The sequence below is a fragment of the Lygodium microphyllum genome, chromosome 12 (assembly GCF_053477565.2).
Source record: "Lygodium microphyllum isolate KBCC chromosome 12, Lygodium_microphyllum_v1.1.10, whole genome shotgun sequence".
Taxonomy (NCBI): Eukaryota; Viridiplantae; Streptophyta; class Polypodiopsida; order Schizaeales; family Lygodiaceae; genus Lygodium; species Lygodium microphyllum.
Genome location: NC_141146.1, coordinates 20,112,248 through 20,256,426, shown reverse-complemented (window position 1 = coordinate 20,256,426; position 144,179 = coordinate 20,112,248). Strand labels below are relative to the sequence as shown.

Below are 144,179 nucleotides of genomic sequence, written 5' to 3'. Positions count from 1 at the left end.
TTCTTACGCAATGTATCCCTTGAAGACTCGGGACCTTGAACTAGGTCAGTCTCATCGATGTGCTTGGCTGGCCTCAGCATTCTCTTTCTCTACTATTTAACTCCTCCAGCCTAGGCTTTAGGAACTTTGGAAGTGCTGGAGTTGTCAAGGAAGTTGGTTGCAATATCAAGTCCCTTGGACGATCAAAAGTGGTCGTGTCTTTTGTTGCCCTTTGAGCATTCACTTGTGTAGATCGAGCATGAGTTGATCTAGGCACATTAGGTTGCATAGGCATATCCTTGGGCCGAGAGCTACGGATGGTAGCATGTCCCACCTCTTGGACATTTGGAAGCTTAGATGGAGATAGAGATTGGGATTGAGCAGCTACACTTGATGACTGCTGTTGTGCTTTATGTGACCGTTTAGGGAAAGAGGATGTAGGAGACTTGGGACTCCTAAGTGGCTCCAACACTGGCTGGGAGATTTGCTTGTGGCTGTTAAATGATTTCACCATTTGCTTTGTTGAGCATTTAACCTTGCCATGAGCAATGTTGTGCCTATGATGCCTATTATCCTCTTGGGAAATCAAAGGCTCCTTGGGCACTAGTGGCTTTTGCATATCCTCAATGATTACATCTGATATCTACTTGTCAAGCATGCTAGGCTGAGGATCTACCCTCCAATTAGTCCTGTTTGGTTTCTTGATTTCGACCGTGAGGGGCTCGATCACTCCAATGTTTTTGACTTGAGACTTGGTTTTTCGTTTAGATCTCCTCCTACGCTTCTTCGCTCTTGATACGATTTGGCCTTCAGTCGACAAAGGAGGTTTAGCAGGGGGTTTTGGCACCCAAATCCATCGGTTACTTGTGTAATACCCTTGAGCACGTAGCAACGCTTTGGATATCCATCACGGCGTTGTATTGACCATCCATCAATGCCTTCGTCTATAAGGCTTGGACTTCTTTTGGGGTTTTCTACGATATTTGTAAGTCCAAAGCCTGTCCTTGGTATTGTCTCTTGACCTTCTTGTTTCAGGCATGGCCTCATTCACTAGTTCTTGTTGTTCGACCTATGCTTGTATCAACTCTTCCAACAAGTCCTTGCTCTCATTAGTAGGCTTGACTGTTATGTCAGCACCTTCCTTGTCTTTTCCTCGAGGTTCGATGAGGTCATCCTTGCTAAAGGTTGTGGCTATCCTCACACCCGATAGTGTCAGGTGTATCCTTTGTGCTACATAGTCAGCCTCACACTTGGTCGCTCTTTTGAAGGGTCTTCCTAGGAGGGTTTCCTTCTTGCAATTAGCACTATTTGGAGGAACATGAAATAGGATAGGCAAGCTTTCAATTTCAATTGTCGCGAGGATTTTGCACTTCCCTATAAGTGCTTGTAGGTGTCCCCCGTAAGGACTAAGAGTTGCATTAGTCGGTGTGAGCTCTAGTTGGCCTAGTAGGGTCCATGCTTCATAGGTCAAGATATTAAAATCTGCTCCTTCATCAATCAGAGCATCGATAATGTGCTCTCTTTTCGCGGTGAGTGTGACCCTAAGATAAGCAGGCGGTACTATGTCTTCATCTTTCAGGTCTTGGCTCATAAACTTAAGCCTTCTGACAAATGCCCTTGGGTCCCCAACTGCACGACCAGATGTGGATTCTCCACTGATCTCTTGGATTGCCTGTGCAGTGCTATTCAAGGTGCATCTATCGTTAGGACTGTCATATCTAGTCATCCTCGCTGTTGTAGCTTGATGTTGTTGCTTTTCGCTTTGACTAGACGCAGTCCAAATGTAACATGTACGCGTTTTTGCAGTGTGGCCTTTTTGCCCTTGTTGGCTAGATTGGCCCATTGAGGTTCTAGGGTCTCTGTTTGTCTCTATTTGGGTATGGGCTTTTGGTTGCTCTTTTGCAAGTGAGAATCCATACTCGTGTAGAGCCATTACTACACTGGGGACTAATTTGGAGAACCTATCACCGTGTGCGTTTTCTCTCCAACCTACTCGGGGGAGGTGCAGAGGGGGGCAGAGCCCCCTTTGTGAAGATCCACGGGGGGGCGGATTCCCCCCCCCCCCCGGGCCCATAGGGCCGTTACGGTAAAGGCCATGTATGATTTGAAGGACCGTTCGTAGCCAAATTTTGAACTACTTGCTCTAGATTTCACCCGAGTGATCAATCTATGATATGGTCTCAGCTCTATATGGTCTCTCGATCAGTTTCAGGGTCTACATGTTAAAATTTGAAAAAATCCAAATTCGGCCCAACAGGTCCGAATTGCAGGGGCCGAATGCCTGATTCGGCCCATCCAAGGGCCGTGGGCCGAATGAGAAAGGGCCGAATGTAACTGGTCCGAATGCCAAATTCGATCAGCCTAAGTGTGCTTGTCCAAGGGCCGAGTGGTGAATTCGGTCGGGCTGAATGTCAACTTGTCCGAGTGGGGTTGGGCTGAGTCGACAAGGCCGAGGGCCGAATTTCAAAGTTGGTCCGAATGCTTCACACTCGGACGGGCCGAGTGAAAGGCCTCGGAGTGTAGTGGACTGAATGACCTAGCGGTCCGAGGGTCGAATGGCCGAGTGGTCCGAGGGTCGAATGGTCGAGCGGTCCGAGGGCCAATTCTGGGACTCGGCCTAGAATCACCGTCGGGCCGAGCACGACATGATTTTTTCCGATCTTCAAAGAATTCATCGCACCGAGTGATCGAGGGCTTCCTACCTACTGAGCACCTCCAGATCCAACCTACTCAGGTAGGGAAAGGTGTGGAATTACCTGGGCTAGGCAAATAACTCCTGGATGGCCAGATCGAAGCGGATCCACGTGAGGATGTTTTCTCCCTCTCTCCTGCTCTCCTGAAACCCTACAATGCACAATGTGGCCTTTCTTGCCACTCCTGGCCCCTTATCACCCTGCCCAAGCATGTACTCACCTTAGTCTTACTTCCCTTACCAACATTTCACCCAAATTTTCATTTTTTTCCCTTCTTATCCCTATTTCAACCTGTTATACAGCAACAAAAAACCCTACTATTTGCTCCAATGTTTTGCTCCTATCCTTTCTAAATGCAAGAAAAAATCATAAGGAAAATACCTACACTACTCCATCATACTTCCCCAAGTCCAAAACAATAAAAACCTACTTGCTAAGGAGATCGAATACCTCTTCAAACTCCATTGCTTCCTACCTATCTACCTCAAGCACCGGTTCGAGGAAAACCCTTGCTTTGATGTTGCTCGATTCGAAGCGCGTAAGCGGTCAAGGCTTGAATCCATTGGTCCTAGAAATGAAACCAAAATGTGGGAGCTTTCGCTCAACCGCCAAGACCCACGGACCGCTTATTGTTTCAAGAGTTCCAAGCTGAGCACTAATGGCTACCTCTCACATAGCCGACGCGCTACCTATCCATGAGTGTAGTGAGCTTACCTCCATATCAATTGAGTTACCTCCTCACTTGCACACTCCTGCAGCTAAACAATCCAAGTGCAAGCTTCAAGCAAGCTCCATCCTCAAGCTCCACGCTCCAAGCTCCATTGCCGCGAGCAAGACAAGAGAAGAGAAGAGAAGAGAAGAAGAGAGGAGAAAATGGAGAGCTTCTCCTCCCCAGTCCCTCACCCTCACACACTCATTCCCTCACACTCTTACACTCCCTCTCTCAAGCATAAGCTCAAGAAAGCAAGAACAAGAAGAAGAAGAAGAAGAAGAGGAGCAGAGCCACTTTTGGCTACACACAAGAATGAGCTTCTCATTCACTTTTCAACTTTATATACAAAACCCTAAATCTCTTTTGGGCGGTCATCCCCTTATCCCCTTTTTTACATGGCCGGCCATGTAGCCCCTTTTTTCCATTGTCCTTCTATCTTCCTAGCTTCCTTTCCACTGCCTGTCTATATTTACAAATTGCATGGGTGAGAGCCCAGCACTCCTTAAATTAAATCATGATGCGCTTGCACTCTTTTACAAAAGTATTGACTTGTGCTTTTCCTTGTGTACCTTTTTCCCTTATTTAGGACTTTTCTATGCTTCTTGTGTTTCCAGATTTTTCTTGGTGCGCCTTCATCTTCCGTTTCACTTTGCCTTGGCCTTTGTCTTCTGCTTTAGCTTTTGCATATTTTCCACCTTGTTCGTCTCCATGCAACACATTGGTATACTCACATTCGATTATCTCAGCTCTCACCTCTATCCTTGCTTATCCCTGTCTCGCACTTCATAGCACTCACACTCAACAATCACCATATTGAAATATTGTCTTGACATCCAATTGTACAAGGACCATGTCATCCTTAGCCACTGAGGCAAGCACAATGCAAATAAAGGGTAGTCAATTTCACCATAGGTGAAAAGATATCATCAAAATCCATGCCTTTTTCTTTCTTAAAACCTTTCGCCAACTACTAACCTTGCCTTGCACTTTGGTTTAACATCAACTATAATCTTTGACTTATAGATCCACTTGGATGGCAAAGCATTTTTTCCTTAACAAAGGAGCTCCCAAGTCTAATTTCTCACAGTGAAATCCATTTCAAACTACATAGTTAGCTCCCACTTAAGCTTATCATTATGAATCATGGACTCCTTATAACAAGATGACTCCCCACAATCCCTCAATACCACATAGTTTCCCAAGCTGAAATCTCTCAAGGAACAAGAGATATGACTAGATCTGCATAGCATAATGAGCAAACTTGGAGTGGGAATTTCAACCTCCAATCATTCTTCCTAAGGCATCATGGGCTCTCAACCTGCTACTCAATAAATTTGTGTTTCGTGCTCACTAGCAAAAGCATCCCTTATATTCTGACATGCTCAATTGAGAAGCCTTTAATGACACAAGTTTTGGTGTTCCATCAAGGGGTACCTTTAACAATGTCATTCAAGACTCCTTAGAGTACCATGGATTTTGTCGCCTAGACTCACTCAAATCCCCGCCTCACTAGGGAAGGTTTTAGTTATTTCCACAAGCATCAACATAAATCAAGTTCCTAAAAGAATTAAGGTCACCTAACAGTTTTCAGCATTGGTCTTTGAGCATCATGCTTTACACAAAACACTCGAACTAAAGCAAACCCCTGTCTCACATGGTTTAAGGAGACTGAGGAATAAGAGAGATTGTAGCACATCAACCCCTCTATCCATAAGGCATAGTTTTACTCCAATCCCCTAAAATGGCATGAAGTCGGGATTCTACTTGATTTCCTAATTGAGTCAACATGTGATTTCCTAAAGTAATGCAACTTTGAAGAAAGATCTTGACTAAGTGAGATCAGTGAGCCTTAGAGCAAAATTGTCAAGAGTTTAGCCCTTCCACTTTCCTTTTAATATAGGCATTCTTTAGTTTTCTAATTACCTAGCATATTTATGTTAAAAAATAAAAAACAGCTTCCTTGATTAACCTTTAGATATTGGATCCTTTCACATAAATTAGTTCACAAGACTCAAACAATATAAAACAATCCTTGCCAAATAGTCTTGTATTCATCCTAAAGGTTTATTATATTATAATATCTTTTTCCACAAGGATGAATCCAAAGATACAATCTACCAAGTTTCTACCCCTAACTAGTAAAAGGACCTTCCAGAAAGACCATCATGGTCTCATAAGGGTTAGTTAGATCCTAGGCGTGTAAGGGGTAGATAGGTCTTGGGCTCATAGGGTTTAGGTAAATTGACCTATGAGGAATTTATAACTAGAGCCCCCTTTGCATCCTTACCACCTCTTGACCTAACATCCTCTCTACGAAGAGACCTCTCACAAATGGAAAAGGCCTCTTCAAGTTTGTTTTAAGTAAAGAAAATGAGCCAATGTTGAGTGACCCTATGATTACATATGAACTAAAGGCAAAAAAAGAATGGGATACAAAAGACAAAAAGGTGATATATTGACTATCTATAATCATTGATAGCATTATGTTGGGGCATAATAGAAATGTAAAAAGTTCACATGCAGCATAAACCACATTTGAAAATATGTTTTATGTGAATACAAAGGCACAGAAGATTTAGCTTAAGCAAGAGTTGAATACTCTAAAGAAATGGAAAATGAGTATCATGTTTGGTTACATCCTAGCTCATTCAGGTTTAAAGAGTATCCTCTATTCTTGATTCCACAAAAGATAGGGAATCCTCTAATTCTTTCCAAATAAAGATAATTAAAGATCTTTCTTGAAAGCGAAAGGGTTGTAGATGACTTTGCTTTCGATTTTTGTTACATTTAGAGTAGGTTAAGGTTAAGATATCAATTAGAAAAGCGTAGGGTTTCCTGTTGTAAAACAAGCCAAATAGGGCACAAATCAGGGAAAAATGGGCAGAAGGATTGCTTAAGGGGGTTGAGGTCGACAAAAGTGAGGGGGTGGGAGTTGCAAAAACCTTGGAGGGAAGGGGTCTTATAGCCAAGAGGCCAAGGGAGAGCTCATTTGAAACCCTCATTGAAAGAGAGAGAGAGAGAGAGAGAGAGAGAGAGAGAGAGAGAGAGAGAGAGCTCCATTGCATGGATCCACTTCAATCGTGCCATCGACAAGTTTGTTGCCCACTACAGGTATATCCACACGTTCTCATTCATGCATAGGTAGGATCTGGAAGTGCTTAGCAAGTGTGAAGCCCATAATCACTCAACCCGATGAATTTTTCATCGTTGCGAAAAAAATGCTCTGCGCTCAGCCCATCTAAGTGACGGCGATTCTAGATTGAGTCCTAGAATCAGCCCTCGGTCCTCGTGTTCGGCCACTCGGCCCATCTTACTCGGATAAGTGAAAATTTGGCCCTCGGCCCGCAACTCGGCCCAACCCCACTTAGGCGAGTTGACATTCAGCCCACCGAATTCACCATTCGGACCACGGCCCAGCCCAGGCACATTCGGCCAATTAGCACTTGGCCATCCAAACTCAGTCCCGTCTGAGCCATCCACTCAACCGCTAGACTAGGTACTTGACCTTCAATCACTCGACCCATCCGAATTCCATATTCGCCCTTGGCCGACTCGGCCCACTCAAGCCTCATGCTATTCGCCCCGGTCCCATTCGGCCTAGTTTCACTCGGCCGCTAGCTCGTCCGAGTCAATCACTTGGCCCCTACAATTTAGACCTGTTGGACCGAGTCTGATTTTTTTCAAAATTTTTAAATTTTGGACTACACCCACCTAGACACTAGTCATACGAACACCCAAGACCATACAAACACTTGGGACGCCTTTCTTGCACAAGGAACAAAGGAATTAGTGGGATACAGACGTAGAGACAACATTAGTCAGCCATCTAGCGACCCAGTCCTTTAGCAACATCAAGTGGAGTCGTAGAACCCAAACGAATCTTAATTGAGCAGAGGGCATAGCGGAGAACCCTATGAACCAGTGAGGACGGCCAAAAACCAACAAAACCAAGCATACAAGGCTATCAGACTAAACCCATGACAAGAGTGCTAGAGTTACTACTACTGTAGAATAGTTAAAGTCTAAGAAAGATTGAGAGCAGACACATAGTAAAGTCATGTATTGGTTGTCTGTCAAAGTGTCATAGATAGCATGATGGGCTATTTGCACGAATTTGAAACCCCACTATTGCATGGAAGAATTTGGCAAGGCTATTCAAAGTAAATACAAAGCTGTAGCTCAAGTCAAATATGAACCAAGTGAAAAGAGAGAACCTATCTATTAATAATTATGCCTTGAAGATCAAGAGTATTATGAAAGCTCTTGGATCTATCAATGTGGTAGTTGATGGCAATGATATTGTGTGTGCATGATTAGATGGATTTGGAGATGAATATAAGAGCTTTAGGTCATTTACGAATGCGAGAGATGATATCCGTGATTTTGCATACTTGATTTATATACTATATACTTGAGGAGAAGAACATTGGCTTGGATTCCTCTTATTCTCAAAGCAAAAACAAGTCAAACAAGTGTTTCACTCTACTAGCAGAGGTAGAGGTTGTGGGAGAGGCCAAGGTGGTGGTCGTGGTCAAGGTTATAATGCACAGCAAAATAGAGTAAGACACTCCAAGGAAGGGGGAGCCAAAGAGGACAAGTTGCAGATAGGTAACAGAATTCTAATGATAACAGAGAGTACTAGCATTGTGGTTAAAAAGGTCACATTTCTAAAAGTTACTTCAAAAAGAAGGCCAAATTAAAAATGGGAAAAAGTAGCAAGCTAACTATGAATTTAGTAGTAGAAACAATGATGAAAAGATTGAACAGTTATTTGTTATACAACACTTTATGAATACTGTGACTACTAATGGTTCATTAAATAATGGTGTATGGTATGTAGATTCAGGTGCATCTAACCACGTGACTTCTCATGAAGGGTATTTTAGAGAGATGTGTAGTCGAGAGACTCCAGGCTATGTAGAGACAAGGGATGATACAGCTCACCCCATTACTTGGGTTGAAAAGGTTCCTTTGAGTATGCAGAATGCAAAACTAAGTACTTGGCTAATGTATTGCATGTAGCAAATATTACAAAAACCTAGCAGGGTTGGAAGTCAACCAAGGCTTTAAGAGCCAATCAAAAATCCACGTGGTATCAAAGCAGCTAGACAAATACCAAGCAACAGATGACCGATACAACTTTGTGGAGAAATTTAAGCAGGTTTGCAAGGCCAACTGCCTCACTGATCCTACTCAACGCTCCCAAGCTTTCGAACTATGTTTAGGCGACAAGGGCCGCAGACCTAATACACAAGTCTAGATGCTGCGGAGCAACCCAATTTCAATGGCCTGAAAAATCGCTTGATTAAGAGATTTTCCGAACCTAGGTACTCCGTCGATAACCTGGTAGTATGACTCATGAACATCAAGCAGAGAGAGAAAGAGGACATTCGAGATTACATGACCCATGTAAGAAGCCTCTTCAAGAGAATCCCTATGGGTGAGAGACCAGCCGAAAGAGCAGTGTCCACGATATTTATTAACAAAATACGAAGTGAAGAGCTCTACAAAGCCTTGGCCGGTAACTCGAGCTTACAGCGAGATGGGTTGGCAAGGGTTTTTGAAGAAGCTATTAGAGTGGATGACCAGCTCAAAGAGAGAAGCTTCAAGAGCTTGAGTCGAGAAGAGTCCAACGCCAGGGATTCCGAGAGGGCTTCAACGCCGAGTGAAAGATCAGGCCCAAGTGCTCAAGATAAAGGGAAGGGCAGTGAGGATCTAGCATAGATGAAGATGCAAATAACTAAACTACAAGAGATGATGAGATGACCAACTTGCCCACACATCCAATGCGTGCATTGCAGCGGGAACCACCTACCAACAAAGTGTCAGGACCCTAGGTCACGACCTTGCGCTAATTGTGGTAGGTTCAGCCATGATGCCATGTATTGTCAACTACCTTAGAGACTCCCATACCCACAGCCCTATGGTCAATCCTACCTTGCAAACAGGCCACCAAACTTCTTGGGAAGGGGAGCCCCATTGGCCCTCCTAGCACCTAATGATGATAAGCCGACCATCCCTAGGATGGAGATAAACCCTACAAGTATCCCTAGACCATCGAGACCCTACATAACCCATCCACTAAGCGATACTCCAATCCACTACGTGGAGGAGCCGAACGGGGATGAGCCTTATGTAAACCCTTATGTATCATACGATAAAGAAGGCAATGCAGTCCATATGGGCTACCGACCAGTACTGATGATGGCATTAGGTAGAGGGAGAGGCAGAGGCCTAGGAGGGCAGACCCAAGAGCCAATTGTGTGTTAGACTTGCAGTCACCCAGGACACATTTCTTCGTGCTGCCCCGAGAGGGAGCAAGCAAATAGAGATAAGGCTGACCTAAGATGCACTGAGTGTGGGATCACTCATCTCTTTATCGATTGCCCTAGATGGAAGCCATCCTCTAGTTTGGCAAATGAGCCATCAGTTCCATTGGGGTTGTTTGATGTTGAGACACTCGATGGGGAGGCCATGTCTATCCCATTGCACGTCATGACCCAGACGCAAACAAAGCACGCCGGCATATCATTGCCAGGGCCTAGCAACCTGGACTCAACCTTAGTTGGAAAGAAGCATCAAAGAAAGAGGAGGAAAAGGTCATACTCTACGATCACTCTCAAAACCAAAAGTGCTACAACACTGCCTATTGGAAAGAAGGTCATTGACACAGAGGCAGAAATGTCGGCTCCATGGAAGACTGAGAAGGGGAGTGCTAAGATCGGTAAGTACCCCAACCCTAAGCACTAACTCGAAGCCATTGATAAAGTGAAGGAATGGGTAAAGGAGTCCCAAGAGTACCTAAAGTATGTTGAGCCCATACTAGAAGACGAGATCGATGATCTCTCAAGCATAAGCATGCCAGTCTCTCCCCCACGACCAAGATCAAGGGATGCGCTGGCACCACAAGCAGTGTTGCCTAAACAAAGTCTAAGTGCTACGGGCTAGCAAACCAATCAAGGCCATTGGCCAAGAACCACAGAGTTAAGAGAGAGGCAAGCGGCTAGCAACCTCCTTAATACATTGGTAACCACCCTTGTGACTCTAAGCTTAGGCAGCATCTAATGATATGGCAAGAGCTGAAATAGTCAGTCTAAGAATCAAATGAGCCGGTTGACACAGACCTGCCTGAGCATGATGCAAAAATGCAAATACTGAGTCTAACGCTGCACTCCATGCCTAAATCCTTGCACGCCAATGCCTTTTGGGAAGGCACAAAAATGCATGCAGTCCTCCTAGTCTTAGCTCTAGGGGATGTCACAAGAAAGGGGATCATAGACACAGGGGCAAGAGTGAGTGTGCTAAGCCATGTGATACTCCAAACTTGGGGTAACCCACTGGATGAAACTGCTAGGTTCAACGCCACACTGGCTAACGGAATAAAGATGAAACCATTCAGAGCGTTGAAAAATTAGCCAGTGAAGATCGCAAGAATTCAATTCTCTATTGACTTTATAGTCATGAAGGGAGTGGACTACAACATCCTGTTAGGCCGACCCTAGATGTGCAATGCGAGAGCATAGAATACTAGGGCAACGGTTTTATCTTCTTAGGCAATCGAATGGAGGTTATAAGAGTAGAGATGGACACTTGGACGACTACACTAGTTGACCTAGATGCCATCTCCACCATGCTGAAGGGTGATGGACAAATTAGGAGATCCTATGGGGCCTTAACCAAGTATATCACATGCCCTAAGGACAAATAAGACTGGATGCATGTTCTTACTACCATCGACCTACTGTTCTCGGACACTAAGGAATACGAACAAGCCATCAAGGCAACTGGCAAGCCCAAGGACACACCCTCGGCACTAGTCTATATGATAGCTGGAAGCTTACGCGAAAAGCCCAACCCTGTCACATTTCAAGTCCTGAACAATAAACGAGAGCTCCTAGAGATCTTAGGATATCTGATCGATAAGTTGGTTGGCAATCCAGCAACAAATTTCAAACCACTCCAAGATCTCTTGGACAAGCCTGAATGATGATGGTCCAAGATGCACGAGTTAAACTTGAGGTACAATTGGGCTTTAATCCCCAACCAACCAGAAGAGATGTATCAAGACTTGGAAAATGGGGAGCAGTCAGACAAAGACAGCTATGACAACAAATATGAAGACTGCTACTCCTTCAGTGATGAGAGAGAAAGGGAAATAGATACTATAGAATACGACACTAGGAGACATATAATCGAACAAATATGAGTTAACTCTAGACTACGCAAGCAGAATCCCTTTAAGATGGAGAAAGGAGTCATGCACAGGGACTGCAATCAAACCTGGTTGGAGCACATAGACACAATTGACTATGAGCAGGCATGTCTAACACAACCAAGTGATGCACCACTACTAAGGACCAACTCACCTTCTGAGCTGTGACAACCACGAGAGACTCCCTCTTCTAGCAAAGACAAAGAGTTCGATTCTGAGTTGGAAGTCAGCTCTGATAGTGATCCTGAGATACCTCAATCTTCCAATACTAGATGAGCCATGGGAGACCTACATGTCCACCTAAGACGCCGATGGTTAAGGGAGGAATGATGGAAGCTACCTAAGGAAACACAAACAGAAGAGCAGCAGAAACCACAAGACCTACCAAAGCGATTCAAAAAATTCAAAAAAGGAGATAGGGTAGTGATCTTGCTAGGAGCCAAACAACAGGGCCAAGCAAGTGAACCAATCGAAGGACCCGCCAAGGTCAAGGAGGTCAATTTAGCCAGAGAAGGGGAGACACCCTAACCTATCTTTATAGACAATGACTTGACTAAGAAAGAGGAAGCAGGTCTCATTTCTCTCTTACAAGAGTATATATGACGTCTTTGCTTGGTCCCTAGAAGAGCTAAAAGGGTAGACCTGAGTGTAGTGACTCACAACATACCCATGACACCTGACGCAATGCCTATCAAGCAGTGACCATATCCCATGAATCCAAAGTATGCCCACGTCATCAAGGAAGAAATTGACAAGCTAATGAGAGCACGATTCATCTACGAAATTGAACACACAGATTGGGTTCCCCCACAGTCATCATATTAAAGAAAAATGAAAAGATTAGAGTGTGTGTCAATTATAAGAAGGGAAACGCAGCTACGAAGAGAGATACTTACGCTCTGGCATACACCGAGCACATGAGCATTCTCTCAATACTATGTGTGCACTCAAGGATGATAAATTGACTGCAACTTTAATTGTTCGATGAACCTTGAAAGGACCTAACCCCTGAAACTTCATTTTCTACTTATGTCCTTTGACTTAGTACAACAGTAGTAAGTTGCCTTGTTCAGAGTTGCACTGCTTGACATGCTTGTCAAACTAGCGTTCACGTCTTGCCTTCTCGCATATTAGTGCATGGGTGGCTAGAAGCCCGAGTTTTCGATAAGTGTTCGAGCTCAATTAGGCGTTCCATCCATGCCTCCTTCCCATCCCATCTCTCTTGAAGGGCTATCCTGAGGCTAGGCATGAAGAACTCTAAGGGTAGAATCGCCTTCGTACCATAGGTCAACCTAAAGGGGGTTTGCCCTACAGTCGTCTTGTAAGCCGTGAGGTAGAGACCCACAAGGCCACCATCAACTTGCTATCCCAATCAGTGCACGAGGTAGAGATGACCTTGATCAGGACGTTTACCAAGATTTTATTTGTGGATTCAACTTGGCAGTTTTCTGAGGGTAATACGGCGAAGATTTCCGATGGATGATTAGGAAGAAGGATAGGAGGTGAGCTATCACTTTGTTGATGAATTGTGTGCCTTGGTCGCTAACTAGTCAATGGGGCAACCAAATCGTGAGATCACTTGCTCCCATAGGAACTTGGCAGTGGTCCTAGCATCATTTTTTCTTGTAGCTTGTGCTTTTGCCCATTTCGTTAGATAGTTGGTGGCAACAATGATGTATTTGGCTTGTGAATACTATGTAGTGGGACTAATGGGTCCAATGAAGTCAATCCCCCAGTTCTCAAAGGGTTGTCGTGCGATAATTGGGGTTAGCTCCATGTGATTCTTACGAATAATGACCATAGTCCGTTGGTACTCATCACAATGCTTCACAAATTGTGCCGCATCTCACAACAAAGTAGGCCACCACAGCAGGGACTGCAACACCTTGCGGGATGTTACATCTCCGCTGAAATGTCCTCCTGCAATTCTATTGTGTGCCTCAGTGAGTACGTCATGCATCTCATGCTCACACACGCATTTGTGCAGTAACCCATCTTGTCTCAACATGTAGAGTTGGCCTACTATCAACTGATAGGGTTGGATCTTCAAGGCGAGTTGCCTAAGTCAGCCTTTTCTATTTGCCCAATACGGTGTCATGTCGGCTCTAAACAAATCCCTTTCACTAGACAAGCTGAATAGATGTGCGTCTAGCAGTTCGTCTACAATGCATTGCCCAACGAATTCTCCTGTGGGGATGCGAGACATATGGTTAGCCATATAATGCTGCTTTTCCTTATGCATCACCACAGAGAAATCAAACTCTAAAAGTAGAAGTAGCCATCTAGTGATGCGTCCTGTAGCGCAAGGTTTGTTAACAATATACAACAAGGCTTGATCGTCAACAAAGAAGCTAAAAGGCATAGCCAAAAGATAATGCGAAATTTTATTTATAGCAAACACCATGGCCAAGCCCTCTCTCTTCGTTGTTGAGTAATTTATTTCGGTCTCAGTGAGTTGTCTGCTAGCAAAGCTCACTGGGTAATCCAGGTTGTGTTCACTAGGTTGGCACAACACAGCTCTTATGGCAAATTTCGAAGCGTCAATGTGCACATGGAACGTGAGTGTCCAATCTGGGGCTCGTAGAATTGGTGATGTGGTCAGAGCCTTTTTTAGTTTCTCATACGTGCATTGGCATTCCTCGGTCCATTCGAATATGATCAACGACTTGTATGTAGATCTAGTAATCAATGCATAGTTCAAAACGAACCGTCGATAATACCCTGTATGGCCTAAGAAGCACTAAAGCCCTTGTAATTAGTTGGGGTGGAAGGTCAACAATGACCCTGATCTTCGAGAAATCTGTGGCAATGTTATTCTTTGACACCATGTGTCCTAGGATGCATCCATGCTTCACCCAAAATTGGCACTTCAAGGGGTTCAATGAGAGACGATATAGTTGACACCATTCAAAGACCACCCGAAGTCTATCTAAGTGTTCCCTCCAAGTAGAGTGAACACATAAGTCATCCACAAAGACCTCTAACTCCTTCCTAAGCATGTCTTTGAATATTGTGCACATCAGTCGTTGAAAGGTGGTCGGCACATTAGTCAACCCCGAAAGGCATGACTATGTAGGCAAAGACGTCCCATTCAATGGCCAATGCAATTTTATGCCTATCGTTAGGATGCACTTGCACCTGATTGTATTTGGAGAAGCCATCCAAAAAATTATAGGCCTCTTTGCCAGCCACTCTCTCAAGTATTCTTCCTAATTACATAAACCTATCTATTCTAATTGCATAAAACTATTGCGCGCACGAAATGCTAGGCCACTTTGAGGCAACTTCGTCGTCGTGAAGTTGTTCTCCTCTTTTCCCTTTCTATGTCTAATTTTTTTCTCCCCTCTCTCTCTCTCATGCTCCCAATTCCATGTCTAACTTTCTCTCTTTGTCTTTCTCCCCGCTTTTCTCCTCTCTCTCTCTCTCTCTCTCTCTCTCTCTCTCTCTCTCTCCTTTTCTTCACCCCCTCTCTCCTCTTTTTTTTCATTTTCTTCTTCTTCGTCTTCATATATATATATATATATATATATATATATATATATATATATATATATATATATATATATATATATATATCTCTCTCTCTCTTTCTCTCTCCCCCTTTTTCTTCTCTCTCCCTCTCAAAGTGTGGAAAAACTATGTTAAAAAAACTTTAAATTTAAAAAAAACTTTTAAAATATTTAGTAAAAAGTTTAATTTAATTGAGAGAGAGAGAGAGAAAAATTGATTTGATTAAAAAAGGGAGAGGAAAGAGAGAGTGTATGTGAGTGAGTGAGTGAGTGAGAGAAAGCCTAGGCGCTACATGTGAGAGAGAAATGTGAAAAATATATATAAAAAACTTTAAATTAAAAAATCTTTAAAATATTTAATTAAAATTTTTAATCTAACTGAGAGAGAGAGAGAGAGAGAGAAACTTTTGATTTAATTAAAAAAAGGAAGAGGAAAAAGAGGGTGAGAGAGAAAGCCTAGGCCATACGCATGAGAGAGAGGGGGAGGGGGCGGGGGGGATACATGGATGTGAATAGGAAGAATCATATGATGTTATTAAAAATGGAGGCAATATAGATGAAACATCCTAACAATTACCAATAAAGATAGTATCAATATGTAGCTCTTAGTTGCTTTATGGTTAAAGTTTTAACATTTTAGAATCAACTTCTCCAAATGTCTATCTCATCTTAACATACAATATATCCTCAATTTAATACATCTAACCCAAAAAAACCTTTTATGTACACTACCTTTTATTAATCATGGTAAAAGCTAGAACCAACGCTATGCTCACCTCTCTCTCTCCATTTTCTCTTCTTTGCTCTTTTCATCTTCCTCCTCCTCTCTCTCTCTACCTCCCTCTCCTTCCATATTTGCTTTTCTTTTCTTTTTTCTCTTCACTTTCCCCCCCTCTCTCTCTCTCTCTCTCTCTCTCTTCATTTTTGATTCTTTGCTCTCCCCCCTCTCTCTCTCTACCCCGCTCCCTCACTTTTTTTTTCTTTTTTCTCTTCACCCTTCCTCTCTCTCTCTCTCTCTCTCTCTCTCTCCATTTTCTCTTCTTTGCTCTCTCTCTCTCCACCCCCCTCTCCCTCCCTATTTTCTATTCTATTCTTTTTTCTCTTCACCTTCTCTCTTTCTCTTCCCCTCCATTTTCTTTTATTTTCTCTTTTACATTCTCTCTCTATCTCTCTCTCTCCACCTATGTTTTCTCTCTATCCTCATCTCCCTCCCTATTTTCTTCTTTTCTTTTTTCTCTTTACCTTCTCTCTCTCTCTCTCTCTCTCTCTCTCTCTCTCTCTCTCTCTCTCTCTCTCTCTCTCTCTCTCTCTCTCTCTCTCTTTACCAATGACAATTGCCTTGTACTGTTGGTGTCTCCATCCTCGGCTGATGCTAGTGTCCATTTGTGGTGCACAAATCGGATGCTGTATGCTCGCGTAGTGAATGCCGGAAGGTCCCCAAGAACAAAAGAACTCTACTTTTTGCACAAAACTCAAGGTAGAAAGCATACACGACATAAACAAAAGACCAATTGGGTGCAATCTCCCCCCATGCCTTGTGTGAGTGCTCCACAAAGCATGTATTTTATGTATTAATCATCTTCAAGCTCAAATAATAGCCCAAATTACAAAATAGCACGCTTTTGGCTTTTGAGTTTGCTTTAGCACAAAATAGAAATAAAGCTAATGGGCACCTCAAGCATGAGAGAATATATATAGCCGTTGTTGATTGCCACACTATATATATCCTCTCATGCTTGAGACATGCACCCCACTGAGAGTGTGCCACCAAGGTGCCCACTATATATATATATATTCTCTCATGCTTGAGGCGTGCATCCCAGTGAGAGGGTGCCACCAAGGCGCCCACCTCGCCGTATATATTCTCTCATGCTTGAGGCGTGCACCCCACTAAGAGTGTGCCACCAAGGCACCCACCTCGCCGTGTATATTCTCTCATGCTTGAGGCATGCACCCCACTGAGAGTGTGCCACCAAGGCACCCACCTCGCTGCTGTTGATCGCCTCCATCTGCGTCACCACCACCGCTGCTATTTGTTGCCCCCCCATTGAGCCCCCCATCCCCAATTGGCTCCTACCCCACCCCCTAAACTAGCTCTAGCCATGGTCTCTCTCTGCAACACAGAGACAAATAGAGACTCTCTCTCTCTCTCTCTCTCTCTCTCTCTCTCTCTCTCTCTCTCTCTCTCTCTTTTTGGTACGTTCTCCTCCCCCCTATCCCCACTTGGCTCTTGCCCCCTGGTCTTGGAGAGAGAGAGAGAGAGTGTGTGTGTGTGTATGTGTGTGTGTATGTGTGTGTGTCTCACTAAATTGATTGCTTATTACGCATTCTCTATTTAATAAATTCATGTCAATAAATTAGTGACACTTTTCTTTAAAGTGTTGATGATGATCTAGCATGGCCATCAGACCATTTAGAGACCAATATTCCTAGTGCATCACTTAATGGGGTGATTAGAGCACTGTGACGGGGATATTTGGTACAGGTAGTACAAGTTATGAAGGGGGAAAGAAGTGTCTGCCAAGTGTAAGAGTGTACACATGAACCAAGGAGTTACACATAAATGAGGATGGATTAAGTTCTAAGAAGAGGAAGTGCATTAGCATTGTGTATATGGATTAAGTTCTAAGAAGAGGAAGTGCATTAGCATTGTGCATCCAGGGACGCCTAGGAATGTTTACTTGTGTGTAATGAGCATTGCATTCATTTGGGGTCATCCTCTCCCTTACAAGTCAAGGTTTAAGGTCTTTTATTTCATTAAGAAAGACAAGAGAGGTAATTCTCTCACTAAGAAAGACAAGAGACGTGATCCTCTAGAAGTGAGAAGAGAAGTTATTTTCTTTTTCTAAGGTCTAAAAAGACACAAGCTTTTGTGTGGAAGTCAATCTTAAGGTTGAGGCCCAAGGCAATTTAATGAACCCTCCTTAAGGTGCTTGCATGGACCACAAGTTAAGAATACAATTTGAGAAGCTGTTCTTTTTAAAAAAGACACGGTGAATCCATTTTTAAAATATCTCGCGATAGAAAGACAATCTCTTAAAACGGGCGGCGAGAGTTATTGAAAACAACAAGATCTACAACTTTTGTGTCTGACGTTTTTTCATCCAAACAACGCACAGAGAGATATCTTGAAATTAGTGCTCCAGAGTAGATCCTGGCACAACCACATCTTGCATGAAGATCAACTCAGGTCTCTCTCCAAGAAGAAAAGCTCTTGAAAGCCTATAAGAGAGGAGGCTCTCCTTTGGTGTGAGAGAGGTAAAGGAAGAATCACTTTGCATGCATCCAAGAGGAGAAGAGAAGGTGCAAGTGCTGCGGAAGCTTTGCTGAAATCAAGTGCCAAGAGGAGAGCCCTACACATATTGTGTAGGAGAGAAGGAGACTCAAGAAGGATCAAAAGGTGCCAACTTCCAAGTTGTGCAAGTGTTAGCCGGCGGTTGTATACCGCACAAGGAACCGTGATCTTGTTTTCAAGATCTACAAGTAAGAGCTAGCTTATGTGTAACGGAGGAGCTTGCTCCTTGTCAATAATATAACTCCACAAGGGGGGAGGGGGGAATGGCCTAGCTTCCAGTCCCTAGTGTGTTGCCAATTTCTCTACCTCTCTCTCTCTCTTAACATCTTTCTTTTCTCTCATCTATTCTTCCTTTGTGTCAGCATAATATTCGCCATATATATTTTAAGTATATAAGAAAGTTGAGTGTGTATCTTGGATCTTATAACAAAGAGAGAGTCTCTCATGCCTGGCCCGTTCTCCTCCCCCCCATCCCCACTTAGCTCCTGCCCCATGGTCTTGAACTAGCAGAGAGAGAGAGAGAGCCGGCATAGTAGAGAAACGGGAGAGACAGAGAGGGAGAGGGCAAAAAAGAGGAGAGAGAGGGAGAATGATGACTTAACGAAGCACTTAAGATATTGAAGGTAGGGAAAATTTGAAATAGCCTTGGAACTTGTTGGTTACATTTGGAGTGAGGTTTGGAGTGATTTTGGTGCTTCGGGTATCACCAACCAATAGCAAAAATAATATAGTAGTATAGACTAGCATTCCACGAAGCAATGGTGCGAGAGAAGCAAAGTTGCATTATTTGATGGCTATGCAAATTGTTGCCTCTTTCGCCTATGCTCTCTCTCTCTCTCTCTCTCTCTCTCTCTCTCTTTACAATTTCAAAGCGCTAGGCCATGTTTCCTCAACTTCTTTCTTTTATATTTCATTACTTCTCTCTCTCTCTCTCTCTCGTCTATATCTCTCATTCTCTCTCACTATATTTCTGCCAATATCATTCACTCTGTCTCCCCACCCTTTTTCACCCCTCTCCTCTTTTTGTGACTTTTTCTCTCTCTTAGTATACATCAAATACTAGGTTGCTTCACAGCTACCATGAAGTAGCTTTGTAATGAGAAAAGCAAAGTTCACTTTTGTCACTTCTTTCCCCCACATTTTATTTCACTTTCCTCATTTTATTCTTGTATTTCTCTCAATTTTATTCTCTCTTTCTCTCTCTCCAAAAGTTTTTTCCCTCTTTACTCTCCTAAAACTTTTACATTCTCTCTCTATCACTCCCCAAATTTTCTTCTTCTTCTTCTCTATTCCCCTCTCTCCCTCCTCCCTCTCCTTTTTTTTCTAAAGCTCTCTCTCTCTCTCTCCTCTTTGAATTATTTTATTCTCTCTCTAAAAAATTCCTCTCTCTCTCTCTCCCCAAAAAATTCCCCCTTCTCTCTTCAATTTTTTTCCTTGCTCTATCTCTCTTTACGCTCTATTTCTAAAAATTTATCCTCTCTCTCTCTCTCTCTCTCTCTCTCTCTCTCTCTCTCTTAACTTTCTTCATCTCTTCCTAAATTCGTTTCTTCTCTCTCTCTCTCTCTATGTTTTCTTTCTCTATCTTATTCTTTTTGTCCCCCTCTCTCTATATATAAATTATTTCCCTCTCTATTTTTTCTCAAAAAATTCTTTCTTCACACACACACACACACACACACACACACACACACACACACATTTTTGGTTTATTTTGTTCTCTTTTTGTCTCAATAATTTTTCTCTCTCCATTCTCTTTCTCTAGTTGTCTCTCTGCATGTGTATTTGTCTCTTGGGAAAAACCCTAAACTCTCTTTCTTGTTTTATATTTATTTAAAAAACCCCTAAACCTCGCAAAAAAATTGGTCCCTCTCCCTCACTTTCAATTTTTCTTTCTTTTTGAATTGCATTTATTAAAAAACCTTAAACCTACCAAAAATAAATTGGTGTCAACTCTCTCTCTCTCTCTCTCTCTCTCTCTCTCTCTCTCTCTCTCATATCTTACTACTATATTATTTTCGCTATAGGTTCGAAAAGCCCCGAATCTTCAAAGGGCTTCCCGAACGTATCCCCTTTTCCAAACCTCCCTTTTTCAATCAAAACCCCCTCCCCTCCCCTCTTTTTCACTTGTAATCTCTCATTTTCTCCTCCCTCTCCCTTTTCTCATTAAAGCCCTCATCCATCCCCCCTTCCAATTTTTAAAATTAAAACCCCCTCCTCTCTCTCTCACTTATAATCTCTCTCTTTCTTTTCTCCCTCCCCCTCTCTCTCTCTCATGTGTAGGGCCTAGGTTCACACACGCAAAGTTAGATTAAAAATTTTAATTTAAACTTTTTATTTTAATTAAATAATTTTATTTTTTTAATTTAAAAATTTTTTAACATAAATTTTCACACACTTTGAGAGAGAGAGAGAGAGAGAGAGAGAGAGAAGAAGAAGATGAAGATGATGATGATGATGAAGGATAAAAAGAAGAAGATAGAGAGAGGATGGGGAAAGAGAAAAGAGAATAGTCTTTTTTTAATTAAACATTTTTCTTCTCCCCTCCCCCCTCTCTCTCATGTGTAGGGCCTAGGTTCTCTCTCTCTCTCTCATAGTTAAATTAAACTTTTTAATTAAAATAAGGAGAGAGAGAGAGAGAGAGAGAGCAAAAAAGAAAGAAGAGAGAGAGGGAGGGAGAGGGGAAACAGATAAAAAAAATTATAGAGAGGAAATATAAAATTTAAAAGAGAGAGATAGGAAAAGAAAAAAGGAAAAGAGAGGAGAGAGGGGGAGAGAGACAGAGAGAAGAAAAGGAGAGAGAGAAAATAAGAAGAAGAGAGATAATTTGAACACAGAGAGAGAATTATAGAGGAAATAAAAAAATTAAAAGAAAGAGAAAAGAAAAAAAAATAAAGAGAGAAGAAAAAAGAAAAAAAGAGGAGAGAGAAAAAACGAAAGAAAGAGAAGAAGAAAGAGGAAGAGAGATGGAAAAAAAGTAAAAAAAGAGAAAAGTCTTTTTTTTAATTAAATATTTTTAGAGAGAGAGAGAGAATATAAAATTTAAGAGAGAGAGAGAGAGAGAAGAAAAAAAGAAAATTAGGAGAAAGGGGAGGAGAAAAAAAATGGGCGGAGAGAGAGAAAGAGAGGAGAAGAGAAGAGAGAGAATATAAACATAAATAGATAATTATATATAGAAAAAAGATAGAATTTAAAAAGAGAGAATAAAAAATAGAGGAGAAAGAGAGAAGGAAAAGAGAGGAGAGAGAAAGATGAGAAATGGATTGTTAAGTGAAGTTGTTATGTAATATCACAACTTTGCTCGCCGCTTCGACGCTCTTGCTCCCCCTTCCCCTTTGCCTATTGCCACCCCTAGAGGTGCCACTATCCGCCTGCTACCCGCTCCCCATCTGCCTATTAGAGCAAGGTCTCTCTCTCTCTCTCTCTCTCTCTCTCTCTCTCTCTCTCCATGTAATGTGCCCTATCCAAGCACGTTTTAGCGGTCCATCGAGAAATGAATCTAAGCATCGTCGCCCGGCACTCCCAGGGAATGTTCCAAGGTTTGTCACCTAGGGTTTCCCGAGTCTGCCTTGCAATAGAACGTTCACGGCCAAACCCACTAGGATTGACTTGAAATCTGGGTTCCTAGGGCCAAGGCCTCCTAATAGCATTTACTTTACGCAGAGATACCTAATCCAAAGCAGATCCATGCCACACTTGGTTCAAAGAGAATGGGAAACGAGAGGGATGCGCGCTCAACCTCTCTGCCCGTAGAGCATAGTCCTATTTCGATCCCCTAAAACAACATGAATCGGGTTCTAACTTAACAATACCTAAAGTCTAACGGTGATAAATCCTTGTGAGAAGCCTCCCAGTTCTCTGGGATCACCCTGCCGTAAGACAGACCCGTTGAGGATTCCGTCCACCTGCTTCCCTTGATAGCTTTAGTTTTCTAATTAGGTCTTACCACATTTATGTGCGACATTTAAAACTAGCTTCATTAATTAAGGCTTTTAGGGCACAAGGTTTGTTTGCGTAATTTAAACCTCAGACACAAAAACAAAACAAGCAGTCCTTTTGACAAACGAGTTCCTTTTCAAGTTAATATTTGTTTCCTACCCATACATGAGAATTATGTATCCCCTCTGTCCAACAGAAGTACCCGGTTTTAATCACATGGCAACAAAATTTCCATCCTTTATCTAGAATAGGATATTCCAACGCCTCCAGATGTTGGGCTCACGACAGTCTATAATTCCATTCCGGTCTAGAAAAGGGGTGTCTAGAGCTCCACTGACCCCAAGTGACCTAGGAGTGAGACACAACTTCCGTGGTTGGCATTTTCACCACTAGACCTTCGGCCCGTGAATCAGGCAGTGTCATCTTGGGATAATGCGTGGTGTGATGTTGGAGATGATCCAGTTGTGCCAAATATCCTTACTTAATTAATCCAATTAAGAATCAAGCATAATTAAGGCAATCGGTCCTAATATTATCTTCTAGAAAAATATTCATTTATTTCCATGGCAACTTATCATTAGAGGCCCCTTCTATACTTTTGCAATCAACACAAGCCTTGGAATATTTATCCAAATTACAATGCAACAATTAGTTGATTGAAAGAAAAACATTCAGGGTGTTGTTCAATCAACCAACAAAACTAATTGTATTTTTCCCAAACAATACATGAATAGACGCGATAATAATTCCATTGCATATTCACTCTCCCCCTTGGGATCAAAGAGCGATTCTATGCAAAATTTACTTAATACTTGTATGCACAATTCCTAATGTTATTCTTTTTATGATTATACTATTCATGACCCCTGACCAATTGCTCTATCAACGAATAAACCATACACAACTAAGTGCAAATTAACTTCCCTTGATACATGCACTTTGCAAACTCCATCTTTCAAATATGTGAGAAGAGGCCTATCCCTTCCCATGATCTATTCTCGTCCATCATAGTATGGAGCCTAATGTATCTCATGTGAGAATCAAAACAAGCATCTATCAATTTGAAAATACATTACTTACGATCGGTACCACAATTGGATTGACAGTGATACCTTTGCCCAAAGCTTCGTTGTTGGTTGTAGGATTGCCATCCTCACACGACATTCTTTGCTTGGAGGCCATCGTCCGCAAGTAGACTTAAGAGATTAAGAAGGCGGAATAGATTCGAGATGGGAGAGTGTAGGAGAAGATGGCTAAGTCGAGGATCAAGATAGAGGGAATTGAGCTAATTCTCTCCCTTGTGGCCTCTTGGGGTAGCTATTCTTTCTCTCTCTTTTTCTCTCACACAATCTCTTGGAGGGGTATCATTCTCTCTATCTCTTTCTTGCAGCCTTTGGGAGTCTCCTTATGCTCCCTCGTGCCTCCCCATGCCTCATATTTATAATGAATTAGAGAGGAGGAGATGAGGCTAAGAACAAGAGCTCTTGGTGGAGAGACTTTGGAAAACTCAGTGATCTAATGCCTAACTTATAAATCTGATGGTTCCATTGGGTCCAAAAGGGAGTAAAAGGCCAAGACACTTGGTTGGGAAGCTTTCAAATCACTCCTTCTTTCTCTCCCTGTTCGAAGTGCTATTTACTACCTGTAGATTGCGATCGTGGCTCCTGTGATTTCGCCAATCTCTCTCTTTATCTTTTTTCCTTTTATAAAATCTCCAAAACTAACTAAAACATCACTTGTCTTTTTTTTTAATGACATCTAGTTCTATCTTTTAGGATAATATCTAAAATATACTAGTTTTTTTGTCCAAAAATCTAATATTTTTGGACCATCCAAACTATACACATTAATATTAGTGATTAATATACCTCATAAGTCTCGTTCATGTTGTAACTTCCGTGAATGGTAGCTATGGTCCTTCTCAATTCAAGAAAATATCAGATTTGCGATTTTTGATTTTTAAAATATATTTTTAATTAAATAAAAATTATTAGCTATTAACGTTAGTTAGTTTTTACCTTAGTTAGTCTTTAGTTAGTAATCTTACTAACTTATTAATTGACTAATTAACTTTCGAACTAAACAACTAACTTTTATTGCGTGAAAATATTACACTCCACCTGCTATCTCCGCCACCTGCTGCCCGCTCCTCCTCCCCCTCCACCTATTGCTACCCCTAGAGGTGCCACTGTCCACTTACTACTCGCTCCCCATCTACCTATTGGAGCACGGTCTCTCTCTCAGCCTACTATAGATGTCATAGCATGCCTAGCCTCACCTTTGCAGCCTCCCTTGGTGGTGCTTGCCCTGCAAAGCAAACTCGCCACTGCACCCTCGGCCGATGGCTTGCCACTCAGTCTCACCAATGAGACCTCACTTGCTTGCAACACTGTCCACTATCTTTGTATATGAGAGAGAGAGAGAGAGAGAGAGAGAGAGAGAGAGAGAGATTTTCCAATACCCATGTGAGCCTGAAACTTACAAACAAAAAGAGAGAGAGATGCCACTACTATCATTGCTGCCGCTTACTAGCATGTGTGCTACATAGCATGAATATATAGAGAGAGCATGAGAGAGATAGACGGGGAAGGAAAGTTCTATTTTAACTTTATTTTGAATTTCTAATTTGGCTTAGTTTGAAAAATTAATATCATGACCATAGCTTTAAGCGACTCAAATGGATGCATTTTTTAGCTTTGGAGGGTGTCACTTTATTGCCCCTTGACCTTAGTCTCTCTCTCTCTCTCTCTCTCTCTCTCTCTACCCACTCCACAGAAAAGTGTTCCTCAAACTCCACACTCTAAAGAAGCGCGTCTCCCAAACTCATTATTAATATAGTACTAGGCGCTCCGCGCTTAAACTCGCCCCGACGGGTGCTATTTTTGCGGGAGGGTGGGTACTGGACGCATGGCACCTGCCCCCGGATTCTCTTTCTTTTTTGTGGGGGAGATGGGGGCTGCCACGTGGCACCCGCAACCCACTCCTTAACTAATAGTATAGAAGTATAGATGCTGCAGCCAGTTTACGAAATTGTTCGTTTTGCTGGCCCTCTTGCAGTTTGCATTCATGGAGGCCCCTCTCTTCTCGATCGGAGGCTTGTTTGGCCAAGATGAAGAGCACGGTATCTCTCTCTCTCTCCCTGCGCGCGCGCGGGGCTAGGTCCCTTTGGATTGGGTGCCCAGTACATTTGCGTAACAGTCTATAGAAATTTGCCGTGCGCTTTGCAGGGTCATAATGCTCAGGATGATAACTAGAAGAAGTCACAGAAGTCTCTTGGCTCTAAGTAAATCCAAACTACATGACCTAAGGCGATGTTAAAACCACAGGGAATATAAGACGGCTGCTTTATTTAGCTACAATTCCTTAATGACGTTGTTTGAAACAAAGGCGCTTCTGCAGTCTCTATGGTTGCTTTAGTAGTTGAAACTATTGGTTGAAAATTGCTCATAATCCAGAGGTTACGGGCTCAAGTCTTCTTGAGTGCGGGTCATCCAAGAGGAGGGTTCCAGAGTGATTAATAAGGAGGGTTCCAGTGCGCTTAAGCTCCTTCGTAGGGTGAGTGTGCTTAAGCTCCTCGGTAGGCTCATTGGGTCTTGGTAGGGTGAGTATGCTTAAGCTCCTTGGCAGGCTCATTGGATGGAGATCCTGGTGCAATCAAGCTCCATTGTTCATTCGGGTCATTGAAGAGGAGGTCCCCATTCAGCTTGCAAGCTATCCTATCTATGCTAGGCCAATGCCTATTCACTCTTTGACTAATATTTGGAAGCGTTGTGGACATTTGGGTATGCGTGTCTTATCCCGTAGAAAAATAAAGCCTCGACTGTTCTATTTTGCCACATACTTGCCACATAGTATTGCATGGTGTTTTGGGTGTGGATCATCATATATAAACAAAATGATGAAGATGGAAAGTTGTGAAGTAATAGAATTTAGAGTGGGTTTAAGTCAATGAGATGGCTATATATCTAGAGAAGTAGTAGATTTGGCTAATGCATGCATTTCTCTCTACATATATTCATATGTGTGTGTGTGCATAGATGTATGTTTAGAGGTGTGTAGAATGCCCTAGTTGCTCTAAAGACTTATCAAAGAACCATCCACCTCAATCTCATGAAGTTCACATGATTCCTGAAGGGCATATTAGCAAACATGTTTTTGATTCTCTTCTTTTGTGTACTTCCCTTCCTTTTCAGGTGCATTAGGCAGAGATTAGGGTTTCTTTACCATTTCATCCACCAATTCATTTAGCCTATTCAAAGGTACAAAATAGGGTAAATATGAGAAGAATGAAAATTTCTTTAATTCTAAACAAACTAATACAGGGATGGCTTTGTCCACCCATGCGCTTCCATTGTGAAGCTTAGATGGCAATCTAGATAGATGATAGGTGAAGAGCTTAAGGCTAGCTGGAAGAAATGTGACTAGGTAAAAGATTAATGATGGCTTGGGAGGGTTTTTCTTATATAGCTTGGGAAGAAAGTCCAGTTGGCGGGTCCGACTATATTATGGACATTTTCTAGTTGGCTAGAGAGTATTCCATGAGTATTTCCTTTATCTTCAAGCCGAGGATGTTGCTCTCCTTAGACCCCCATGAGAGGGACTGCTAGCACTCCAAGACCCCCAAGCCAGGGATTGCTTCTACCTCAGACCCCAAAATAGGGGTTCTTGATAACTCTTGTATCCCACAACTCAATACATTGTGTCTTGAGTTGCTACTAGCATCTGTCTAACCCAAATATTAGATTCACTAATGTCATATTTTTGCCATTTGGTCATAAGAGACCTCCTTTAACATACAAGTGAGGAAGCAACTAATATGATTGGCAAAATTGGATAGAGAGGGGCTCCATTAAAGATTGTGAAGATTGCTAAGATGATCATCAAAATTGGATAGACTAGCATTTTACTCATCTTGACCATGAGTATATTTATGAAGATTGTCTAGATTGGGAGGATCGACATGAATACATTCACGATTGAGTAGGTTATGAGAATTAATTGGGAGACCCTAGAAAGTGTGATGCGGCCTTTTTACGATCCAACATCCCTTCATCTTTCCTATCTTTCTTCATGGTTTGCGTTCCCTATTCAGTGGATAGCCATTATGGCACACCACGTTTTTAGGTGCCTATCCTTTCCAAACTCTTAGAGAAAGACAAGCTTGATGACTCATTGGATCATGTAGTCTTTCAAGATTAAGTGTATTCTAGACACCTTTGATCTTTGGGATTTTGTCACCCTCCCCATTCGTTCTCTCTTAGTGGATTTGCAAATTGGGTCTACAATGGATTTGACAGCCTTATGGAACCGGTCCAATTCTCCATAGCATACATATCAACCGAAATAAGTATAGTAGGAGGTGTGATGAAAATATGACTTGTTTACCTTTTATCGACTTTGATGGATATGGAGGAATTGAATATGGTATGTATCCCATGTTGGTGTGTTTTTCTTGGGCTTGGAGTTTTGTATTTTCGTCTACATCCTACTGGGGTTGCTATGAACCTTCCCTTGGTTTGTAAATGGGATCATCTGGAATGATGTTGGGAGGATTTTGCGTTTCAGAAGTGTGATGCTAGTCTCTCAAAGCCTCCATGGGGAGTTGGTATTAGCGCCAAAGAAGTAAAATCTTGAGGAGACTACTTTGGTGAGGATGGCTAGACATTGTTCTCTTTTGTGTTCTTGCTTCTCTTCAATGACAAGCTTTCAAATCAATGCTGAGGTATCTCTGAGTTGTGTATCTAGTGTTGATACCATTGAAAGAAATGCTTGAATAGAGGTAGAGAACTCAGAGTGTACGACAAACACAATGAATAGTAGAACTCAAGATGAAGATTAAGTTTTAACTCAAAGTGGCGAATGAATGAGTGTATGAATCAATTTGTATGTTGGGTATGAAACAATGGATTATGGGCCTCAAACCTTTGTGTTTTTGGGAACTAGGGATGAGGTCAGCTGGAAGAGGAGTCGGAGACACCAATGATAGCTTTGAGAGCATACCACACTTTGAATGGATCCTGAAACAGAGCAATGGCAGTTTGAATCTGTCTAGAGACTCTAAGTGAAGTTGAGAGCAATGTAGGGAGCCCAGACTGCTGAACTTGCAAGACTGGCTAAGAGAAAGATCACATCAGTTGACTAATACTGTAGACGATGATTGGGTGGCAGTAGAGCAGCTTGTTGGCAGCATGTTACAATATAGGCATGGGAATTCACCTTAAGCAAGGGTATATGAGGGCTGATGGATGTAAATGGCCTTAAGGGGCAGGGAAAACCCTAACCTTAGCTAGGCAGAGGCTATATAAACAGCCTATGGGTCACTATCAAGTGTGAGATAGAGTGTACCCAAGTTGTACCTTGAGTAACTTAGTAAACAAGATTTTATTCTTGTACTTTGAGCTCCTATCTCCCTCTTGTGCACACTTACTTGCTGCAACTTTGGTTTTTCACATGGTATCAAAGCCTCCTCTGATCCTTTCAGCTTCCTCAAACCTCAGCCTCATTAAGTGCACAAAAAAAATCTTTATTTCTCTCATCTTGGACCTTCAAACTCCATAGCCAGCTTGACTCCCTGACCTTGGAGGACTTGGGGAAGCCAAAGGAGAGCATTTTAGCTCCTGGCTTCAACTGAGAACTTCTTCCTTGACACAAGGCGACTAGTCCTAGCACATCAAAGGGCAACATTGGGCAGTGTGGAAGGTGGCATTGAGCAAATTGTCAAATTGGCGTAGATCTGCAGACGTCGACTTCCAGAGATCAGCGCGGTCTGTAGACGTAACAATCCCTCCAACAACCATAGGGCTTACAAAGCCCCCACAGTGAGCTATCTTCCTCTAAGAGGGTTTGCTGAAATTCTTCCTGTATTGGCTGAAATCAACCAAACCCTAACTGTCAGTTTCCTGGCAGCCATAGCTAGGAAGCTTCAAGTTTTTTCATCCTTCAAAAATTTCAATGTTTGAGCACTAACAGTGATTCTAATCACTGATTAATCCTATCCAAAGTTAGTTGAAGGACTGAAAGCTCCATTTCAATGCTCTTACACTCAGTGGATCCCTTTAATTCAGCAAACACTTCACATCTTACATCTCAAGTGGCATAAAACTTGAGATGAGTGCTTGTAAGCACTAATGGTGCATTGTACAATCACGTTTCTTGCTGGATGTTGACTTAATCTGGTTTTTATCAGAAAGTTAAATCTATCAAAGTGCTCTATAACATTTATCCCTTTCTGCTTGGTTGTAAGGCTATGTATACAACTATAAACACATAGACCATATCCCAACATTAGTTTGCTGGTACATCAGAGATATGAGTGTTATTATACTCTTCTTTGATTCATCCAAGAGCATAGAATTAATCGATATGCCGTGCTTCACCAAAAACTCCCCTAATAGGCCACATTATCAGGAAGAGCTTGAAGTCCAGTCAAAGCTCACCTTGTTGAAACCTAAAAAATAATAAAGCCTAAATCCAGGATTATTTGAAGAACAGGACCTCCTAAATCCTATCTTGAGATATTGCATGTGTATGATTTCCAACCGTTCTCAACTCCAAAATTTTAAAACTTGGCTATTAGTTCTATTATTCGGTTGTACTTGGTCACCTGTAAAGGATTAGACATTGCCATTGCTTAAGGCAATTGGTAAGACCTTCCTATAATAGCCATGGCCTATGCAGATGTAAGGCCTCAAATTCACAAATTTAATGGAAAAGATTTCCATCCTTGGCAAGTCTTGGTAAAATACAAAATGGTGGAAAGAGGCTACTAGCCCTTCATAAAAGGGACCAAAGTAATTGACCCATCCAATCTCCTTGATGTAGAAGATGATGAATGGGTTCAGGCCATTATCATGCTTCATTTAGATGAATCTTTAATTCATCACATTGACCAACTCTCAACTGCCAAAGAAAAGTGGGATAAGCTTGAAAGGCTCTACGGTGCTATAGGGAAGAACTCCAAGATATTTCTCAAGATTGAGTTCTTCAGCTTGGAATACAAACAGGGAGAAAATCTAAGCAAGTTTATTTTACATATGAAGGGGCTTATGGCATAGCTTGCCTCCGTTCAAGCACCCATCCATAATGAAGATGCCATTGCCATACTGCTAAAGTCTGTGAAGAAGGTTTTCCCAACCCTTGTGACTACCCTAACTAATATCCCGAACCCGACTTTGGCAAGTACCATCCAGTCTTGCTTGGACGAAGAGAAAATTGAAGGAATGTCAGTAGTCACTTTCTGTGAGCAAGTATTAGTCCATACTGCTTCTACTAAGTGCTCCTTTTGTCACAAATGGAAGAAATATCCTGACAAAATGAAGTGCAACAAATGCAAAAAGACAGGGCATATCACCAGAAGTGTTCCAATGTTCCACCAATATCTAAGGAATTGGAGGCCAACTTTGCCTCCCAATCCATAGATGATCAACTTTTTTGAGTCTTGTAATATCCTCTACCTATGAATATCCTTGTAGCTTGATTTATAAAGGCATCCCTGTTGATTGAGGGGGGGAACTTTAACATGTCTTGTGATGTAATGTCACCCTGGTATTGAGGGGGGGTGTTACAATATAGGCATGGGAATTCACCTTAAGCAAGGGTATATGAGGGCTGATGGATGTAAATGGCCTTAAGGGGCAGGGGAAACCCTAACCCTAGCTAGGTAGAGGCTATATAAACAGCCTACGGGTCACTATCAAGTGTGAGATAGAGTGTACCCAAGTTGTACCTTGAGCAACTTAGTAAACAAGATTTTGTTCTTGTACTTTGAGCTCCTATCTCCCTCTTGTGCACACTTTTCTTGCTGCAACTTTGGTTACAATATAGGCATGGGAATTCACCTTAAGCAAGGGTATATGAGGGCTGATGGATGTAAATGGCCTTAAGGGACAGGGGAAACCCTAACCCTAGCTAGGCAAAGGCTATATAAACAATCTATGGGTCACTATCAAGTGTGAGATAGAGTGTACCCAAGTTGTACCTTCAGCAACTTAGTAAATAGATTTTGTTCTTGTACTTTGAGCTCCTATCTCCCTCTTGTGCACACTTTTCTTGCTGCAACTCTGGTTTTTCACATAGCAAAGGATAGGGACAGAAGGTATGAAACTGACCTTTGGAATTAAAATGCAAGGCTGGAACTGTAGGTGACTGGAGTAGGAATTTTGACAGATGTTTGGGTGGCATGGAGCAACAGCAAACACAGAGGTCTCTGATGTGGACAGACTGCTGAATTATCCAACACAGCTGGCAACAACTCTGATGATGAAAACACACTAGTAGGTGATCAAAAACAGGTTGCTGGCTAAAGAAGCAGCAAACATAGCTGGGGTGAGGGGATAAGGATGATGTCAATTCAGAGGAAACTGCCCAAGTCATGTTGTTTAGTTGGTAGATTGTGTGGAGATCTAAGGCAGCACTCCAGGAAGCACCACGAATCGGGATATCCTCTGGAAAGGGGTGTAAAGAGTAGTAGGCATGGAGAGGGATGATAATAGCTGGCTGGTAATAAATGGAATGAGATGGGATTGTCAGAGATCATAGCCTGTTTTCAGGCAGGCAGCAGCAGGCAGCAGCTGCACAGTCCAGCTGCACAGTCGGACTGTGCAGTCGGACTGCCACGTGGCAGTCCGACTGCCTGCAGCTGATTATTATCAGGCTGCGCCTTATTTTGGCGCCCCATCCTAGGCAGATTTTCGCCTATTTATTGCTGACGTTTTCAGCAGTCTGGCATTCATTCTCTGTCGCAGATTACAGACCGGTGCCGTGCAGATCTCTGTCTCTGTCCGCAGATTTCTGACAGCAGACAGTGCAGACTGCAGCAGACTTCGAGGTGGACAGCAGGTCGCATCGTCGAGGTGGAGACACGCAGTCCAGCGCACTGCGCCCGTGTATATCTTTGTATTCAGCATTCTTTATACAGCAGATCTTCAGTGTACACTGTCTCTTTCTCTCCCTTCTCTCTCTGCGTTCTCTCACTCTCAGTCCTACGCTTCCGCACCGTTGCACTCTGACATGGTATCAGAGCAGTGTTTGAGGGCTGACTGAGCGCAGAATCAACCTGAAGAGGAGTTTCCATCGCGACACAAATTTGCGTTTTTTGCGTTTAAGGGCAGACAGGAGGGCTGCGCCTTGGAACAAGGCTGAAACGAGTGTGGGCGCACAGGAAAGGAGTACAGGTGGTGGATTTGCTGCTGTTTACTGCTGTTTGTCGCGGAGAAAGTTTGAGTTTTCAACCTAAAAGTGCAGGTTTTGCTTTTTCATCGCCTCCGGCGGGTGAAGGAGCTTCGGGACGCTGAAGAGCCTTAGTAGGCTGAGTCTACTCAGTCAGAGGGGGCTGCTTTTGCGTTTGAGAAGGCATTGCAGGTGAAGATGTCTACAGAGATGGACTTGGAGTTCCAGGCGATTATGGACCGGAAGGTGCCTGTCCTACCGGCTCTTCCTACAGATCAGAAGCTCGACGGCGACAACTACCGCATTTGGCGCGTTATGATGTTGGCCATTCTGGAGTCCTATGATTTGGCGGAGTTGATACAGGAAGATATTGACCGGCCCTCGGTAAGAGATGAGTCCAAACTCTCTTTCGATGCTCGTGCGGAGTTGGCCAGGGCCCAGTCTCATTGGGACAAACTGAATGCCAGGATTCGATCCTTTCTCTTTCTATCATGCACTACAGCCGTGATCGCTCACATCGAGCACTTGACGGTGGCTCGTGAGATATGGCTGGAGCTTGATCAAATGTACAATCGGATGACCCTGATGAAGAGGGTTTCTTTGGAGGTACAGATGCGGACTTTGTCCGTCAATAAGTCTTCTTCGCTAAGGGAACACATTAACAAGCTAAGGCAGCTACAGATGCAGGTTCAGAATGCGGGGAAGCCGATCTTCTCCGAAGACATGGCGATTACACTCTTGTCCCAGTTGCCGCCACGATTCGGTACATTCTACTCTGCCCTTATTGCTTCGGGGCGAGAGTCTACTCTTCGGTGGGAGGAGTTGGTTCCTATGGTCTTGGACCAAGAGGAATAGTTAAAGGGACAGAATGCTTCCAAGACGGAGGCGTTGATAGGTCAAGCCTCTCAGAAGAAGGGGAAGGACCAAAAGAAGAAGAAGGGGGATAACAAGTCCAAGAAGGACAAGGAGAAGGACAAGGACAAAGACTCCACATGCCATATTTGTGGAAAGACTGGCCATTGGAAGAAGGATTGCCCTGACAAAGACTCGAAGGACACCAAGAAGAAGGAAACCAAGGATTCTGGAGCGGTGGCTGCACCCTCATCAGCTGCATTTCTACATTTAGTTGTCATTGAGGACGCTTCACCGAATGCTTCTGATGCTGCGATGGCAGCTTCCCAATCTCGAGAGTGGATTATTGATAGTGGTGCCTCACGGCACATGACTCCTTCATCAGATGGTGTTGCCCAGCTGCGACCTTCACATGGGCAGGTTCTCATTGGAGACAGCTCTTCAGTTTCTATTGCAGGTCGGGGTAAGATGCAGCTTATTCCGGATGGACGAGGTGGCACCCATACTTCAGAGGTTTTGCATGTACCAGGATTGGGGTACCATCTCCTTTCAGTCCATAAAATTTGCTCCCTTGGTCTTCTGGTGGAGTTTGACAGTTCTACAGTGCGAGTCCTTGATCATGAATCGAGGAAGGTTCTATCATGTGGATATGAGGAGAACGGCATTTACAAACTGAAGTCTTCCACTGCCCTCTCTACTCTTCTTCTTACCTCACAGTCACAGTCTGAATTATGGCATGCTAGGTTTGGTCACCTAAACTATGACTATCTTCGGAAGGCGTCACGGGGACAGCTTGTTCGAGGGTTGCCGGATATAGTGGTGAGCCAGCAGCCGTGTGTCTCCTGCATACGGGGGAAGCAGCATAGAGATGCCATTCCCCATACCGCTTCACGGCGGTCTACTTCACCGATGGAGTTAGTATCTACGGATCTATGTGGCCCTATGAGGAATGAGTCCCTGCGTGGGAGCTCGTACTTCATGCTGATCGTGGATGACTATAGCAGGATGACATGGGCCTATTTTTTTGGCACTAAAATCAGAAGCTTTCTCGCACTTCAAGGATTGGCTTCTCTTTGAGGAGAACCGATCAGGCCGGAAGTTGAAGACCTTGCGATCCGACAAGGGAGGTGAATTTGTCTCTCATGAATTTGCTCGGTTTTGTGCAGATAGAGGAATTCACCAGGAGTTTGCCAATACGAATACTCCACAAGAAAATGGTATTCTCGAACGGAAGAACCGTAGTGTGATCGAGATGGCGCGCACCATGATGGAGCACCGACAGACCCCTCAGGTTCTGTGGGCCGAGGCTGTGGCTACTGCAGTCCACATTCTTAACCGATCTCCTACTTCGGCCGTGGAAGGGATGACTCCATTTGAGGCGTATTTTGGATCGAAGTCAGATGTTTCTTACTTTCGGGTCTTTGGGTGTGATGCCTATGTTCACATTCCCAAAGCTCACCGTGACAAATTCGAAGCGGCTTCCCGCAAACAGGTATTTGTTGGCTACAGCTCCCAGTCCCAAGGCTACCGACTCTATGATCCCGTAAAGCGGGATGTATATACTAGCCGTGATGTGCGGTTTGTGGAGGTTCCGGCTTCTTCAACGGGTGAGGAGCATCCCGTTCTTGGAGATCCAGGGGAGAGCTTGGCTCCTTCTACAGTTCCACTGGAGCTTGTGCCGTTTGATTATGATTCTGTTTCTGACACAGAGTCTACTGTTCCACCGGATCCTTCTGAGGAGTTACCACTGGTGGACATTACAGAGTCTTCTACTGATGGAGAACGACGAGGGGAGGTTCGGCCTCCTCCTCGCTGGGCCCGTGACACACTCCGTGATTCAGGGATCGAGGGGGTTCCTGAGGAGTGGGGATCGCAGGATGGTCCGCGGCGGTCACGGAGGCACCAGGCGCATTCTTCGGAGCTTGTGTGCTCCAATTATTGTTTGATGTCCCGAGTTATGCAGGATCGAGAGCCCACCTCCGTGAAGGAGGCTTTACAGTCCGCCCCATGGAAGAAAGCTATGGAAGCTGAGTTGGAGGCTATTGAGAGGAATGGCACTTGGTCACTTGTGCCACGCCCCCCGAAGAAGAAGGTGATTGGAGTCAAGTGGGTCTTCACGACCAAATATCTCAGTGATGGTACTTTGGATAAGCACAAGGCTCGCCTTGTTACTAAGGGTTTTGCCCAGCGCCCAGGGATTGACTGTCATGACACCTTTGCCCCTACAGCTCGTATGGCAACCATTAGAGCTGTTCTTGCTTTGGCTGGCCATAGGAGATGGCCTGTTTATCAGCTGGATGTGAAGTCGGCCTTCCTGAATGGTGATTTGAAGGAGGAGATCTACGTTGAGCAGCCTCCTGGCTTTGGTTCTTCAGATGGGAAAGTCTACAGGCTGAAGAAGGCCCTGTATGGTCTCAAGCAGGCCCCGCGAGCTTGGAACGAGAAGATTGATTCGTTCCTTCAGACTCAGTTGGGATATCGGCGGTCCAAGGCCGATCCGCAGCTGTATGTTCACACTTCCGAGGATGGTTGTGTGCTGTTTGTATTATATGTTGATGATTTGATTGTCACAGGTGATGATGCACAGCAGGTCTAGGAGACAAAGTCAGCTTTACATCGGACGTTCGAGATGACGGATTTGGGGCTACTCCATTTCTTTTTAGGACACGAGATTTTTCAGTCTCAGAGGGGGATCTTTCTCTCCCAACAGAGATATGTTCAGGAGCTCTTGGTGTCTTTTGAGATGGAAGATTGTCGGGCCCTCTCTACTCCTATGGATCCGAACTGGAAGGCCACTTCCCACTCAGCTTCTCCTTTGGCGGATGCTTCCCGCTATCGACAGTTGATAGGGTCTTTGATTTGGCTTCTCAACACCAGGGTTGATCTCTGTTTTGCTGTTGGGCTCTTGGCAGGGTTCATGAGTGAACCTAAGACGGTGCATTGGCAGGCTGCTCAGAGGATACTTCGGTATCTGAGGGGGACGTCTGATTTGGGGATTCATTACCCCGCAGGGACAGATGGGTCAGATCTTGTACTTGCAGGTTGGAGCGACTCGGATTGGGCCGGTGACGTGGACCACATGCGGTCTACAACAGGTTACTGCTTTACTTTGGGTGCAGGTGTTATTTCTTGGAGTAGCAAGAAGCAGCCCACGGTAGCCCTTTCGTCTACTGAGGCGGAGTATCGGGCCGCGTCTTCCACCACATGCGAGGTTGTGTGGCTTCGGAGACTGTTGGAGGAGCTTGGGTGCCCCCAGACTCGTCCTACATTGCTGCGATGTGACAATGAGAGTTGCATTGCCTTGGCGAGGAATCCTGTTTTTCATGCCCGGACGAAGCACATTGAGATCCAGTACCACTTCATCCGAGAAAAGCTTTTGGATGAGACCATCACTGTGGAGTATTGCAAGACGGAGGATAATCTTGCGGATTTGTTTACGAAGGCGCTTCCACAGGCTCTACTTCGGCAACATTCCAGATCCCTCAGGCTTCTGCCCTGTCCAGGCTCTGAGAGGGGGTGTCAGAGATCATAGCCTGTTTTCAGGCAGGCAGCAGCAGGCAGCAGCTGCACAGTCGGACTGTGCAGTCGGACTGCCACGTGGCAGTCCGACTGCCTGCAGCTGATTATTATCAGGCTGCGCCTTATTTTGGCGCCCCATCCTAGGCAGATTTTCGCCTATTTATTGCTGACGTTTTCAGCAGTTTGGCATTCATTCTCTGTCGCAGATTACAGACCGGTGCCGTGCAGATCTCTGTCTCTGTCCGCAGATTTCTGACAGTAGACAGTGCAGACTGCAGCAGACTTCGAGGTGGACAGCAGGTCGCATCGTCGAGGTGGAGACACGCAGTCCAGCGCACTGCGCCCGTGTATATCTTTGTATTCAGCATTCTTTATACAGCAGATCTTCAGTGTACACTGTCTCTTTCTCTCCCTTCTCTCTCTGCGTTCTCTCACTCTCAGTCCTACGCTTCCGCACCGCTGCACTCTGACAGGGATGCACTCACATATGCTCCTATTTATAAGGGATTTCAGGTGCATAGACCTGCTACCAAAATAAGGCATTTAATAATAATAAAATAGCATTAATGTGCTTTGGGACTGGTTTAAGGAGACTTAGTGATGGTTTAATGAAAATCCTAAATTTAGTGGCTCAAGAGCTGTTAGCATTGCCTTCTCCATAAAGGGGTTTGGTCCCCTTTGTCGGATCATGGCCTTCCTTGACCAGAGATGCTTGGGACTTTACCTTCGGAAGCTCCTTAGATACTAAGATTCATTGACTCGCCCTTGGGCAGTAACCGTGAGTACCCATTGCAATAGCGATAGCGCACATGCAGATTTCTTCTCTAAGATCCCACCACAACCAACTCTAGAGGCTTCACCACCAATCCTGCTAAGTAGAGGACCATTCAGGGTGACCCTTCACCAAACCACAAAGTTTTGTGGAGCCAAGAGGCCATGCCTCCTTGGTGCTAGACATTGCACATGAGATTATTTGAGAATATGGGCCATCATTTCCCACCATTATCAAACATTCACGGAGAGCCTCACCTCACGAGATGCCATCGTGGATATATTGAGATCCCTCCATAGTATCCCTATGTTGGTTATATTAGATATTAGGAGAGCTAGGAGTGCTTGTACACATATACGAGTTTACCTTCTTGTTTATTTGATCCATAATGAGATTTATCATGGATTCATTGTAATCACCATTTTGGTTTCATAGGTCATTCTAGCCTTTAGTAAACTTTAATACCCTTTTTTTTTCAGTGAGGAAGCTTAAATTCAATAAGTAAACATATTACATTAGGCCTTCTAGCCACCTATAAAAATCCTAACAATTTAGAAGTCATCCAAAGGGCTATCAAAACCTAGCATACAAACATCATGCCGAGGCATATTAGGAGTGGAGTGAACAATATCCAGCCAAGGAGTAGCCACACGAGGGAGGATCAGGTCTGCTAAAACCATGGAAGAGATTTGCAATAACAATAATCCTTGAACATGGGCCCTCCCTCCCTCCGTCCCTCTCTCCCTCTATCCGTCCGTCCCTTCCACTCTCTCTCTCTTGTTGACATACAATAGATATTGTGATATATGACTTGAGGATCCACGGAGCCTATGGGCGAGAGGTAGAGGATGCAACCACAAATAAGATTCTAGTAGACATGGGAGGAGCTAGCATACATTATGGCCAATACTTGTTAGAGTTGGAGTCATGACATTACCTCATTATGCACAAGGGGATAAAGAAGTGGCCAAGATTTGGAGCATTGACTTGTTTCCAGCCCAACAGCTCCAATACAGTGGATTATGTCTTGGTTTCCATCTTGACAATGGAGCTAATTAGATCCTTTACTTTCTCTCCTTGTCCAATTGATGTAGATCATACCTACTTATCCCTTATCATAGCCACTTGCACCATACTTATAGGCACCAATCATAATAGATACCTAGCACACCTTTTACTTCACAAACAAGCTAGCTGATGTACACAATCACCATGTTTACAATTGTCTCACCCTTGCATATAACTCCCTAGGTGACAAGCTTTATCTTGAGTCATTTCAGTTGGAACCAACTTTGGTTGTAGCTCCATCAGGCTCAACAGAGCGTAGATCTGGAGCATTGTGCTTAATGCTCAAGAAGGAGGTAGCACTTTCACTTCTTTTGGTGAGATACACATAGATATCTAGTGGTCACTTGGTGTACTTTACGTTCATATGAGGTACTATATGTTGATGGTTTATTTGCTTTGGGATGCTTTGAGACCTACTATGATCAATGTTCTAAACACTATGTATATAATTATGTAGTTGTGTATGGATGCTTAGCATGGCATTGAATATCATACTTTTTGGGCAATTGTGATTTTGATTACACTTGTGAACATCTACATGGTAGTAGCAATGCACATGTTACTTTAGGTAATTTTTTGCTACATCTTAGTGTACTTTGATTGGTATGTAGAGTGCATGTTAGCAGATTAGTGAGCTCAGGGTGAGTTTGTGCTGTAGAGGCTGTGGCCTTTTTTATAGTATTTTTTTTGGCATTTTCTGGTGCCCTTTTTAGGGCTAGGGAGCATTTGTGGATTCTTTTGAGGAGAGAGGAGCCGGGGCTAGGGTGCCCACACAGCCAGTGACTCACTATTGTATGCTGCTATCTCGTGTTCGATATGGATTCCGTTTCCCGAGCATACATCTAAGTTCTCATCTGTATTTGTGTTGATTTTTTCTTGTCTTGTGTTTCAGCAGTTTATTTCAGCATGCTGTTTATGCTTCCATTGCTGCACCACTTCTGACATGGTATCAGTTTTCAGGTTTTGTGTTTTTGCTGTGTTTTATTGCTGATTTCATGATTGGGTTACCCCTCTGCTTCCCTGGCGACTGCTGTCAACCTGATTGCGACCAGATTTTGGCTTCCATACTCTGCGTTTTGATCAGCATATGCATTGCCTGCCTGTCAAACACCTTTTGCTGCCTGTGTTTTCCTCATCAGGCTGCTGGTGATAGTTCCCTACACCTGTTTAGGCAGTGTGCAGCCTGAGTTTTGCTGTTTCCAGCACTATTTTGGGCTGGGCGATTGGCAGAACAGGCCGTTTTTGCTGTTTCTAGCAGATTTCAACTGATTTTTTGACTTTGTGCAGCAGATTTTGGCTTCTTTTGATCAGTTTTTGGGTTATCCTGCATGTGAACTCTTGTTTTTTTGCAGTTTGTGCTCGTGGTTTAGCTGTGTTCCCTCTCCCAATCCCTTCTTTTCTCTACTTCTTTTCTAAATCCTCTCCAGATGGCTCCTCCATGCACATCCATTGATGACAAGCTCCATGGACCTGATTATTACACGTGGAGTGTAGTGATGAAGGCTTGGTCTATCCAGAAGCGGTTATGGTACGTGGTTAACCGAGCTGTGGCACGCCCTCGACAACCTTCTCCAGTTCCATCTGATTTTGATGAAGACAACCATGAGGAGGCAGTGCTTACATGGGATTCGGATAATGCCCGTGCTTATTCAGCCTTACTTCGATGTATTTTCAAAGAAGTCCTACCAGCAGTCACCTCTTGTACGACGGCTTCAGATGTATGGTCAAAGTTACAGTTGATGTACGAGGCTCCTTCTACCATGCGGGCCGTTATTCTCTATGGCCAGCTTCAACAACTGAAGTTTGAATCCAAAGATACGATTCAATCCTTCCTACTTCATGTTACCTAAATCCAGGACCAGCTTCGCACCATGCAGTTTGCCCTATCAGAGGCACATCTTGTTGGTACGGTACTCTACAAGCTTCCTTGGGAATTTGATGGAGTAGCGAATGCTTTACGGGCGCAGACATCTATGACTCCTGTCAATTTTCTTCACATGTCCTTCATGCTACTTGAGCATGATGCTACTTTACGACTACAGGGGAGGCTTTCGTCACATTATGGAGGTTCAGGTGAGGCTCTTGCAGCTTCAGAGAGGGGTTCGAAGATGAAGAAGTCGAAAGCCCTGTGTTATCACTGTGGCAAGAAAGGTCATTTAAGGAAGGACTACAAAGAGCAAGGAGCAGAAGACGAAGTGGGATGCAGACTCCTCCAACGATTCATCTGCCTCAGATTCTGATCCCGATCCTCCAGCCAAGGCGAAGTCGAAGGTGCGGAAGGGATCTTTTTCTTCGGATTGTGGGAAGGGCTTAGTGGCCCCTTCCTCAGTTGCTTTCTAGTGGTGGTGATGTGGTCATCCCTCATGACTCTCCAGTGCCAGAGAGGAAGTGTGAGAGGGTGGTGAGATGGGGCAGCCGTGCCTCATCTATATGTCTATACAGATGCACAGGATCCAAAGAGGGACTTCCTTGAAGCATCGACTGAAGTTTGGTAGGTACAAATCCTGGAGCTAGGATTGACATCGAGCTTCATGATGGGTTGGTTACTTGACAGAGAGCGGGAGGCTTTTGTTTGGAGCTTATATGAGGGGACACTTTGGCGGTTCTAGCCGAAGGCGGGGATTCCATGGTCACATGTTCAGAGACATGTTTGGCAGATTGGTCTTGTATGTTCTGAGTGACATAGGTGACATAACACAGAGAGCTGCTCTGATTCTTCTCTATTTTCAGGTGGTGCTGTTATGATCGATATCGACGTCAGATACTCTCCGAGGCATCTTGGTGGTGGACTGGCCACTCACTGCTTGGATATCCATGGTTCTTCTGGTGGTTCTATATTGTATAGTTTATGATTCCCCATCATTGTACTATTGTATTGTATTGAGTGTACAGTCTGCTCAAGGGCAGAGCAATGTCGGAGTGTGACGTCCACCGAAGATGGATCCCAAGTCTGTGACCACCAGTCGGAGTGTAGGAGTGTTGAATAGTGAATGGCGGCAGGCTGGTCACCAAAATGCAGCAGTTTGGATGCTGGAAAACGGTAAATGCAGCAGTGTACAACCGATCGGGGGCTGGAAATTGTACATAGTCTGCTGGCTGAAACAGTGTCCGAGAGTGTCAGGGCCTGCAATGCTGAAAACGCAGGCTGGTTGACCTTGGAGATTGGTGCGCAGATCGGACGCAGATAGCTCACGTGGTGAATCCCGGAAGGTCCCCAAGAACAAAGTACTTTACTTTTTAGCACAAAAACCAATGTAAAAGCAAGCACGACATGAGACAAGAGACAAATTGGGTTCAATCTCCCCCATGCCTTGTGTGAGCGCTTCACAAAGCATGTATTTAATGTATATTTCCAATCTTTATGCTAAAAAATAGCCCAATTACAAAAATATGACAAGCTTTTAGCTTTTGAGTTTGCTTTCTACAAAAATACTAAAATAAAGCTAATGGACGGTGCCCATAGAGTCTGGCACGCCCAATCTCAATGTCCAAATAGAAATAACATATCCAGGCGCATAAGCGCATACAAAATAATAATAAATAATCAATGTCTCTATAGACATAACAAAATATAGGCGTGGCGCCTATCAAAATCTAATCCAAGAGTCGAAAACCCGCTAGACTCCAATGCTTTCCTCCGCACTGCTGCTATCTCTACACATCAACTGAAGCATTCACAATCGTTAGTAAAATAACACAATTAAACCGACAAAAGTGAATACCTAGCAGTCTTCAGCTACATAAATAAATCAACTGGTTAGAAATAAATCCTAACCTTAATTTATTACGAGTGCGCACTCTAAACTCATAAACGTTTATTAATTTAATATGCATTTTGTGGAATCACCCGCTATGGAATCACCCATGTATACACTAAATTAATGAAACGCCCGAAAAGAACGAGCGTCCCCATCAACTTCTCGCACAAAGAATCCTCTTTGCGTATGAGCCCCGGTCATCTAAGTTTACGGAATCCACCGTAAAACCTCACGGAATCCACCGTGGAATATGCCTCCTGGTATCATACCCCCGGGGTGGGATAGCAATTGACCTCAATTGCTATTAGCTCAATGTGGAGCTAACAGAGTGGGGAAAGCATTTAGGTCTCTAGCGTGCATCCATTGTGCTTCCTCTACAGGATGGTTCTTAAATTTCACTAGATATCTAGAATACCTTCGGCCAGTTCTAGTGGTCATGTAGTCAGTGTCTATAATGGCTTCTGGTTCAAGTATTTCAGTCTCTTCTTCTAGTAAAGGTGGGTTTTCATAGACAGGGTGGATAGGTAGTTGTCCTCTAAATGGTCTCAATAAACTAATATGAAATGTATTATGAATTTTCCAATGGGATGGCAGTTCTAACTTGAATGCATTGTCATTAATCTTATGAATGATTCTAAATGGTCCGTAGAATCTAGGGGCTAATTTGACAACTGGATGTCTATCTACACTTTGCAGTCTACGCTTTTCTATTCTAAGCCAAACATAATCATCAACTTTGAAATTCATGGCTTGTCTTTTCTTGTTGGCTTGTTTGGTATATGATTGTTGGGCTTTAGCAATCATATCCTTTATTTCATCAAAAATAGTGTTATGCATAACAGCAATATCATCGGCACTTTGTATTCTATTAGACAAAGAGGCAACAGGTGTAGATAATCTATATCCATAAATAACTTCAAAAGGTGCTTTCTTTATAGATGTGTGCGGTGTATTATTGTAAGCAAACTGTAATAAATGCAAATGAGTATCCCATGTCTGAGGTTTAGAGATAGTGTATGCACGTAAAAGATCTAAAATGGTGCTATTTGTGGCTTCTGTTTGTCCATTTGTTTCTGGATGAAATGCAGATGAGAAATCAATCTTTGTGCCTAGATTTGCAAACAGTGTAATCCAAAAATTATTACAAAATCTAGAATCTCTATCTGAAATAATCACTTTCGGCAATCCATGGTTAGTAAAAACAGTTTTCAAAAATAACTGTGCTGCTTGTGATGCTGTTAAAGTTTTCTTACATGCAATGAAATATGCTTGCTTACTAAATCTATCTACAATTGTCCAAATCATGTCATGGTTAGATTTAGTATTTGGTAAGCCAGTAATGAAATCCATAGATATATGTTCCCAAGGTTTAGATGGAATAGATAAAGGCATTAATAACCCATACTGTTTACCATGATGTCTTTTTATTCTTTGACAAATCAAACATTCAGAAACAAAATTAGACACATCTGCATCCATATGCGGCCAATAAAAATCTTCAGTTAACATGCGTAATGTAGAAATGATACCTCTATGACCTTGATATGGGGGACAATGAATTTCATTCAAAACAAAAGATCGGAATGGAATAGTAACACAGAGTCTCTTTTCAAAGAACATGAATCCATCATTATATGACAATGAATCAACAGGAATGAAATTATTTTGAACTAATTTTTGCCAATCAGAATGAAAAGTAATATCCTGGTGATATGTGTCTTTCATAGCAATCAAAGAATCAAAAGATATGATAGAAATGTTATGAATTGCAGGTCTTCTACTTAATGCATCAGCAACTACATTTTCTTTTCCAGGTTGGTATTGAATGATAGGATGGAAACTTTGAATGAATGAAGCCCATTTGATATGACGGTCAGAAATTTGAGGTTGGCTAAGTAGATGTCTAATGCTTTGCTGGTCGGTCTTAATCATGAATTCTGAACCCATTAAATAATGCTTCCATTGTTTTAATGCTTGTACAATTGCTAAGAGTTCCTTGTCATAAGTGGAATATTTAAGCTCAGAGGGTTTCAGCTTAGAACTAGAATATGCTATTGGATGGTTGTCTTGCATTAGCACGGCTCCTATTCCTGATCCGCTAGCATCAGTCACAACTAGAAAGAATGGTCTGTTAAAGTCAGGCAATTGTAGAACAGGGGCATTGGTCAATGCACGTTTAAGTAAATCAAAGGATTTCTGCTGGTTTTCAGTCCATTGGTAAACAATGCCTTTCTTAAGAAGTTTGGTCAGTGGTAAAGCAAGTAATGAGAAATTACGTACAAACTTCCTATAGAAACTAGCAAGACCAAGGAATGAGCGTAATTCATGTACATTTTTAGGAACAGGCCAATGCAATATTGCATCAATTTTCTTAGGATCAACTTTAATTCCTTCTTTTGATACAATATGACCTAGATATTCTATTTCTGTCTTAAAGAATTCACTCTTGTCAGGATTTGCAAACAATTGATTTTCTTTCAGTAATTGAAAAACTAATGATAAATGCTCATAATGCTCTTTTTCACTTTGACTGAACACTAAAATATCATCAAAGAAAACAATCACACAATATTGATATTTTAGAAAAATACGGTTCATCATTCTATTGAAAGTAGCAGGTGCATTAGTTAATCCAAATGGCATAACTAAGAATTCGTAATGGCCAAACTGTGTCCTGAATGCAGTCTTAAATATGTCGGATCTATCTAACCTCACCTGATGATATCCAGATTTAAGGTCAATTTTACTAAATATAGAAGATCCTTGCAGTTTGTCCATAAGGTCATCAACTCTAGGTATAGGATATCTATTATTTACAGTGATCTTGTTTAATGCTCGGTAGTCAATACACATCCGATAAGTATTATTCTTTTTCTTGACTAAGAGCACAGGTGCACCGAATGGGGAACTGCTAGGTCGAATTAAACCTCTATTTAGTAATGCTTCTACTTGACTCTGGATTTCTTTTTGTTCTATTTGATTGTGCCTATATGGGGCTTTGCAAGGTGGTTGTGTGCCAGGTATTAGGTCAATTTTATGGTCTTCTGGACGTGATGGAGGTAAACCTGGTGGTAGGTCTTCTGCAAAACAGTCCTTAAAATACGCAAGAAATTCCTTATGCCTAGGATGCATATGAGTTTCTTTTGCGTGTAATTCATTCACCCAAATGAGATATGATTTAGTGTTCTTACGTAGTGCACGTTTTGCTTGAGTATGCGAAAGCAGTGGAAACATATGAGATGCATGCATACCAAATAATGTAATAGATTTTCTTTGAAAATTAATATTCATTGTGTGTGTGGAATAATCTATATTGGGATTATGTTGGTGTCTCCATGGCATTCCTAGAATAATGTCGCTAGACTGTAATGGGACAACTAAGAAATTTCTTCTTTCAATATATGGACCAATTTGAATTTCTAAATCTTGAACTTCTTGTGTGCCATTGTACCTAGTGCTTAAAAATGCAGCTTTTATGCGATAGTGCGTAGGTACTGTATGCAATTTCAATTCTTTTACCAATTTTGCTGAAATAAAGTCATGGGTACTACCGTCATCATGCAATATAATTCTTTCTTTTCCATGCACCATACATTTCATAGTCAACAATGAATGTGAGGTAGGCATACCTGGTAAAGTGTCGGAAGTAGTAGTAGGATCATCTTCTTCTTCAGTGAAATCCGGCATATCCTCATGCTCGTCTTTGTCCATAGCTCCAAGGTAGTTGATATGTGCTGATGGCTTCTTTGAATGACAATTTGCTGCGAGATGCCCTGGCTGGTGGCACTTGTAATATACGATGGGCTTGGCTTTGGTTATATTATTTGCAATGGCTGGGAGTCTGGGTATATTTGGATTTTGGCTTAGGATTTGGATTGACAGTGGATGGTAATGCAGGTGGTTTAGGCCAATTCTTGCGGAAAGATGGTGATGAAAAACGACCTGGATTAAACCTTCTGAAATTGGAATTGAATTGTTTAGATCCATAATTACCGTTTGCTTGGAATGGCTGTGGTCGTCGGTCTCTTCCACGTAACTTATCTTCAGTGTCGTGAGCTAAGGAGATGGCGTCTTCAAGGGTAGCAGACTTGAACATATTCACCTCAGCGTAGTAATGTCCAAGAAGTCCAGACATGTACTTCCGCTTATGTGTTGTCTCTGGTACGTCTTCAAGCATGCGTAGCTGTAGGAGTGCATTCCAAAAACGCTCTGTATACTGTGGAATAAGCTTACGATCGCGCTGTTGAAGTAAATCCCATTGCTTGATAGCCTTCTCATGAAATTGCGGTGGAAGGAAATTTTGCATGAACTTCTTCTTGAAATCTTCCCATGTAGCAGGACATTCTATACTCTTGCGGACTACAGTCCACCAAAGTGATGCTCTATCTATCAGATGATTAGTAACACACTTGATTTTATCTTTCTCAGGATAAGTTTCCTCATGGAAATAGTCATCAAACTGGCTAATGAATGATAAAACAGTCTTTCCTTCTCTTATGCCATTGAAAGTGCGAAACTTGAAACTTCGTTTACTTATCTTGGATTCCTTGCGAATGGTTTGTGCTTCAATAGTGGCGTCGATGGTACGGCGAATCAGATCTTCAGCTTGTGGTTCTTCTTTATCAGTGGACGCTCCTTGTAGCTTTGTCAATTGCGCTTGCAAGGCTTGCCTAGCTCTTCGCTCTTTGTCCAATTGCAGCATGATAAGATCCAGCTTTTGTTCCATGGTAGGCTCGGGTAGGTCGTCTTCAGCCATAGGATCATCCATTTGTGGGGTAGTCATCCTGTAAAACTCAACAAACCTTTCTCACTCAAAATCAGTTAGCGGGATGAGCGTAGCTCAAATTTGGGGTTACAAGGCTATGTATTTTTGGGTATTTTCTTCTTCAATTTTCAGAAATTCTGAAATATTTCTGTCTCCGTTTGCTGAAAGTACTTCAACGAACTTGTAGATAGGTAGAACAGCTTGCTGCGAACAACTTTCCAGTTCAGAGTTTTTGCAAACGAACAGGTCTTCTATGAGTTTCGAGCGTTAGTCAGTTCTGATTTAGTCTGACTTGCAGAGTTGCAGACTTAACAGACTTGCAGAGTTGTAGACTTGCTGGACTTAGCCGATTTGCAGGACTTGCAGTACTTGATTAGAGTCGACTTGCGAAACTTGACTTCTGATGCGCAAGACCCGGAGTTTACAGACTTGTTTGCCTTCACTGACTTGCAGAGTTTGAAGTAACTTAAGCTTAATGAATTAAGCTTAAGCTTAATAAGCTTAAACAGGCCGCCGTTTTTTTCGTGAGGGGGAGGGGGGGGCGTTTTTTTACTGACGCGGAAATTTCGGGCTGATCTTCTTACACCTCGAAATGATTTTGAGAAGCTTAGGCTTCTCTTAAGCTCTTAAAGCTTTGTGATTAGGCTTTTAATGAAGAAGATTAAGAGCTTTCTCACTGTTTTTTCAACGACTTGATGAAGAGAATTGATGAGTGGTCCTCCGCCGACAGAGATTGGTCCTTCGCGATCTGACAGTGGAAATAGGGGTTCTTGATCGCCAGAAGTTTGCCTGTATCGACGGTTCGCGACGAGATTGACTGTAGAGGCCGTTTGTTCCTGGAGCTCCGACTTCGCCCGAGATTGGTAGCGATTGGAAGCCCTTGATCTCTGCTCCGCTCTGATACCACTGGTGCGCAGATCGGACGCAGATAGCTCACGTGGTGAATCCCGGAAGGTCCCCAAGAACAAAGTACTCTACTTTTTAGCACAAAAACCAATGTAAAAGCAAGCACGACATGAGACAAGAGACAAATTGGGTTCAATCTCCCCCATGCCTTGTGTGAGCGCTTCACAAAGCATGTATTTAATGTATATTTCCAATCTTTATGCTAAAAAATAGCCCAATTACAAAAATATGACAAGCTTTTAGCTTGTGAGTTTGCTTTCTACAAAAATACTAAAATAAAGCTAATGGATGGTGCCCATAGAGTCTGGCACGCCCAATCTCAATGTCCAAATAGAAATAACATATCCAGGCGCATAAGCGCATACAAAATAATAATAAATAATCAATGTCTCTATAGACATAACAAAATATAGGCGTGGCGCCTATCAAAATCTAATCCAAGAGTCGAAAACCCGCTAGACTCCAATGCTTTCCTCCGCACTGCTGCTATCTCTACACATCAACTGAAGCATTCACAATCGTTAGTAAAATAACACAATTAAACCGACAAAAGTGAATACCTAGCAGTCTTCAGCTACATAAATAAATCAACTGGTTAGAAATAAATCCTAACCTTAATTTATTACGAGTGCGCACTCTAAACTCATAAACGTTTATTAATTTAATATGCATTTTGCGGAATCACCCGCTATGGAATCACCCATGTACACACTAAATTAATGAAACGCCCGAAAAGGACGAGCGTCCCCATCAACTTCTCGCACAAAGAATCCTCTTTGCGTATGAGCCCCGGTCATCTAAGTTTACGGAATCCACCGTAAAACCTCACGGAATCCACCGTGGAATATGCCTCCTGGCATCAGAGATGATGGACAGTAGACTGAACAGCAGTCTGGGACAGTCTAGAGCAGTCACTAGCAGCTGAGAGCTGTCGCCTACAGCAATGGATAGCCTGAAGATAATGTGGCTGCAGTCGATGATGGCTGGACAGCAGATGGAGGCAGGCTATAGGCTGGAAATTGGGCGCCAATAGCAGCAGAGGGTGTGTGGGTTGGTGTAACTTGCAAACAAGGATGATCACTGAATGAAGGCAGCCTGTTTATTTATAGATGTGGAAGGGCGCCCCAAAAATTAGGGTTTTCACTAAACTCTCTCGAACCGCTCCCCATTTAAGGGTTTCCATTGAACTCTCTCGAACCGCTCCGTGTTTTAGGGTTTTACTCTAAAAGAGCATTTTTAGTGTGTTTTGGGGCTGTTTAAGAGGCTAATCGGCAAGTAATGCATATTTTAGCTCAATAGAAGGACCCAGTGGCTCTCATGGGAGTAGGTTTAGGAAGGTGTCAATGTGTGTTGTCCATTGGAGATGGATCTTGAGTGTAGTAACCACCAATCGAAGCATAGGTTGATAAAGAAAAGTACTATGTACTCGGCCTAATGGGGCTCTAGGCTCGATTCATGGTCGCTTCTACTGGTCTCTAGGGTTTGTGTTACATTGTTCAGCAGCTTGCTCAAGGTCAAATGGGGTCAACTAGGTAGCCTATGGTTCTAAGTGTGTCGAATATGCTAATGTGAGTGTCAGCACTGGGCTTGGTTGTTCAGCTATGGTTTCTAGGGTTAGATTTGCCTGTAAGGTTTACAATGAATTCTCCTATTTTGCGGATTGTGCTCTCTGTCATTCCGAATGCCATAAATTTGTCAATTTTGATGTGTCAAAATCTCATCTGATTCTGCAGTGTCCAATTTTAGGAATTTGACATCCAATTTGATAGGTGTCCGATTCTGAATGGTTCGGTTATGGGATGTTTGATTCTGGGAATCCGACAGGGTGTGTTAGATAGGACAAGTCAGGTTGCTCGGTGAAGATGGCAATTGATCACTAGTAGCAATGGGAGGTTGGGCGACAGCTGTAGACCACATAGTAGCGGTTGCCTGGGGCTAGACAACTAGTGGAAGAGGGATGATGGTGGCTGAAACCTACAAGACAAGGATTGAATTGAATGGTGGGCAGCTTGTATATTTATAGATGTAGAAGTGTTCTTCCAAATTAGGGTTTTGCTTATGGGACACAAAAACTCTTTAGAATTGTGTATTGTTTCATGAAGACAAGGATTGAATTGAATGCTGGGTACCCTGTCTATGGATAGATGTAAAAGGATTCTCCCAAATTAGGGTTTTGCTTATGGGATATACAAACTCTTTAGGACTGTGCACCATTTAATGAAACTTTTGGTAATGTATATGCTTTGGGCTTGTTATAAAGTGCTAATTAGTTTGTAATGCATATCGAGCTCAACACCTCCTCTTAGGCCCAAACTGGTTTTTGATGTGGTTGCAATAATAAAAGTTTCTCAGAACAACTTGAGGAATGCAAGGGTCACCATCCCTAAAATTTAGGGAGTTACTATTTTTGGAACCCAGAATCTGTTCGTGTCATTATCTTTGTTTTTGTACGAGGATTAATTCTTTGGTTTGTGCCGAGGTCAAATTTTGCACCGATCATGGAGAATTTTAGATTGGAAGGTTTAAACGGGAAAATTGTTACATGTATGCCATGTGGCACAAATTCCCGAGAGAGAGAGAGTATTAAAAAAGAAAACGTAATAGGCATAAGGGGTAGATCTGAGAATGAAGTTTTGAGGAGCTAAGGGGGCAGATTGCTGTAGTTTCATCAGCCATGGAGAGTACTTCTTCGTCTCTAACTCATGTATGGAGGTAGAGCTTGCTCCCTCTGGTAAACTCTCTCTCTATTCTCAGAGAAAATGCTCTGCATGATGGGCTAATTCCATCGAAGGGTTTTTCAGCTCTGATTTAGTGCTGTTTGTGGGACTGCTTTAATGCTGGAATGATGCTTTTCTAATAGGAATGTTGTTTTGGACATGCTGGACAGTAAGAACAGTGAATTCAGAGATTTGGACAGTAAGAACAGTGAATTTAAAGATCTGCAAACTGCAATTCTGCACATGAAACATTGAGTTTTGGTCACAGAAAATGCTTTCCTAAAAGGGATGTTGTTTTGGACATGCTGAACAGTAAGAACAGTGAATTTAGAGATCTGCAGAGTGCAATTCAGCACAGGAATCATTGAGTTTTGGTCACAGAAAATGCTTTCCTAAAAGGGATGTTGTTTTGACATGCTGGACTGTAAGAACAGTGAATTCAGAGATTTGCAAATTGCAATTCTGCACATGAATCATTGAGTTATGGTTACAAAAAATGCTTTCCTAAAAGGGATGTTGATTTGGTCATGGTGTGCTATCCTTATGCAGCTGGGATTTACTCAGAAAAAAATGAAAACCAATTGTTCACAGGTTATTTTGGAACATTTCATTTTGTAACTTTCCATCTTTTAATTGATAAAGAAATACTGAGAGGGACACCGGTCTTCGGGGCCAATCTAGTGTTGAGTGAGGTCTTTGTTTGTGTGTGTGTGTGTGTGTGTGTGTGTGTGTGTGTGTGTGTGTGTGTGTGAAAAGACCAGGTGTTATAATTGAAGGAACTACTGCTTTATGTGAGTCATAGACCGGTTACAGCTGCCTATGGCCTACCAAGACTATAGAGATGATGATTACCTTGTGTCAAGATTGTGGGAGAGAAGGAAGGAGTCTCGCTTGAAGCTTTCTTGCTTGCACAATGGGGGAAGACACACAAGGGTGGAGGTTGAAAACAGTTTTCCTCTTCTTAGTTGTGTAAGCCAAAAGAACTCAAGTACAAAGAAATAGAAGAACCCTATATATGGGTCTCAAACCAAACTCAACTAACTAAGGTGGCATACTAACTGAGCCACGAACTAGAGTAGATAAGGATAGCTATCATGTAGTTATTATTCATGGGCGGTGTACCAACCGCGTCTGCAACTGACAAGTCGGTGACATAAATACACAACGGTCACCCTGGCGTATCACGAGTGGAGCTCGATATCTCAACACCTTGCCAAGGGAGTCTAAAGTGATTACCCTAGAGAGGGTAAGTCATCGGACAAAGGGTGCTCATTGGTTGCCTAATGGCCTATCATGATATACAAAGGTGGATGGAACCACATTGAATCCTTTTTTTTGTGGTTTGAGAAGATATGGTTTGTGGCCTATCAAGTAATTGTGCATGGAAGGAGGATGAAAAGGGATGGTTAGATCCAACACATCACAAAATAGACAAGCTAACCCAACCACTTGAGAGTATTGATGACAAGGGATAAGTGAGAACAAATATGTAGGTGTGGTGGTAAGGTGGTGAAAGAATTGTTGGTGGAAATAACTTAAGATCTGCTTGGGGGTACTTTGCACAATGAGATGCAAAGAGTAATGCTACATGATGAGAATGCACATGCAAGAAGGTGCCACTTGGACAATGCTTCTCATGGGAAATTGTTCACTTGCCCAAGTGCCTTTTCATAAAGATGATGATGATCATGCAATGCAAAGGGAAGGTACAAGAGGGAAGGGAAGCCAATGTGGAAGATAAATGCCAAAACTTGTAGAATATTAATGAATAGTAGGAACTTTCTCTCAACCATAGATGTTGATGTTGAAGGAGGAAGTGGAACGTAATGTTGGTCTTTGTGTTGTGCTAAGAGCCATGAAGAATCTGATGATAAAGATAGACTTGACACCCCTAAGTTGGAATAGCCAAAGGAGAATTAGCCATCTGGATATGCAAAACATGCCCATACTCAATGTTGGGAGAGGGCTTTGATGCTGATCAAGTGGCATAGGTAAGCTCGAATCTCAACCTTGGGAGATGACTCCATGCCAGTCGAAAAAGCACCAGGATAGCAATCCACTATGCAAATGGATCTAATGGATGGAGGAGGAAGACTTGACCCTCCCCAATTAGAAGAGCAGGAAAACATCAGCCATGAAGGCAATCAAATATGCTCGTATTCAATCTCAGGAGATGGCTTCAATGTTGACCAAGTGTCATAGGCATGTTTGAGACCCAACCTCGGGAGATGGCTCCTATACTAGTCAAGAATGTGAAGGCACGACCACCAAGGTAATAGTCCATCTATCACGAAAAATCAAACTAGAAGTGTAGATACTAGAAAATGATGGTTAAATGATAAAAATTAACCCAACTGAAGGGAAAGGACGGTTGCCAAGAGAAGAAGGATGCCCAAGACTCGATCTCAAGAGAGAAGATACTATCTTTGTCTCCATGTTGAGGGAGACAATTCATGGCAAGTTAAAAACTGAAAAACAAACCTTTAGCCCAGGTAGGACATGCGATGTTAGTCCTAATACAAATACAAAATCTAGCATAAAAAGTTCAAGAAAGAAACCTATATATTTGATGTTTCATACTGTCACGAGGACATGAAATTTTATTGATTTGCTTAGCATTTTATTAAAGGTTAATCAAATGTGTAAATGTGACTTGCACATGCGAGGTTCACATTAATAATTTCATTGTATGGGACCTAGGACCTCGAGATATTAGTTGGTGCCAAAGGCAAAAGTTGTAATAATGCTTGATAGGTACTAGGTGGTATTGGGTGTCAGAAGTTGGCCTAGAATATTTAATTTGCTATTGGTGTTAGTGGCGGTGACACTAGGGAATTGGCATTAATTAATGAGTTAATGCTAGTTCTGGGCTAATGAATGCTTGGGATCACTTGGGTGATAAATTTGCCTAGCTAATTTAATTGTTGATTGGTTAGATTATTTTTCTAGGTGCAAAAATAATTATTAAATTAATATTTTGAAAATTAGTTTAGTGGGTTGGATAATGTTGGAATTTCAATTTAGAAGGCTGTCACTTGGCAAAACTTGCCCATGCAAGTTTGGGAAAGATGAATTGGGTTGAAAGGAGAAGGAAATCTTGTTTTTGTATTCTAGAGCTGTTGGGAAGAGAGGTTGGGCTGTTTCTGCTTGCTTTTGGAGCCATTTCTCAGCCATTTGAGACCATTTTGGTGAATGTGGTTGCTTATTCTTGCCAGGGGAAGTTGGTGATCACGGTTGATGCACTTTTTTCTAAAGATTATAGTCTCTAATGCTCCCTTTGCTATTGGTGAATCCATTTGGGACTAGGAAATTAGGCTAGCAGCTCAATTTCATCGAATTCTCCTAGCAAATCTTTGAATTTTCTCTCTCTACAACATTCTTTTTCGTGAAGATAATTGAATTAAGTAGCAATACTTACATTAGACCATTAGGTCGGCTAAGAAAAAAGAGTAGACACAAATCACCAAGACTCTTAACACTCAAATATCACACAGAAAGGACAGCTGGTGTGGAGTGAACAATATCCAGCCTGGGAGCAGCAATGTTTGGATATTGGAAGCTAGATAGGCCGTTTTTGCATGTGGAAGCCTTAGTGAAAATGGAAATTTGCCAAATGTCAAGTTTGGATCAGTTTTGGGCTGTATGCAGGTGTATCTTCCATATTGGGCTATTTTTCTTCCATTTTGGGCTGTTTAGAGCAGATCCGAGGTTTGAGAACTGAGTTGGGGTAGGGAGAGGGAGACAATTGGTAAAGCTTCTGGATAGCAATGCCACATGATCTGGAGCAGATTGTGGGGCTATAAACAGTAAGAAGCCCTAAAAACGAGGTCAGTGATTGTTGTTGGTCTAGAGATTAGGATTTCAGACAGCAGTAAGACCCTAAAACTAGCAGATGACTTCATTTTCTCTGTCTAAAATAGGAGAGGATTTCTGTTACAGAACATTCTTGCATTGGATTGAAGGTTTCTCTCTCCTTTGCTGTCTTTCTCCCACATCTCAGCAAGTCTGAAGATATTCAGCACCGTTTTGCTGAAATTAAACCTAATTACTACTATAATGAGGGTTAACCACTTGTCTTGAGAAGCATGCCATTGAATCTTAGCCATTCTCAGTTTTGCTTAGCTATTTGAAGGTGGACAACATAGTTTATGCTGTCAAAACCCTAATTCATAGCAAAAAATAGGGTTTCTCAGACATCTCAAATTGTGTGCCCATTAAATAGAAGCCCAAAGTCAATGCAGCTACTGGAAATGAGGTATTCTACAGCAGATTTGGTGAAGATTGGACATCCACATTGAAGTCAATCCACATGCAAGTGCCCCACATTCAATTTGCGCCCAAATTGTGTTAGAATCAAGGGGTAGATTGGATCTTTATGCAGTGGTCATTTGTGAAAGCCAAATGTATTGGAATTTGTAGAATGATCAATCTATATCATGGTGTATTACGAATTCAAGCAATACAAGTTAAAGAAATACTGCAAGGGGCATTAGTTTTGGGGTCAATCGGGTGTCATTTGTCTAAGGTTAGTGTGGTAATATATTTATATCAGATTTGTGAATTTATTTACTTGCTGTGATTACTGTTAAGTCAGGTTATCTACTACCCTATTTGAGTACGAAGGCTAGCTTCAGCTGGTGCAGAAATCAGGGTTTTAGACAGCAGAAAAACCCTAGAAACCAGTAGGGGACCTGAATTTCTTTCTCTAAAACAGGAGGGAATCACTGTTACAGCACTTTGTTGGCATCAGATTGAAGTTTTCTCTCCCCTCTGCTATCCTCCATCATCTTAGCAAATCTGAAGATATTCAGATTGTTTTGCTGTATTCAGACCTAATTACTGCTGTAACTGGGGTTAATTAACTGTCTTGAGAAGTGTGCAATCGAATCTAAGCCATTCTTAGTTTTGCTTATCTGTTTGAAGGTGGACATTAGTGTTTATGCTGTCAAATCCCTAATTTCCTGCTATTTGAAGATTGACATCAGTAATTATGCAGGAAATTAGGGTTTCTCAGCCACCTCAAAGAGTGTGCCCATTAAATAGAAGTCCAAAGATCAGAGTAGTTGCTGGAAATGAAATATTTACAGCAGATTTGGTGAAAATTAGACATCCACATTGAAGTTGACTTGCATGCAAGTTTAGTAGATTCAATTTGTTCTCAAATTGTGTCAGAATCAAGGGGCAAATTGGATCTTGATTTAGCTGATTATTGGTGAAAGCCAAAAGTATTGGAATTTATAGAGCGATCAATCTATATCACGGTGTACCACGAATTCAAGCAATGCAAGTTAAAGAAATACCGTAAGGGGTGCCAATATTGGGGCTAATTGCGTATCGACTATCCAAGATGAATGTGGCAAAGTATTTGTTTCAGATTTGTTATTTTTTTTACTTGCTGTGATTAGTATTAAATTAGGTCATCTATTGAACATTGCCTTTCAGAGAAAAGGTGGTAATGATTGATTTAACAATGAGCATAAAATTCACATAAACTAAAATGCAAATTTTACCACTTAATCTTGGACAATAGACATTTGATTGACCCGAAAAATTGGCAGCCCTTGCGGGATTTCTTTATCTTCTATTGCAATTGGATGAAGATTGAGATTGCTCCAATTTCCTTGGCTTTTCAATCATGGTTGCATTCCGTGTGCGGATGAAACCATCCTGTCCGATTTGTCCAATCCGGTCGGATCTATTTGGTCTGGACTGGACTTGTGCAAGTGACCATTGCCCTGGGTCAAAGTTGACTGTTTCCACATATTTTTTACAAAATTTTCCTAATTTTTTTCAAAAAGTTTCTCTTTCTAAATTGTTTTGGGCCTTTATAAATTGCCTCCTTCTAGTTCAATCTTCATACTCAACTTTCAAGCTTGTTGCCTTTTCCACTTAAGCCTCTTTCTCAAGCTCAGGAGTCATCTCACTCTCTTCCTTTTCTTATTTAGTATCTTCCCACCTCTTCCTCTTCCTTCCAACTTCCAAGTTTCATCTCCCTCTTCCTCCTCTTCTTTCTCCATTACTACTTCCAAGTTACTCCATACTACCTTCTCTTACCACATCCTCTTCCATCTCTCACACCACCTCCTCTATCTACACCTTGATCTCTTTTACCACCTCCATCTCTTCACCATGCCTAAAGCCCTTCATGAAGGCTTTTCTCTTCAGATCTCACACCTTGAGAAAACCATGAATTGCACCAATGCCTATCGTTGGAATTGCAAGTACTGTGGCAAGGTCCAAACGAGTAGTGACATGGCTTCTCATCCACTTGTCCAAGATAGGTGGAGAATGTATTATCTCTGATAGTCTCTACTATCTAGGTACCTTTCCAGCCTAGACATTTGTATCTCCGGCTTTTTTGTACATGGGTTTTGCATATGAAACGTGTCACTTGTGACTTGCCCAAGACTCTTTTTTTGACCTATTGTACATGTCTTTAGACTTATAAATGAAATTGGAGTATATATTTTGTCTCAACCACTTGTTATGTTCATGAAGTATTGTTGAAACTTGAAACTTGAAACTTGACTCTCATGTGTATTTGTGGTATTTAAAGGTTAAAACTAAGACTCTCATATTAAAACAAGTAATATTTACTACACTATCTCTTAATTTTCTATATATTTTTTAATGATCGTACGAAAAATCAGATTTTATCCAACATTTTTTTGTGTACGTTCGGTACCGTACTAAGTCTATAGACTGGCTGGATCAGATGGATCATACCTGACTATCCTGCTTCCAATGCTACTTGTGTTGTTATAAATGGCTAGCAAGCCTTCAAACCAATTTGTCCCTTGGTTTGCTTGGGTATTGACCTTCAATGTGCTTATTGGAAGGCAAATTCTGCCCCAAACTTTATGTTGTTTGGTTGGTCTTTTAAAATTCTCTACAATCCCTAAATTTTAGTAGCTAAATTTCAAGTGCTAGGCCCTAGTTTTGAGCGTGCTCGTGAGGTGGTTGTTAGATCCTAATGTCTACTGTAAATTAGGGTTTATAGTAGCAAATCTTTGAATTCTTCACTGTCAATAGTTGAAATGTCTGAAATTGGTTGAGGAAACTTGAGAGATAGTTGGAGTGAGAGAATGTTGAAGTGAGAGAAAATTCTGATTTCTACCGTGAGAAGTGGGTTGGAATTGCTGTCAATGTTGGGAATAAAAAGTCATCATGCCTTTTATGGTGTTCCGGTGTGCACGCACCCTTACACATGTACTATATATATATATATATATATATATATATATATATATATATATATATATATATATATATATATATAATCAAAAACCTAAAGTGGTACTTGGAGATTGTACCCACATTGAGTCTTGTGCTCTCTCTCTCTCTACTCTGCACTCACTCTACGTGTCTCAATTTTGGCGCTCTGTTGATAAATTGGTATCAGAGCTACGGCATAGGTGTGTGTGCTTCTTGAGACAAGCAATAGGTCAATTGTGACAAGGCGAGGTAGGCGATAGGTCGTTTTTGACCAGGTTGACTAGTTGAGATAGTTGATAGGTCGTTTTTTGACCAGACAAATCAGGCGTCAACAGCAAGTGACGGCTTGGACGGGCTAGACGGGATGGGGCGAGTTAGGTGTCAGGAGGAGAGGGCATGTAGAAGAAACAATGAAGCCCATCAAAGCGAAGGGAATAAGACCAATATGTATGAAACAAGAACAGTGGGATGATTTGGATGAGCTTGCACTCTCTACCATAGAGCTCTTAGTGTCAGACAACTTGCTCTTTAGCATTGAGAAATTTTATTCTATATATGAAATGTGGCAAAGACTTGAGGAATTTTGTGCTCAAAGAAGTGCAGTCAACAAGGTTTATTGGCTGAAAAAGTTGATGGACCTTCGCATGAAGAAAGGTACAACCATGTTTGTACATTTGAATGAGTTCAACTCAATTCTTAGTCAACTTATTATTTTGAATTTCCACGTTGATGATGAGTTCAAGGCTACTGCGATGCACTTTGCTTGAAAGTTGGAATACTTTCAAGATAGCTTTGAGTAACTCAAATGCTTAGCTGTTATATTTTGATATGGAGAATTCTTTGTTGATGGAAAAACTCAATATGCAAACATACTTGGATACTTGACTCCAGTGCGTCTTTTCATGTCACACCACATCATGAGTGGTTTTCTGACTACAATGGTGGTGCATGTGGTGTTGTCCACTTGGGGGATAACTATGCATTTCAAGTTGCAAGTATTGGTAGTGTGAAATTGGAATTTCAACATGGCTCCATGTTTGTTTTGCATAATGTGAGGCATGTACCTCAACTCAAGAAGAGCTTGATAAGCACATGGCAGCTAGATGATGAAGGCTATCATACCACATTTGGGGATAGCAAATGGAAAATTTGTAAGGGCTCTTGCACTGTTACCAAGGGCTCTAAAAGTGATACTTTGTATCCATAGTTGTCATGTATGAAAGGTACGATACGGTACGGTACGATAAAATATGGTACTAATTGGTACCTTATGATTTTATAAGGTATGGTACGATATTAGAACGAAAAAAATTAAGATGATTTTTTAAATAACAAAAACCATAAATCATTAAATGATAGATCATAGAATACATGTTTAAAGTAGAAATAGCCATTTCATTACAGAATAAGATGAATACATGAGGGTGACCATCACGGTCGCATGGGCTACGCAAAACATGAGATACAACTATAGTCTAGTATATTTAATACAAAAAAAAAGAGAGATCTATGTCATATGAATGATGAATCTGTGATGAGGTATCACTATCATCATCATCATCATTATCACAACCATCTGAGTGCTTATCAAGAGAGTCTGAAGATGACTCCTCGGCATCCGATGATGAGAAACACTTATACTCATTCTCACTGATGAGGTTACCATCATCATCAAATGATGGCTCCCTAGATGGCGGCTGTGTAGGCAAGGGGGGGATGCCATCATGAGGCACAGGATGTGAGCTACTAGAGCCCCGCCTTACATATGTTTGCAAGCCACTCGAACCACCCCTCCTCGATGATGGAGGGTGTCGAACGACCATGCCCCTGCTACCACCTACTTGAACTCCTCGCTCACAAGTACGCTGACTACGAGTGTCACGAGTATCTGCTGCTATAAGCTCTCTATAGAGCTCTGCAAAAATCATCTCCTTCTCCTCGTCCATCTCCTTATGTATACTCAGAAGAGAGTCGTCCCCGTCAACTTGAATGTATCAACATTCATCTGCACAATGTAGTGATGCGCGTAAGATTTATCATGGTAAATGCTAAAGTCTAAATTGTAAAGTATAAAGTTTAAACTTCAAATTTTAAAGTTTAAAAGTTAAAACAACAAATTTTAAATGTTATGGTTAAGTGTTTAAACTTTTCTTGCTTTGAACTACCTATGCTCATCATAGCTCTCATAATGCGTAAGTTAGTGCGGCAATAGACTGGCCACTCTAATTGTTGTGTGCTAAGCCGATTGCGAATCTTTGTGTGAATGAGAGAATAGGCACTCCAGTTTCTCTCACATGCACCCGAAGAGCAATCTTGGGCAAGGACCCTCATGGCTAAGGGCTGAAGAGCGTATCCAAAGTTTTGCCACCGAAATAAAGGCTTCACAAGTGACTCTCTCCTCCAACAAGTGGGAGAAGCAAAAGCCACATGCCCTCTCTGATCTGTATAGCATCCTAGCTTCTCTAGCACTGCATTGTGGTCATTAACAAGGACCACATGAGTCAAATAAGTAAGTTGGTCTGAACGGAATTCTCTATCATCCATGACCGTTGGTGACTTGAGGCCGGATATACCAATGCGGCAAAACCATGGATGGGCTTATACATCCACACCCATCTCCTCTCTGCTATCTCTAAAACATGTGCATGTTGTGTCTCTGTGATCACTGTATAAGCACGTGCCTCCACCAATGTTGCTGTAAAGAAGTGAACGAGAAGGTCCATGGTGGACCCCTCACAATCACTCATACGTAACACTCTATAAAAGGGAGTCACGACAATGACAATGGCACAGACTTTTTGCCAAAACTGCTCTTTAAGGCACAAGCGCTGCATGGCTTTGGCCTCCTTTGTCTTATGCTCATCCCACTCATTCCATAGAGTGGACACCACTGTCTGGCGCAAGGCGACAGCACCTCATAAAGACGCTCCAGCAATAACCACATGTAAGCAAAGCGAGTTGAAGAAGGCTTTTTCAACTCCAATGTGCTATGTTCACGATACATCGCAAGCACCTTTACCTTTACCGTGAAGAATGTGACAATTGATGTAGCTTTGCGGACCATCCTCTTCACCCACTTGAGCTTCCCAATGTTCTCCATGAGTAAGTCCAATCAATGACTTGCACATGGAGTCCACACAATCGTAGGGAACTCGGCCTTAGGCAAACGGCCCATGCACTGACAATTCGATGTATTGTCGGTAACAACTTGCACCACATTTGAGGGGTCCACCTACAACCATAATTTACAAATTACAAGTTATGTATAAATCAAATTTCAATTATGAATCATGATATTATCATAATGAAAGAAAGTGAAACAAATTTAAAACATAAATTGCAATGTATACCTCAATGATAGCTTGTCGAATGTGGCGGTAGATGAATGCGCCCGTCATTTTCCTCTCTCTCTTGCGATATATACAGCCCGCAAAAAGTAAGTGCCGAGTGGACATGAGACGAGTATGTTGATGATGCCCCGTTTCTTATGATCACTCCATCCGTCGGTGAGAATGGAGCAACCATATTTTATCCATGTGGCCCGAATAGGATCAAGGGCTCTATCAATCCTCTCCTTTTCTTCATCAATCTTTCTCGTCCTCATGTCGTTGTATGTGACACCGGTCCATCCTTCACATGGACCCACATTGGCAATGGCTTTTTTACCTTCTTCTTCCATTACTCTTGCTTTAGGACATTGAATGCAAGATTGCACTCAATCACCGTGCGTGCAATTTCAATGTCCGCAAGTTGTTGGCTTTCTCTAAGAAAGGCAACCGATCCACACACATGACTGGGAGCTTGAGAGAGAGACGATTGTCTCTCCGGTACCGCATGAGCCTCCACTCTTTGTCTTTTACCGGAGCCGGATGCGGATGTGGAGTCCCCACCTCCAATGGTAGAGGCCTCTCCCGCATCAGTTGAAGATACGTCCACATTGGATGCTTTCATGTTAGTAGGCATAGGAGTTGGTGCCGAGAAGCCACTTCCTCCTCTTGTGGATCCCCCTCTCATCTTGGCGAGAATCTCCTCCGCAATGTTTTAAGGGATCTCCTTGCATGGAGCAACTTGGCCCCCTGTCTTGGAAAGATGTTGGAGAAGCCGAGTTGCACCACTTGTATAGCGCTTCCCGAAATACTTGCAACAGTAGATGAGAGAAGGGTCAAAGTTCAAAGTTCAAAGTTCAAATAGTCAAAGAGAAGGAATCCGAAGAGAGGGCTGCAGCTTGCAAGCTGGAAGGAATCCAAAGAGGAGCACCTTTTGCATGGCTGGAAATTGGAATTCGGAAAAGGGGGTGGGGTGAGGTATCCAAGGCTTCCCACCCCCCCAAAAAGCGCAACAATGTATGAAACGCGGGAAACATGGGACACGGGGACGCAAGAAACGCGGAATGAGGATGCGTAGGCCAGGTGGCCAAAACAGGCCAATTTTAACATACAAAATTGTACGAATTCGTACCGTACAGTACCATACGGATTGTTTCGTACGACGTATGGAGGCAACTATGTTTGTATCCTCTGTATGTATCTAGCATGTGTGACCATGTAGTTGCCATAACCGAGCAGCTAAGTATATCTTTGTGGCATAGCCAGTTGGGACACATGAGTCAAACTGGAATTAAATTGCTTTCTCGTCCGGGTTATTTGCCGTATTTGAGGTATACTGATTTTGAATTGTGTGATCATTGTATTTATGTTAAAGCATGCTTCAACATCACATAAAAAATCTCTTTATCTAAAGTTTTCACCCTTAGAGTTGGTACATTCAAATGTATGTCAGATGCCAGGGTTATCCCTAGGGGGAAAGGAGTATTTCATTACTTTTGTTGATGATGCCACGTGCAAAGTATGGGTTTATCCAATCCGTCGTAAAGATGAGGCCTTAGATAAGTTAAAAAAATTCCTAGCACTTGCTGAAAATCAGACCAACAAGACATTAAAGTGTCTTCGCTTTGACAATGGTGGGGAATATGTTTCAAAAGCTTTTTAGGACCTTTGTGACAATAAAGGGATTACAAGGGAGCTCACCGCCCCTCACAATCCACCCCAAAATGTTGTCATAGAGCGTATAAACAGGACCATTTAAGACAAGGTCTGTACAATGGTGTCACATATTGCTTTACCGCATGGATTTTGAGCAGAGGCTGTTATGACAGCCATACACTTGATTAATTGGTCACCAAACAGGTCTTTGGGAAGGGAGGAGTCCCGCAAGAAGTGTGGTCGGGCAAGCCACCTTCGTATGCTCACTTGAGAGTGTTTGGTTAAGAAGCATTTGTGCACATTCGCAAGGAAGAATGTAGCAAAATTGAGCCAAAGTCCTACAAATGTATTATTAAATGCGGGAGTCCTTTCAAGTAGTGCCCCCCCACTCAGCTATATCTAGAACAAGCACGAGAGAATTGTCTTCGATACTCCCCCCAGCCACGTCTAGGAAGTTGCTGGCTAGAATCCCAAGTTGTGTCCACCTTTGCTAGCCGTCTCCTTCAGGTGAGTTATACTATTTTAAATAAAACTGACTCACTTCCTAGGCTCCCCTTGACCCTGTTCAGGTGCCCAAGGCCCCCGGACGGTCTTCTCTTGCACTTGTTCCCCAAGTATTACACCATAAATGTAACATTTCCTTCCCCTTAAGAATCGGTTTCGTTCTTGAAAATGATATTTGGAAGGTCCAATTGTAAATTGGGAAACCTTTTTTCTAAGGTACTTACTCGCTCCCATGTTAAGCTTTCTTTTGAACAATCTTTCAATTTCACCATATATTCTTGATAAATAGTATTCCTCGTTCGTTTGTTACGAACACTTAAAATTGGTCACCTATTAGCTCCTCAATGTTATCATTTAGGATTAAATTATCCATATCGCCCAGCTTCTTTCTTAACTTGCTTACATGGAAAACTGGATGTGTTTTTCTACCAGTAGGTAGTTGGAGCTTGTAAGTCTATTTTCCCACCCTCTTAAGTATTGTGAATGGACCACAATACCTAGGTGAAAACCTTGGACATCGTCCCGTTTTCATGGTTTTAGTTTGTTCAGGCACCTTAAGATAGACCAATTTCCCTTCTTCAAAGGAGATGTCTCTTCGGTGAGGATCTGGATAAGCTCTAGCTCGATTTTGAGCTTTCTTAACATTTTCTTGAGCAAATTTTAACATACTATTCATATCCTCCAAAAAATCCTTTGCTGCCTAAACCTTTTCCTTGTGCAATCCTACTGCATGAGGAGCTCTGGGCTGAAACCCATACATTAGCATAAATGGACTATATCCAGTGGAAGAGTGTTTGGCACTATTGTATGCAAACTCTGCTATCGGTAAATACTCTTCCCAATTAGTTTGCCTTTTACTTACATATGCTCTCAACATATCTTCAAGGATTTGGTTAACCCTTTCTATTTGCCCATCTATTTGCGGGTGCTCCGCCGTGTTGATACTAAGTTTAGTATCCAATTTCCTAAATAGAGCACGTCAAAATTGACTATCAAATTTTCTATCCCGATCAGAAACTATATTTGTCGGAAGGCCATACAATCGGTATATGTTCTCTATGAACAATCTAGCCAATTCTGGTGTTTTAATATCAGTTGAAGTTGGAATAAACCTAGCCATTTTGGTTAACCTATCCATAATCACCTACATAGAGTTGTGCCCCCTCTGTGTTCTGGGTAACGCGACGATAAAGGCCATGGAGATACTCTCCCATTTTCTCGAAGGAATCTCTAATGGGTGGAGAAGTCCTCCCATTTTCAATCTTTCAGCTTTATTAACCTGGCATTTATTACATTTGACCAGATAGTCAAGGATGTTCTTATTCATTCCAGGCCTTTTAATAAGACTATAAGTCTTATTAACTCCTAGATGTCCCGCACTAGGGGTATCATGACACTCAAAGAGTATTTGGCGCCTTTTTTCTTCATCTTTCGGGACACATACCCTACCCTTGTAGAGTAAATAACCATTATCAATGGTAAAATTCTTCCACTTGAATCCCATTTGAGCAACCCCTGATACTCCATTTCCTTGTCGAACATCCTTAGATGTTTCTTTCTCAGTGGAGGCCCTTCCATTTGGATCCCCATTTTCTACTGCTTTCCATATGTTGGAATATGTCGGATCAACCTGGCATTTCCCTTTTAAGGATTCAAAAAAATCGGAAGTGAATTGAGTAAAACTCAATTAATTTATGATGGGCATTCTGTTGAGTGCATGAGTCACTATATTATACTTTCCTTTTCTATACCTTATTTCATAGTCGAATTCTTGGAGGAGTTCGGCCCATCTGGCTTTACACCCTTGTAGATCCGGTTGGTCATTAAGCCACTTAATGCTCTCATGATCCGACAAGATCAAAAGTTTGGCACCACACAGATAGTGCCTCCATTTCTTCATTGCATGTACTATTGCATACAGCTCCCTCTCATAAACAGAATAATTCCGTTTTGCACGGTCTAATTTCTTGCCCAACCTATTTTTGCCTACCCACCTTTTCCCTCTCATTCTTTCTATCAGACACACCCACCACCACCATTGACTCGTTTTAACGGGTCAAACTTTACCACTTGGTCAAACTTGATGAGATATATCCTTGACTACTAGAAACTATGGGATCTTGTGTAGGGGTTGGAACCCCAATCCAATCTCGCACTTGTTTTATATGAGGTTGTCTGCTCATGGAAGGCTAGGAATGCCTCCGCTATTGTCGAAGCTGATACAAGGCTTATTGCCTGAGTTTCATTCTCAGCTTCAGCGTTTTGACTTAGCATTAGGGCGATGGGCACACTTGACTGACCGCTATGTGACTCGGGATAGAACCTGTTGTATAAATCTTGACCATGAGCTCCAACTCTATTGTCAAGTTGATGCAAGGCTTATTGCTTGAGTTTCATTCTCAGCTTCAGTATTTTGACTTAGTGTTAGAGTGATGTGCACACTTGACTGACCGCTATGTGGCTCGAGATAGGACTTGTTGTATAAATCTTGACCATGAGCTCCAACTCTTAAAAATCACTGACCAGGATGACTTGAAAGTCAAGTTGACTGAGTATCGGCGACTTCTTGGCGAATTCTCCACTACGGGGACTCTCAAGTCTTCTGACGATCAAGTCACATTGTTTTTGTCTCCCTAGGAAATACTTCAACTTTGTGGAAGATATAGTTTCAAAGCGTACTATGCCTACTTTCTAAGAATTTGAGTGTCAATTGTTTCGTTATGCACGATTGTTTGATCAATTTCATATGAACTCTTCCTCAGAGGGGACTCTTGTTGCTTCATTCTCAGAGGGGGCAACAAGGGAAGGGCAAACAAAATTAAACCTCCACTCAAAATAAAAAACAAAATCAATCCAGGGAATTAGAAGGAAACTCCCACTCACAACTTAAACAAGGTTGGCAGAATGTACCTAAAAAGAATAGGTATTGTCAACATTGTCAAAAGATTGGTCATTTTGACAATGAGTGTCGATCAAAGGTCAAAGGCACAATACCCAAATCTGAGTCTCGGACCCCCACCCCTTAGTCAGGCAACCCCTAGCAGGGGAGATAGGGTGATAGCAAGGGGTAGTTTAAATTTTAGACTCATACTGCCATGGCTTAGCCATCTCAGTTGACAATGTTCTCAACTCCAGAGTGCTTGTCTGATTGGTCTACAAAGGCCCACATCGTCTCCATAGAGACATCAGATGCGAGTCTCGTTCACATTTGTGAGTTGCCTACTGACAAGGTTACCACAGAGGCCCACTTGTCACAGCCAAGCACTTTAGCTCTTGTTTGGATTGTGGATAGTGGAGCTACACATCATATAACTCTTATAGAGGACATTTTGCGTATCCGAGCCCTTGCAGCTGGGCGGGTCCGCATAGGAAACAACTCCTCGATCAAGATTCAGTCTCAAGGTAGCATCAATTTTGCCACTGACAAGGGTCCAGATTTGGTATCGTTGGACAATGTATACCATGTTTCCTAGCTTGGGGTGAACTTGTTATCTGTTCAGCAGCTTTGCTGGTTGGGGTGAGCAGTTTTCTTTACAGCGATCACAGTTGAGATCCTTGATTCTCAGACTGCTCACAATGAGGCATAGCCTAATGGCCTTTACCACATGACTCACTTTCTAACTGAGCCGACAACCGAGGACTCCATGTTCCATAGCTTTCAGGCATTAGCCACATCTCGGGAGTCTACGAACAATGAGTGTCTTTGGCACTTTCACATAGGGTATTTTGGTTATGACTCTCTTTATGAGTTATCACGCCATTAGCTGGTTGAGGGCCTTTCCCGCCTAAAACTAGCTCATGAGGTCTCTAAAGCTTGTCAGCTCAGAAAGTAGCACCGTATCCCATTCCCTCAGCAGTCCATACATCGTGCGGAGGAGCCTCTTAGATTGATTCATGTTGATCTTTGTGAGCCGACATCCATTGCCGCCTTAAATGGCACGCTGTACTTCTTTTTGATAGTGGATGATCATTCTAGATACATGCGGGTGTACTTACTCAAGCATAACTCCAATGCTTTTACCTATTTTTCTGCTTGGGTGTTGTTGGTTTATAACTAGATTGGTTGTTATGTTGGTTACACTAGAAGTGATAGCGGTGGTGAGTTTATCTCCCACGAGTTTTCCGAGTTTCTACTAAAGTATGATATCTCTTGCCAGCTCACCTCTACTAACTTCCCCTCTCAGAACGGAGTCGCAGAGTGTAGGAACCGGATAGTCATGGAAATGGCACGCTCTATGCTGTTCGTAGCAGAGTTTCTCAAGCGCCTTTGGGTCGAGGCTATTAACACTTTGGTGTACATCCTCAACCGGTGCTCGATTGTGGCCCTTCTTCAGAATACATTGTATGAGGCATTTTTGGGTTCTCGGCCTGTCATTTTCCACTTCAAAGTCTTTGGGTGTCATGCCTACACACACACGCCTGATGTCTCACAGCAGAAATACACACTTCAGCTAGTGGACCAACACACTTTGGATCAGCCATGGCTAGTGGCCATGCCTCTTGATCCTATTGTCCACTTGTTGAAGGATACCCTAGGATAACCCTTTGATGCATATACTTATCGCTCTGTTGTAGGAAAACTTCTTTGGTTAATTCACACTAGGCCAAATTTAGCTTACTTAGTTAGCATACTCAGTTAGTATTTTATAGCACCTAGGATGTCATTGGATTGCATGCCTTTATGTGTTGCGTTATTTACGGTGTACTTATTCTTATGGCCTGGCATATGGTTCTGGTTTATATTTGCGAGGTACATTGATTCTGATTAGGCAGGCAATCTCGACACCTGACGTTCTCTTAGCGGCTACCTCTTTACCTTGAACATGGCTCCCATTTCTTGGTCAAGCCGTAAGCAAGAGACAGTGGCAGCTTCCACGGCCAAGGCTGAGTACCGGGCTCTCTTCGATGGCACCATCTAGGCCATCTACTTAAGGAGTTTAGTGGCGGCACTTCATTTTTCCTGCGACTCTCCCACCGTTGTCTACTACGATAACCAGAGTGCCATTGCCCTTGCCCTTGCGGGCAATCCGATCATTACACCACAGACGCGGCATATGGAAGTCCACATTCACTTTTCCAGAGAGCAGATTGAGCTAGACACTATTTGCCTAGAGTTTGTGCCTATATCCGATAATTTTGTAGATATTTTGACCAAAGCGGTCATCCGGCCGGTTCTTCAGTACTTGTTATCCAGGATCGGTTTAGATACACCCTCCCTACTTCTACAGCTTGATAGGGAGAGGGTGCTTCCCTCTTGCTTTCCCTTCTAGTTTGAGAGGAGGCGGCTTCTACTCTTAATAGTGACAGTGATGATGCTTACAATATTTTTAGACATTCATTCTTTTATTGTATTATGGACATTTGTACCTTTATCCACACTGTGAGGATGATATGATCGTAAAAGGACACTTGGGCATGTGAACAATTCCCTTGTACAAGGGCACTATCCAAGTAGCACCATTGCATTGCATCTTGCGTGAGCATGACATCTTGCATCACCTTTTGCATTACCCCATGTATTGGCTTTTTGTTCATGTGAATATGCAACTGTGGATATTTATTCATTTTCTGTCTTTTGGAGTGGTCGTTTTTGGATCCATCATATTTGTGGCATTACCCATAGCAGTCTCCCATAGTATGGGGGAGTTTTGAAAATGGGGGAAACAAAAATGGGAAAAATTGGAGTTTCGGAGTTTCGGCCAAATTTTGAAAACGGGGAAACGACGTTTCGGATTGTACACAAAAAAAATATAGTATTATGTGGGTATGTAAATATATCAATGCCTACAATAACATGTACCTAAATTTCATACAAAACTTTGAGTCTTTATGTCATGTGATTGAAATCATGATTGATTATACATTTCAGGAGTCACGAGTGACAACTCACGACTCGCGAGTGAAGATTGAGGAGTCAAGACTGAGGACTCAATGGTTGAAACTTAAGACAGCTTAACACAATTAAGACTCAATTTTCAAAACTTAAGGCAACAAAATGAATTAGAATTTATGACTCATAAATAATCTATGATCTAAAAAGTAGTGAAGATTGACATCAAGAACAATGGAACAAGAATCAAGTTGCATAATAAGTGGGATCAAGATACAATGATACATGTAACTATATCATGTGAATAATTTGTCATGTGAATAATTTGTTAAAACTCTAAAGTCCAGTGAGGCTATAAGTATCAATATCAATGAATAATTGGCAACTCTAGTCTGGACTCTGCATTGCTAAACTGACTCTTGTATATCACGAGTCATGACTCATGACTTATCTAGACTGGATCTGTGTACTATCTCCTCGTCCGATTTCGAGGACCCTGATTGAGAAGTTGATAAAACAACCTCAGTCTCATCCTGAGACTGGGGCTCTGACTTTGCCCGTGATGCATGACCACGTGTGGCCCTCACTCTAACCCTCCTCTGTGTACGAGTCTCATGCACCGGTGCTGACAGCTCCTCATAGAGCATGGAGTAGATATCTTGCTCCTCCAGTGGTATTTGCGGAATGTCATGCACCTTCTCTATATCAATCTTGTCAATATTCACCTATAAAGGTGAACGAGACAAAGATATATCATATGAGAGGAGATTCAATATGCTTAATGTTCATAAATATCACAATTTACAATCCAACTTTCAAGTAAATTAGCAATGTTAAGTATCAAGGACTCAGGGTTAAAAAGTTAATTATATATAATACTAATCATTACTAATTTACCTGTGAAACAGAGTGGTCCTCTCAAGAAGCTAGAGATTGCAATGGCAAAACACTAAACGCTCTAGCTGGGCAGTTGTGAGCTTGTTTCTCTTTTTGGTGTAGAAGAGGACCCATGTGCTCCAGTTTCTCTCAGTAGGCCTTGAATTACAATCTTGTGAGAGGCTTCGAATGGCAATGCGTTTCTATTCAAATTTAAGAGATTGAGGTTAAGTAATTGACAATTGTTAATATATAAGCCACAAAATCAACATTTGAGTGGGCTACAGATTATAGAACTTGTTACCTAGGTTGTATAATGCATTAGATAATCAAGATTTAAAATATAAAAGTAACCAAAGTAGGAGCACAATTGCCGCATTTCTCCTACCAAGAGACAAGCTAAAGCCGTGCCTCTCGAAGCCTAGCTGTGGCTTGGCCAAAACGAAGAGAATGATTGCGGAATGTCAGCAAATCATCCTCTATTCTTCTCATCATATCTATATCATCCTCTGTGAGGCACCTCATGTACTCTATGAAGCCCTCCTCTAACTCCGCGCTAGTGTACTGCTCCTCACTACGTCAAAGGAAATGCAATATATGTGCGACACCATGGATTGGTTTATGGAACCAATCCCATCGTGCATTCCACACTGCACGAATCTCATTGACCCTGTAGATAAACTAAGTTAAAAACTTAGAAGTGAGAATATTGATCAATCATCAAGGAGTCGTTAATACCAAATAATTACATTGTAAAAGTTAAACAAAAACTTACTTGTCTTGGGGCAAAAAGCTATTGCGAAGCAAGGCCTCACAAATTTTATCCATATACTCATATAGAAGCTTCAAAGTACTCCCCTCCATATTAGTGATGTGCAATACAGTGTAAATAAGAGTGGAGACTTTTCACCAATGCCTCTATCTCAACCTACCAACTCTCATTTAAAATATTGCGCCTAAAACGAAGAGCCTTTGGAGACTCTCTCTCACTCCATATGAGCCATTTGGGGCATGCAATGGTCCATATTAAATTTGGACGGACCTGTATCAACCTCTCCAATACAAAAAACATATAAGCAAATCTAGTGGTGGAGGGCTTCAATAGCTCAAGTGTGCTATTGGCTTGAAACATTCTTGTGACGGATAGCTTGCTCTTCACAAATCTTACCATGCTTGTTGCCGTCTTGAAAATGTCATCCACCCAAGATATTTCCCAACATCTTCAATAAGCAAGTCAAGGCAATGGGATGCACATGGAGTCCATACTATGCTAGGAAACTTCTCCTCAAGCATATATCCCATAGACACACAATTGCTTTCATTATCTGTCACCACTTGCACCGCATTTTGGACTCCTATGTCCATGATGACTTGTCGCATGTGCTCCCAAATGAAACCTCCTGTGATGGTAAGACCTAAGACAGAGGCATCGATGGCCTTAATGAACATGTTGCCTTTACATGAAGACACCAAAACATTGTAAACATTTCTTTGGCGCACATCTGACCATCCATCGCATAATATTGTGCATCCATATTTAATCCATGTCTCCTTCAAGGGCTCCAATTGAGCCTCTATGGATGCTTTCTCCTTTCGAAGCTCCCGTGTGTGTAATGCATCTGCGGATGGGCTTTCCACTCACACCCTATATGGCTTATTGCCTTGATTGTCTTCTTCCATTGATGTGTAGTGGTCACATTGAAAGGAATAACACACTAAATAAATAAGCGTGTGAATTTCCTAGTTGCCTCCTGCCTCTGAAGTCCTGCATGGACACTTGCACCATGCAAGGAGCCCTTTTTTCCACCTCTACTAGAAGATGGCAACGGGGTTCTTTTTTGCACTTGGACCCGATATGGATATGGATACACTTCTTTTGATGGATCATTGGCATCTCCAATTTGGCTAGTGTCACTAGGCCCACTAGCCTCTCTTTGCTCCACTTGTGCTTCATTAGCCCGATGTGGTGTTGGATGAGAGGATTCAACCTCTTCTAGCTCAATACCCATATGCTTTTGGCGCCAAACATGGAGACTTACTGTTACTTCTATTGGCACATTTGCGCAAGGCCCAATGTCTTTGTTGGGAATGCATGCCAAGTGATCTTTCACGTGTGTTACACTCCTCGATTTCTCCAATCCACAATAGTTGCACCGCCACTTCTTTGATCCATCGGAGCCCTTGTATCCCTTGGATGGAGTGACGTGCCTCCAATATGGGTCTGATGCTATGATATGATGATTAGCCTTTAGGACCTAGGTAATGGATTAAAGGAGGAGGAGGAGGAGGAGAAGAAGAAGAAGAAAGAAGAAGAAGAAGAAGAAGAAATAAGAAAAAAGAAAGAAGAAAAAAGAAAGAAGAAAGAAGGAGAAGGAGAAGGAGAAAAAGAAGAGGAAGAGGAGGCAGGAGCTGGACTGTGGAGGTCCGAGTAGGAGGAGGCGAGAGCTAGTGTGCCGCGTGAGTCAGGAAGCGGAGAACGATTGGAATGGGGATCCGGTGTGTTGGATAACCAGCATCGAACGGGCCGCAGGATCTCAAAACAACGGTCTACCATTTCCATTTCGGTCTGAAATGGCCGGTCTGTTTCGGCACTGCCGAAACGGCGTTTTGGAATACTATGTTGTCTCCAAGGCAATTTTTCCTTAGCTTGCTTGCTTGCTTTGCTTGTCTTGCTTGCTTCACATATTTGCCACACCCACAACCATTTTCCTTTTTCCCTGACACCTAGTAATGGTGGTAATAGTATGCTTGTTTTGTGAAGGTCTTGGGTTTGACCATCCTTTATCATTTTCCCATTTGGGGCATGGATACTCAATAGGACGAAAATTGATTTGAACCTCCACTAAATGCTAAAACTCTCACATTAAAAAAAAAAAGGTCCATTGTTGATTTCATTCGCCTTTGTAGGGCTTGGTAGCCATTGGGCAGCCGACGTGCACTCTTTGTCCGATGCTCTGTCCTCTCTGGGGTGATCACTTAGGCTTCCTTGGTAAGATAACCATCGCCTTTGTAGTCTTAGTAGGCCACTGGGCAGCCGACGCGGACCCTTTGTTCGATGCTCTGGCTGCTTTGGGGTGGGACGCCTTGGGGTAAAAGATCTTTCTCGTGGCACTGTTGTTGGGCATGAGAGGGGGTGCTGAGCTAAAAATGCATTAGCTTTACTTAAACAGCCCCAAAACTTGCTTAATTAATGAAAAAACCTAGTTTATTTAAAATAAATGCGATCTTAGAGAGTTTCTATGTCCCATAAGCACAAACCCACTTGGGAGGGCCCAAACTTTTTATAAATATGTATGCTTTCCTCCATTCAAGATAACAATCTCGTTTTTGCAGATTTCAGGTATTTCAGCTTGTTGTCCACACCCCATTCGCAGAAGACATCTCAACCGAAGTTGTCCATTGCTGTCTACATCAATTGGCACTTGATTTTCAGCCCTCTTCTTATAGTTTGGAGCTGATCCAAGTGAGGCGACTGCTGTTCTTACACAGACCTGCTGCCGTACTACCTGTCACGTCATCTGCAGCTTGCGTTTGGGAGTTTTCTCTCTCCTCTAGCAATTGCCAGTCCCTATAGGTTGTCGCGAGGCTGTTCTGCCTGTGTTTGGTAGTTTTCTCTCTCTTGTAGACTGTCTTGCTTGTGTTTTTTGTCTTTCTCTCTCCTACAGACTGTCCTACTTGCGTTTTTAGTCTTTCTCTCTCCTCATTGTTGTCTGTATCAAATCCAACTTCTCACTGTTGTGTTTGCTGGCGTTTGACATTTGGAGGCTGCCTTGCTATGATTCGGGATCCATTCAGAGTAGGACATGCTCTCTAGCACATTACCCCTGCCCTGATCGTTGAGATACACGAGTTCGAGGTTAAGTATTTATTCACTACATAGTGTGTTTGCTGCACGAGCATTGTATAATCAATAGTTATATCACTTCAGTTATTTTCTGTGTTCATTGTCTTTGAGTTACCCTAAGTGCTTTTATCAGTCTGCGCTTTGTCATACGATTGTTATTTGTGTTTCTGTGTCAGAGTATTTCTTTACACATACTTGAGGATGTAGGCCCATTGCCTAACAATACAGATCATTGGGTAAGAATATGTACACATGTTAGAAGGCAGCCACAGAGGTTTCAACCATCTTTGCATTACATTTTATTGACTGATGAAGGTGAGCCTTTGACATTTAGAGAGGCACAGTCATATGAAAACAAAAGAAAGTGGGAGCTTGCTATGCAAGAAGAGATGAAGTCTTTGTATGTGAATAACACATGGGAGCTTGTATCTTTGCCCAAGGATAGGAAAGCTACCCCTAACAAATGGGTTCACAAGGTGAAATGTATTGATGGGAAGCCCAAGTACAAGGCATGTTTGGTTGCTAAGGGCTATATACAAAAGGAAGGCATAGACTTTCAGGAGGTTTTTTCACCAATGGTGAAGATGACTACTCTCCGTGTTTTGTTTGCTCTCACTACATCCTTGGATTTAGAGTTGGATTAGATGGATGTGAAAACTGCTTTTCTTCATGGTGACCTGACTGAAGAGTTGTACATAAAACAGTCCAAAGGTTTTACTATTCTAGGGAAAGTAGTTTGTAAGCTGAAATGCAGGTTATACGGGCTGAAACAAGCCCCTAGACAGTGGTATAAAAAGTTTGATACTTTTATGCTCAGCCATTGATTTAAATGCAGTCATGCAAATCACTGCTTATACACTAAAAAGGCTGATGATGGAAGCCTTATTGTGCTGGTCTTATATGTGGATGATATGTTGATTGCGGGAAAGCATAAGAGTATTTTAAATGCTCTTAAAAGGCAGCTGAGTTTAGCCTTCTCAATGAAAGATTTGGGGGCAGCCGAACACATTTTAGGCATGTGCATTAAAAGAGCTAGAGGGCAGCACTTGTTGTTTCTCTCACAGGACAAGTACATCAGCAAAGTACTTGAAAAATTTAATATGGTTGATGTTAAGCCTCTTGGTGTGTCTTTATTGCCACATACAAAGCTTAACAAAGCTGATTGCCCAAAAGATGATGCAGTTCCTACTGCTATGAAGGGCATACCTTATGCATCAACGTGTGGTTCTTTGATGTATGCCATGGTTGCAACTCATCCTGACATTGCTCATGTAGTGGGAGTTTGTTAGTAGATTCATGTCTAACCTTGGCAAGCCACATTGGGAAGCAATGAAATGTATCTTTAGATACTTAAAAGGTACATAAGAAAAGTGTATATGCTATGGAAAGGGTACACTAAAGTTGGAGGGATTCAATGATTCGGATATGGCAAGAGATCTTGACACTAGAAAATCTACTAGGGGATATGCCTTTACTTTGGCTGGTGGGGCTATTTCTTGGTGTTCAAGATTGCAGAAAATTGTGGTACTGAGTACTACAGAGGCTGAATATATTTTTGCTGTAGAAGCTTCTAAGAAAGCTATTTGGCTTGGCCGTCCGGTCAAGGATTTTGGTCTTTCTTCCCGTACTCCAATGCTTGGTCGTGATAGCCAGAGTGCCATATGTTTGTCTAAGAATGCCATGTTTCATGCACATACCAAACACATAGATGTTCAATAGCACTTCATTCGATAAGACTTGGATGATGGTCTTGTCACATTGACTAAGGTCAAAACACAAGATAATCCTGTTGATATTCTTACTAAGAGTCTTGCAAAATCTTAGCATGAGCATTGCATCCGATCAGTGGGAGTTGGCTAGCTTAAAGGTACCACTTCGGGCCTTTAAGTGGGAGGTTGTTGGGTGTAAAGTCCCTTAATCTCCATTGTAGAAACTTATGGGTGTGGACAAACCCTTATTTGTATCCTAATATATAAATACATTTTATTCTTTGTGTACCGTCACTTATTGGTACACTCATCTTGGGATTCTCTCACTCTCACTCTTAACACTGCTCTTGCTCCATTTCTAAATGGTACTTTGTTGCGCACTCATCCCAATAGTGTGTTGCATTGTCTACTACAAAGGCAGAGTATTTGGTTACTATTGAGGCATGCAAGGAGGCTTTATGGCTTTCACGTCTAGTGAGAGAACTTGGCATTACAGAGGTTTCTATTTTCCATTGTAATAGTTTGAGTGCTATCATGCTAGCACGCAATCGTGTCTTTTATGCAAAGATAAAGCACATACAGGTGAAGTATCATTTTATTAGGGATGTAGTTGATAGTAAGAGCATTGAGCTTGTGAAGGTACATATCAATGATAACCCTGTAGATCTTCTCACGAACGATATTCTAACAGAGCGGTTTGCTCATTGCTGCCAAATGATGGGGGTTGCCGTGAGTATATGTGTATTTTAGCTTTGTACATACGTAGACTTAGCTGATTCTTTCTACCTTTAGGCACGTTGCCTTTAGGTGGGAGGTTGTTGGGAATAAAGGGTCACCGTATCTTTTACAGTGTTCTTACACATGTACCATATGTGTGTGTGTGTGTGTGTGTGTGTGTAAAAAATTAAAAACCTAAAGTGGTACTTGGAGATTGTATCCACATCGAGTCTTGTGCTCTCTCTTTGCTCTGCACTCACTCTCTCTCACTTTGCGAACCACAACATTGTGTGTCTCGATCCTCAAGGCTCACACACTCTGCTGACTGCCAACACTCTTGGGAATTGCCTTGATTGTTATTGCCTACAGCCAACAATGGTTGGAATGTTGTTGCTAGGTGCAGATTGAGTCATGGTGGTAGTTGCGAGCTGTAGGAAGTCCTATCTTTGTTGTTGCTAGGTCCTAGGCTGTACTCTGTTGGCTGGAGCAACCTCTCCACTCTCTCTCTCAGCCTCGCTTCCTTGACTTGCATGGGAAAATTTTGCTAAGTGGCAATCTTCTCAATCCATTTTTTAGCAAATTTCAGCCAAATTAAATTAATTGTCAAAATATTAAGGCTAAAAATTAATTCGGTTGTTAATCCTTGCTTGTGCTAACAATCAAATTGGCTAGGCCAATTCGTCATGCAAGTATTCTCGAGCATTTATTAGCCCTTGAATTGGAATTAATTAACTAATTAATGCCTAGTTCTTAATGTCTCAACTAACATTAATGGCTGATATAATGATCTAGGCCAAACTTTGTCTCTAGATACCACCTAGTAGTTGTCAAGTATAACTTATTACAACTTTTACCTTTCATTGACTTCTCGAAGTCCTTGGCCTTTCATGGAGAAATAACTAGCACATCATACATGCATCTCACATTTGCACATTTGATTAACAACTTGATCAAATGCTAAGTAGAGCATCAAAATTTCACGTCCTTGTGATATCTACCACCTTGTTCAGAGTAGGAGCGTTGGTTTCACAAATTATTTCAAATCAGAAGATCAAGTTCGCTCTTATTACTTCCAAGCACAAATAGTTTAGTAGGCACACAATGGTACCTCAAAAGCAGTTGAGGGAATCAAACAAGGAAATTTTGAATGGTAATCCTGATGCAAAGTAGCCCTACAGGAGTGGAAATTTGAGCTTTCAAGTGAACAATACAAGCCAGTTGTGATATGTCTCAAATGAAAAAACAACATCTGTTTTATATCAAAGAGTGCTTGAGGATTATCCATATTCACGAAAAGCCCTTTCCTTTCTTCAAGTGTGTGTTGGAGTGGTTGTGAGAATGATAATGGTGGTTGCAAAATGACTGGGTGTGGCTAGCTGAGGAGATTGGTGAGCAACAAAGATGGCCACTGTTGCAGCTGGAACAATTCAAGCATCACGGACTTTGTGCAGGCCATCACTTGCTTATAGTGATAAGCTCTGCACAGCACATGGGTTTTATTTAGAAGTGTCTCAAAAATATAGGAACATGTCTCTGTGCCAAGGAATTTAAAGGCTCTAATCAGGCATCTCCCAAAACAGGCTAAGAATAGCATGGGGTAGAGATGCTAGCCCCAATCTACCATGGCTGTTAAGTCTTTCTTCTTCATCATTATGGCTGTGAAAGACATTAAAAGCTTGTGTCAAATGGATCAAGATTTGTTGGGTATTAAAAGTTTTTCATAGGAGGGAAGAGACAACACTTCACAACTGAAAAAAGAGCTAAGGTGTATATTGCTACTTAAACTATAGTGGTACTTAAATGGTCAGTGTGTATATCTTTTCGCATGATTTTCTCCTTTGTTATGTTTAATGCATAGCTAAATGCTGAAATTTGATATGCTGTATAATGTGGCATCCAGATGAGGAGAAAATAAGCACACCAGGAATCTCTTCAGAATTTGCTGAACGGACTCATGCATTTCCTGGAACGGTAATAACTGGTCTTTGTATGGTTGTGTCTTGTTTGAAAACTTGTAACTGTTGTATTTGCTGAGAAAGTGTTATTTGTATTTTGGTTTTACACTAATTTTATTTCTCTATTGAGTTGTTCTGAATGAGCTACCCTTTACAATTTGGATTATGCTTTAATTTGAATGGACCAGAGTAGATTGTGACAACTATATTGCTTATTGTAACTGAGGGCTTCATGATGAATCATGAGAATTTACTGAGCTCTATCTAGCCTAATACTTTTCTGACCCTAATACATGATATTTATTTTTAAACTTCTCCACATTCCAAAGTTTGCCACACCAATGTCTTGTAAACATGAGATTTGCAATTTCAGGCATCAGATTAATCAATGACCTGTACATTGGGTATTATATATTTATAACTCACATGTTAAGAATGACATTTAGAAGCGGTGAAGGTCTAGCTATAGCCGAAGCTTTTTGCAAGGATTCAGATAGGCTACAAGCCTCATATGTTCCTGGATAGGCATGCCACACAAAGGGGTGAGCAGACGAGGGTTGCCTGCATGAGCAAATAACTATGTATTTAAGGGTGAAAAGTAGATGTTTAAAGAGATGCTGGATGGTGCAAAGAGATGTTTCAAGATTAACCTGCAGCAATTGGCTTAAGGAGCAAGTTGTCAATGGTTTTTCAGGCTAATTGATATCCAAAGGGCTTTTAAATGCTTTTATGTGTGGCATCTTTGAGTGCACATAGAATAGCAAAAGGTTTTGAATTGGCAAGTTTTTGTTGGGTTTTCAGAGCTCGTTTTATGTGGAGGAAGCTTGTGTGGCTTATTTTTGGTACCATTTATGATTTTGATAATAGTGGTGCTTTATTCTTTAGCTGCTTTAGATTGGATGTATCATTCTTTCTGAAGCAGCCTTGGCTGAATTATGCTTACTAGCTCTGCAGATTGACAAAACAGACAGGAATGCAGGGGGGGTTTTTAATGCAATCTGTGTATAAAACTTATCAAACACAGCTATATTTAATTGGTGATGGAAAAGCTAGCAGTTGAAGGGTACCGATTGCAGTGAGAAAGTTGTATTGATTTGAAAATAGAAAGAAGAAAAAGGAAAGTTTAAAGTTTCCTTTGTTAGTGGAAGTCTCATGTTATTAAAGGTTGTAGATCATTGAATATTAAAAACAGTGTAATCAAGATCATTACTTCATGATCATTTAGAGGCTAGAGCACAACATCATTGGTTTTATAACATTGAAGCATTACACATTACTCCAAAAGCATGAAAACAAAAGCTAATGGTTAAACTTAGGACTAAATGAAGTAAATTTAGTGCCTAGGCTAAGTGATCAGGGGTTTTATGCAAACCCTTGTTGATATATTTGCATTAACATATTAGTTTGCTATCATATGTGTGTGTGGAATTATAATAGAGAATAAGGGGTTGTGAATGTACTTTAGCAAAAGTTAGTAAGAGATATAAATGTACTTTTGTATCTTTGTCACGGGGACGTGATATTTTGAGATACTTAAATCTTGTCGATAACATTTGATTAAGTTATTAATCAAATGTGTAAGGTTGTTTAGAACATGTGATACACATGGCAGTTATTTCATGGTAATAGGCTAGGACCTCGAGGATGCAGTGGTTGTCAAAGGCAAAAGTTATGATAAGTTATGCCAGCTGGGCTTTGGGGGTCAGTTGGTGTCAGTTTTAAGCCTAGCACAGTTGTTTGGCTAATAAGTGTCATTGGTGACATTAGGGACTAGTATTAATTAATTTATTAATGCCAATCTAAGGGTCACCAGAGGTTGGGGACTACTCCAGATTGCAAATGGCCTAGCCAATTTAATTATGGATGGACATATCTAATGTTGGGCAAGTTCAGAAGTGTTGGAATTAATTTTCAGATTATATAGTTTTGAAAATTAACTGAATGGTTGGATAATGTTGAAAATGGGCTTAGAAGGCTAATACTTGGCAAAAATGGCCATGCAAGATTGAAAAACATTTGTGGGTGCTAGGAAGAGAGATTCAGTTCATTTTCAGCGTGCAAAACAGAGAGGAAGGTGATGTTGTTGGTCTAATCTGCAGCCATTGGAGGACCATCTGAGGCAGCTAGGGGCAGGAGAAGGCCAAATTAGAGCAGGTGATAGTAGTTCTAGCCCCTCCAAGAGCCTGCGATAGCAGATTGGGGTTGATGATATTGATCTTGGGCCTTCTGAGCAGTTGGCAACAACATTAAATGTTATCTGGTACAAGCAGCAATTAGGAATCAGACTTTCTCGCGTGGAAATCATACATTTTTCTCTTTTGGTATTCTCATACCTTCTCTAGTTTTTGCTCAGTCATTCTTTACATTTTTCAGCCATTTGGAGTAGATCTCAGGCATATTTGGTGGACAACAGGAAGATTTTTGCTGTGAACCCTAAATTTCTACAGAAATTAGGGTTTGAGAGTCGCCTCGAGACTTGTGTCAATAGGAGAAAGCATCATATATTAAATTCAACACTTGAAATTTGTAGAATTGTCAAGGAATTCAGATACCAGCCCATTCATTGTAATTTGGGCAACATTTGGTGAGTTTGTGGTTCCAGTTGTGCAAGCCTTGGGTGAAAAGCAAGATTGTCTCTGTATGTAGTACAGACTAATCCGTACGGTACGGTACGGTACATATTCGTATGATTTAGTATGAAAAAATAGACACTTTTTGGCCACTCTCCTTCAAGCCTACAACTTCTTTTTTTTTTCTTCTTTCTTTCCTATTTCTCTCTCCCCCAAGCCTCTCTCTCTCTCTCTCAATCTTCTCTCTTAAGCCCACACTTCTTTTATTTGTATGGTTGTTCATGTATGATGTATCCACTCCCATATATGTAGTTGTAAGTTGTAGCGCATGTTGCATATGCAACATTAGGTTTTGGCATGTTACCCTCAAGTATTTATCTTATATACTCTAATAGCATTGACTTGAAACATCTATTTTATTATCTTTAGTCCAAAATAAGCAAGTTATTTTTTTGTACTAATATCGTACCGTACCTTATAAAATCTTAAGGTATCATTTGGTATCGTATTTTATCGTACCGTACCTTTCGTACTTGACAACTATAGTAAAAAGTCAAGGGTCAAATGGCCCGAATTGCTTTGTGATTGTTATTATAGTAAGGGGCTTTTGAAACAACAAAGGAGATTGTGCAATCTTAGCTTGTAGTCATTTCATTAGCAATCAAAGTTAAAGAAATACCGAAAGAGATGCCAATTTTGGGGCCAATAGGGTGTTTAATATCTAGGATTATTAAGGTAAATAGTGCATTTCAATTTATGTTTATTTACTTTAGTGCGTAATGAGGAAATTACCATTCTCTTCAAGGAGGAAGATTGGTTTGATGGTTCCATTGTCAGGATACCACTCAATCCTTTGATTTGGTGGACTTGAGGCACCTCATTGCAAGCCAAAGCTTTGTGCTGGTCTTAATTTTTGTGCTTAGCTGAGAAATTACAGCAATATGTCTTCATATAGTGAGATGAAATCATAGTTATCAGGTACAAAAAGTACGGCACGATAAAATACGGTAATAAATGGTACCTTAAGATTTTATAAGATACGGTACGATATTAGTACGAAAAAAAAAAAAACTTCATTATTTTAAACTATAGATGATAGAACAGATGTTTAAAGTCTAAACAGCAATGCTATTGGAGTATATAAGATGAATACTTGAGGGTAACACGTCAAAACCTCTATGGCATATGCCGCATGTGCAACATGCGCTACAACTTCCAAGTACATACATAGGAGTGGATACATCATACATGAATGATCATACAAATAAGAGGCATGTATGCTTTAGAGAGAGAAGGCTGAGAGAGAGAGAGAGAGAGAGAGAGAGAGAGAAGAGAGAGAGAGAGAGAGAGAGAGAGAGAGAGAGAGAGAGAGAGAGAGAGAGAGAGATATGAAATGACATGAGATGCTTTATTAACGTCTACAAGAGGCCAAAATGACTTGTGAGACCAACAGTTACCAAACAAACTACCAAAGGTTTTGGTAAAAGATTTATGAATTTTGTTTGGCATTGCTAAGGCTAAAGTAGCTACCGATGGTACATTCACTAATTCATGTATTCTCAGAAGGTACATTAGGCCAAGTTATCCTTTGGCCTAGTTTTATTAGCAATGTGTACTAATGCTTTGGGTTGGGTGGTGCAAAATAAGTTGTGAATAAAGGTAAAATTAATAGGATTAAGCTACTTGATGATTCTCAAATGGTGCTGAATTTATTTATTGATGACACTAACATATTGTAAAAAATGATGGGACATCGATTAGAAATGTTTGGAACTGCTTGAATTCCTTATGTATGGCCTTTGGCTCTAGAATAAATCATAACAAACATGTATGAGGAGTCTAATCAAGTTTCCATCCCCTTTCTTGGTTGATCGATCAAGGCTACAAAATCACCACCACCACCACAACAACAACAATCAACAACCCAAACCACCACCAACAACAACCACGCCAAAAAAAAAAGTGCTTTTTTTTTGTACGAATTCGTACGGTACGGTACAGTACGAACCGTATAGTACGAACTAGTTCGTACTACGTACGAGTGCAACTATGGATGAAATTAAGCAGTGACGATGTCTCTCAGTAGGAACATTCACATGGGAATGAAGGAAATGCAATGCTTGATCTTGGACAAGGCTCAAACCATAGACAACAAGTTGAAAATGTTGTTGTTGTGCAAGATGTAGGGTCTTCAAGACATAATGAGGCGGATGGCTAGCAAACTGAAGAAGAAGTTGATGACTAATTCAAGAATTAGATGAGGACAACAACAAATCTCTTTGTTGAATTGACAAAGGATCCTTAGTTTACTTGATTTTTGAATACTCCGAAGAAGGATAGCAAGGGTAAGAAGAAGAAGTCATATGCTCTATCTTCAGGACAACAAGGTGTATTGAAGGTAATGCCAAAGCCTTCACTTGAGCTCCCAAAGATGCTAATGAAGCAAAATAGTTGGTACCTACTATGGGGTATGGAATGTAAATGCAAGGCCATCATGGAAGTGCCAATCCAATGGACTTTGGATAGTCGAGGATGCATGCTATGATGGGGCAGCTAGGATACTTTGGTGGTAGCACGATTTTCCATGCTATGGTTGGACATGAACCTCATATGGGAATGTATTGCCCCGTACTCCTTCATGAGCAAGTGAAAAAAGATCACTATTCAGCATAAGGAAAAGACACTCACACTTGATGTAAAATTAAAAGGAGAATTTGTCCCTGTTGTATCTGTAGTTGCTATTTTTAAAGTAGTGAAAAATCATCTTTCAGCGTACTTGGTTTTTACTAAGGATAAAGATAATAGTGAGAATGTTGGGAACATGTCTAAGTTAGAGAAGCAATCAACGTACATTTTCAATATCTGTAGTAGTTGCCATTTTTTAAGTAATGAAAAATCATCTTTTAGCATACTTGGTTGTTACTAAGGATAAAGATTATAGTGAGAATGTTGGGAACATGTCTAAGTTAGAAAAGGATCGCATGTCATTTTTAAAAATGTATGTTGATTGCTTCTCTCAATCACTTTCGAGGCAGATACCGCTTGAGCAGCCTAAAGATATGACATAGATCTTATCCTTCGAAGTAGCCGACTTAATAAGTTGCCTTATAAAGTTAGTGCAGCCTAGCAGGAGGAGATTAGAAGTCAGGTGAATGAGCTGTTAGAAAAAGGGTTGATTAGCCCAACTCATCTTTTTTTTGTTCTACAATGCTTTTGGTGTAAAAAAAGGACGGTTCATGGCGTATGTGCATTGATTATTGTGCTCTGAACAAGATCACGATAAAGAATCACTTTTTGATTTCTTAGATTGATACTTTTATGGATAGGTTGCAGGGGGCAATCATATTCAATCATATAGATTTGAAAAGTGGGTATTATTAGATATGTATTAGATCAGAGGATATGCCTAAGATAGCTTTTAGAACATCTTTTGGACTGTATGAGTTTCTTGTTATGTCTTTTGGGCTTACGAATGCTCTTACCACTTTCAATCGGATGATGAAACTCATTTCTAGACCATAGAGAGGATTTATGGATACTTTCTTTGATGACATGATTGCTTATTTAAAAAATGTGATAGAGCATAGAAGACACTTGGACGTTGTGTTCAATGAAGAGCGTGAGTGTAGATTGGTTATTAATGAGAAGAAAAGTGAATTCTTTTTGTGTGAAATCCATTTTTTGAGGCATATTGTATCAGCTGATGATATTTGCATGGACCCTGCAAAGGTTGAGGCAGTATGATCACGACCACCTTTGAGAAATATTCATGAGATCTGTAGCTTCTTGGGTTTATATTCTTACTAAAGGAAGTATATACGCAGATTTGCTGAAATTGCATTTCCATTGTATGCCTATGTGCCATTTAGATAGACAACAGTGGAAATTTCAGCTTTTGAAAAGTTGAAGAATAAGATGACTTCAGATCCTATGCTCGTGTTGCCTGATCTAAGGAAGTCATTCTTGGTTCAATGTGATGCTTGTGATAACAACATTGGAGCTATTCTTATGTAGGATGGTCATGTTGTGGCAAAGCATTGTAATTGAATTTATTTTTGCACTTTCCATTTCTTACAAGAAATGATGGGATATAGACTATCATTCAAGGTAACCGCAAATTGTTTCACCCCTAAAACATTTCAGCCTTGAAACATTGTGTTTCACCTTGAAAGGTTTCACCTTTGGGCAAGTCCCAAGTGAAACGCTAAGTAAAATAATTGAACAATATATGATATAGTTTTCTTTATAGCTAATGAGTTGCAACTGACACATTTATAGTAGGCAAACCCTTTCATATCAATTATTAATGTCTATCATATATGTAGAGTGTTTAAAAACTCTAAAAAAAGCATAAAAAATCGATAATTTTTTATTTAAAAGTCTTGTTTCAATTAGTTGTTTCACTTTGGGCATTTCGCATTTCAGTGAAATGTTTCGGGCACTTTAGCTGTTTCGCATTTCAGTGCTAGCAAAATGCGATTCGTGGTTACCATGCTCTCATTTGCACATTTAGCAAACATGTCCATTTCATTTCGATGAGGAAGAAAATAAAGATTGATCATATGGTATGCTTGTTTCTACAACCTATCTTTAAGTATCATGGTATGTCAGAGTCAATTATCAATGATCAAGACCCTCGGATGATCACTTTATTTTGAAAGGGAGTGAATATGGTACCATGCTAAAATCTCATTATTTTTCTAGCCGCAAACGGATGGTCAGTCTGAGGAAGCAAATTTGACAATATTAGATATTTTGAGGTGCTATGTCTCAGACCACAAGACACAATGGGAGCAGTATTTGCTCTTAATTAAGTTTGCTTACAACAATACAATGCATCATTGGCAAAGCTCCATGTGAGATGGTTGAGGATAGCAAGAAGGTACCATCTATTTTGTAGACTAAGGATACGATTTTTGAGGTTGACCGTTATGTGGAAAACTTGGATGCAACCTATGCAAATATAAAGTTGTCCCTCCAAAGATCATAGAAAAAGCAAAAGAAAGCAGCTGATTGCCATAGATGTGCTTTGCAATTTGCAAAGGGTGATTATGTATTGCTTGTTAAAAGATGACGTACCAGCGAGACAGTAGGGTTTACAGGGAGGAATACAAAGTGAACTCGGCAAACATGGAGAAGAGAAGATAAGAGAAGAGAGAAGAAACTCTGATGAATGGAATGATGAAGTTTTGAATCATGGAGTGAATGTGATACAAGGGAACAAGGGTGCGGTAGCACAAGGAAGATGATGAAGATAGCCACGAACCACGAACCACAATGTCCTCTTGAAGGGGTATGAGGGTAGTGGAGAGGCTGGAGAGAAGAGGTGATGGACTGAATGAATTAGCCGTAAAGAATGAGTGAGAGAGTGACCTATAAATAGGCTCAGCCAATCTAGGATGGTGCCCCTTTTTGGGGCTGCAAGCCCTAAACGCAAAGCCTAAACACAAAACGCAGAAACACAAAAAAGCAAACTGCGGGTGAAGGGTTTCTCAACACCCCCTCTCAGGCCCGAAAAGGGGAACAAGAGAAGAGTGAGGTGGAGATGCAATGTTGCATGCTAAAGAATGCTCATGCAGCAGGTGTCACTTGGACAGTGTCCCTTGTGGGGAAATTGTTCACTTGTCCAAGCACCCTAGTACAAAGATGATAAAAACATGCAATGCATAGGAGGAATGTTAGGCTTTGTGTGGTGTTGAGAACCATGAGGAGATGCTCGTACTCGAACTTGAGAGATGCCTCCATGCTGACCAAGGGACAAAGAAGATCCACCTTGTAATTTGAGAATACCATGTGAAAGGGGATCTTTGAAGATAGTCAGGAGATAGGATGAGCTGTAGAACCCGAAACTCCACCTCGGGAGAGAAGCCACTAGCTCCGTGACTCCATGCTGGAAGGAATACGAAGGCCTAGCCACCAAGTCATTGCTGAAGACCCAAGGGTCCCAATCTAGGTAGATCCTCTAGATCTTGGGTATGAGTAGAGGAAATGATTGGTCAAAGGAGAGCCACTCCTCTAAAGTGAAAGTTGGTGGTGTGTGAAGAACTTCATGGCACATAGGGTCCATCTCTAAATTGGAAAGAGTAAAAGTTGGAGCCTTTTCTAAAGCCGAAGAAGAATTGGAAGGCCCCTCTGAGGGCGAAGTAAGAAGATCCTCCTCTGAATCCAAGTCTGAGAGAGAAAGAGAATCCAACCACTCATGGCTCACGGATTGTGAAGCATCTGATGACGAAGGAAGTATTGCCGGTCGTGCCGAAAAAGGTATTTGGGCCTCGGAAGAAGCCAGAAAGCACTCAAAAGTGGCCTCTCAAACTTGAGTGGAAGAGGGTGGGGAAGAAGGAGGCTCAGGATGAGCCAAGGGTGGGGAACAGTTGCGGGCTCTCAAGAGAGTGGACTATGGAGGAGATGTGGGCGGGGGAAGCCACTATACCTGGAAGTGGGTGGGGGAAACGTCCGTGCAGTGGGTTGGTCTCTAGGAGGGCTTATGGCCTCGTAAGGTCTTAGATCCTCTGTGTGCTCGAAAGAACTTAGTGCACATCGGGTGTAGCTTATTGCCTTGAGCATAATACTCCGATAGCCGATGTAGAACAATCTGTATAGCCCAAAAAGAAGAGGTGGCACAAAGAGTACTTGGTGGAAGACACATATACTCTGGAGGGGTGGGGAGCAAAGGTCGAAGTCGACAGTCTTTAGTGGAATGACCGTTCGTGCCGTAGTTAGTCTGGTCATCTGTTGGTAAAGAAGCCATGGGTACTTGTGTATCTTGCTGAAGAAGGGAGGGTGGGAGGGAGAAAAATGATAAATCAAATGTTGATGCTGAACCCGTCAACGGTCTCTGTCTTGTTTGATGAGGAGGATCTTTGTGGGAAAACATAGCCAAGGAAGGCTGGATTTGATGTAGACGACATTGTAGGAGAGAGAAAGACTAAAAACGCAGGTGAGGAGAGAGAAATACTAGAAACGTAGGCTGCAGGAGAGAAAAAGACTGAAAACGCAGGAAAAATCAGCAGTAGCAATAAGTATGCTGAAATCAGCTCCAAACAGTGTGTGGTAGGTTGGAAACAAGCACCAAATTGTTATAGACAACAATGACCAGCTTGGACTGCGATGTCCTCCACGTCCAGGGTGTGGGCAGCAAGCCTTGAAATCTGCAAAAACAAGATTGTTTTCTGAATGGAGAGTCATCAGCAACAACCGCTCTGGTGTAAACAACTGAAAATTGCGGGTGGAAGGCTAGAAACAGGCGCCAGACTGTAGATGACAGCAAGGGACAGCTGAGATTGCGATGTCCTCCGCGAAAGGGGTGTGGGCAGCAAGCTGAAAACACCTGAAATCTGCAAAAACGAGATTTTGATGCAGCGGAAAAAGAAGAGAAGTGGATGCCGAATCCGCCACCGGTCTTTGTCGTCACTGTAGTGGAGGATCTTTGCCACTGTTTGAGCAGATCTGGCTCTAATACCATATCAAAAGATGATGTACCAGCGAGACAGTAGGGTTTGCGGGGAGGAACACGGAGTGAACTCGGCAAACATGGAGAAGAGAAGAGAAGAGAAGAAACTTTGATGAATGGAATGATGAAGTTTTGAATTATGGAGTGAATGTGATACAAGGAAACAAGGGTGCCGTAGCACAAGGAAGATGATGAAGACAGCCACGAACCACGAACCGCAATGTCCTCTTGAAGGGGTGTGAGGGTAGCGGAGAGACTGGAGAGAAGAGGTGACAGACTGAATGAATCAGTTGTAAAGAATGAGTGAGAGAGTGGCCTATAAATAGGCACAATCAGTCTAAGATGGCACCCTTTTTTGGGGCTACAAACCCTAAACGCAAAATGCAGAAACGCAAAAACGCAAATTGCGGGTAAAGGGTTTCTCAACATTGTTGCATTTCGAAAAGGCAAAGTTGAAAAAGATGAAACAAAAAGAGAGATTGTATCTGAAGTTAAGTATACGATATTATGGGCCCTTCCAGGTGTTGGAGAAGATCAACAATGTGACATATTGCTTGAAATCACCTCTACATTAGCGAATACACAATGCCTTTCATGTTAGCTTGTTGAGGACTTTTTGTGGTGATGTGCAAGAGGATATGTTTGCTAAAATTTAGCTTGAGGTTGAGAAGCTGGATGAGATTTTGGTACTTGAGCAGATCTTGGCACATAAGGAAAGAAAGTGATAGACGTAAAGTTTCTAGGAGATATTTGGTGAAGTTTCAAAATTATTCACCAATGGTGGATGCAAAATGGATGGAAGAGGATGACTTGGCAAATCATCCTTAGTTGTTGTAGCTTTATTGAGATGCCTTTCAGTTAGAGCCGACTTCAGTTCAAGCTAAGTTAGGTTCAATAGAACAGGGATCTGGAGTTGTCGACAACTCTTGTATGTAGTGGATCTTGGATGTATTCAGTATTTTTCCAAAGTACTATGCTGATAGTATACCTGCCATGGGATCACTACTCTGTGTACTAGTCACTATGAGATGTATGCAGATGAGTATGATTGTTATTGTGGCTCTAAAACTATACTTTTGGATTAGTTTGAGATTAGTTCGTGTTGAGTTAGGCCTAACTTTTTCCCTCAGTTTTGAGATCAAGTTTTGATTAGTTTTAGCATAGTTGTTGATCAGTTTAAGAACCGTTTATAGTCACATTTGGGAGTTGTTTTGCATCAATTGTTGATCAGTTTTTGCAATCAGTTTGGGGTCACATTTGCAGTTGTTTGTGATCAGTTCTCAAATCACCAAATGATCAAATTATGCTCAGTTCAACGGTTTACAGTTCATTCCATGGACAACAGCATGTTAGTAAATGCCATTGATAATTTCAGCTATGGTTTATGCTCAAAATATGCTTTACTATGGTTGCGGAGTTAGAACAATTGAGAAACATGAGTTATGGATGTATCCAATCAATTTCTAGCAATAGTTTCGGGTCAATTCTTAGTATTATTTGATGTTTATGCTGGCTGGAAATTTTCAGCAAGATTTGGGGTATGTGGCATGGTCGGACAATAGTGGCTATTGTTGTGACTACGATGCCTTATGGAAACTATAGTGCAGTATGGTTTTTTTATTATTATCAAGGACTATTGCAAGGATTTCAAGGGAGAGGTCTATCACGAGGACGTGAAAATTTGAGATGCTTAAAAGTTGTCGATAACATTTGATTAAGTTATTAATCAAATGTATAAGATTGTTTAGCACATGTGATGTACATGGTAGTTATTTCATGGTAACAAGCCCAAAATCCCAAGGATACAGTGGGTGTTAATGGTAAAAGTTGTGATAAGTTATGCTAGCTGGGTTTTGGGGGTCAGTTGGTGTCAGTTTTAACCCTAGCATAGTTGTTTGGCCAATAAGTGTTAGTGGTGATACTAAGGACTAGTATTAATTAATTAATTAATGCTAATCTTAGGGTCAATAGAGGTTGGGGACCACTCCAGGTTGCAAATGGCCTAGCCAATTTAATTAACGATAGTCACATTTAATTTTGGGTAGGGTCAGAATGGTTGAAATTAATTTTTAGAATTATTTGATTTTGAAAATGAATTAAATGACTGGATAATATTGAAAACTGGGTTTAGAAGGTTTCCACTTGGTAAAAATACCCATGCAAGACTAAAAAACGTTTTTGGGGTTGGAAAGAGGGATTCAATTCATTTTTAGTCTGCAACAGAGAGGAAGGAGATGTTGCCAGTTTGTTCTGCAACCATTGGAGAACCATTTGAGGCAGCCAGGTGTAGAGAAGACCAAATTGGAGTAGGTGATAGTAGTTCTAGCCCTTCTAGGTGACAATAGATTGGGGATGGCGACAACAAATTGGACCCTCTTGAGCTGTTGGCGATAGCATTAAATGCTGTTTGGTACAAGCAACAATCAAAATTCAGACTTTTTCCAGTGGAAATCAGAAAATTCTCTCACTTTTGCCATTCTTTCATCTTCTCCAACCTTTGATCAGTCATTCCTAGCATTTCTTAGCCATTTGGAGTAGATCTCAGGTATATTTGGTGGACAACAGGAGGATTTTTGTTGTAACCCTAAATTTCTGCAGAAAATCAGGGTTTGATAGCCACCTTGAAGAAGGCATTGTACACTAAATTCAGCACTTGAAATTTGTGTAATTGTCAAGGAATTTAGATGCCAGCCCACTCATTGTAAATTGGGGTAGCATTTGGCTAGTTTGTGGTTCTAGTTGTGCAAGTCCTAGGTGAAAAGTCAAGGGGAAATGGCTTGAGTTGCTGATTGTTATTACAGCAAGGGGTTTTTGGAACAACAAAGGAGATCGTGGAATCTTAGCTTGCACTCGTTCCATTAGCAATCAAAGTTAAAGAAACACTGAAAAGGGCGTTAGTTTTGGGGCCAATAGGGTGTCCTATGTCCATGATTATTAAGTTAAATTATGCTTTTCAATTTATGTTTATTTGTTGATTGTTGTAATTAAGTGCTTAATCAAGAAATTACCACCCTCTCCAAAGAGGATGGCTGGTTTCAATCTCAATAGTGTGTATGAGATGAAAGCATGAAGAAAATGAAGAATGAAGAAGAAGATGAAGAATATGAAGCCTCAATCTTACCCATTGAAATCTTTGTCTTTCTCTCAATCTTTCACTTGGTATTTGAGCAGCAGTATGGTTGGAGCATGAAGCATGAGGAGTTGAGGTTGACTGTGAGATTGAAATGAAGCTGTTTGAGATTTCCAAACCAAGCTATCAGAAGCTTGGTTTGGAAGCAAATTTTGGGCAAAATTGATTGCAAAGCTGGGAGGATTTGACTGATTATATGCAGCCATAAGTTTGGCTTACAAAAAAGCAGTAGTTTGTTGGATTTCTCAATGCATTGCAAGATGTAGGCACTTGAAGTGATTGCTGTATTGCTACGTGTGAATGGGGGGGACTTGTTTTCTTGTTCAATAGTGAGTAGAGAAGAAAAGGAAAATCAGAAAGAAGGCATAGTTTCTAAGTGCATTGGTTATGGTGAATAAAGTGCTTAATAGCCCATAGATCAGCAAGCAGGGCTGAAGTAGATGCTTGTACAGGTCATCGCAGTCAATGCGCTACTTGGGGCTGTGTGGATTCGAGGTGGCTGCTGAAGCTTCAGCCACCTGCTAGATAAGATGATAACCTTCTTACTAAGGTTTTGAACCTGGTTAACCACTTCACACTGCAATAGTTGAACTATTTGGGAAAAAAACTGACATTGAACTAGAAAAACCTAAGCTAGTTCAAGGTGAATGTGTTCACACAGCAGAATATATTGAGTTGGATAATTGGAAACAGGTTCACTGTCAGGACGGCTCACACTGCTGCAAATTGAACTTGTTAATTTCTGAATTGGTTCAGAAAGGTTCGTGTTTGCATTGAAGACATGAAAACTGGTTATTTTTGAAGCCAGTTCAAGCAGAGCTCTATGGAACCCCTGAACTGGCAAGTCTGCAGATCTCATAGTGGCAAAGGAAAACCGATCATTTCAAAGGCACAGAAATGGTTGTTTCTATGCAGTTTTTGGGGGTGATTTTCACCATGAAAGATTGACAATAAAAGTAGCATGTTTTGAGGAGCTTTTGGGCATTTTTTTGAGAGAAAAATTGCACATTTTGACAGGATTTTGGGCCTGTATTTGACATATTTAGGTGGTGGTTTTGGACCACTTGAACACTGGTTTGGACTATGTATTGACAATTGTTGACGGGCATTGGATCTACTTTCTTTGGCATGTTTTTGTGGTATTTTTGGCTATGTATTGGGCTCAGGTTTGATGTAACTTTGGTTGCTTTGTGATGTATACATAGTGGATACATTGATGGGATTATGCTCTCTTGATTGAGCATACTGGTGCATATGCTCTGGCATCCTTTGTCTTTGCATTCAAGCCATCATATGCTTGTTTTTGGGCTGAAATCATGTCAGAAACTGCAAGTTTAGGGAGAGGAATCGACTAAGGATAGCTATAGTATACAAGATGGAGATTATGGTATTAGGAGGCATGCTAGAAAGACTATCCGAGGGATCAATCCATCTTGTTTCCAAGGCAGTGGGGATAGAGTGGAGATTTCAATGTTGAGAACGATCACTTTACTTAGAATGGCTTTACTTTGCAAAGGCAGTCATCGCTGATTGACTTGCTTGATGCCAAACATTATCCTCTCTATGTAGACAGGTTTTGCTCAAGAACGCAACATCTTTATGACCGTGTAGATTGGGAGTTCTTGGAAGGTACTATGAATTGGATGGGATTTCCAAAGCAGTTGATGAAAAGAGTTGCAGCCCTTTATTCTTCAGCTCATAGCCAAGTCTTTGTTAGTGGGCTTAAAGGTGAGGGATTTAATATTCAAAGATTAGTAAGGTAGGGATGTCTATTAGCCTCATTCCTATTTCTATTTGTAGCTGAGACCATAAGTTTTTTTGGGCAAACAAATCTTTTAGTATTAGAGGAATCAGGTTGCCCATCCTTAATTTTGTTGAGCTCCTTGATGTGGAGTTTGCAGATGACACTGCACTTAAATTGAGATGGGGATGAATGCAACATTAAGGCCTTTGTTGCAGCCGTGGAGATCTTTAGTAGAGCATTTGGTATTTTAATTAATTGGCACAAGCCATATGCCTTTTGGATATGTGATACTTGATAGCCAGACTTGAGACCTCATGAGGACTTTGTGTGGGTTCACTGTGGGTTTGCTTTGAGATACCTTGGATGTCATGTGGGGATTGTCATTACTCTAGAGCATTAGTTAGCACCTCTTCTCTTGAGCATCAGCGAAAACTTAAAAGCTCTTGTATTGGGGCTCCATGAGGTGGTTTTTAGTTGGGAGAGTGGTAGTTGCCAACTAGGTTCTTGTCGCAACCATGTGGTGTCAAGAAACAGTAGGGTTTGCTGAGAGGAACATAGTATGCATATGGCAAACATTGTGGCACGAAACTTAGAAACATAGAAGAAGAATGAAGTAATGAATAATGCTCAATGAATCATGTTCAATGTTGATACATGGAAGTGAGAGAGAGCCTTGGGGTGGCTGTGTCTCCAAGACTGAGATGAGCAGAGTCATGTTGATGATGCCGATTAGAGCTTGGAGATGACTGCATAGACTTAGCTCATTAGCTGGGAGCACCTATGAAGGAGTTTGTAAAGGGAGTGAAACACAATCCTACGGATAGGGGAATGTTGGAGATGACACTGATGATGAAGGGCAGCGATAGAGGGAGTGAAATATGGTGACCAAGAAGCTTCTCTGATGAAGATGGCAGCAATGTAAAGTGACTAGCAGCATATACGTACATCTCAGCAATCCCAGAGATGATCTCAGCTCTTTGGGTAGGGGTTGAAAGCTGTTCAGTGGCTGGAAAGGGCCTGCTGAATACAAATTACAGGTGTTGTAGAGTGACAACTGACTGTACAGCAGTCCGAGGGCGCTCCAAAGATGGATAACCAGCAGAGCTACTTGAAGTAGAATGGAACACAGCTGTAGAAGGTAGATACAGGCTCATAGTGATAAAAAGCAAGTGCTCCAGAGGTAGATGATTACAGATTGAACCTCCATGGATGCTAGGTGGCTGTGAGAAATGAAGATACAGCAGCAGCTATGGAGTTATCAACTGGCTAGAACAGTCAGACCTACAAATGCAGCTTTGCAGATGGTGAAGGCAGCAGGGTGGCTGTTGTAACTGCTTAAAACACAAGGCTGGGTGGCAGGAAACAGGCTGCCACAGGCTGAAAAACATGGTATCAGTGTGAGCAATGAAGAAGGATAACTGGGCAATGTGTTTGTGATCACATGCGGGTTGTAAAAGCTTTCTAGAACCGGTCACCTGCTGGGAAAAGGTTGTCACTGGCAGGCTGTGGGAGGCCGCCTGGCTGGGGCAGCACTTGGAGAGGCTGAGGAATGAATGGAGAAGAAGATGTCAGAACAATTATGCCCAATCCCTAGGGCCTATTTACGGGGAAAATTTGGGCATTTGTCCTACCATGCATGAAAAATGCTAAATAATACAATAAAGGCGTTTTGGGGTTGTAATTGCAAACCAAATACAAGAATTAATGAACTACAATCATTTTTAATGCATTTAATGACTTTGGTTTCTCAACACCCCCTTTGAAGCCCAAAAAGATGCCCTAAGAGAAGATAGAGAGACATTGTGCACCCATATATGACTTTTAAATGACCACAAGTAAAAGCACAATAGGATTTTCAAGTGAGGAAAATGAAGGGAAAGGTAGTCGATGGGGAAGGAAACACTTGTAAAATCGAAGAAAGAAAGGAGCTCCACTTGAAAGAAAACCTATGTGAGAGTGCATAGTGGAAGAAGAACATGAACACAAAGAGAGAGGGAAAGGGAAAGACTGCAATGAAAGAAGAGAATGGAAGTAGAAAATTTGCACTAAACTCCAAGAGAACGCTGAATACAATGTGGATTGATTAGTCCTTATGTCATGAGAATGTGAATTTTTGACGTAATGCTCCTTGGATACGTAAGTTGTGACAGTTAAAGTTGTGCACATGTGAGATTAAGTTAAATGTGTGTCACGGTCATAGATAATCCTAGCTTTGGAAGTGGGGAACATTAGTAGCAGTTGTTGTGGATAGGTGCCCTTGGGGTCGGGGACATTGAATTTCCCCTTGGAAATGACTTTTGGTGTCACAGGGGTTACATATTTAAATGATTTAGTATTCTAGACTAGGTTTGTGGAAAGTTTCAACAATTGCAAGTTCAAAGAGGTTAGGATTTAAAATTGAGGTTAGGTACCATTTAATGTTATTATAAATGAGGGAAATACCAAAGTGCTAGGCAACTCGTTTTTGCATGTCGAGGCCCTAATGAAAATGGAAAGTTTGAGTTAGTTTTGGGTTGGATGCAAGTGTATCTTCCATGTTGGGCTGCTTTTCTTCAATTCTAGGCTGTTTGGGGCAGATCTGGAGGTTGGAGAACTCAATTATGGGTAGGGAGACAATTGTTGAAGCTTCAGGATAGCAGTGCTACCTGATTTAGAGCAATTTTGGGGCTGTTAACAGCAGGAAATCCTAAAAATAAGGTCATTGATAGTTGCTGGTGCAGAGATCAGGGTTTCGGACAGCAGTGAAACCCTAAGAACCAGCAGATGAGCTGTTTTTCTCTCTCTAAACTAGGAGGGGATCGCTATTACTGCACTTTCTTGGCATTACTTTGAAGGTTTCTCTCTCCTTCACATCCTTCTCCATATCTCAGCAAATCTAAAGATATTAGGCATACTACTATTTTAATTATGAATAGGGTTTACCAACTGTGTCGAGAATTGTGCCACTGAATCTCAGCCATTCTTAGTTTTGCTCAGCTGTTTGAAGGTGGGCAACAATGTTTATGCTATCAAAACCCTAATTTATGGTGGAAATTAAGGTTTTCAGCCACCTTGAAGTGTGTACCCATTAAATGAAGCCCAAAGATTAGGGCAGCTGCTAGAATTGAAGCAATTATAGCAGATCTGATAGAGATTAAACATCCACATTGAAGTCGATCCACATGGAAGTGTTTTCGATTCAAATTGTGTCCAAATTGTGTTAGAATCAAGTGGTAAATTGGATGTTGATGCGTTGGTTGATGGGGAAATCCGAAAGCCAAATGTATTTGGATTTTTAGAGAGATCAGTTTACTTAAGTGTACTATGCAATTAAGCAATACAAGTTAAAGAAGTATTGCAAGGGGCACCAATTTTGGGGCCAATCGGGTGCTGGCTACCGAAGGTTAATGCGATAACATATTTATTTCAAAATTTTGAATTTATGTGCCTTGTGTAATTAGTGTTAAATTAGGTTATTCTCCACTAAGAAGGAAGGTTGGTTTCATGGTTCCATTGCTGGGATACATAAACTCCCTTGAGTAGGTGGACCAGAGGCACTTGTGTGCAAGCTAGTGAATTTGCTCATTACTGAATTTGTGATTAGTTGAGTGCAATTCAGTAAGCATGTCATCATACTCTAGTGAAATGGGCTAAAAACATGATGATGCTTTGCAATCTGAAGGTTCACAAAGCATTGAAATGAATGCAATGCTTGATCTTGCTATGGGTATAGAGAATGGGCAGCATGTTGAGAACATTGTTTCAAGAAGTGGGTCCCTCGAGGCCTCAAAATGCTGATGACCAGCAAGGAGAAAAAGAGGATGATGATCAATTTAATGCTCAGTTGAGGACATTGGATCTCTTTGCACAGTTGGCAAAGAATCCTTGCTTTGTGCACTTCTTAAATCTTCCTTCAAAGATAGAAGGGCAAGAAGAAGTCATCTTCTAGAGCTTCACCATGAGGCTCCAAACGAAGAGCCACTTTAGCCACAAGATGCACACAATGTTGGTAATAACCAAGAGCAAATGAGACTCGCAGGGTAAGTGGGCCAACTTGGTAGTACCGATCCAATGAGTTTTGGGTAGCAAACCATGCATGCTAAGATGGGACATTTGGGATACTTTGGAGATGAATCTATCTTTCATGCAATGCCATGTAATGGTTGGTCGAGGACTGTCTATGGGTATGTGTGGCTCAAGTCCCTATGGCATGCAGGAAGTAAGGCATGGAATGCAAGGCTCAATGTATTTGGGTCTAGCAAGTGAAATGCAAAATCCCATATATATCAATGTTGGCATGATGCTTAGGCAGAAAGTGGTATGTTTTGTAATGCATTTGCTAAACTTGGTTTGTTTGGGGATCATAGCATTAATGCTGGTCATAAGGGAAATGTAGCCAATGTATCATTGTTGGCAACAATGTGAAAGTTCCAAGGATTTGTGTGGTTGAGAGAGACAAAGGTCTATAATCTAGTCATAGTTGCACTCATACGTAGTACGAACTGGTTCGTACTATACGGTTCTTACCGTACCGTACCATACGAATTCGTACAAAAAAAAAAGCACTTTTTTTTTGGGCGTGGTTGTTGTTGGTGGTGGTTTGGGTTGTTGATTGTTGTTGTTGTGGTGGTGGTGGTGATTTTGTAGCCTTGATCGATCAACCAAGAAAGGGGATGGAAACTTGATTAGACTCCTCATACATGTTTTGTTATGATTTATCCTAGAGCCAAAGGCCATACATAAGGAATTCAAGCAGTTCCAAACGTTTCTAATTGATGTCCCATGATTTTTCACAATATGTTAGTGTCATCAATAAATAAATTCAGTACCATTTGAGAATCATCAAGTAGCTTAATCCTATTAATTTTACCTTTGTTCACAACTTATTTTGCACCACCCAACCCAAAGCATTAGTACACATTGCTAATAAAACTAGGCCAAAGGATAGCTTGACCTAATGTACCTTCTGAGAGTACACGAATTAGTGAATGTACCATCGGTAGCTACTTTAGCCTTAGCAATGCCAAACAAAACCATAACAAAATTCATAAATCTTTTACCAAAACCTTTGGTGGTTTGTTTGGTAACTGTTGGTCTCACAGGTCATTTTGGCCTCTTGTAGACTTTAATAAAGCATCTCATGTTATTTCATCTCTCTCTCTCTCTCTCTCTCTCTCTCTCTCTCTCTCGCCTCTCCCTCTCTCAACCTTCTCTCTCAAGCATACATGCCTCTTATTTGTATGATCATTCATGTATGATGTATCCACTCCTATGTATGTACTTATAAGTTGTAGTGCATGTTGCGTATGCGGCATATGCCATAGAGGTTTTGGCGTGTTAGCCTCAAGTATTCATCTTATATACTCCAATAGCATTGCTATTTAGACTTTAAATATCTGTTTTATCATCTATAGTTCAAAATAATGAAGTTAATTTTTTTTCGTACTAATATCGTACCGTACCTTATAAAATCTTAAGGTATCATTTCGTAATGTATTTTATCGTACCGTACTTTTCGTACCTGACAACTATGAATCTAGTGGAGATTTTGAGGCAAATGAAGTGGAGAGGTAAAGTTTCCATGCACTACTTGTTGAAATTTGAGGATTGTTTTACCCATGAATGGATACAAATGGATGGAGAAGGGTGACCTTGCACATCATCCTTATGATGCACCTTGATGTATTTTAGTTAGAGTTGATTTTGGATCATGCTCATTCAAGCTAAGTAGAGCACAGAGGGTCCAGAGTTATTGCTTGATACTTAACGAGGAGGTTGCATCTCCACTGCTCTAGTGATGGATGACTCTCTTATGTACTGGATCTCAGATGTACTTGGTTTGCATATAGGGTATTGTATACTGACAATATTTCTACGATTGGGATTACTATTTAGTATACTAGTCACTATGAGTTGGTATATAGATGTATATGGTTTGTACGTAGGCTTTGAACACTAACTGGATACTTGAGTTATGACACTTAAAATTGTGCATATGTGAGATTAAGTTAAATGTGAGTCATGGTGATATACAATCCTAGCTTTGATAGTGGGGAACATTCTTAGTAGATGATTGAAATTAATGCTTAGAAGAGGCAGATTAGAAGGCTAAAAGCTTGCTTGTTTGGTATGTGAGGATGGAGGGGAAGAGCTCTTTTTATAGTGTGGAGAAAGGAAAAGGCTGTTGGAGATGGAGAAGATTGGAATCCAAGGGGTTGTTGGAGATGGTAGGACCGAAGTGTGTGGGGCTGGAAATTGGATTCTAAGGGGGTTGGGAATGTGGACAGCTGGAAAGGGGCTAGGGCCATGTCGAATCCAAGGTTTGACGGCTGGAAAAGGGTACAAAAACACAGAATAGGTGTAGATGATAATGTAGGATGATAGAATAGTCAACTCGTCAATACCCCAAATGCAACACCTAGAAGTGCCTTGCTTTTTGGTATGAATTTGTACGGATATGTGTGGTATTGAATGGTATGGATCATTCGCTACGGATTGTGTCCCTACTACTTACGGAGACAACTATGCTAGGAGGTCTCTTGAAAGTTGCTACAGTAACTATAGAGCTTTTTGTGTGCCAAACCTTGATGTTTTGACATTGTTGTTGCATTTGGCGTGCTAAATTTCCCAAAATGACTCGTAAGCCTTTGCATTTTATTTTGTGTTGAGAGATAGGCATGTGAATCCACTATATCCAAGGGTGGATAAGGTATATGAGTGTGAATAGATTGGAGGGCAGGGAAACCCTAACCCTAGCCATCTAAAGGCTATTTAAATAGCCCTAAGGTTCACTCTTAATGTGTGAGAGAGTACCCTAGTTGTACTTGTGAGCAACTTACTAAGCAATATTTTGTTCTTGTACTTTCAGCTCTCTTCTCCCTCTTGTGCACACTTTGCCATGTTGCCACTCTGATATTCTAACATGGTATCAAAGCCATCTTTGATTCATTGAGCTTCCCCTATCCATATCTCAGCTTGAGTGCACTTGAGAGTTTCATTCTTCATCATACCTCTTAACCTCCATACTTGCCTACCATACCCACCTTTGCTGGAGGACCTAGGGAGAATAAAAGAGAGCATATCTTGCCTAGCTTTTTTCTAGAGAATTGTTTGCTAACTTAGGGTGTTTCAGTACGTCACCTTAAACCCTAATACCGGGCATGCAAAAGGGCTTCATTACTGGTTTCCTTTGAAAAACCACAAATTTGGCAATGTGGAGTTGGAAGTTGAAGCATGGGCTGTTAGGGGTGCAATGTTGGCAACCATCGTGGGGGTTGTTAGCTCCCAAAGTGGGCTATCCTCACCCAAGAGGGCTCCCAATTTTTTTTTTCTTTGGAGGTCACATAGAGTGAAACCCTGACTGTGTGTTTGTAGGCAGCCATAGCCAAAGCTTCAAAGCTTGGTCCTTTTTTAGTTTTCTTCTCATTGAAGTTACTGACAATGATTTTAATAATTGATTAATCCTCTGTGGAGTTCATTGTAGATCAGAAGGCTCCAAGTTCAGAGCATTTTTAACCGAAGCTGACTCCTCAAGTCGATATGCAAGTGGTTAATGTCAAAATGCTTCACTTATGCTTGGCAATGAGTGCTTCTTAGCACTAATACTGAATTTACTGATCATTGCTTGCTGGTTACTTTCAGAAATCTGAAAGTTTTTAAACCTTAAGCATGTTCATTAAGTGCTTAAGTATCATCATTCCATTTTGACCATTGTAAAGCTATATGTTTGTTATAAACATATAGATAATTTTTCATCATCTCTTATCTTATTCAACATCACATTTGAGCCTATTAATCTCAACATCATTTCATTTGCTTCCGTACTTCTTAGCCGTTGTAAAGGATTAGACACTGCCATTGCCTAGTCCAATCCTATTGATGTAGAAGATGACGAAAGAGCCCAAGCCATAATCATGCTTCATCTAGATGAATCTTTGATTCATCACATTGATCAACTCTCCATTGCCAAGGAGAAATGGGATGAGCTTGAAAAGCTTGATGGGACTAGAGGAAAGAACTCTAAAATTTTCCTCAAGATTGAATTTTTTAGCCTAGAGTATAAGCAAGGAGAAGACTTGGGTAAGTTTGGCTTCATGAAGTATGTGAGGCATCTCACAAGGGATAACATAGATATGAAGAGAGTAGAGGATGATTTATTTGCATTCTGCAATCATTCTCTTCATTTTGGCCAATCCACAGCTAGAGGCTTTGAGAGAAAGAACTTTAGCTTGTTTCTTGGTGGGAGAAATATGTCAATTGTGCTTCTACTTTGATATATGACTAGTGACTTTTATATTTTAAATCCTGATAATCTAATGCATTATGCAACCTAGGTAATAGATTCTATAATCTATTGTCTACTTTTTTTTTCCCGATAAAATGTGGCTGATTATAGTACAAAAAAAAAAAAACTGATTACAATGGAGTGCTCATGGTCAATAGACTAACTGGAGTTGATGCAAAGTCACAAATACATCATGAATACAAGCCTCTCAAGGTGGTTTGGGGGGATAGGGACAAGAAGCCATGGAGGGGGGTGTATCGCCATCTGGGGCTGCCTGCCTGCATTACAAAAAACAGGTCCTGGCCGCCCTTGATATTAATGAAATGACTACGGAGTTCCTGACAAGCCCTGGACTCCAACGGCCGTGGAGGGAGTGGATGATGGAGGTCCAAAGCTCTGCTAAGGTTACCTGTGCTGAAAGTCTCTCTCTGCCGAAAGTCTCCTGACACCGCGCCTTCCAGATATGCCATCCAGTAAGACTCCCTATGCTCTCCCATACCTCGGAGCGGTCTACTGTGGGGTCCAGTACCTAATGGATGGGTAGCGTCTCCAAGCCGACCACTGTGCATGACCCTGCCTCGATAATGAATATCGTGTCCTGCATCCCGGCCTCATACAAAAGGTGTTGGCCATGGCTGACTGCCAGCCAATAGAAAGTTGCCCATGAGATATATCCAAGGCTGGGTGCTATACGACGAAGGGTACGACATGCTCCTCTCCACACGAGCTGCGCCTCCTCACATGACCAAAGGCAGTGCTTTGGGGTTTCCAGAGGCTGCTGTGTGCAGCGCTTACAATTTTCCTCCTGTATCCGGGCAAGCCAACTTCCCACCGCCAAGCCTCCATGTTCCACCAGGCATAAGAAGTACGATACTCTCCTCGGCCTCCAGCTATCCCATAGGTGGCGCCAAAAGGTCTGTCAGAATGGCTTCATGATGCTGTGCTCCGCCCAGTGCCTGCTATGTGACGGTGCCCAATCCATGTCCTCCTGCATCAGTACGTGTTTGCCAATCCTGGCAGTGTATTCCAGGAACCTCGGTGGCTTCTTGGCGACTGCTGTGGCCGGCCATAGCCTGTCTCGTGGATCCCACTCCAGGTCATCAAGTGGTCTGCCCTCCCTAATCCAAAGGCGCCACTCCCTGAGCTCCTTCCGGAAAACATAGAGGTCCAATCGCCATGCCTTCCCTTGAAGACCCACCACCCGAATCCTCCTCCACAAAAGGGCAACTAATCCCTCATCTTGCTGCCCTCTGTCAAGGGCCAAACACCCCCCCTGCTGAACAGTGAAGAAAGTCCCCTGCGAGGCGCCGCCCACTCTACTTGCCACCTATAGGCGGATGCCTGCTGGTGAGAACCTAGCGGCCCATACCTCCTCGGGCTCTATCGGCACCCGTATTGGGGGAGCAAGCCACTCCAGAGATATGCTGCGTCTATCTCCCTTTGCCTCAACTCCACTCCTCTCTGGTAGCTTGATACTTGCTACAGTACCTCCTCGTCTGCCATCCTGTACACCTTCAACCATCTCTTGATGGTACGAGCCAGGCCGGCCTCCCAACGAGCCCATTGGATGTGGGGGCGCTCGCCAATTTGTGCCCCTTCCCAATCTTTGACCTGGGGATTCCAGATCACTAGCTGACGGTCTATCTTCTCTTGGCAACCTGGGGGGCTCTGGATTAGGGCCTTACGGAGGCCTTGCCACACGCGGAGTAAGCTGCGTAGGAAAGGTAATCTGGGGGGGGGGGGGGGTGATCTGGGTTGACGTGAAGATCCATCTCAGGGACGGCCTCCACTCACCGTCAAGCCTTGGTCTACAATCCTGAAGACCCTCCTGCAGTAGGACCTTCCAAGTTTGCCCTCCCTCGGTGTGAGGCCGTGTACAACTAGCTTGCCCAAGAGGGCCATACTCTGAAACTTTGGGTCTATGATCCCGAGCCCTCCCTCTGGCCGATGCCATATGATGGTCGCCTACGCCACCTTGGCGCGGGCATCGCTGGAGCCGTCGGACCCGGACCAAAGAAAGTTCCGCACAAGGCGGCGAAGCTGCACTATGCAAGACGAGGAGAAACACCAACACGAGGCGATGTACCAGGTTGTCACTAGGAGGACTTGGTTAACCATCAGGGCTCGGCCGACTAGTGAGAGACGAGCCGTGCTCCAGTAGGTCGGCTTTCTCCGAATAGAATTGAGGACTGGAAGAAATTGCAGGGTGAGAGTGATGTCGAGTCCCACCTAGAATCCTAGGTACCGGACGGTCTGCCCTCTGCTCATCCATCTAAATCCAAGGTGGATGTCCCACTTTGTGCTAGAGTCCGGATTTATGAGATAACCAACTGACTTTCCCCAGTTGATTTTCGGTCCTGTTGCTGAACATAACACCTCAAGAGCCGGCCTCACTCTCTCCAACATTAACTCATTGTCCTCTATGTAGAGTGCTGTATCGTCTGCATACTCCGAGTCTAGCAACTCGGTCTCCTCTTTGATTGGAAGTCGGAGGCAACGTAAACCGCTCACACGGGACCTGCGGAAGTGAGACATCGCCTCTGCAAAGTGTAGGAATAGGTATGGGGCTAGGAGGCAGCCCTGTCGAACTGATCTCTCTAGCCAAAACTCCTCCCCATGCCTACCACCTATGAGAACCCTGCTGGTGGCCGATCTGTAAAGTGCGGAGACCCCGTGAATCAAGCCTGTGGGAAACCCAACCTCACCATGGTACCCTCTAGGAAATCCTAGTCCACCCTGTCATCAGCTTTCTTGAAATTCAAGAGAAGTATAGCTAGTCTCTGCCCACTGTGCTGAGCCCACTCTGTCACCTCGTAGAAGGTAAATACATTGTCCAGGATGCTCCTATCCTGGACAAAGCCTATCTGTGTGTCATGGATGATGTATGGCAGCACGGGGCGTAGTCACCTACTAATCATCTTTGCCAATGCCTTATAGGCCACTGGCAATAAGGTGATCGGTCTCCACTCGGAAAGCTCCAATCGATTTCCCCCTTTGGGGAGAAGGCTGATGAGGCCTGTCGAAAGGCTCCTTAGCATCTGTCCTGAAGTGAAAATCTCTTGGAGGGCCACTAGTAGGCGGTCCTTCACCACTTCCCAGTAGGTAGTAAAGAAGGCCTTGGAGAGGCCATCCTCTCTCGGGCATTTCTGCCCGTTTTGTGTATGGAAAGCCTCTTCTAGTTCCTTCTCTGTGAAGGGGGCTAGGAGGGAGCATCCCATCTCCTTTGTGACGAGGGACGGGATCTGATCCCAGACGTGGTGTCTACATCGCTGTTCTCTAGTTGAGGCTTTCTCCTGTTGGAAAAGGCGACCGTAGTAGTCAGTGGCAATCTCCATCACTTCGTCTGGGCTAGAGCGAGTCCTTCCATATTGATCTCGGAGGCTGCGTATTTGCTCTCCTGAGGTGTGAGGCAGGTGCACCTGGAAGAACTCCTTGCACATCGTATCCCCATTCCGTGCCCAGAAAGCTGCTGAGGTGCAGAAAGACAACTTTGAGCGCCTGTTCTCTAGGCCCGCAATGACTGCTCGCACTTGCACCTCTTGTGCGTGGAGGGTGGGATCCCCAGGTGCCTCCTGTAGTAATCTCTGCGTGGCTGCAAGGTCCCGCCGGAGTGCTCTCTCCTCTTTCCAACTCTGCTGCCTGGCTTATATGGCTGCCTCTTAGTAGATTCTGCTCGATTCGGCAAGGACCTCTGCAACCTCCTCTGCGATCCGATCCCTCCTGCCCCATTCCCTAGTCCAAAGCTGCTCTATCTGTCTCGTCACCTCCTCCCTCCTGTAGATCGAGTCAGGGATCTGATAGGATCTTGTCTAGGGCAGATGCTGGGGGGTCTAGTGTCAGGAGAACCGGGCAGTGATCAGACAACGTGGTGTCCGCTAACTGCCCTATCTGGTCTTCACAAGAGCCTCCCTACTCTCCCACATAAGATTTGTCCAACCGCTCTAGCAGGACTCCACCTAGCCGCCTGTATCCCCAAGAGAAGTCCAAGGACCTCTCCCTCTTATGGAAGGCAGGGTCTCTCCAGGCATCGCGTGCACCTACTGCCAGTAGAAATACCTCCCATGCCTCCTCCTCCTCCCCAACCATGCCTTGGTAGTTTTTGCCTCTGCCACCCTGTTGGTCCTCCAATGCCTCCAGGTTGTTGAAGTCTCCTCCAACGATCCAGGAGTCCACCTCTGGGAGTCTCTCCGCGATCTCCACCTAGAACTTGCTGCATGCCCTAACCTCCGTATAGGGGCATAGACATTGAGGACTCCCAGGCACGAGTCCCATGTCCAGTCTGATCCATAGAACCCTTCCTGCCACTATCATCCCGTGGTCTCATACATAGGCAGTGAGACTCGGGCCGATAGAGGTGCATACTCCTCCACTCTTGCTGTGGTCACCTATGGCGTGTTCCCAATAAGTGTGGGAGCTGCTCGGGAGTACCTTTCCTACCCGCTGGGCTTGGGTGGGCGTGAGCTTATGCTCCTGTAGAAGTAGAATGTCGATCTGTCTGGCAAGGGCAGGCTGTAGCTCCTGCCGAACAATCAACTTTCTAGAACCATGTGCCCCACTGTAGTGGAGACTGTTCACATTCCATGATTCAAGGCGTAGGCTCATGGGGAAACCTGTGACTGACCGAATAGGCATCTATTCGGTGTGGAAGTTGTTGATGAGGAGTAGAAGCTATGAGACATGCAAGTGCGCTTTGCCGTAGGTTTGGATGGAGAACTCCAATCCCCCATGGGGGCACTCGGCCGGACCATAGGGGTGATAGATGTTCTAGGTGGTACTATCAATGCGTCAATTAGCCATATTGAGAGTCGTGACTCGGTGCACTGGTAGAAACGGGCTGCTTGTGCCAGGGGCCACTCGATCACATCCCGCGGAGCTTTCCACTGTGGAGGGGCTCGAAAGATGATCCTCAAGTGTGGGACCTCAGCACCACTAGCCCACCAGTTAATGTCCATCATGCAGCCAAGCCACTGTTGCGTGAAGAGTGCTAGTCCTTCATCTCCCATCCACTGGGAGATATCGTTCTCCACCTGACTCTTTAACTCCTCTATTTGTGTCGTCATCCAAACCCCCGAGTGAAAGGACTGAAAGAAGAAGGCGTAGTTTGGTCCATTCGGTGGTGCTAGTAGATGGACCTTGCCTCTCCTTGACTTGTGAACCATGAAGATCCCCACCTCTAAAGGTAGTGGGAACTCTCCACACTCCCAACTCTCAAGTAGGACCATGGGCCACTGCGGAAGAACTCATGTGGCAACCCCTGTGCTTGTCTTGGGAAAGTGTGATGGGCGGCAGGGGCATATGAGCTGGTGGTTGTATGGGAGGGGGAGAACTGCTGGTGCGAGGAGGATGTAGGCGTGTGTGGCTCATCACCTCCTGTGGGAGGGGGGGTGGTTCTGGGGGGGATCACCAGAACCGGGGGCGGATTAGGAGGGGTGCTCGACAGGGGAGGTGGTGGGGGGCAGAAGATCGAGGGATGGTGGGATGGTTAAAGATGCAAGGTGGGTGGGGGTGTTAGAGTTCATAGCCTGTTTTTTAGGCAGCAGCACAGCTGGTCCAGCAGTCGGACCAGCTGCATAGTCGGACTGTGCAGTCGGACTGCCACGTGGCAGTCCGACTGCCTGCAGCCATTTTTATCAGGCTGCGCCCCATTTTTGAGCCCCATTCTAGGTGATTTTTCGCCTATTTATTGCTGACGTTTTCAGCAGTCTGGCCACTATTCTCTGTCGCAGATTACAGACCGGTGCCGTGCAGATTTCTGTCTCTGTTCACAGATTTCAGACAGCAGACAGTGCAGACTGCAGCAGACTTCGAGGTGGACAGCAGGTCGCATCGTCGAGGTGGAGACACGCAGTCCAGCGCACTGCGCCCGTGTATATCTTTGTATTCAGCATTCTTTATACAGCAGATCTTCATTGTACACTGTCTCTTTCTCTCCCTTTTCTCTCTGCGTTCTCTCTCTCTCAGTCCTACGCTTCCGCACCGCTGCACTCTGACATGGTATCAGAGCAGTGTTTGAGGGCTGACTGAGCGCAGAATCAACCTGAAGTGGAGTTTCCATCGCGACACAAATTTGTTTTTTTTTGCGTTTAAGGGCAGACAGGAGGGCTGCGCCTTGAAACAAGGCTGAAACGAGTGTGGGCGCACAGGAAAGGAGTACAGGTGGTGGATTTGCTGCTGTTTACTGCTGTTTTACGCAGAGAAAGTTTGAGTTTTCAACCTAAAAGTGCAGGTTTTGCTTTTTCATCGCCTCCGGCGGGTGAAGAAGCTTCGGGACGCGGAAGAGCCTTAGCAGGCTGAGTTTACCCAGTCAGAGGGGGCTGCTTTTGCGTTTGAGAAGGCATTGCAGGTGAAGATGTCTACAGAGATGGACTTGGAGTTCCAGGCGATTATGGACCGGAAGGTGCCTGTCCTACCGGCTCTTCCTACAGATCAGAAGCTCGACGGCGACAACTACCGCATTTGGCGCATTATGATGTTGGCCATTCTGGAGTCCTATGATTTGGCGGAGTTGGTATAGGAAGATATTGACCGGCCTTCGGTAAGAGATGAGTCCAAATTCTCTTCCGATGCTCGTGCGGAGTTGGCCAGGGCCCAGTCTCATTGGGACAAACTGAATGCCAGGATTCGATCCTTTCTCTTTCTATCATGCACTACAGCCGTGATCGCTCACATCGAGCACTTGACGGTGGCTCGTGAGATATGGCTGGAGCTTGATCAAATGTACAATCGGATGACCCTGATGAAGAGGGTTTCTTTGGAGGTACAGATGCGGACCTTGTCCGTCAATAAGTCTTCTTCGCTAAGGGAACACATTAACAAGCTAAGGCAGCTACAGATGCAGGTTCAGAATGCGGGGAAGCCAATTTCCTCCGAAGACATGGCGATTACACTCTTGTCCCAGTTGCCGCCACGATTCGGTACATTTTACTCTGCCCTTATTGCTTCGGGGCGAGAGTCTACTCTTCGGTGGGAAGAGTTGGTTCCTATGGTCTTGGACCAAGAGGAACAGTTAAAGGGACAGAATGCTTCCAAGACGGAGGCGTTGACAGGGTCAAGCCTCTCAGAAGAAGGGGAAGGACCAAAAGAAGAAGAAGGGGGATAACAAGTCTAAGAAGGACAAGGAGAAGGACAAGGACAAAGACTCCACATGCCATATTTGTGGAAAGACTGGCCATTGGAAGAAGGATTGCCCTGACAAAGACTCGAAGGACACCAAGAAGAAGGAAACCAAGGATTCTGGAGTGGTGGCTGCACCCTCATCAGCTGCATTTCTACATTTAGTTGTCATTGAGGACGCTTCACCGAATGCTTCTGATGCTGCGATGGCGGCTCCCCAATCTCGAGAGTGGATTATTGATAGTGGTGCCTCACGGCACATGACTCCTTCATCAGATGGTGTTGCCCAGCTGCGACCTTCGCGTGGGCAGGTTCTCATTGGAGACAGCTCTTCAGTTTCTATTGCAGGTCGGGGTAAGATGCAGCTTATTCCGGATGGACGAGGTGGCACCCATACCTCAGAGGTTTTGCATGTACCAGGATTGGGGTACCATCTCCTTTTAGTTCATAAGATTTGCTCCCTTGGTCTTTTGGTGGAATTTGACAGTTCTACTGTGCGAGTCCTTGATCGTGAATCGAGGAAGGTTCTATCATCTGGATATGAGGAGAACGGCATTTACAAACTGAAGTCTTCCACTGCCCTCTCTTCTCTTCTTCTTACCTCACAGTCACAGTCTGAGTTATGGCATGCTCGGTTTGGTCACCTGAACTATGACTATCTTCGGAAGGCGTCACGTGGACAGCTTGTTCGAGGGTTGCCGGATATAGTGGTGAGCCAGCAGCCATGTGTCTCCTGCATACGGGGGAAGCAGCATCGGGATGCCATTCCCCACACAGCTTCGCGGCGGTCTACTTCACCGATGGAGCTAGTATCTACGGATCTATGTGGCCCTATGAGGAATGAGTCCCTGCGTGGGAGCTCGTACTTCATGCTAATCGTGGATGACTACAGCAGGATGACATGGGCCTACTTTTTGGCACTAAAGTCGGAAGCTTTCTCGCACTTCAAGGATTGGCTTCTCTTTGAGGAGAACCGATCAGGCCGGAAGTTGCAGACCTTGCGATCCGACAAGGGAGGTGAATTTGTGTCTAATGAATTTGCTCGGTTTTGTGCAGATAGAGGAATTCACCAGGAGTTTGCCAATACCAATACTCCTCAAGAAAATGGTATTCTAGAACGGAAGAACCGCAGTGTGATCGAGATGGCGCGCACCATGATGGAGCACCGACAGACCCCTCAGGTTCTGTGGGCCGAGGCTGTGGCTACTGCAGTCCACATCCTTAATCGATCCCTTACTTCGGCCGTGGAAGGGATGACTCCATTTGAGGCTTATTTTGGGACGAAGCCAGATGTTTCTTACTTTCGGGTCTTTGGGTGTGATGCCTATGTTCACATTCCCAAGGCTCACCGTGACAAATTTGAAGCGGCTTCCCGAAAACAGGTATTTGTTGGCTACAGCTCCTAGTCCCAAGGCTACCGACTGTATGATCCCGTCAAGCGGGATGTATATACTAGCCGTGATGTGCGGTTTGTGGAGGTTCCGGCTTCTTCAACGGGTGAGGAGCATCCCGTTCTTGGAGATCCAGGGGAGAGTTTGGCTCCTTCTACAGTTCCACTGGAGCCTGTGCCGTTTCATTATGATTCTGTTTCTGACACAGAGTCTACTATTCCACCGGATCCTTCTGAGGAGTTACCACCAGTGGACATTCCAGAGTCTTCTACTGATGGAGAACGACGAGGGGAGGTTCGGCCTCCTCCTCGTTGGGCCCGTGACACACTCCGTGATTCAGGGATCGAGGGGGTTCCTGAGGAGTGGGGACCGCAAGATGGTCCGCGGCGGTCACGGAGGCACCAGGCGCATTCTTCGGAGCTTGTTTGCTCCAATTATTGTTTGATGTCCCGAGTTATGCAGGATCGAGAGCCCACCTCCGTGAAGGAGGCTTTACAGTCCGCCCCATGGAAGAAAGCTATGGAAGCTGAGTTGGAGGCTATTGAGAGGAATGGCACTTGGTCACTTGTGCCACGCCCCCCGAAGAAGAAGGTGATTGGAGTCAAGTGGGTCTTCAAGACCAAATATCTCAGTGATGGTACTTTGGATAAGCACAAGGCTCGCCTTGTTGCTAAGGGTTTTGCCCAGCGCCCAGGGATTGACTGTCATGACACCTTTGCCCCTACAGCTCGTATGGCAACCATTAGAGCTGTTCTTGCTTTGGCTGGCCATAGGAGATGGCCTGTTTATCAGCTGGATGTGAAGTCGGCCTTCCTGAATGGTGATTTGAAGGAGGAGATCTACGTTGAGCAGCCTCCTGGCTTTGGTTCTTCAGATGGGAAAGTCTACAGGTTGAAGAAGGCCCTGTATGGTCTCAAGCAGGCCCCGCGAGCTTGGAACGAGAAGATTGATTCGTTCCTCCAAACTCAGTTGGGATATCGGCGGTCCAAGGCCGATCCGCAGCTGTATGTTCACACTTCCGGGGAAGGTTGTGTGCTGTTTGTATTATATGTTGATGATTTGATTGTCATAGGTGATGATGCACAGCAGGTCCAGGAGACAAAGTTAGCTTTACATCGGACGTTCGAGATGACGGATTTAGGGCTACTCCATTTCTTTTTAGGCCATGAGATTTATCAGTCTCAGAGGGGGATCTTTCTCTCCCAACAGAGATATGTACAGGAGCTCTTGGTGACTTTTGAGATGGAAGATTGTCGGGCCCTCTCTACTCCTATGGATCCGAACTGGAAGGCCACTTCCCACTCAGCTTCTCCTTTGGCGGATGCTTTCCGCTATCGACAGTTGATAGGGTCCTTGATTTGGCTTCTCAACACGAGGGTTGATCTATGTTTTGCTGTTGTGCTCTTGGCAGGGTTCATGAGTGAACCTAAGACGGTGCATTGGCAGGCTGCTCAGAGGATACTTCGGTATCTGAGGGGGACGTCTGATTTGGGGATTCATTACCCCGCAGGGACAGATGGGTCAGATCTTGTACTTGCAGGTTGGAGCGACTCGGATTGGGCTGGTGACGTGGACTACAGGCGGTCTACAACAGGTTACTGCTTTACTTAGGGTGCAGGTGTTATTTCATGGAGTAGCAAGAAGCAGCCCACGGTAGCCCTTTCGTCTACTGAGGCGGAGTATCGGGCCGCATCCTCCACCACATGCGAGGTTGTGTGGCTTCGGAGATTGTTGGAGGAGCTTGGGTGCCCCCAGACTCGTCCTACATTGCTGCGATGTGAGAATGAGAGTTGCATTGCGTTGGCAAGGAACCCTGTTTTTCATGCCCGGACGAAGCACATTGAGATTCAGTACCACTTCATTCGAGAAAAGCTTCTGGATGAGACCATCACTGTGGAGTATTGCAAGACGGAGGATAATCTTGCGGATTTGTTTACGAAGGCGCTTCCTCAGGCTCTACTTCGGCAACATTCCAGATCCCTCAGGCTTCTGCCCTGTCCAGGCTCTGAGAGGGGGTGTTAGAGTTCATAGCCTGTTTTTTAGGCAGCAGCACAGCTGGTCCAGCAGTCGGACCAGCTGCACAGTCCGACTGTGCAGTCGGACTGCCACGTGGCAGTCCGACTGCCTGCAGCCATTTTTATCAGGCTGCGCCCCATTTTTGAGCCCCGTTCTAGGTGATTTTTCGCCTATTTATTGCTGACGTTTTCAGCAGTCTGGCCACTATTCTCTGTCGCAGATTACAGACCGGTGCCGTGCAGATTTCTGTCTCTGTTCACAGATTTCAGATAGCAGACAGTGCAGACTGCAGCAGACTTCGAGGTGGACAGCAGGTCGCATCGTCGAGGTGGAGACACGCAGTCCAGCGCACTGTGCCCGTGTATATCTTTGTATTCAGCATTCTTTATACAGCAGATCCTCATTGTACACTGTCTCTTTCTCTCCCTTTTCTCTCTGCGTTCTCTCTCTCTCAGTCCTACGCTTCCGCACCGCTGCACTTTGACAGGGGGGACTGGTGGTCCTAGAGGGGGGAAGGCGTGGGCTTGGGTTAGTGGGGGGGCATGGGAGGTGGGGGAGGGTGGGATCTCCGGTGTGGTAGTGTGTGGCGCGGGTGGCGGACATGGGGGGCTGCGGCCTTGTCGGGTGGGCCGGGCTCTGAAGCGTGTACAGTCTGGTGCGTGATGCCCAAAGTCATGGCAGCGCAGACACTTGCCCTAGTTGCCCGCTCACAATGACCTGCTGCCTAAAAGAGTGACCTCTAGCCTCTATCTCTAGGAACTTGGTATACTCTTTGTGTCTTTCACGGCCACCCGTACCTTGGGGACTCCTGCAGTTGTCACAACATCTGCGAAGGAGGCGAGGAGAATTGTGCCGAAGAGCCGACCAAAGTGCTCCACTAACTGGCGGTACTCTACCGCCAGTCTGAGAAAAAGTAAAGTGACTAGGTGTCAAAGAAAACTGTTGTGGAGATCAAATTGTTGTGGGTAGGATTCACAGGGCCGGGGAGGGGGGGGGGGGGAGGGGACAGGCACAGTGTGATAGCGGGGGTCACAAGGCGTGGGGGTAGCATGATGGGAATGGTGGGGGAAGCGTGATGTGGTGGCGCAGCGTTGACGACGAGCAGGGGAGGGGGCAACGCGATAGCGAGGAGGCAACGCAGTTCAACAGGGCACGTGGGCGAGGGCAACGGCACGATGGTAGGGAGTGCGTTTATTTTCTACTTAAATGTTGATGTTGCAACTTGCCAATTTGCAATTGCCAATTACCTAACCTCAATCTCTTAAATTTGAATAGAAATATATTGCCATTTGTATCCTCTCACAAGATCGTAGTTTAGGGTTCGCTGAGAGGAACTGGAGCACATGGGCCCTATTCCACACCAAAAAGAGAAACAAACTTACAACTGCCCAGCTGGAGCATTTAGTGTTTTGCCATTGCAATCTCTAGCCTCTTGAGAGGACCGCTTTGTCCCCTGAGCTTTCATAGGTAAATTAGTAATGATTATTATTATGTATAATTAACTTTTTAACCTTGATACTTGATACTTCTTGGAAGTCGGATTGTAAATTGTGATATATATGATCATTGAACATATTGAATCTTCTCTCATATCTTTGTCTTGTTCACCTTTACAAGTGAATGTTAACAAGATTGATATAGAGAAGATGTGTGACATCCTAGAGATACCACAGGAGGAACGAGATATCTACTCCATGCTTTATGAGAAGCTATCAACACCGGTGCATGGAACTCATGCAGAGGAGGGCTACAACCACTAGAGTGAGAGCCACACATGGTCGTGCATCACAAGGAAAGTTTGAGGTTGAGATTGAGGTTGCCTCATCATCTTCTCGATTAGGGTTCTTGGAGTCGGATGAGGGGATGGTGCACGGATTCTCGGAGTTCGGATGAGTCATGACTAGAGTCTAGAGACTAGTATTGCAAACTGCTAGTTGTTCATTGATGTTTAGAGGACAACAAAGTACTTCAAATATTGTTGGTGAACGAACTAAGTTAATAGAGAAAGAGGGGATACTTGTAGAGTGTACCTCTTGAATCCGAGGCAAGGCGTGACTTTTCTGTGGATTCGAGTGAAGTTTCCATTGGGTGACGAGGATTTTGGAATTAATGTGAAAAGAAACAATGCAAGTTATGCAAATGTTTAGGGGCTAATTGGGTGTTGGCTTGTCTCAATTTTATGGGGCATTCTAGCCTAAGGTGGTAAAGTGTTGAATTTTCAATTTATTATTTATTTCATGCTTTACTGCTTGCGGCAAGTTGTTGTAATGACTCATTAGTGTATTTTAGGGTTTCACCACCCTTATATAAAAAGGAATGCTGGTCTCAAGTAAAGTGCGATGAGTAGAAGCTAAATAGACAAATTTTGGGTAGTATTAGGTAGATGTGGTGGACATAGTTGCATAGAGTTTTTGAAACAATGAAATGAAAATGAGTTTCAGAGTCGTGAGACTTTGGACCTTGGTCAAAAATAGTGAAAAAAGCACCAAAACGAAAAATGTCAATTTTTGGATGTATCTAGATACCCTTGTACACAGATGCATATGTGTGCACACAGCCTTTATACAATAAGATGGTTGAATTGCCAATTGTGATATACATCAATTCATTGTTTGGTAGCTACTAGTTGTTAATAAAAGTCAAGGGTTAGTCACTTAAATCTCCTGCGACTCCATTTGTTGTCTCTCATTCTAGTTGCTGCATTCAAGAGAGGTAATACTACTAGAAGTTGAAGGCTCAAAAGAAAAATTGGTGTTGTAATGAAAGGCATAGGAGAAATAAAAGGAAGGGGAATTTAGAATTTGGGGGTCCCTTTGCTGAAAATAAGGAAGTTGGGAATTGAAAAGAAATCTTTCCAAAAGAAAAAAGAAAACAGTTTAGGAAACTATGGTTCCATTTCAGGCAGCATGTAGAGGAAGCTATCACTGATGTTGGTAGATGTGTTAGCAGTCATGTTTGTCATGCCTTAATATCTCTTGCCTGTGAGCCTCAGTTTGAGTCAAGACGAGGACTTTAGGAGCTTTGGCTTGTCTATCACTTGTTTTAACAGAGGAGGTAGCTCATTCTAGAGCACTCAATTTACTGCATTTCAATCATTTTCTGCTCCACTCCGGATTTTATGTGCATTTCTTGGGGTAGTTTGTGCATTTTTTAGCTTGCCTCACATGCCGGATATTGTTCATCCTTTCCGAGATTTTTCCAAGCATTTCTAGCATTTTTTTCAGTATTGAATGCTGGTCGGCCATATTTTTGGCCCTAGATTTCAAGTTGGCCAATTTTTGGGGTATTTGGCTATTTATAGCTATTTTCCACTTAGCAGTCATATATATTTTATCTTCCCTCCTTGGCAGGTGCACACTCCGACTCCGTTATCTTTCTCCGTCCCCGGTGCTGTCCTCATCATCAGTCTAATTTGGTGTCCTCACTGATGCTATGGGCTATGTACAAGGACTGATCAGTCCTCCTTTTGTCTTCAACATTTGTTTCTTGTTCAATGCAAGCTCCTTTTCTTCTTCCCTTGCAGATTCTCTCTTCTCTCTCTCTCTCTTTGTGTTTGGGTTCCTTCTTTCGTTGCACGCATGGTATCAAAGCATGGTATCATTGTCTAAGAGAGGCATAGGGCTGACTTCTCGTGGAGATAATCCCAGAGATTGCTGGGCGGCGTTGCCACATCAGCATTTTGTTGAAAACATAGCTTTCTACTTGGAGGTGTCTGCTTTTCTTGTGCTAGATACCCATTTTGCTACCCACTTCCTCTCTTGGTGGAGGTGAAAGTCTTCGTCAATCAGGTGACAGTCTTGTACTGCAAATGCAATGTTCCTTGGTTAAGTGATAGCTCTCATCAGCAAATGCGCATAGTCCTTGTATAAGCCATAGTCTATTTTTCCCAAGTGGATCCTCTACATCGACTTTCTAGTGATCCTGTAGCCGTTTCTTCATGTTTCAGGGTTGTCTATCACCAAAACACAAATTTTTTGTGGGTGTCTTGTAAGATGTCGAAGATGTCTTATCACTAGTTCTTTGCTAACTTAGAGGATGAGGTCTCTATTCCTTCTTTTGAGAGAAGGAGAGATATCCGTGCTAGTTCACGTGACAACTAGAGGTCACCTAGCCCGTTTGAATGGGATCCCTCTCCTTCCCATTCTCTCCATGTTTCACAGAAGGCCTGTTCTACTGGCCTTTATATGCCATTCATGCCTCCCTCTTTATAGTTGCATGCAGTCCCTTCTTTGCCCAAAGAAGATCGGCTTGATGGTTCCAATTACTCGCTTTGGTCTTGCAAAGTGGAGTGTATCCCTGATACCTTCGATCTTTGGGAATTTGTTACCCACCCTATTCCTCGTCTAGTGGAAGATCCCACCATTGGATCATTGATGGATCCTGTGACCTTATGGGATTGGCTCAACTCTAGAGCTAGATCTTTTCTCTTTATGAGCTTACATGATTCTATCCTAGTGCATGTACGTAGGTTGCGCAAAGTAGTGGAAGTGTGGACAAAGCTTGCTTTTTTGTACTATTAGAAGACATTTGCCTACGAGATTACTCTTGAGAAGAAATTACGGATACTTGCTATTGATGATTCTCCTTCCATGAAGGATCATATCAAGAGGTTGGAGGACATGAGGGATGAGCTTGCATCCCTTTGCAGAATGATCTTTACAGAGGATATGCCTATGATCCTTTTGACTGAGTTGTCATCTCCTTGGTTTGATGTCTTCTACACCAGCCTTCATACATTGAGGACTCATGTGAAGCTTCTATGGGAGGAGCTTGCCCTACTTGTTTTGGAGCATGACGAGCATACCAATGAGGTAGCCAGTGGATCCACATCTACCAAAGCTTTTGTTATAGATTCGGTAGGGGGGAAAAAGAAGAAAGGGAAGTCAATGGCTAAAAGACCGGAGAGTTCTTTACATTTTGAATCCAACTCAGAGAAGCCTAAATGCCCATATTGTGGGAAGGGGATACATCTAGAGGAGAAATGTTGGAAGAAGTACCCTCACCTTCGTTCGAGAGTGAAGGATGGAGTTCAAATGTCCATGCCTTCTATCTCTGCTCCAGTAGTTACCCATGAGTTAGTGTTCCTTCATATTGTTGACTTGGAGGAGCCTTTAGTGGTTGCCTCATCTTCTGAGAGGGCTTGGCAGGTTAATAGTGGAGCTTCTAGTCATACGATTCCATGAGGTGATTTGTTGCAAGAAGTATGCCCTTCTGAGAATTTTTGTCATTGTTAGTGACATTGTTTCGATGCCTATTTGTGGTGTTGTCACTTTGCCTTTCTTTTCCAACCGCACATCGAGCTGCCTTTCATAGGCCCTTTATGTACTAGACTTGGGTTTTCCACTTCTCTTAGTTTATGACCTTACTAGGCTTGGTACCCGGGTTGTCTTTACCAAGCAAGCCGTTTGTATTGAGGATTTTTCTACAGGGGATGTTATGGTGACAAGTTGGTAGGAGAGCGGGATTTACAGGCTCATTCCCCTTCTCTTATGCAGGGTCCAACTGTAGTCTATTGCTACCCCCATTCTTGCTTGTGTACCATCTTTTCCACAAGTTCCTTCCCATCCCGCACCCTCTCCTCTAGTGGTTCTCTCGTACCCCCCATCCCTTTCAAAGGGGGATGATCTCGGTGATGCGGTTGTGGATTTCTTGGCCCCTAGTGTTTTTCTGAGATTGTGAGGAGTTTCTTTATGAGTAGTCTTCATCGACAGACTTCATCAACATTGGTATTTCTCTTGCCGTCCCAGGATCCATCTCTTCCTTGGCCTTCCACCATATCCAGGATCAAAGGAGTGTTAGCAGTCATGTTTGCCATGCCTTATTATCTCTTGCTTGTTAGCCTCAATCTGAGTGAGATGAGGACTTTAGGAACTCCGACTTGTCTATCACTTGTTTTGACGGAGGAGGTAACTCATTCTAGAGCACTTAGTTTATTGCATTTTTTTGCATTTTCTTGTCCAATCAGAATTTCATGTGCATTTCCCGAGGCAGTTTTTGCATTTTTCAGCTTGCCTCACTTTTCGGATATTGTCTACCCTTTCTGGGATTTTTGGAGGATTTCTGGCATTTTTACCAGCATTAAATCATGGCTGGACATATTTTTGGCCCCGGATTTCAAGCTGGCCAGTTTTTGGGATATTTGGCTATTTATAGCTATTTCCCACTTGGCAGTCATATATATTATCATCTTGCCTCCTTCCTTGCCACGTGCACACTCCAACTCTGTCATCTTCCTCCATCTCCGGTGCTGCCGTCATCATTAGCCTGATATGGTGTCCTCACTGACGGTGTGGGCTACGTGTAGGGATTGATCAGTCCTTCTGTATTCAGCATTTGTTCCTTGTTTAGTGCAGGTTCCTTTTCTTCTTCTCTTGCAGATTAATATTTACATCTGACCATCAGGTCAGCAATCTCTTTGTATCTCTTATTTTCTATTACATCAGACCATTAGATTATCTGAGAATGTGTGTGTGTGTGTGTGTGTGTGTGTGTTTACATTCTGTTATATCAGACCATTAGGTCCTCAAAGAAAGTGACGAAAGACTATTAGGACTATGACACAAAGAGAAAATCACATTGCTTGTGTAGAGCGAAAAATGACCAGCCAATGGGCAGCAATGTCAGGAAGAACCAGGTCAGCTGATATCATAGAAGAAATCTGCCATAGCACTAAACCTCGAATACGGGCCACATGACCATGGATGCCCGAGACCGAATAAAAAAGAAAGGCATTTTGAGTTCGCCAAACATGCCATAAAGTAGTCCATCTAAGGAATTGGAACATGTAGGAATAACTAAAATGCAAAGAAGGCACGGAGGGCAGCTTTCCCATAATCCATGACTGGGCTGCTATCCGGAGCTGAGTCACCGAGAGCCAAACCTAGAAATAAAACACGAGATTTGTTGCGCTATTGGACAAGAGGCAAAAAGATGAAGCAATGTTTCATCACATGTAGTGCAAAATACACGACGACCAGCAGAGATCTTTCGGGCATGTAACACCTTTCCAGTTGGAAGACCACCAATCAGCAGTCTCCACAAGAAGACTTTTATTTGATAGGGAACCTTAGACTTCGAAAGCTGAAGGAATCTTGGCTGCCACTTCTTTTTGCCGTCCCTAATATGCCATAATTTATTCACCTTTGTAGTGATCTATCTCTTGGCCTCCACCATCTGATGGTATATCTGGTTAGCAGACCTCTTCTCAAAATCATTTGGAATCACAAACTTCCAGTCACGACATGGATACAATGGCTATAGCACTGGTAAAGGAGAGAACCTTTGAAGTGTGACCTGTATGGATGACCATGTATCACAATATCCACAGGGTACCCGAAAGTGTTGACGAATACATTGAAAAGAGTAAAGACGAGACCACCCAGGAATAACACCATAAAAAACTGTCTGCAACCCCAAAGAGCCATCCGATTAAACTTGAGTCTATGCAAATCTTTGTTCCGCTAATCCAACAACCTGGAGGAGGCTATGACCTCTCCTTGCAGTGAATTCGCCTCCTTGCGAATCCAAACTGAAAAATGTAAGATCTCTTGCTAGGATGCAATCAAATGAGAAAGGAGAAAAGATTGGGTGGTCTTAATTGGTCTCGAGGAGTTGAGCACAGGCCACCAGGAGGCACAAATAACTGTATTACCATGAGAGATACGAGTCTTTTCAATGAAAAAATTTGCAATGTCCGACCAAGGATGACTTTGTACACATAACGCCTGCAAAAGGGCCAACCTCAAGGCTTTCATATGCAAATTAACATCCAACAGGGCTGCTCCCCCCATTCATTTAGGCGTAGTCACATGTTGCCACAAAACCCAAACTTGACCCAACCGATTCCCCTTCTTTTTCCACAACATAAACTTGATAGGCTGAACAAGTTCTAAAAGGGACTTCTTAGTCGAGGGAAGGAGTGGCAAAAAGAACGATATCATACTGATCATAATACTTTGAGCAACTTTCAGTCTGACATGTAAAGGCCAACCTTGAGATTTCCAATACATGAACCTGTCATGAATGCGAGAGGCCATCCAATCCAGTAAGGCCCGGGGTGCTATGTTCACCCCAATAGGATATCCCAAGTGTCTGGTTACATTTCCCTTTGGGATCACAATTCCATGCCGGTCCAAGGCCTGTAGATCAATCTCCATACAGGAGAGAAGTGTAGATTTCTGTGTATTAATGTGAAGACCATATGCCAAAGCAAAAAGATTCCATGCCACCATTGCCCAATTAACATTAGTGCAATCAGCCTTAAGGAACGTAAAAAAATCATCTGCCAAAGATTGACCCACAAGTTGAGTACCACTGGGAAGAGTCAAGCCAACTATCTTGCCTTGATCAGCCAACTTGTCCAAAAAGATTCTCTCTCTCTCTCTCTCTCTCTCTCTCTCTCTATGTTTGAGTTCCTTCTTCCGTTGCGCACTCTCACAAGATGAGCATTGGTTATTTTTGTCTTTTGAATCCCAGTTCCAGCTCTTGTCTTTGATTTTCTATTTCTTTTCATCGGATAAGTTGTATTGCACTAAAGGAGAGCTTGTACATTTGTATGAAAAAAAAAAGAGACTTCAGTCCATTCTATTTTTTTGGTGGTGACATTTGAGCAGCATGAAATATGAGGACAGCTAATCTTGTCAAGTCACCTGAATCTTCTGTTTGCGTGGAAGTGAATTTGGCCAAAAACAATGAAATTAAAGTTATGAGGAAGTTTGCGGTTTCTTGTTATTTTGACTGATTGTTGTTAAAAATGGTGATGTGGAGTTTATTTGTTGAGTGCAGGTTTTGTTAATCAGGGAGTTTGCATTTCATGAAGTTAATGCAAATTTTCTTTGGCCAGGCACCCTTGTATTTGCACAATGGCTTGTAGATCATCAAGACTTGTTGCACCATCGTCGAATCCTTGAACTTGGAAGGTCTGATTGCTACCTACAGTTCTTTCCCCATCTATACATGAGTTTTTCTACCAAAGTTATAGCTGTTTCTACTTTAGATCAGCTGGCATTTTTTCTTTCATACTTGAAATCCTCATGTGCCTCATGCTTGCTGTTAGAAGCCATTGAATATTTGGTTCCAAAGGAATTATAGATGCAGATCTTGTATCAAAAACTGGGACTAGAACTTGGCCAAGTTTACTTGCATGCAGTAGTTTGCTATTTTCAGTGTCTGTTTTAGGTTGCTGCAGCAATGTTATCTAGCAGATCCATTGCTTTCACCTTTTTAGAGTTGAGAAAACCAACGTGTAGGTAAGTAACTTGAAGATGAGGTCAACTATACTCACAACTCACTTATAACATTGTCTCTGATGTAATTCACAACAAAAGATCATCATTCCAAAACTTGTCATTTGTGCAAGGTCTCATAGTAAACTGCCTTTATGCCATCTCCATAGAGGCCTTGCTTGTTGTTCGATCTCCTAACTAACCGTGACTCAGCCAGGTGTGTAGTGTTTCTGCTTAGACCCTTGGCCTCAACTTGGGCAATAGATCATTTTTTTACCCTTCCAATGGGTGAGCTAGCTTATAGAATATTAGTGCTTTCTTGACGCCTTCTTATCAGCTGTCTTTCTTAGATCCTTGTTGTAGCCTTGCTTATAGGCAGTGGTTTAGCCTTAGGGATTGTTGGATCTAGACTCTTGGTACTTTGCAGCAGTCATTTAGATTCATGACTGATCTTGCAGCTTGACTTATATGATGAATTTATTAATATACTATGCATGTGGGAAGAAGCTTTTATGCTTTGGGGATTAGTGTGAGTTTCCACATGGCACGAAGAAAATGAAAGGAACAAGGGGTGAGTAGTCATTGTGGATGTGTGTCTTCTTGAAGATCAAGGAGTAGAGTAAGGTAGAGGATGCTTCATAAGCATGGCCATAATTAGTACTATCGCTTCTTTGTCATCCTACTTACTTCATGGGACAGCTTTGTCCACGTGTTTTTGAGAGGCGTAAGGAAGCAAATCAGAACATATCGATGCTAATCTCTCCCTTTCCTTCATAGTGCTCATATCTGAGCCTCTTGTGTCACAAGGACGTGATTTATTTTTGAAACTCTCTTTGGGCGGATCCAAGGCATTGCATTAGTTGTGCTGGCCAGGGCAGGCCCATCAGTGATTAAGGTTCTGCAAATAAAAGAACAAATTAATTTAATGTGTAAGTTTGTGCAAACATTTAATTAAATCAATTTCAATGAACCTTAATGATTTTTTTCTTTTATTTATTAAATATGGGACTGGCCTAAGTTTTGGATAGGGACACTCAAAAGTTAATAGTTTAATTAAAAAGTTAATGATTAATTTAATTATTTGTTTGATAAGTAGTTTTTGATTAATTTAATTATTTAATTGAAAGGTAGTCAAAACTTAAGGAAAGCAGGAAAAGACAATGAGAGACATAAGAACACAAATTTCTCCACACATGAAGGTTATATCTGGGTAGATCATGCCTTCTACTTACACATCCATTGCCTCTTGGTGTTGGTCATGGCTGCTCAAGTGCTGATTGTGCTGTCTACCGAGTTGGTAATGCTGTCTGTCATGCTGATGATGCTGTCTATGATCTATCATGTTGGCAAAGCTGTTTTGATGCTGGTGATGCTGTTTTCAAGGCTGGCAAAGTTGTTCTTGAGTAGGTGATGGCAGTGGGGCTGGATGATGGCCGATCAAGTATAAGCAATGCTATCCCAGGCTAACTGATGATGTTTTTGGAGCCGCCTAGGTGCTTTCAAAGCTCATTCAAGATTTCTTACAGGATTTCATACTTTTCTATTGTGAGTAGTGACATGTGGAAGAGATTTGTCATGAGATAGATTTTTTCAAAGAGGGGTTTTTAGCAAGATCTCATGTTAGGCAGATTGGTCTTCTTGCACCTTTGGGGATTCACAACCATTCTCACATCTGGTGTTCTTGGTCTTGGTTGGTGAGAGTAGCTAGAGATATCTGCTTGAGCATTGTAGATTTATAAGTAGTTGTACTTAGGGTGGTTCATATTCGAAAGGCAAGTCAACTCATTTGGCCCATTTGGTCCAATGTGCCTAGTACAATGCCATGCAGGCTAGTCCAATGGGTTTGTGGTGACTGTTGGTGCCCGACATGGTTGTCTAGCATAGAAAGTATGATATTGTAGATACGATCAAATATGGTACTAAATGTTATCTTAAGATTCATTAAGGTACAATTTGATAAGATTATGTTATTCTTTCCTAAATGATATATAAAAGTTTTTTGCTTTTTTTTTTGGATAAAAAGGGGTAGACAAGGTGTTTGAATCTCAAACAACATGATCCCTTAAGAGAATCATATTTGTATAAGTTTTTAACTCATCCCAAAGTGCAGATCCAGACTAGAAAAGAAGTATTCTTTAAGTTGTTACATTATGGTACTACTACTATGATATGGATAATGGGACCTGTAGTATGACATAGTACGAACCCTTTTGTATGTGGTACTAGTGCAACTTTGTTGGTTGTAAAGATGGAGATACTAGATGTTGACTAACTATTTGTAGCTTTCTTTTGGGGATAGGGGCATTTTTGGCTTCCTCAAGCCTCTTTCCCATATTACCTCTCTCTCTCTCTCTCTCTCTCTCTCACACACACACACACACACACACACACACACACACAATGCACACATATATAGATAGTAGTTTATGTGGATCATCATCTTGTGAAAAACTAGCTCTCTCTGATTCTCTCTCTCTCTCTCTCTCTCTCTGTCTCTCTCTCTCTCTCTCTCTATGGGAGATGCCTTGTGGAGACGGGCACGACACATAGATTGGCTATCCTTAACGACTTGGCTAGATATCCCCTATCTAATGCCTTCACATGCTATCCCCATTAACATGGTGCTACCATAGTAGACTATGTACTTGCTCCACTGATGCTAATACCTCAAATGTAGGATCTCTCAGTTTCTTCATGCCTCCTTAGATTTGTAGTGGATCATGCCTATCTATCATTCACTATCAATCTTGAGTTTGCGAAGATATAGACCCATCATGCAACCCACTGACACTTGAGATACTTATCCTCTAGAGAGAGAGAGGATATCTGAGGTAGAGATTATTAGATTGTTGCATGATGCAAACCTTGACGTCCCACTGTAGGAGCTGACTTAGCCGCAACTTTTGTATATCCACGACCCACACAGAGAGTCTCCATTGGGGTGACACCTTGGAAAGGTTTGTATGATGATGGGTGCCGCAAGACCAAAGCATGTCTACAGAGAGAGGTAGCATTGGGATCCACTACCCATAGACAAGTGCATATTCTTTTTAGATGCCTCACATGGAGGTTGAGCATCTAAACTCACATATGGCTAGGAGGAGTTGGAGTATGTGGATTCATATACATATCCATAATTGCCTCCATATGTAGTACGGACCTAATCATATTGTATGATCCATACCGTATGGTACTAAAACAAGGCCATTTTCATTGCCGCATTTGGGCGCGTTCTCGTGTTTGTATAATTGCCACCCATTGCTGCATGGCGCTTTGGAGTGTTCCTATGCCTTGGATGCCACATTCCTACGTGAGCCCCCTTGGATTTGAACCTCTAGTTAACCTACTTTTGACTCTTTGACTTGGCCCTTGGAATTTAATTATGCTCTTAGGCTTCTCTTCTTCCACCTTGGATTCCTCTCTTCTTAAATACCCTTCTCTAGCTTGTAAAATGTGCTTCTCCCCTCCATCCTTCCACACCAAATCAACAAGCATTCTCGTCTCCATCTCCAAGCGCCACTTCTCTTGGCTTTCAAGCTTTCACTCACTTCTTTTCCCCCACTAAGCCTGAACAACACATATAACCATCCCAAACATCATCCTAAATGGTTGCAAATGTGCACTTTAAAACAATCAGCTAGTTTGGATTAGATGTCATCGTATGTGATCAAACATGTTGTATATGTCAAGACGGATCGGACTAGTCCATCCGTCTGTTAGATTTGGACAACTAGACTCACACATAGTGTGTGCAAAATTGCATGTGGTGTTGTTCCTAGAGCCAACTTGTGTCCTTGGATGCTATCTCCTATTCTAGAAGATTGGGACAGAGACTACTATGAGGAAGCAATGCTTACTTAGGAGATAGTAGATGCTTGTGTCTACTTTGGTCTTCTTAGATGCATCTCGAAAGAATAGCAGTTATATCCTATAGGATGGCTTCAAAAGTGTGGGAGAAGTTACATCTTATGTATGAGGCTCCATGGACCATGTGAGTTGTGACCTTCTATGGTTAATCATAGCCTATTAAGTTTGAGGCCACATATATATTTCAATCCATAACATCTAAAAAACACGTTTCTTTGAGTTTGAAATTTATGAAACGTTTCTTAAAGTACGAAACGTTTCTGAGAGTAAAAAACGTGGATGTTTTTATTTATTTTTATTTTTTTGGTGAGTTGAAACTCAAAACATGGTTTTTTTGACAAAAAACTATTGGGCAATGTTAAACATGATGATGATGATGTGTAATGACTCATGAGGGCTCAAGATTTTGGATGAGAGACTGATTTTTTTGTGATTTTGTTTAGTTATTGGACTTTGTCAATCTAGTATCTATTCTTGTCTTGAGATTTGAATATTATATGACTTTTGTCTCATTTATGAGTTATTTATGATATATTACGATTCATTCTCGATTTTGACATTTTATCAATTTGTTTTGAAATGAGAATCATGGTGTTGCAACTTGACTCAGACCATATTATAGATAGGCTGTTTACATGTTAATTTCAATATTCTTTGTATGATATGTAGAAATCATAATGTTTGAGTTCTAAACCATAGTATAGCTTTGACATAAGTGACAAGTTAATAATGGATCATGGATATATATCATATAATATTTTATTCTCAATTGACTCTAATATCACTCGAGCTCAATTAGCCATTCTTTGTTTAAGAGAGAGTTCCATAGAGGTTTAGAACCTCTTTCCCCAGTCAAATCTATTAAAAATCCCTATATAAAAAAACCCGCGTTTCTTATTTTACCCCCTCTTGAAAGAAACTTATGAAACACGTTTTTGACATTTTGTTTCTAAACGTTTCTAACGTTTTTGGTTGCTATGTTTCAATCATTCCTTGTTGGGTGACACAAATACAGGATTAGCTTTGACATATGCAATCTACACTTTTAGAAGCACATCTTGTGGGGAGTGTTCTCTACAAGCTTTCTTTGGAGTTTGATGTGGCTAATGCCTTATAAGCCAAACACCTGAGAGTTTAGATCATATGTCTTTTATGTTGCTTGAGCATGAGGCTTCTTTGCATTTACGAGGAAGGTTACCATCTCATCATGGTAGTTTGGACAAAGCATTTTCAACTTTATAGAGGGGTGATAGGTAGAATAAGTAGGCACAATGTTATGATTGTGGTAAGAAGGGGCATCTCCAAAAGGAATGCAAGGAACTACTGGCATTGTGGAAGGAGGAGAAGAAAAAGAAGGGTAAGAACTCCTTTGACGAGTCATCCTCTCCTTTTGATTCCAACTTAGACCTTTGGCCAAGGCGAAGGCCAAGACTATGAGGCCTCTTCTTCTGCAATGAAGGTGAAGGTGGTGGAGGTCTTCTCTTCTATCTTTTGGCTCTAGTGGTATTATCATCACTTATGACTCTCTAGTACAAGGGAGGGAGTGTGGGAGGGTGGTGGTGGTAGGGCATTCTAGCCTCATTGATATGTAGGTGCCATGGACCTAGAGTGTGGCCTTCCATTTCCATTTTTGAAGTTTGGCAGGTTTTCAAATCGTGGAGCTAGGATGGACATCCAGGTTCATGACGAGCTCTTTTGTTAGAGAGCAATCTTTGCTCCTAGTTTGAGCTAACATGAGGGGGCAATTTGGTGTGACTACTTTCTGTGGTTAAGAATTTGTAAAATAGACATCAACATCATTGTCTTTCCAAGGTACCTTGGTGGTGGCTTGACCATCGATTGCTTGGGTATCCATGTTTCTATCTGATGGTCATTGTTATATATACTATACTGAGTTTCCCCTTCTTGAGACGTCACCCATCCTAGTATTGTTCATGCGAGTGCACGCTGAAGTGGAAGATTCTCAGAAATTGGACTAGCCATCTAGCTGCCAAAACCTTAAGGTGATGGATGACCTCAGATCCATCCAATTTATAGTGACCTAGTTTTCTCTTGTTGGAAACTTTACCACCTTTTTATGTAGAGCAGTGTATAATTTGTATACTCACCCAATGTTATTGGTTGCATCTCTGCTGTGTGATGTTCATGTCTCCTGGGTGGACTGCCATCCTACCGACAATAGCATACACGTATCACCTAGATATGCACAGACAACTGTATTTGTGACACCTCGGCTGTGATGCCCAATGATATACCCACAGAGCTGTCTGATAAATGTGTTACAATTCGTGTTTGGTCTAATACAATATAGTCTTTACTTCTTCACGTTTCTTAGTTTTAATCACTTACATATTTTTGCCTTTCTTGGCTTGAAGAAAATTTGAGACACTTGATCAGCTTGCTTATATTTACTTGAGGCACGTAAATGCTATGCTGCAGCCGCTAATTTGAGGTCTAAGCATCACAAGCATTTGTTGTTTTCATGATGACAGTGGGACGGGGGCGTTGGCAATTTTTCTGAAGAGATCCTTGGACTTAGATATCACTACCTCAGATTATGATGACGAAGTTATAGAGGAAAACATTGCTTACAATTGTTTAGCAAATGGTTTGCCTAAGCTGCCACATGTTCGTCGTAAGTTTGATCTACCTGGACCTGCAAGATCACTCTTTGTTACTGACGTGGATGAAAATCTATTCGCTTTATTGCAGGTTATCATGCCGAGAATAGTTGTTTTAATAATGTAAAATACTGGGTTTTATTTATGTCGAACTGGAGACTTTGGCAACAATTGGCAACCATGCTTCAAAGTTCAGCAGAGTTACCGATTTGAATGCAGAAATTTGGAAAATCATTAAGCTGGACCAACTTTTTATCCATATTTCCTTCTTAGATTTATCATGCAGAATGTGGTGGAAACTGCTTTGCCTAAGACCATAGGTGAATGCAATTATATTAAACAACTCATGTTTTACAGTGATACAGATTTTTATATAGAGCATGAAACCAAGTCAATTCTGTGTTGTAGAAGGATCAACAGAGAAAGTATTGGGGGAGTTCAAGCACAAGCTGAAGGGCCCACGAAGAAGGGCATAGATAGCATAGCATGCAAGCTGAATGAATAGTGGAGCTTGATCACAACCATGAGGGATGTAGGAAACAAGATTTGGGAAGTGGTGGATCAATTTGAGGAGTGGGAAGGTAAGAGGAAGGCGGAACCAGGACAAAGAGGACACTAGAGAGCAATTGGGTCCTTATTATTGCTGCGGGGGGTGCATGTTGTTGTTGTGTTGTAAAAGGAAGGGGTGAGGAGTGGAGGGCAGGGGAGCCAGGGTGGGGAGAAGAGGGGATGGAGAGGTGAGAGAAAGGGAGAAGGGAAAGTGGGGATAGAAGGTAGGGAATGGAAAGGGATGGAGGACTACACTCTGATTATATGTGCTATGCACAGATCTGTACGTTTGATGTAAGAATCAATATAAATACTTGAGGAAAGATGTGTGGTAGCCTGGTTTACAACGTTTATGAATTAAGAGGCTCCTGAGTTTGAGTTGTATTGCCTAATTGCGGAATGCTTCTTGTTACAGATACATGGGGTGATTCATTTCCTGGAGCATCAGACAATTGGGATTTGATATTAGCTAGTGACGTACTTCTGTGTAAGGCCTTCTAACTGTGTGGATGCAGAGTGTAGTTGCTTGATTGAATTGAGTTGCTGTGCCTTATTTAGATATCTGATGTAATGTTAGCTAGTGACACAGTTCTCCGTAAGTTCTGGCTGTGTGGAGGCAGACTGCTATTGCTTGATTTAAGTGAGTTGCTGTCATTAATTTAGGCATCTGAATTTGAGTTGCTCTTGCTGAAAACCCGATCCACTTATTATTTGGTAACTGGTTACTTCAGTCAATCAAAGTTTTGAATAGCAGGATGTGACAGATTATCCTCTTGACCTGTGTTACATAGCTAGCTTGCTAAGCACTTGATTGGTTAGTCAGTTGACATATATACAATACAAGGATGGGACTATTACAAGGGTTCACAGCATACATCAAAAGTAAATACATTGCATCTTTCTGTTGAAACAGTAGGCATGCCTAACATCAGCATGGAAATCTAGAAGTTGTCTTGACTGATGGCCTGTTTGCTTGGGGAAAAAAAGAGTGCTATTGAGAACCCTTTGCTGCATGTGCAAAGGCTCTGCAGAGTATAAACGAGATGATGTAGTGGGTTGGATACACACTGGCAGGAGCCAGGGACAGGCATAGGATGGAGGTCTTGGATGAGACAAAGCAGGCACAGGCAGCTTGGATGTTAGGGGTGGAGATTTTAGGGCAGTAGCCTAGGCAGCAGCAGCAGCCTGCTTGGAAACTCCTCCTTACCCTTCTGTCTGATGCATAGCACTCCACACCCAACAGGTGGGAGGGTGAGGCCCCTCAAGGCTCAGCCATGGGAGAACTTGGATGAGGCTGTGAGAGTAGACCTGGTGGACGTTCAGGATGATTAGACCCACAAAATAATTAGTGGAGGGACCCAGGGTGTTAGGCAGGTGCCCCCTCAGGCAGAGGTCTCGTTGGATAACCAGGAGGAAGGATACAGGCCTCCCAATTTAGTCCAATGCCACAGTACTATGCTTGGAGGCACAGAGGCCAGGCAGATGTAAGGAGCCTCGCCAGTGAGCAAGACTTAATCAAAGACCATGACAGTGGTTTCATGAAGCATCAGGGGATCTGGTGACCATGAGCTGCCTCTTTCATTAATGGAGGATCCTAGTGAGACAAGACAGTCGTAGAGCAGTCGGAGGAGGTTCATTTTCTTTCTTGAAAAGCATATTGGAATGTGTAGACTACTCTGGGGAGTATTGACAGCATAGGGCTATATATTTTCCTTTTTTTCTTTTCCCAAGGATTATTGTCCTTAGATTTACTTGCAGCTTGTTAGGAGGAGACCACCTCCTCTTTCTGGCAATTATTCGAAATGGATGGTCACACTCTTAGGTAAGAGACCTTACATATCTTGGGGCAGAGTTTGTTTGGTGGTATGGCCGACCTTCACAGGCTGGAGCCAAATGCTCAGAGACAGCTGCACAGAGGGACGCACTGTGAGTCAATCAGTGACGGAGGCTGTTCCTCCGAATCAGCTCACTCAGGTCCAGATTGATGGAGAGTGGATGAGATGTGCTACTTCTGAAAGTGGCTTCACATGAGGACAGTCACCCTCTGGTTTGGAACAATGGTTGTCAGCTCAGTGACTTGCTGGACTTTGCTGGATGTTCCAGGCAGACGATTTGGGTGGAGGGCAAACTAACAAGCAATGAGTAAGTAGAAGAGGGGAAGGTTTTTGAGGCATCATACAAAGCCTTGAAGTAAGACTTTGGCCCTTAAGCTATCTATCTAGTTGAGGGGATTTTGGGGTGATGCAAGTATGTGGTCATGGGTGCTCTGCTTCAGCCAATAGCATCTCAAGCTAAATTTTGTAGCATGTTAACCATTATCCAGTTTAGGATGAAGATTGTTGGCAGTTATTCCTCAATGCAGGTTGATATCTGTAAAGAAAGGTTCCTTTGTTTTAGCTCTGTGAGTCATTGCTCATTATGTCCAGTGCTTAGTGAGTGAGTCTAACTCTGTAAAGGTAGCTTTTACAACTTGGAGAAGAAGCTAGTTGTCAGTACTATACACTGTTTGCTCAGGAGCCCAAACCATTCTTCCATTCATGACACTTGGTTGCTCTATGGGAACCAATCGCGTGTCTTTTGGTCTCATAAGAGATGATTTGCTCCACCATTTTGCCTTGACTCCATGTCAGGGGGTTGCGGTAACACTTCAATATTATCGATCAAATATGATGAGGGTTATCTGTTGCTATGTCTAATCCTTCTAAAATATTTTAGAATATGGAGGTCCTTTAGGTAGGTTCAGTGCAAACTTTGCTGTTTTATTTGACCTGGTTGCTGAGTTTCATGAGCTTTGTAAATGTGTAGATAATTTTACAGTTAGGGCAGCACTGTCAAGCTTCTAGAAAGTCTCAAATTCCCAGACCAATACTAATGTATTTCAGTCCCAGAATTCCATAATCATCAGAGGGGTGTCAGACTTCAGCCCTTGCTGTGCCCTGGTGTATGTGCCTGTCAAGAACGTGTCCTGCCAAGTCCTGCTGCAGAATGATTACTCCTGCTGTAACGAGGGTTATTTGCATGATAATAAGTTGATTGAATAAATTGATCAAGGCATTGAATGCTGGACTGAAGCGAGGGCAGGCTCACAAACTCTTGTTTCAATGGGAAAACACACAAGATTTTGCAATCCAGATTTCCATGAGAATTAGAGATCATTAGTTATCTTGCTTTTTCAATGGTTAAAAAGAAGCTTGATCTGAATCGGTTGGATCTAGAAGCCTTAAAAGCTATAACTTCAATTTATCCTCGTAATAAAAATCTATATACGTGTGATGCAACACAACTGAAATTTACTTATCTTCACGACAGCTCAAAGGGGGTTTATTCAGAACAATGGGAACTTGTCTAATTTTAAACAGGTTTTTTCTGAATGCTTGGCCTTCTCTTTAAAAATACAAAATAAGAAATAAAAGACTCAAATATAATATTTTGATCCTGCATTTTACAGACTGTTGTATTATTACAATGGTCTCTTGCATGGCATTGAAATAGTCTCCTCAATTTTAAGTTTGTGGATGCTCTGTCTTGTATCCCACCTGACTATTGAAAACACTCCTGAATGATGCAGATGTTAAACAATATGCCAACTTGATAAAGTCACTCAATTTCTTGCTTCAAAACCGCAGCTCGAGTGATGCTACTTGTGAGTTCAGTGCTTCCCAGGACACAGGAGAATCCCATGTAAAGGTCGACACTCCAGATAATGTCATGGTGGGTGGTGATATTCAGGGATCTGGGCCACCTAGTGAATGTATAGCACTTCCAAACCCTTGTTTTTTAATGAGTTGGCGGCGGCGGTTGCCCAAGGAGGATGAGGCACTGTTTTTCAATGGATGTAGAAGAAGTGGGTTATCTGTAAAGCATTTAGGGTCAAGGGTTTACTGCATCTTCAAGCTTTGATTCGGATACAGGAAGGTAACTGGTTGTCATGTGTGAACTTGCCTTTTCAATGAAGATACATACAGTAGTTAAATCTATGGGTTCAAATTCTATGCATCATGGCGGTCAACATATCACCTTCTACACCAGAGAACCCTAGAGTACGCAAAGTACTAGTTGTTGAACAAAAGTATCTTAGCGCAGGCCGTAAAGTTCACTACTAAAGATAGCGTGTAGGTACACATCAACCATTATATTGCACTTACACCACCATGGGTATTCTCTCCTACACTTATTATGATTTGACAAATGGCACAAAGACCCCTTTTGTTCTTGATGTGTATGGGAAGCATCATCTCATTAGATTTAGACAGGCAACACCAAGCATTATCACTTAGCTAGTAGAAGAACAAGGTCCAAAAGATTGTAAGGAATAACACTCTATTCCTCAAATTAGTGCATAATTACACAATGTAGCAAGAGAATTTAAGCAAAGAATAAAGACTACACAACAAATTAGAGTATTGAAATTTCTTCATTTGCAAATAAAGTTGAAACAATGTTGCCCCCATCCACCCATGTGCTTCCACAGTGAAGCGTAGATGGTGACCTTGATAGATTCTAGTTTAGGAGCTCAAAGCTTACTAAATGAATGTAACTAGATGTCCGTGTAGATCCCAACATACTTGGTGTAGGTAGAAACAAAGATAACACCATAGTAGATCCTCATTCAACATATAGAGAAAGACCAAGGGAGAATACTCAAAATAGGCCATATTGACTACTATCAAACTATGCATTAGAGAACATCTACACTAAAAATATTAGACATTAGTTTTGAACATTGAACTCTCATAGAGATCATAAATCTCATACATCAAATATATCATTGATCACAATACATAGATTTATTAGAATAGATTGAGATGGACTTGAAATCCACAAAAGAATTCGAGTTAGGTAGAATCATCCAAAGCAGAGTTCAAAGAGAGGCAAGGAGAAACAAGGTAAGAATCAATAGCTTACACTTGACTGCTTTGTTACTCCAATTGCTTCAACATAGTTGCATATTCCCAAAGTTGAGACATTGGTACAACGGTAGAAACCGATCATTGTGTTACCTAAACATGTCATCTTGACAATCCACTTGCTTGTAGCCACTACAAAGGCTCGAAAGGACTTAAATCAACCACATGAATGGAGTAAAAAACAAATTCAAAAGTTTAGGAAAAATAGTGTGCCTTCTAAAATGAAGCTTGAGGTAGCGATTAGCCACATGAGAAATGTGAGACTAATAGAGCATTGGGCCAATAGATTGATAGTCTTTCGAGATTTGCAAATGTATGAGGGGCCAAATTTCCACACTTGATTAGATGATTTCAACCAAGAAATATGTCATGGGACAAAGTATACCATCTTATGTTAATAATGACTGCAGTGAAGAAGATAAGTTGATCGTGATGCCAATATGATGCTTATAGGAAGAGAATGTAGTTGATGAAGTTGGTTCTACCAAAGTGAAAATGCAACAATGTAATCTCTTCCATATCATGATGATACAAACATTGATGAAGAGGATAGATCTATAGTGAGCCCAAGAGACAAGAAGAAGCTCTCTCAAGCGGACAATGAATAGAAGTGACAAGGCCACTAAGGTGAAGAAGGAATGTGTGTTTTCCCTTGATGAAAGGCTATTTGACTTTACACAAGCTAGACTTGCAATGAACTTCATATTTTGTTCAATCTATGTTTAAGAAGCCTCTTCTTATCACAACCCTACTTGAAGAAACATCCGAAGTTCTTGTCTCAAGAAAGTTCATAGTTTCAAAGCAAAGTGCATCATTGTGTAGTTTTGTGAGATGATCAATCATATGCGCACTTGCTTGATTGTTGCAGGACAATCTAAAATATGCATTTGCAAGAGATTCAACCAATTCTCAAGTTTCATTAAGGTTTCTTAGTGCAACACATACTTGGGGATACAAGCTTCTATTTGAGTTGTATGGATTTCTTTCTATTCAAGCTACCTATAATCAACATTGTTGATATGGAAGAGGATCTAAATGTATCAGGCAACACCAATTCAAATGAACCAAAGCTTGAGGCACCACTATAGGAAGATGAGGTGATTGCGGAGTTGTAGAAAGACCACAATGTCTAAGGTGTTTATTAATTTGAAAAGCTTGATGAGTTCCTTCAAGGTCACAAGCTAGAGTACTTTGGCGATATGTTGCTTTGTCTCACTTTCTAAAGTAGTTGATGCATGCAAGTTCATTATATGTTATAATGTCTTGAGTCAAGATGGTCTAATTGCAAATTTTTTGTCCAAGGCACTATTGTGCTTCCTTCGTGGAATAATATTGTAAAAAAAATTTGAGGTTGTATTGATTTACAAAGGTGCTATAGTAGATATTTTTAACTCCTAGGCATATGAGAAGGTGCTACTTTTGTATATAGGCTGTAGCTACTTTGTCTTTAGGTCTAAGCCTAGAACAACTAAAAGGCTATGACAACCATTAGTTTCTTTGCCTTCAACAAGAAAAGCTAGATGCTTTTGTATATTCTTTGATGGATAGGTAGGTGTTGTGCTTAGGAATCCTATCTTTAGAATCTTTCTCATTTATCATGTTCTTGCCATCAAACAAGTGATAATTAATAAATGCCTTATTTTTTCTCAATTTGCTTTGTGCATTAATAACATCTAAAATTTTAAGTTAGTGGACCATTTTTCCTAAGAATTTTGATAGTTTCTAAGTGCTTAGAGAACCTTTGACGATCTAAAAGTCTTTTTTTAATATGGTTGTTAAAGCATTCTAGGGATATTAGGTCTTCTTTTGCCTCCCTTGTATTGTGTATATCAAAAGTAGACATTCCTAGCAATATAGTGGGACTTCTCAAGCCCTTTAGTGTTCCAAATGCTAGGATATCTATACCTATTAATAAAGAAAGGGCACATGGTTATAGATGACATGCTAAAACCTAGAGAAAGAAAGTCATATCGTATGTGTTTATATATGCATGTGTTTATACGTGTGTGTGTGTGTGTGTGTGTGTGTGTGTGTGTGTGTGTGTGACATTCAAACATACCATATTGTATGAAATGTCAATATCTTTCCCACAGATTTGAAATATAGTGTTAGCTAATCTTCAAGCTTCTACTTTTGTATTGCTAGAAGTATTCTCTTAATCCTTAACTACAGTGTGTATCTTTTTCCATTGATCAAACTCTATTGTGCTTGTATGTCTCACTTGGAATAGCTTGTCTACTTCTCATGATTATGTGGTTTGTGATATAGTCATAAATGAGAACATGGTTTGTGATGGAGGGTTTGAGGGGAGCATCCTTTTCATTATTTGACTTTTTAAGATCTTACAATTGCACATGACCACCATGTACTCCTATTTGACATACAATATGCTCAAGGGCAACAATAGCTTATTTTCCTTGTTTTGAGGCTTAATCTTCTATAAAAACTAATGCAGAAGTAGACCAATTTCTCTATGATTGAGCATACAACATGGTGGATGCATATATGCACATTTACAAGTGGAATGGTAATAACCTAAGAAGTTTTTTTTTGAGCATGTGCTAGTTTGGTGGGATTCCTCCACCATGCTAATTTAATGGCGAGGTTCATGCAATAAAGGCATGAGGTTTTTGCATTGCCTCACTTACTACAAGTATATAAGATACGTAGATGTCTTGAAAGCATGTGCAAGTTGCCATTGGATTAGAACATCCTCATGTTTTTTTTAAAGGAGAGTCACCTGCTTATTCATTTCTCCTTATAATAATTGGCATAGGAGTTTGATGAAATGCCCAAAATAATATTGCATGGTCCTCCTTGGTTGATAACTTGTCAATTTAAGGTCCAATGAGAAATTATTGCTACGAGCAATAATAAAATTATAGTTGAAGAAAAAGGACCTTGGAATACTTGAAACGATTCGAATCACTAAATGTTTGTCTCCAATTGTATATTGAAGTACTTTGAGTCGAGCTTGTCATAGACATAAGGTGGGAGCGACAAATGATTCCATCTTAAGAGACCTCAACTTGCATCTGGCCCAAACACATCTCCCCAATATGTCGTAAAAAACAAGGCCAATGTAAGGAGAATGAAGCCAATCAAAGATGTCTAGAATGTGGAATCACCCACATGTACCTAAATTGCATGAGACAAAAGGCCAACACTTGTAAGGCCATTATGTCTTCAGTAACCTTGAGCCTCTTTCTAGTAGAGATGTTGGAAGATGAAGATTCAACTCCAATAATGCTATTACTAAAGCTCAAGGAAAGAAATGAGTTATTTTTCCCAAACCACTGGCAATTGAATTGATAATAGGAAAGAACTCATAGAAGAGAGCTAAGCAGGCTACACCTAAATTGAAAAGCAAGGGATTCACCACAATACCAATAGCCACTTCAAGTGCAAAGCATGTCATCTTTGCACCCCAATAGAAGTGGCTACAAAAACCAAGATATGTGAATATTATGATCCAACACATAAGTTGAAGGTGATTAGTAAGGTGGAAAACTAGATTAAGGAGGCATAAGAAGAAATACTATAAGAAAAGGTAGTTAAGGACTTAGGTGAGCAATGTGTGCCTAGCATCACTCCCGTCTCTTCTCCCATTAGCATCTAGACCTTTAGAAGACCTACTAAAGAACTTGAAGAAGTTCAACAACCAAATACTATGGTGGGTAGCCCACGATGCTCCAATATTAAGATATTGAGCTAGGTCTCATTACTGTCTTAGCCTCCACGAGTGTTTCAATCCCATTAGACACATTGGTCTAAAAGAACCTAGTAATTTGGCAAATCTTGAGGAATTGAGTTGATGGAGAGAATGATACCAAGGCACCCAAGGATGTTTCACAAGACCACATATTGAGCCTACCACCAACTATAGTGCTTGGGACCCTAGGCATTGCCATGTTTTGAGAATGTGTTGAACCACATGACATTCTCCTCATGGAAGTGCTTGGTAGTTCCGTAAGGAGAGAAATCATTAACATAGGAGGAGCGGGGGTTAGTATAGTTAATCAATAAGTGTTGAGGGCTTGGGAAAATCCACCAATTGCACTAGTTCACTTTAATCTTACTGTTGTTGATGATTTCAAAGTTCACCCTCTAGCTATCTTGAAGGATTGGCTAGTCAAGATTCTAGGTATCAAATTCTTTGTCAACTTTTGTGGTCATGAAATGGATAGACTATGACGTATTTCTCAGACATCCATGGATGAGAAATGCACAACTTATTGAAGATTATGACAATAGTCTAGTCTTTTCGGTGAATGAATATAGATTGTACACATAGAAATGGAAATTTGAAAAGCAACTTCAATGGATCTAGATATTATTCATATCATACTGAGAGGAGATTCCAACTTCCCTCTAACATAAAAACCCTTGGGCCCGTACATTTTTGCTCAAAGGATGAGGAGGATTGGAGGCATATTCTTGTTGCCTTCGGATGTTGCCACTCATAGAAGAAGGAGAGTATAGAGAAGCCCATGAATGCTTGAGCTAGCATGGAACACAAGGAGCCCCTATGCACAGGATTGACCCTCTTATAGACATACACTGTGCTAGTTTTTTTTTAGAATCCTAGTTTGCCAAAAGATCCAAAACTTAAAAGGTTCCTCTCCTCCAATAGATTGACTAGATCTCTATAAGAGTTTGTCAATATGAAGACCTTCTGAAAACAAGGAAGATGCTAATCTTCTCCTTATTGAGAAGCTACTAACAATGGCTATGTGAATAAAGTTGCATCACAAATTGTTTGATTGCCAAAACAATCTCTTTGTCTCCATTATGGATACTAAATTTTCATATATTTAGGAGGATATTCAATGGGGGATATTTGGACTCACTTTTAACCTAAGGTCTTTGGGACTCTAGGGAATATTTTGTAAGGACAAATGAGAGTGAGGCTATTGCTGTGGGACTTTTGAGGTTATTTTCTAGTAAGGAAGCCATAGTTTCAATATATTGAGTTCAAATTTGTTAGTGGTTGATGCATTAGAATCCTCTCATCAAGACCTTTCCAATGATATGTTACATGATATAGTTTCGAGGTAAAATGGATATTGTTATCTATGGGGCCCCTTTTTTTAATAGGATGATGACATGGCAATTCTTACAATCCCCAAAAGTGAGTACAAATCTTCGTTAATGGAATTTAAGGATTATTCAACCAATTATGAGAACTACACAAACTTTTATGGAGAGTTAGATTGTGATGGATAGACTATTAAACAAATTACAAGCAATTCCAAGCCTTGATGACATAAGGAACTACTCTCATTGATGCGTGCATAGTTAGAATCAAATAAGAACTAGAACGGTTGGAACATTTAAAGGTCTTGGATTATGACCAAATTGTTCTTAGACCACAAACCTTGGTTCCATCCTAGAACTCTTCATTATTGAGCCATATGATGACTCACCCTTTGATGCTCCTAGGATATAAAAGGAGCCTAGCTCTAAGTTAGATATCAATTTTGACATAGATTCTAAGGTCACTTAGCAAACACCAACACTAGAATTCAAGTCTAGTCTTCCCATCCATTGAGAAGGAAACATATTTCGAAGGCATTAAAGAAAACCAAACATTGATATAGGCTTACAACATAGGCCATAAGATCTCCGAAATTGCTTAAGTTTGAGGAGGGTGATTGGATTGTTGTCATGCTTGGCATTAAAATATAGTGTGTGCAACCAATGAACTCATTGAAGGCCCAACAAAGGTAAAAGATGTGAAATTGGCAAAGGAGGGGAAAACTCCTAAGCCTATGTTAAACATATATTTTATTGTCGCCTAATGCCAAACCCACCAAGTAAAGGCTCTATCTTATGACTCCTTACTATACACATCATGCGAAAGAGAAATTAGATGAACTACAAAAGGTAGGATTGATTTATGAAGTTAAGAACATTAGGTTCTATGGATATAATCAAGTACAAGTTCAGCAAGGTTATTATCCCAAAAAATCCTTTTGTACTAAATGGGGACTTTTCCTTATCATGTTAGGCCGTTTGGGTCGGTAGTGTTGCTCTTACTATCTTTCAAAAAGCTAAGGTGTACCTTTTTCAAAGATTTGCTATGTAAGTGACTAGAAGCATTCGTGGACAACCTTTGCATCCACTAGCTAGGAGAAATACTTGGAAAACTTCAGCTTGATGTTGGTAGTAACATTTCTCATTCAATCTCTTGAAGTGTCAATTTTGAGTAAAGCACAGCATTGTTTTGGGCCATGCTATGTCTAAGAATGGTATTGCCATTAATATAGCCAAAATTAGGGTAATATTAGAACTTCCACGTCGCACTAAGAATGGTATTGACATTAATACAACCAAAATTAAGGTAATAATATTTTTTCTATCTCCCATCAATCCTAAAGGTGCTCCATGTTTTCTTGGGCATATTGGCTATTACAAATGCTTTTTCTTGAACTACGAATGCCATGCCTCTTTATTAACTTTTGATTGTGTGGGAGTGGACCAAGAAGCCTTTAGGCCATGAAGAAGGATCTTGTAACTACACTAATCTTATAAGTCCCACTGGTCAACCATATTTCATGTATGTATATGCTGATGCTTCCAATTACTATCGAAAATATATTGTGACAACTTGAACATGACATGGAATTTTTGGTAAGTTTTTTAGGTAGTAAACTCACTAAGATTGAAGTAAGCTATTCAACCACTAAATGGGAAGGTCTAAGTATGGTTTATGGTATGAAGAAGTTTTGCCATTATTTGTAAATTGCCACTCCCTTTACATTCTTTGTTGATCATGAAGCATTGTTGTATCTTGTGAATAAGCCATGCACTACTAGATAGATTGCTATATGGCTTTTACTTTTGCTTGAATTCAAGTTTTCCATGGTTGTGCATAAGGGCAAGAAACACTACATGGCGATCATACGTTAAGACTCACAAGTGGTGAAAAGGCAATTGGTGTGGATGATAGTTTACTTGATGCTCACTTGTTTAGAATTTAGCAAGAGCCACAATTATTCAAGGATGATCTAACTCCCTATTGGATTGATGACATTGTTCATATATTTGAGAATGGCTTACCAAAGCATTTGATAGAGAAGATACATCTTATTTATCCTTTAATCAAGACTTGGCCCTACTAGATGATTGCTAAATAACTTCATGAAATTGGCCAGGGGATTGATCTTTTTTGAAGATGATTTTATGAGCACGAGATTAAGGATTCTCTAAGAAGCACAGAGAGAGAATATGTGGAAATTTTGATACCAATGCTACAACTAGGAAGATTTTGCAATCTCAATTAAGATGGGCCACCTTGTTTAAGGATGTGGCATGATTTGTAAAACATCCTGATGAGTGCCAATGCACAAAGCTTACACAATCAAGAAAGACAAGATGGAGCTCTTTCCTATGAATTCTTAGAAACCCTTCAAAAATTAGGAAAGCAAACTTTATAGGAGCAATCAACCCAATTGCCCAATACTGTAATGTCCCCATTACTTAGTTTATTTTAATAAAAAATGTGTGTATACATTCCAAAAATTGATTTGTAGTAAAAACAAGATTGCACATTTTTAAAACTAGCTCTAAATATAAAAATTGTTATTTTTACTGAGGTATTATATGCCAGTTCATGGAAGAAAGACTTGGGAAAACCTCCCAAGATAAGCTTATTAAAACTGTGTTTGTAGTATAGAACAACAAAAAAAACTAGCACAGTGGATAGTCACTTGGCAGTTAAGTGCACTTGGGTGACGACATTGTCGGGATGGGTGATCTCCCGAGAAGATTTTCCTACAAGCTAGTAGGAGCTTCTCATGCGCATCCAACGGGGTCAACGAAGCCTTTGTAACCTGTTGCCAAGTATTTTAAGGCCAAGATGCCAAGGTTTATGTCAAGGTCTATGCCTTGGTTGCCACCTTGGAGTGACGACGTGATGCGCGGTGCTCCCCCATATATTCGTAAATTTTTATATTTGTGCTACAAATATGTAGTGTCATCAAAGACACTAAAAGAAAGAGTTCTCTCTTTATCATCGATGATATCATTGAAAATGCTAAAAAGCAAGTGTTCTCTCTTTACCCCTCCCTCACCGGCCTCCACACATTACTACATAAACAAGGGGTAGAGTGTCACATCAAAACACAATGACCCATGCATAAGTCTCTGTGCTATTGACGTAACGAAGCTTTGCTACAATCAACCGAGACTCTCTCTCCTTCTATCTCTCCACACTTGCACGGAAGCGCTACTCAAATCCATCAAGCTTCTTCCATGACTCGCAAGAGACATCAAGATACTGGGTGAGGTCATGCTTGGAGAGCTCCCCAACGCGAGTAAGTAATCGCTACTGAGGGAACTCAATATGAAAATGAAGCGCAAGCAGAAGTTACCCCCGAATCCATTCAACCCGAGGAACCTGTTATTCCACAACAAACTAAGGTTGCGGCCATAAACCGTAATCATGATGGATGGCCAAACAGAGATAACCATGTTTAGTACATAAGAAAAGGATTACTTTTAAGCTATTAACTCTATAACTTTCTAATGAGAGGGATAAGTTAGTCCGTTACATAGATTACAATCAATTGTTAGAATGCACGTAAACTTACAAAAACATGTTAGTATTATCAATTACTTTTTAGGAAGGAACACAGGAATTGATGGAGGGAATAGATTCTATGCATCACATACATTGACAAGTCTTTAAAAATGTCTTTGGTTATGACTGCTTTTGGATTTGTAAATGATGAATTATGGCTCTTATGATTCCGTGCTTGCACAGACAGACGAGTTGTGGATTGTGGTGGTTCGAGACGTTGGGGTCCCCAACCCAATGCTCCCTAATACTCTTTGGAGTGTGGAAAAACTTACCTGTGAGGTGGGGGTCCTATGATCCTAAGGGAGGTAGGTGTTTTTGGTTTTTGATCACTCGAGCACCTGAGAGGACAAAGGGCCGAGTGATAAGTGCCCCTGTTATGTAGGATGGCTCTTGAGGCTCAAGGAAGCTTACAGGGGTTGTGAGCCAATAAATTCCCTGTTGACCATGTAGATGAAGTGTGATCACATATAGCCCAATCTTGAGGAATTGGAAGGTCCTATCCTAGGCTAGACAGTGTTTTTCTACGGAAAGATGGTTTTGTACCACTCTACGGAGTGATGGTTCTGGATGTTACTATGAAATAAAGTATCTGATTTTTGAATTATTTCTTATATGCTAAAGATTAAGTTTAATGAGCCTAGTTTAACAGAGTAATTAAAGGAAGCTAATTTTATATATCCAAATAGTGTGGTAGTATGCTTTGCTAATTAGAAAACTAAGCAAACCCAATTGTGGAAAGTGGGAGGCTTCGATCTTGAGACGATCGAATGTCTTTGGCTGGGTGGACCCGATAATTTGGGTAACTTTCCAACACTAAGTAGAGCTAATTAAATTGTGACCCTCCCAATATCAGTAGGATTAGTTACCAGGTTTAACACCATTTTAGAGAACCGAAGCTGAGATTTTACCTTATGGGTAGGGGGATCAAGTTATACTCTCCCCTGTCTATCACTCTCTTTGAACCAAGTGCGGTGTTAACATCACTCTTGCCTTTGATTGATTACAAAGTGGTCTTTCTTAGGTGGGCATTAGATTTCTATTAGGGGTGACTTGTCCATGCTTCCCCTATGAAGTAGAAGTGAGATTCCCATGTTCAACTAAGTCTGAGGTTTCCCGTGGGGAGATAGGATGGTGATGTGCATGGATATGAATTTTAGTTGACTACTAAGAGGACTCCTTCGGGTCTGTTGGAGGAGGCACCTCACCATCACGTCTTGGAGAAGTAGGCGATCTCTCAATTTGGATGCCCTTTCAAGTTGGTAAGTGACCAAGGAACACATTTTCTTAATGATGTGACTAAATATCTATTGTCCACTATCTTAATCATTCTCATCGAAAGTCTTCTCCCTACTATCCTCAAGCTAAAAGCCAAGTAAGATCTCCCAACAAAACTGGTTGCCTTGTGGGCCTACAAAACATGTTACAAGACTACAAAACATTGTCATTGGTGTCTTACTCAAATCTCTGCTTGGAGAATATAATCTTGTGGTCACCACTCTTATTAATATGCCTTCTCCTAAGCTAGTTGAAGTTGAAGCCTCTCTTCTAGAACAAGAGAAAAGATTAAAGTTCAAGAAAGAAATCAATGCAACATGAAGCATGAGGCTCTCTAAATCCATCCTAAGCTCAAAGGGAAGAAAAAGGTTGATTGTAGTGTTCCCATCATGTATGACTTTTGTCACAAACTTGGCCACAAGGAGAAAGACTGCTTTCATAGAAAGAGAGCTCAAAAGGCACTTCATATGTAGACAATTCAAGTGAGTGATGAAGAAAGAGAGAAAGACAAGGACATAGAATAAGTAGAAGAAAAGCATTGTGAAGCCCTTTCCATGACCTTCAAGAAGAAAAAGGGAGTTAATAAGGATCCTATGATGTTTCAACCTATGGAAGATTGTGTTTAAAGTGTGAATCCTCTTTTGTAATTCTCTCAAGTCATATCATAAACCCCTCGTAACTTTTACTTGTATCACACTTTACTAAAATCATCCTATCTAAAAGCCCAAGTCTCCTAAACCATCTAAATCTCTAAGCCAAATTGATCAAGCAAAGAATGCCTTTGATAATCTTGAGAGAACAAGCCAATGAGCCTCTATGATACTCAAGGGGGAACATACCTTGGTAAGTCATGTGGTGACCAAGCTTTTAAAAAGATGGTCATGCACAAATCTGTGTACATCATGAGTTTGAAGGGGGGTGTTAAAATTACAAAGATGTATTTGGGAGATTGCACAAGAGTCACATTGCCTAGGAATAATTGA

At 42.1% G+C, this 144,179-nt stretch overlaps 1 protein-coding gene across 7 annotated transcripts; it reads left to right on the top strand.

Annotated features, from left to right (window-relative positions):
• The first annotated feature begins 25,274 nt into the window (after positions 1–25,274).
• On the top strand, positions 25,275–134,550 carry LOC148027512 (S-adenosyl-L-methionine-dependent methyltransferases superfamily protein). 7 transcript variants are annotated; one of them, XM_087688908.1, is made up of 7 exons: positions 25,275–25,457; positions 78,438–78,508; positions 120,954–121,087; positions 127,753–127,895; positions 128,846–128,917; positions 131,740–131,789; positions 131,999–132,157. In XM_087688908.1, exons 1-7 carry the CDS (start codon positions 25,403–25,405, stop codon positions 132,020–132,022), a joined length of 549 nt encoding a protein of 182 aa, XP_087545034.1. In that variant the 5' UTR covers positions 25,275–25,402; the 3' UTR covers positions 132,023–132,157. The 7 variants fall into 7 exon arrangements, with proteins under 7 accessions (XP_087545034.1, XP_087545029.1, XP_087545028.1 ...); XM_087688903.1 differs by lacking the exon at positions 131,740–131,789 and adding an exon at positions 134,206–134,550 and having other exon boundaries at positions 25,313–25,457; positions 131,999–132,345; XM_087688904.1 differs by lacking the exon at positions 131,740–131,789 and adding an exon at positions 25,564–25,619 and having other exon boundaries at positions 25,390–25,457; positions 131,999–132,405.
• The last annotated feature ends 9,629 nt before the right edge of the window (positions 134,551–144,179 follow it).

Coding starts and splice junctions, on each gene's coding strand:
- LOC148027512 (XM_087688903.1), top strand. CDS start 25,403: ATGGAGGCCCCTCTCTTCTCGATCGGAGGCTTGTTTGGCCAAGATGAA. Junction 121,088..127,752: donor CGAATCCTTGAACTTGGAAG/GTCTGATTGCTA, acceptor TCATGATGACAG/TGGGACGGGGGCGTTGGCAA. Junction 127,896..128,845: donor TAAGCTGCCACATGTTCGTC/GTAAGTTTGATC, acceptor TTCTTGTTACAG/ATACATGGGGTGATTCATTT.